The 115,601-nt window shown below is 39.7% G+C and overlaps 2 protein-coding genes across 2 annotated transcripts; one reads left to right on the forward strand and one right to left on the reverse strand.

Moving 5' to 3' along the window:
* Positions 1-22,552: 22,552 nt before the first annotated feature.
* On the forward strand, positions 22,553-102,145 carry nlgn2b (neuroligin 2b). The gene is given in 10 exon segments (XM_034115151.1): positions 22,553-23,062; positions 58,433-59,177; positions 70,292-70,345; positions 75,520-75,669; positions 94,920-95,105; positions 97,283-97,548; positions 98,453-98,606; positions 98,877-99,243; positions 101,083-101,818; positions 101,820-102,145. Coding segments are annotated over 9 exon segments (2,643 nt in total). The 5' UTR covers positions 22,553-23,062; positions 58,433-58,660; the 3' UTR covers positions 102,033-102,145.
* A 6,219-nt stretch (positions 102,146-108,364) lies between these two features.
* Positions 108,365-110,740, reverse strand: LOC117469257 (endonuclease domain-containing 1 protein). The gene is made up of 2 exons (XM_034113645.1): positions 110,432-110,740; positions 108,365-109,454 (listed from the first exon to the last, which is right to left on the reverse strand). The coding sequence occupies exons 1-2, from the start codon at positions 110,714-110,716 to the stop codon at positions 108,846-108,848; spliced, it is 894 nt and encodes a 297-aa protein (XP_033969536.1). The 5' UTR covers positions 110,717-110,740; the 3' UTR covers positions 108,365-108,845.
* Between the last annotated feature and the right edge of the window lie 4,861 nt (positions 110,741-115,601).

The following is a 115,601-nucleotide window of genomic DNA, read 5'->3' on the forward strand; positions in this document are numbered from 1 at the left end:
TGAGGCTTAGCGCAATGTGCATTTTTAGTTGGATTACAGTCGGAGACATAATGTGTTCATAGGGAGACGGCCAATGCAAGATTATGGTTCGACAGAGAGCTGTTAACAGATTGAAAGATGAGGAATTTCCATGATGACCTTTACAGATGTGGAGAGCAATAAAGGTGAGGCAATGACAGGAAGAGATAAAACAAAGAGGAAAATGGGCGTGGCCGACCTTTGAAAAACAAGATAATCATCTGGAAGAACGGATGCCAACAATTTATTAATTAAGGTCCACAACAACTAAGTTATCAGGTGTCTAAATAACCATGATATTTAATAATTATGTAGCAGTGTTTTTACCCAAATATGCCATTGCAGCTCTGCTTCATGGCTGCTGAAGATCAATGTACACAACACAATTTCTCAGGAACACTGGTGGAAATCAGAAAGGTATTGGGTTATAACATTATCTTAGAGAATGCCATATCTCTCTGCTGATTAACATTGCCAATTTCATCATTGGAAACATTTCAAATGGGAATAAAGAATGACAACACTTATGACAGTATACTATTGTTAATATACAATTGTAAAATAAAGTTTAATTTGAAAAACCAAAATGGCCTGAGAAAAATATGCACTTCCAACTGTCATAATGGGTTTATAAATATGACATTCCTTTGTCTTGGTTGCAACCATGATGGCTACATAGCTAAAACATCAAACAGTAAATAATCCCAAACAGAAGAGCCTTTAAAGGACGGGTGATATCATGAGAGCACAAGAAGCAGAAGCAGCTACAGTAGCTATCAGTTTCTCCTGACTTTTAGCAGGTCCTCAATGCAGAGGTCATTCCAATCAAACCAGTCTTAATTGCATCTCTTGGTGAATCCCAAAGACTCCTCTGCAGCGTGTCAGATAGCTGAGCTGAGAGTTCCACATTTCACTGCTACCCTTCATGAGAGAAGATTCTTTGATGTTATAGAGCTCCGCTGCAAGACAGCCTTTGAACCAGTGGGAAACTGCAGTGGATTAATGGATATTGCACTCAAGACTCTTGCTGGGGGCTTGCTTTTGCTATTATGAGCAGACCATGCAGATCATTGTTATCATCAACTTACCACAGGCCATGCCCTGCATATGGCCCAGTGAGGGGCAAAGCCACAAGCTCCTATGTTTGTTTTTCAGAAAAAAAAGGGTTGTTATGACAAGGCCATGCTCAGGGCAAGAGGAAGACATTGTTATCCATGTTTCCATGACAGTGTATATTGCAAGAGTCCATGTGGACAACACTGGAGTTGTAACAGGATATAACAGCAGTCGTAAATTCTAAGTGAACAGCAGTTTGTTGCCAGATTACGTCTTTCCCTTGACAAGATGTGATCATGGCCGTTCTAGACGCAATCCATCTCCCGTTTTCTGTCTTCCAGGTTGGTTGTATTGATTTTGCTGTCGTGCTTTGGACAATCTAACACTCCCATTGCATGAAAAACACACAGACACAAGAGATACTGGAGACACAAGCTGGCATATGATTATTCATTACCTGCTGTGATATGAAGAAACGCCACATGCACTGTCACACGCGCACACAAGTTGACACAGTTTAAATGATATGCACGATGAAACTTAATAATTGCCGCTACAAATCAGCAAAGTAAATTTCCCCTGCAACCAAGTGACAAATCTCAGGGAGAACTTTATATTTATGTTTGATTGTGTCGCTAAGGGCTTTCTTGTGGGTCTTACAGTAGGCCTGCCTGGTTTTGTGATGAGTTAGAAATATTTTTGATCAGAAAATAAGTGCCATGTTTTTATTTAGTTTGCAATTTCTTTCAGCTGCTCACCATCCATGCACCGAGAATTTCTCTGCACGGGTTTAGTGTGGGGGAAATGTAATGTACAGGTCAGAGCAGTCTGTTTATCTCACATATGCCAACTTTAAATCCGGCTTTAGGTGCATTATGGTACACAGTAGGGCACAAAGTGTGTGTGTGTGTGTGTGTGTGTGTGTGTGTGTGTGTGTGTGTGTGTGTGTGTGTGTGTGTGTGTGTGTGTGTGTGTGTGTGTGTGTGTGTGTGTGTGTGTGTGTGTGTGTGTGTGTGTGTGTGTGTGTGTGTGTGTGTGTGTGTGTGTGTGTGTGTGTGTGTGTGTGTGTGTGTGTGTGTGTGTGTGTGTGTGTGTGTGTGTGTGTGTGTGTGTGTGTGTGTGTGTGTGTGTGTGTGTGTGTGTGTGTGTGTGTGTGTGTGTGTGTGAATCCTGAGTCTGCAGAGGAGCCAAGGTAAAGCCATTGAGGCCATGGAAGAGCAGCCACAATCATTTTTTATTAAACAAGTCATTGATAGAGTTGGGTACGGTTCGGTGTACAAGCTTAGACCAGTTAGATTTTATGCAAATATTCTGGCAAATTAAAATGAAGCCTACAGAGGCAACCTGTGCCAACAGAATCTCAGCACTATATCCAACTTGTATTGCTATAGTCAGTGGCGTAACAAGGTTTTGATTGGCCCCGGTGCAAATATTGTTTGCCCCCCAATATTTTCGCCATCGCACCAAACATAAGCGCACGCTGATGCGCTCACACACGCACGGCACGGACATACACTCTCTCTTGTCCTTTCTCTTTTGAGTGCCGCTCTTGTGCTTTGGTTTGCTGTACATTATAAATGCAAGCTATTACATTTTTTATAATGCTGCCGAACTTGCTGCTGCAGCTACAGTACAGTACAGGTTGATTAAACGGTTCGCTCGTCACGCAAGGTATCACATGATATGAAAGCAGGGCCGGTTCTAGCCAATTTGATGCCCTAGGCAAGGTTTTAGCTGGTAAAATGCTTCAATCTGGTGCACATTGAGCACACAATTACTAGAGACTAGATCTAGGGGGTACAACTCTAAACAGCCATATGAAAAAGATCGGTTTACATTTTAATAATCAAATAAGTATGTGAACATAACCAATAACCCATAGCCAATAACAAATAAATGTAACTTGTTTTATTTTTGTTGTTCATTCATATCTTATTTTACCTAGTTAACATTTATTTGGTAATGCATTTTTTATCAGCCTCTCAGTCTGTCAGGAGAGAGGTCCCCTCCACCTTTGTTGTAGAAACATCTTCTTCTTATATCCGTTAGCGCAGCTAGCACCAGATACTAATAACAACAGCGCCGGTACCTCGCTCCCATGCTCAATCGCACTTTGGCTGTGAGCTGCGGGCGCCAGATAAGCCAACATCCCCCACTTTCATCACTTACAGCGCCCATCGTACAGGGCAAATGAAAAGTGTAACCGGGGTGAAAAGGGTGTTACCTTTACTTAATTATGAATGTTGTTACATCAAGGCCGAAAATTAGGATGAGCGCCAACGGTCAAAAATGTTTTCCCCCTCCCAGAGCTACCAGCGCAGCGCCCCCCCAGAAAAAAACGGCCCTGCATGAAAGGGAGCAAGGTCATTGGACAGACAAATTACAAATTAATTTAGGTTGCTTGGTTACTTTGAAGACTGCGTGAACTGGTCAATGCCATTGGGGCCCCCAAAAAAAAGAATTAAAAAAATATATATGCATGGGCCCCTGGCCGGCTCTGGGCCTAACCCTAACCCTAACCCTAACCCTGCACCGTTGATAGTTACGCCACTGGCTATAGTAATAAGTAACATTATAAAGTAAATAACATTATTGTGTGATTGTTTTAAAATAAAGATCACATTTCATCGAAAGAAGATGTGTTGGGGGGGGGGTGTACACGTGTTTGTTTAGTAAAAAGTGTATGTGTTTTTAGGGTGACTTGGCAGGGTTACGTAAAAAAACAAAAACGTAACAACCGGGCTACTACTTTTGTGTCAATCTCCCAGGAAGTGCACGTCCAAGAAAATCTTCATAGTGGCCAAAAGATGGAATTACTTCAGTCACGTGAAAGATTGGGCTCAATAATACTTTTTCCCATTGAAATACATTGAAAAATATACATCCAGATTGATTTCTGTTTTAGTTTATTCAAGCCCAAGTATGAACACTTGAATGGAAATTATTTTTTTAATGATTAAAGGCTTTCTTCCTCATTTCATTTAGCTGAGACCAGCCGATCCCGTCTGTTAGCATCCAGGAGTTGGGTTTATGGAAATCGCAAGTGCGCATTCTCTATTGATCCAATGGATGCAGGAAATTCACGGAATATCCAGGTCATTTTGCACTCAATGCTGAACCATTTTGGCTTCATGCGCCACTGAGTAACATTCGTAGAAACAGGTGGAACCCGTCACTAACGTTGTATCCAGTTCTCTTTTTACATCCATGGTCTGTGCCACCATCTAGGATCATTACATTCACGTGTTTTACACACATGAAACGTGTAAATATTGTAGTACAAAAGAGTGCTAAGAGAAATAAGTGGTAAAATTAACCGGTATAATCCAATGTTTAGTGGAATACCAAACCTGTTTTGAATATCTTTACACCGGCCCTACTCTAGTCATTAACTGTTTTCAAATTCATGTGCAGTTTTTTTTATGTAATGTAAAAAAAATGTGTTTAAAACGAGACAGTGGCATGCCCTACCTCACAAAGGGTAAGAGCTTATCCCAGCATGCACTGGGCAGGTTGGCAGGCTTTCAAAAGGCTAACACAGATTAACACGGTCGTAGTCACATTTTCACCTCGGAGGAAGCAGCCCCTTCATGCTGGGAGGCAGCAGACCAAGTCCCTGACCCAGCGCCATGTTCTAAATTGTTTAAAAAGCAGCTCAATTAACACCTGTGCTGTGTGGATGGCATCACAGGCAGTATGCTACAACTCTTACTTTCATTAGGATTTGAAGATAATCACATATTATAGATTTGTTAGGCTGAAATGTGACATCAGGCTTTTGAGTTCATGCAGGGAACTAGTGTATGGTGTCTAATACTTGTTCCCTCCGGTAATCAGCCCTCGGATTTGCATCCAATGCCGCCACAGGCTAGGTGCCTTTGAGCCAAAACTGCAGTTTAATCCACCAACTCTGTCCTCTCAATTCCCTTGGAGGACAGCCTTGTTTACCCCTAACCCTCATCTGTCACCACATATTAAGCCCGTCTCTCAACAGAATCCCAAACACTGCCTGCAATTAAAATATGAATATGATACCCTTTACTCCCGCCATTAGATCCGCAAAAAATATCCCCACAGATGCTGCTCCCTCACACAGACACACGTGGATGTGACACACACACACACACACACACACACACACACACACACACACACACACACACACACACACACACACACACACACACACACACACACACACACACACACACACACACGTGTACACACACACACACACACACACACACACACGTGTACACACGTACACACACTCACACAAACTAAGTGGATATTTATGTCGGCTTATCAGATGAGACCAAAGCGTGGGTGTGGGTCCCCTGACACTCTCTCATTGACACTTGAATTATCTGTGTATACTGCTGATGCGTCAGTCCTATGTACTCTTATATGTTCTTTTATCTTTTCAAGATTTCATTTTACGGTGAGCATCACATAAGCGTCACGTATCATATAAAAGATTGCAAGAGGGGAATGCTAATAGTTCCCAACAAACAAACAAAAGCATGTTAAAAGCAGAAAAAAACAAAACATGGAATACAAATAACCTAACCTAATAAAAGATACTTCAATAGTTAGCAAAAGCAACACTAAAAAAATAGGTTTTGAGCTGCTTTCTTACGTGTCTCCAATGTCAACAGATCCTAAATCCAATCGGAGAGAGTTTCAAAGTTCAGAAGCTCAATCACAATCTCAAAAGCACAGTCTCCTTTTGCTTCGAGCCCGGAGCAAAAAACAACAACAACCAACAAACCCTGATCACAGGAGCTCAGAGACCTGCTGCTGATGGAGGGCTGCAGTAGATCGCTCATATAGGAAATATAAGACATCCAGCAGCAGTATATAAAGTAATTACATTAGATCCACCTTTACCAGCTGTGATGAACACAATTATAAATAGATAATAATAATCCCGTTATTGAAAATATACGATTCTATCATGGGACATGATGACTTTTAGAGTTTTAATCAAGTAAGATTTTCCATCCAAGGCTTTTACTTTTAACAAAGTATTTCCACACTGTGTTAGGGAATAATTTGCCTTCTACAGAGTTAATCCTTTTCTCTTCTCACTGTCTCCTTTCCCATGGCATAGTTCTACAGCCTTGGGTATTGCTGCTATCTCTCTTAAGGAGGGGCAGCTTGGGCGCATTGTTGTTGCCAGTCTATGACAGAGCACAAGCCGCCATGAGGTAGTTTACTGTTCAGGGACGTAGGTTCCCTGGCGCACATTCTTTTCTTTCACCCCAGCCACAAACTGTTCTTTCTGTTGCCGTCTGGCAGACGTTACCGCAGCATCCTGGCAAAGACAAGAAGATTTGGAGACAGTTGCTTCCCGCGGGCAGTGAGACTGTTAAACAATTGAACTGCTGAAACAACTTCAAAAACATTCATCTGCTACTCAGTAGTATGTATCTAATATCTAATATATATCATTCCAATAACTTGTACTGTATATAGACTCGTACTGCACTATTCCACATGCTCACTTTATTTTATAACTATTTTTCTTTTTGTATTGCTCTTGCTATCTGTATTGTTATTATGTTGCATTGTTGGAGAAGCCTGTGACATAAGATTTTCAACAACATAATTACTCTGTAGCTATGTCAGTTTGACAATAAAGAACCTTGAACCTTGAACCTTGAACCTATGGACGACAGCTCTAGTTAGATTCAGGGTCCATAATTGTTTAGTCTCACTGATAAAGAATGTTGATTATTACACTCCGAACTAGTTAAAACCTCGAGCTACAGAAAGAGTTCTTCAGAATTGGTTTGGCAACCGCTGTGTCAACTCGTGACACACCACCTGTCTTGTGAATTCTCCGGCCGAAGCTCCAAATAAACCATCAGTGTTTGCCATCAAAGCTCCAGCTCTCCTCGTGGCTCTCTGAGTCCTGACTCCAATTGCTTCAGAAGTTTCCCCCACACACTGGAGTATTTCTACTTTTACTTAAGTACTTCTCCCACCTCTGGCGATATCTTTGATGTTAATCAGGTGAATGGTTGTTTTCTTTGTTCGCTTACTTTTTTGAGGATACTGGGATTGGTTTTGTTTATATATGGTCTATACAGTCACTATTCAATGCTTTTACTTAAAAATATTTCACAAAGAGAATTGTGTTAGCAAGCATTAGTATCTGAATACAATGACTAAGTGGGTAAAAGCAACAGTTTGGAAAGTTCAAAAAAATAAATGCACTGTAATGCTTGCTAACACAACATCTCGATGCGATGATGACACGATATCGGCTATGGAAGACAATATCTACTGTATTTTAACATCAGAGATAAAAAGTTAGCTGAGCCTGGATTTAGGACTTTTAATGTAATGGATACAATAATAAACATGTGGATGGGATTAGGAAAAAAGAAATCTATTACCAACCGGACATAACACGGGAGGAGGTCCTGTTTGTAACACTTGAACGTAAACTAGTGCCATTTTGAGACATTTGCTCAAACAGCTGTTGGTGATGTTTACTTCTTTGGAGGTCAATTTCTATTTCCTCCTACTTTCTGTGATAAGGAAACTTTTATTTGAGCAACAGCAAATATCGTAGCTCTTGCTTTAAAAGTGAGCACTAAAAATGTACATCCTTGTAATATGGTGGTTTAATAGCCCACTGAATCCGCCTCTCAAGTAGACCTCATAGCTTTTGGCAGTAAGCCGTATAAATTGAGATTAATCTCAAGACACAAATTGCTGGAAAGAGCAGCCATAAAAGGCATTACGCTCAAGACTGTGCAGTGGACTTAATGTACTTAAAGAGATGAAGTCCAGGCTCCATTAAAATGGACAGTGAATTAAAGGCCGGTTTGTGTTTTACAAACGAGTACAAACATTTAGCGCCTTTAACGTGCTCTGAGTTTTCATTTACTATTCATTCTTATTTTTTTCCACCATCGGTGCTTTTATTGGATCATGTTGGGTGATTCTTGTGAGAAGGCTTCTTCCTCTAATTACTGCCCTTGTGTTCGGACTGCAGCCCATCTAGTGCGTCATGGCTTTAGGAATAATTTGTCTCGCCCCACTAGGACTCTGTTTTCTTCTCCCTCAAGCATTCAGTGACTTTCTTTTTTTCTCTGTCTGTGCGTCATTCACTGTGTCTCATTGTTTACCCTTTTGTGTTGATATTCAAGTCAAAGCTCCCACAATTTAGAGCTAATGGACATTTTAATATGAGTTGATCTTTTATTTTCTCAACAGATGGCAGGGAAATGCATGAAACCAGTACCTGTCCAAATGAAATGATGCATTGTTCACCTTAGTGCAACCCATTTTTTGATCAGAATCCGCAGCAATGTTGGACCATAGACTGTTAGAGAATGGGAATAGTACAGAGAAGAGAGCAGAAAGAGGGAAAGATTGATGTAGGAGCAGAGTGACGCAAACAGAGAGGAGAGTGGAAGTTGATAGAGAATGTGAAAACCGAAAACTCTTCATCCATCAGCTTCGGAGCAGGTCATCGTAGAAAACTCTTATTCTTACCTCGAGCTACAGTGTGTGATTCCACGTTTGCAGATATGAAATAAGATTGGCATTCAAATTGACATTATTTATCAACTTCTATCTTTCACATTAATGTTACATTCATATGTGGGATCAATAAAGTATCTATCCATCCATCCACCCATCCTTCCATCCATCCATCTATCCAAAGCTATATACACATTTAATTATATGGAGTACATTTTACTCAAATTGAAGAAAAAATGTACTCAAATGTTTTTTAAATAAATGTAACATTTGGCCCCAACCTAAATAGAGTTTTAAAACAAATCTGAGTTACTTTTACTCTATTTAGTGTTTATATATATATATTTAACTCTGCATGTTGATAACGCCATGCAGTGTAAAGTTAAAACTACTCTCCTGCCGTTTTGTTCCATATAGAATTGTATTTTACCCCATATAGAAATTAATATAAGAATTGTATTTTACTCAATTAAGAATTCACATGTGAAAATAAGCAAAACAATTTCATGTTTGACTGATGGATGACTCGCCTTTAAATGTAATATAGATAACAATTAATATATTTGTGTTAAGGGAAATTAATAGGACTACATTACAGCATACATTTGGAAGGTAAAATGTTTCATTTGATACTTTCATGCATACTGCATATTAGTGCTTCTGACAGGACCTAGAATCATATACACAGAATGTATCAATTGCAACATTCCAATTTCTCATTCCTGTATATGAGGCCAAGTCACTGCATTTATCTATCTTTCCAATTTTTGTTTAGTTTCTAATTCATTCATGTAAATCTGATGAGGTTACATTTCGTCATTACACCAGCTTAGCCGAGAGGTTTTGTTTTTCGCAAAGAATACTGGCCCAATTGAATGGGAGTTGATAGCTGAGTCATGGGTCAGTGAATACAAATACATACATTCTGGATTGGACTGGATCTGGAGGATACCAGAATAAGGTTTAATTTTCCTTAACATGGTAAGCATTTGTTCTGCATTCATAGTGTCAGAATTATCTAATGGAAAATACAAAAAACAACTCCTTTAATACTCTGAAACTGATATCAACTTGTTTTTTAAACCCTCTGAGCAATGAAATATAAGATATATTCTCTTAAGTGTTCATGTTGTTTCCACATTATGAGCTAATAAACACCAAAGTTAAAATAATGACTGCCCAACTTTGGAAATGCGACCATTGGTGGAGAATGTAAATGAACCTTGGTGGAGGTCTCCGCCTTTCAAACTCTATTCTAGTTCATGAATAGCCTTGTTGGCGTTGTGAAAAGAAAGGGTTTGCTAAGTGTTTTTTTACCAAATAAACACTGCTTTTGCAGAAGTAAATGTAATGAATGGATACATCTATGATGCAGGACATTGGTCTTTATTCAAACAGCTTGTATTCACACAGTAATAATAAGAACAAGGCAGGAATAAAAAGGACCATAATAACACTTGTACACACACATACAAAATAATGAGACAACATGTAAATCAACTATTCATTGACCAACGTAATCTGCCCCTAAAACCCCCAGCAGTGCTCTCTTTTCATTTGCTCCCCAGAAACTATTAATACTCTCTCTGTGTTAATGGAGATTAATGGTTTCGAGCAACAAACGGACGTGGAAGAGCAAAAGAAAAACCATCATGAGTGTTAGCGGAGGGGGGTGGGGCGCCCTGTGAGTGGGTAGAAACAAGGACGCAGTGAAAGATGGATAGATTTCATTAGGCGGGGGAAAGGAAACACTAAGTTCTGAGGTGAAAAACACCTTCCCCCCTCAGAGCAAGGTGTTCTCCCAATAATTACAGTTTCTAGTCCCCTCTCACTGTTAGAGAGTGATCTTCACATGTGGGGGGGGGGGGGGGGTAAACAAGAGGATAACAAAACATCTCTTTGTTTTGCATGAAAGAAAGAAAAGCAATAGCCAAAAGATAAAGCATTTCCTGGAATTCCTTTGTTCACAAAACAAAAGCTGGTTGTTTGTGACTGTTGTATCATTTAAGATGTGGTGTCAAATAGCTAAGATGCTACATGAAGACAGGGGAGTTGCTTTGGGAAATCCCCTTTGAAAAGTGAATTGTATGTCCCATTATAGTCTGTTTATTTTCTACAAATGTAATACATTATCTTGTCATTTTATGTATGCACAATATTGAAGCAACATGTAGCAGTACGCTGCAAGCTATGTTAGGACAACAAGCAGATTGGCTTACCAGTCAGTTACACTGTAGCAAGTGCAAATGTAACGTGACTGCTGTAGTGTTAGACGTTGGCTAAACAGCACAAAAGAGATATTGTAATCAAACAAGTACGGATTTTGACTTTGTTCCACCATTTCTAGTACATGAGAATGGAAACGCATCCAAAAAGAAAAAAACGAACCAGAACAAAACTACTTATCCTGCAAAAGAACAGGATGATACATCCACAGAAGCAATGGCATCTACTTATTTAGCATATTGTTTTGTAGCATAGGAGGTGTTGTTTAGTTGTATAGCCTTAAGTACCTGTTGCCTTTAGGGAAAGTGTTTTTGCCGTGTAATATAGAAATGTTATTTTTTATAATGGCATAGCAGGAGGATTCTGTCTGTCTTCAACAATTGTGATATTGGCGTATTTTTGTTTTAGATTGTCAGTGCGTTGGAATAGGACACATGGTTTGTCATGTATAAAAATAGAAAAGTGACAATTAAACTTTTTTTTCTGTAACTGACTGATTTAGATTCAGGTTACCTTGACAGTTAATATATATAACAAGTACATATATATTTGTGTTTTATATTTATATTCAGATGGATGAACATGCATGTATTAGAGCCTCTGCCAGGGATACAAATCATGGTCAGAATGCCCCAAAATGCAACATTGGGAGTTTGCATCTTTGTCACCCTCTCCCCTCCAGATGGGTTTGCATGTCTGCATGCGAAGGCCAGCGGACTGCAGACAGAAAGTCTTTCAGGGCTGCGTCAGACCAGAGGAAGCAGCCTCTGAGTGACGGGCCGGCTGCTGTGCTCACTGGGATCTTCAGGGACAAACGGGAGGAGAGGACGGGGCCGTGCTTATATAACCTGAGCTGTGGAAGACCGGGGCATCGGAGCCTGAGTCCACTAACCGCAGCCTGGAGAGGAGACAGAGACAGACAGTGTTCTGTGAGGGTGGGGGAGGGGCGGCTGGTAGTTGAGGGGGTACATTAGAGAACATTCCAGGAAACTCAGAGGCATAATCTCCTTATCCATGGCAGATTGGTTCAATGTGTGACGAGCAGCGTGTGCACGTGGTTTTATGTTTGTTTGTCCTCCTGCACACCACCTCTTCTTCTTTGCCCTTCACTGACTACCTTCTTTCTTTTTTTTCACACAAGTTTGACCCTCACCTTCTCCGCCCTCCCCCTTACACTCTCTCCATTTCATCTCACACACCGGATCAAGATCCACTCATCTGCTTTTTCGTCCTCATTAGTGCCTCTTTTCCCTTTGCATGTCGGTTTGTTCTTTCCCCGCCACCATAAGATGAAAGTGACCCAATGTGGAGAGTGAAGGGAGGTTTTTCTCACTTCCACTGCTGGTGTTTCTCTGCCCCCTGGCCACGGTGGGGATTCGTGTGAGAAGGGGACGGGGGGGACGGGGTAGAAGGAAGGGCAAGAGGGGACGGGGGCTGGGCGGTGCTGTGGACCAGATTCTGCTGATTGTAGGAAATGATATCCTTTAATTTCACCTGCAACTCCAAGAGACAAAGGCCTCGGGGAGAGAATAGGATAAGGAAGTATTTGACTGAGTGATAAGAAGAAAACAGAGGGGTAGAGGAGAGACAAAGGGGGGACGGGAGAGGATGTAGCACTAGAACAACGCTTGGTCTGAAGCCAGTCAGGGAACACAGAGAAAGAGGACGGAAAGAAGAAGAAGAGAGGCAGCCACTGAGAAGTAAAGTGCTTCTGCTAAACCAAACCATGTCCTTAAGGATCCAGCTTAAACACAAACACACGTCCATGCACACACACACACACACACACACACACACACACCACTTCCAGGCACCTATACCCCCACTTTTCATCTTAACACCTTACTAAAGCACCATTTGCCGTGCCGGTCCCCGTGTATCCTCCCATCTTCCTCTCCGATCCTGGTTTCCCTCTCCTGCTTGATAGTCTTACTCACAGACCGTGACTATCTCCCGCTGACAGAGCCCTACAGGATTAGAGAAGATGTGTGAGAGCGGAGCGCAGTCAGCCAGCACCTCCTGCTGTACGAGGAGAGCAACTGACCCCCGTCTGCTGCACCCTTCAAAAACACAGCAAGGGCATTCATCGGACATAGCCTTATTCTTTAATTCAGAAATACATTTAAGTTCATGAAGGCTTCTAAGACTGAGTTCATGTGAAGATTGTAGGTTAGCGGCAACTACTGTATGAGTTGATCTATTTAAAAAAAAATTGATTAAATCGTCAGAAAATGCTGTTGTCAGCCTCTGAAATATGGATATTTCCTGCTTTTATAATGAACTGAACATCTCTTGACACAACTAGACATTTAAAGACCATACTTTGGATTTGACTAACTGGGATGGAAAATGCTCACTATTTACTGACAATTTATAGACAAAACAATTGATTATTGACTCAAATAAACATGGATAATGTGCGTAGTCATTAGTTGCGGCCATACATGAAAGATGGAAGTTATTTGGTTGTATTCTGTTGATAGTTCTTCACTATACATACAAACTGCTTTTCTACTAGCATACTGTCAAAGAATAAACCTCACAGCATTACCCAGCAATAGGAAATGCTCACATCTTATTGGGGAGCCCTAAGGGTGACAAAACACGAGTTACCCTTTTACATGTATTCAACTGAAATGTGAGATAATCTATGTATCTCCAAGCTGTTGACCAAAGTGTTTAGAGAGATGTAGAACTGAAACAATTAGTTTATTAAACACTTACTTGATTGACAGAAAAGTAATTTGTAACTATTTCCTTAATAAAATAACGGTGTTGGTCTCTTTACAAGCCAAGATGGCACATATTTGGTCGTACCAGCCTCCTAATTCTGAGGATTGGCTTCATTTCTCGGTTTCATATCATTGTAAATTGAATCTACTTAGGATATGGACAAAAATAGCATTTACAATATATGACCTTCAGCTCTGTAATCTTCAAATGGGCTTATTTTGTTCGTATGGTTTTTCAACAGTAACGGAACTAATCTTCAATTTTTTGTTATAACGACAATTCAATAACAAATAGTGACAGTAACCCACTACCTTATATTCCTTATGTGGTAATGTACTGAGCGGGAGGAAATACTGTTTGATTCAAATATGGTCATCTACTTTACTAAATCAATCGATGACCCACATGCCCTGTGTCCCATCTGTTTTATACAAATGCAGCTAATAAACAACACATTGCTCTCCCCAGATCATCATATTGTAATTTCAGTATCCGTATTTAATCCTGCCTGAATGGATTGGGATTTGGGACTGATTTAAAAGGTCCTTTGCAAATTTGGATACAATGACGAAAAACTGGGACACGGCGGTACATGCAGTACCCTCTGTGTTTCGCAATTCTGATTTCAACAGCAGCCTCAAAGCTCGACAGTCAGACTGAGTTTTTTTTTTCCATCCAAAGATCGAGACGGTCCAATATGTAACGAGATCCTACAAATCCAGGCATTGAATCCCTCCTGACGATTTAACTTGTCATGTTGTGAGTGCAGTGTAAAAACGTTCAGACACAAATGTTCAAATATTGACTATTTCTTCTTTCTTTCTTTTTTTGCGTCCTTGTTGGACCTCTGTTATTAGTGGAGAGTCTGTGGGAGTGAACAGTAATTCAGAGAGGGGTGAGTGCTGGAGAGGGGAGACAGAATGAGGAGCCCAACGACAGAGAGTGAGCTTGGCAAAGCTACAGCGTTTTTTACTGCAGAGGTTTTAAATCCTTTAACATGATTTCCCTCATCCTATTAAAGACATAGCTATGGATAGGGACACTGTAAAGTGTTACGTACAGGAGGGAGGGAGACTGAGTGAGAAGGAGAGAAAGGGAAGGCGAGAGGGAGAGAGATTAAATGGGTGTTGAATATAGGGAGAAAATCATCACGCAGTCTCATTTCTATCTACAATCAGCCTTCTTAATGTTCTCTCTATTATCTCTTGTAGATTGGGTTGGATGACCTTTCCTTTTTTCTGTCTCCTCAATTATCAATTCTTATTCTTCATATGGTCATGGGTGTTTTTAGTACTTTTAGAAAGAAGGTGTATTTCTTCTCTGCAAACGACTGAAAAATCAGCAATACTAAAGAAGACCCATCTAAAGTGAATTCACATAAAACATGATGACAACATATTTTATTTATTTTAATCTCAATTCCACATCACACAAAGTAGCTGAGAGTAGTGTCAAACTCATCAGAATCATTTCTTTAATAAATGTTTTCTGTTTTCAGGTATATTTTGGAACTATATAACCCTCATATTCGGTGTGACAATACTATTATTTTCTTTCCCAAGAGTCAAAGGGCTATATTAGATATTATTCAAATAATAGTGTATCATATGTGACAATGTGTCGCTGGTAGGGATGAGATCACCCTCAGCTTTACAAAGCTTTATAGTGACTTTCAGCTCATTATTTAGTTATACACAAGCAGCCACCTCCTAGTTTTAACAGTGAAGCCATTTTGAGGCAACCAAAATGTTACAATTACTTTTAATGAGCTAAAAACACACTGAAAGAGTTCCAAGTTCTAAGATGAAACTGACACCTTGTTTGGGACCAGACAATCGAAAGGTAGACTCCCCCGAAAGCATACACTGCAATGTTGTTTATTTTACTGTAAATGGGACCTTCACTGAATTGAAGAAGACTCTTAAACAGCAAATGAGACCATAGGCTTGACAGGAAAATGTTAAGTGAGGTTACATTTAGGGCTGAACGATTAATCGATTTTATATCGAAATCGCGATTTGAAATTATGCGATAATCAAATCGCAAAGCCTGCGATTTTTTAACGATTTTTTTTTTTAAACTTTTTTTTTCTTCTTGTGTGTCAGTCATCCACACCAATCAGAAGTGCTGTGCTCCACATGTACCAGCCATTGTTAACCAATCAGAAGTGGCCCATGAAGGTGATAGACAGATTGATCCAATCACCTGCCAAGTCTTTTTGAAAGTGCCTGCCCTTTTCCAAATGGCTTCCAATGGAGCTTTCCTAGATGGTTTGGTGAAACAAACCATCTGAGTCAGGTTAGTAATGCTCCATCACATGTTCTACATCTATTACAGGGTGGATCTTAAACTGAAGCTTGACTTTAAAGCAACCCAACGGAAGTTTCATGTAAGTTTAGTTCTTTCACTCGTAGCTCGGGCTGCGGGGGGGCTAGAGACGGGAGCACATTGATACGACCTTCCTAGCCAGAGATATGGCCGCATTTTACAATAAACTTCCGTTGGGTCGCTTAAAAACAAATATCGCAAATTGAATCGCAATCGCAATATCTGTCAGAGAAATCACAATTAGATTATTTCCCCAAATCGTGCAGCCCTAGTTACATTTATTGAGAATTACGATAATTTTCTTGTAGACTTCTATACAATCTGACTTCAGTGGATTTGCCTCCTGCTGGCCATTTAAAGAATTAAGATTTAAGGCACTTTAGCATTGTCTACCTTTTTAAGGCCCAGATGTTGCCGCCTCGCATGAACCAGCAAATGTCACAATGAATGTTATTAGGAACATTTTAATGAATGTGTTAAGATGGCCTGTTGGCAGGGTAAGAACAAGTGTAATGCTGTGATTTAAAAGGGGCATTTGCAAACCGAATTGATAGAGAACATGTGTGCACCCTTTTATGCAGACCTATATTTTATGTGACCATAGTCTTACATGGGAAGGATGGTCAGTTGAAGGAGAGTTGAATAAGCAGAGAGAGTGAAGATGAAGCGCATTGTACACAATAAGCCTGTTTCAGATGTAAGACTGTAACCTGCTAACATGGTATGAGCAGGACAAAGTGCTCTCTAGCCATATTTTGTATTCATTTACATGCTGCTATCGCTATAAATACAATAGTTGAGTAAATATACTTATTAAATGTCTACCACCGGACATTTCTCTTAGTGTTTGGAGACTAATAACTAACTAAGATATGTTATGTCAGTGTTGTGTTTACTGCCCTCGAGTGGCCAACAAATGTTTCATTGCATCTCCAAGTACCATGATGATGGAAAATACCGAAATACTCAAAAAGAACATGACAGAGAATATAGTGGTAAAAATCTTTGTATTAGCCACACATTTTTAAATACCTTTACAATATGACAGTTTGAATGGAATACTGGTAACTGGAAACAGTCATGATATGATTAGACATCCACTCAAAACAGGGTAGGAATTGAGGCAAAACTAACATTTCACGCAGTCTCACATATTCATAGGTTACAGCTTTAAGCTCAGTTGTTTACAGAAACCAGAATTTCCTATTTTCTCTCAGTCCGCATAAGGGCTCTCAGAATAAGAGGCTGGACTTCATCACAGCATCTCTCTTAAGGCAGTAAAGATGTTAAGTTAATGGGAGTGGGCTCTAGAAATAAATTACTCATTAAAACATTTTATTTTTCTTGTATTTAAACTGTGCAGTTTCTAAATCTCTTAACTGATCTTAGCTTGTTAATTTCAGACTTTACAATTTACATTTTTACAACTTAAGAAACCATATATTACCAACTTCTTGTGATTACTTAATGATATGCAGAAATACATTTAACCAATCCAATATATTTATTTTTGATAAAAATCGGACAGCTAGCATACAGTATATTCGGAAAATAAACCACCATAAATGTAAAAAAAACATCCCTTGTAAGTACTCGTAAACATGTGATTTTGTATTTTTTCTCAATGTTTAATTGGTAACTCCCAAAATATCTTTGATTCCTAGCTTGCTTCTGTAGATTGGAGTCATTCTTTATTGTGTTAAGTCTTGATCCAATGATGTACAATCAGCCTGCAGGCTTTACAAAGAAAGAAAAAGTAAGAACCAAGGCAAAACATCCGTCTGTAGTTCTCAGAAATGCGCTCTCAACCTTTAAAAGCATTACAATAATTCTATGTATTCAATCCATACATATGACCTTTAAAGGTTATTGCTTTTACAAAACAGTACATGCAGCTTCCAATGCTCAGATATGCAGTTACAACTTATGTCCAGCAGAGGGAGCTATACTCCAACAGCTGGAGAGGAAATGCGTCACCACTTCATAAATGCATTCTGTGTGTTGCCTTCATGCACACATTTGTTCTTCAGTTAAAGTAACAGCTTTGTTATTGTATAGTATTAGTTTGGTCCACACTTGGCCTTCAGCTCTGTACTTCCATTGTTTTCTCATGTCAGTTGCAGATTTGTAGTCTGATTTCTTTAAGCATTTTACTACTTTTGTACTATTAATGTCTTCCTTGTCAGACAATTATAGGCTACAGAAAATAAATTAGGTAGTGCAAATTTTTTAACAATACTCCAAAATGTATAAAATACCCTTTTTATCAAACCGTTGGAATCATATTTATTTAATGTGGGCTTATCGTAATTCCTACTATGTATCTGAATAATACTCCTTTTTTAATTCTAAATGGTAGCCTATTTTTGTTTTTATTTCACTCATATATTTCAGCAATTTTCATTAATATAACATAAATGAATGTATTCTCCTGGCAGTTACTAAGCGTAATTGTCAGTCTTTTACATTTTTCTCTATAATCTGTTTTATGTATGGATGGACTTTCATTATATGCTTTCTTCAGATATATAATTCCTTCTTTTTTTTACATGGACCTTTGCTAAAGGTTAAGTCAAATGTTTAGTTTTGAGACAACATTAAGGTATACAAATTAGAAAGACCATGTTTCATTCAAATCTACTTCAAAAGATATTTAAAAGTTCCTCTGCCTCTTCTATTCTTCCCAGTACATACAACTTGCACCTGCATTTGAACTCTTACCGCCCAAGGGTGTTTAGGAAACAAAGAGCTCATATCACCGCGCTGAATACAAGCCAAACCAGCCTTCAAATAAGTTCAGCGGTTAAGTTCAGCGGTGCGATTTCCCTATTCTCCCATCTCGTCATGTGATGATGAAAAGCTTGATCTTGTGATGCAATCTAAACACTCAGTGTGACACAAACACTCCGGGGCCAGTGTGGACAGACACTGCCTTGTTGTTAATAATATTCAGTAAGCAGATGATACTCCTGCAGCTGCTGTTTAATCTCTCCACTAACCTATGATAAATGGTCCGAGCCCGGGGACCTCAGCCCCCGTTTCCCCTCTCATCATCACACCTGATATTTCTCTAAGCAAAGAAAAATGTGTTTTACTACGTACTAACCCCTTGTTAGGAGTGAATACGGTCATATGACTTACCCTCATTGTGCTCTTTCTTTGTGTCCAGCTTTCTTGCCTTTGTATTATTTGTCAGTTATATTTCAAAATCAGAGGATGTGAAGTCCTTGCTGTTTGTCTACTCAGAAAGAAAATGTTTGACCTGAAACTTATTGCTCATTTTCTTTGCAGAGTTAGAGCAGCTTCTAACTATGTTATCACAATAAAATTAAATTGTTATATCATATTTAAGTGGCTTTTTCAAGTAAATATATCATCTCTGCTTATTTAATAACTGAACAATATTCACGCCCACATAAATAACACGTAGTACATGGGAAGAATAATAGTGCTCATGTCATAAAAAACATTGTGAGTTTTTTGACATAAGTTGACATTCAGAAGCAACCCAGAAGAATCAATGCTTTGTACTGTAGATCCAATCAAGCTCCACCCATCAAACCATCCATCCATCCGTCCATCCCATCCCTCATTCCAAAATGCCGCTTTTCCCTGTAAAGTTTTACAGTGATGCCAGAAAACAATATTTCTAATATCAAAAACTGTATAATTACTCACATTTCACATAACTGTATTAGGTTAGTTGAAACTAATGTGTTTTATTTAAATTTAATGTTATTGCTTTCAACTAACCTAATACAGTTATGTGATACATTTAATTTAAGTCAATTTTCAATTTGTCAGTGTATATATATCATCCATCTATCCGTATATGGCATTCATCCATCCATCCGTCCATCCACCCAACCATACATGCATTCATCCATCCATGCATCCATCCCTCCACCCATCCATTTATGCGTAAATCCATCCATCCATAAATGTTCTGCTGGATATTGTGGTTTGGGTTGTGTGGTGCAGGCTAACTGGCCCAGACCTCCTCATCTCCAGCCATATCTTCCATGTCCAGCAACATCCTGAGGCATTCCCATGCCAAATGGGATATTTCATCCCTAGATCACCTCCCAGTTAGACATGCCCGGAGCGCATCCAGGAAGGGGTCCCGGGGGGCAGCCTCATCAGATGGTTGAGGCACCTCCTCTGGCTCCATTCGGCACTCAGCCACATTGGCTCTGGGCACTTTCTGTATGCCTGGGCTCTTCACTTTGTTCTAGAGAGTCAGTAACCCTGCGTAAAGAGCTTGTTTTGACCACTTAGATCCTAGATGTTGTCAGCTCACTCTAAAACATAGGTGATAGTCATGGAGCGATGACGGGTAAATCAAGAGCGTCACCTTCAAAACTCTCTTCACTTGCATCGATGAGGACGTCACACCCTTCTACCCCGTGGATATCATGCTTCACGTCACTGGCCATAGTGAACAAGACCAGTAACCATGGCCACAGTGCAACCAAGCTTGCAGAAGTACACAATTAAACTCAAACTGAATTGGAATTCCCTAACAATGCCACTATCAATGTTTTGCAGGGATAAACCCACTGATAGTAGATGGTGCCATTTCTGTGCACATGTAGACGTAGATGCTTATTATTATTGAGCCTTGAGCAATACTCTGGTTTTAATAAGGTTAAGTGGAGAAAGCTGACTCACAGCTGTAAGTCAACCCAAACATGTTCAAGTGCTACCTTGGACAGAACATTGTGCTCTATGTTTTCATCCCTTTCAGATCTTTCTTTGGCAGGTGTTCTCCCAACGGTCTCAAATGATAAACAATTGATTTGATTGGCCCAATTCAGTAAAACTATTGTCATATTATGTTGATTACGTGAATGCTTTCTGGCTAACATCCGGTTGGCTCTGTACTTACTTTATTGGGGATCAAATAAGTGTGACACTCAAATGAATCTACCCATTTAAAGACGGAACACGATGAAGATGGCGACGGCAAAACCTACAACATATTGGCAGATTTATCACTGTTATTATAGATGTTATAAGGAACATTTTCACGATTGTTTTATTGCCGAGGCCTAACCCAAATGTAGTTTCCTTCAGCTCTTGAAAGCTTATTGTTTTTGTTTACTGATGTGCAACTTTACTGGCTTTGTTTAATCTCGCTGGTCAAGCCCTACTGCATGCTACTGGCCCACTATCGAGCAGAGGTTGAGATTAGCCGGTAAACAAGATGGAGTAAATAGCAGCTAAAGAAGCATTTGTTGGTTGATGGGGAACAAAACATAGTTAAAAGCTGTGAATATTCTATGATCATACATTCATTTAGTGAACAAGAACCCACATGATGCTTATGTTGCTTCATATCTGCCTGATAAGAACTGTTTGCTATCAGTCATCATATGGGAACTCATAGGTAATGTTATGGCAGTGTTGTGTTTGGATAAATGAATTGTGTAAGAGTAAAAGTGCACCAATTTAACATTGCTTCAATTTGTTGTCCTCTACAGAACATAATAGTTAATAGTATGGTAATAGTCAACATTATTTATAACATTTATTATGTAACATTTGTTATTTAATTTTATTGTTAAAAGCACATGGATATATTGTATTGGATATATTATAGCTTAGTAGTGCAAGTATAAGTATATGTAGTATTTATTTACATTGTATGAAAATGTTGAGGTGGGTGTTTTACTTTGTATGGGGATGATGGAATATATATGGAGTACATATTCCTATATTATTAATAGTTTACATTTATATTATTTGTAATGTCAAAACCATTACATTTAGTATAGGGCTACTGCTAAGCCTTTTATTATGTCTTAACGTTGTGAAAAGCACAGGTGCCTGGCGCCAAAAAGAAAAAAAAAGAATTCTGACGTCAGCCTGGTGCAGATCCTCAACTAAAAACAATCAAAGCAGATCGCTGTGAAGCGCTGGGTTTCAAATGCAGTTTTTTTTTTCCCACATGACGATTCAGCAGAGCGAGCGCTTGTTCATTGAATTATGCGTCGCACCTCTTCGTCATGACAACTAGCAGTGGGATTGAAATATTGCAAGTGGTGTCCTATGAGAGAGCGAGAGAGAGAGAGCGAGAGCGAGAGAGAGCGAGTGAGAGAGAGAGGCTTTAGACCGCACTGAGAGAGAGAGAGAGAGAGAGAGAGAGAGAGAGAGAGAGAGAGAGAGAGATATCTCCTAGATAGATATAGAGAGAGATATAGCGAGCGATAGAGATAGAGATAGATAGAGAGAGCGATGCTGCTGGATCGAAGGAGCTCTCTCTCTCAATCTTATCTCTATCCTCCTCGCTCTTCTCTGCTCTCTTCTCTCTCTCTCTCTCTCTCTATTCTCTCATCTCTATCTTCTCTCCTCTCTTACTCTCTATATCTCTCTGAGAGAGATGAGTGGGGGGGCTGTTGAAGCACGAGCCGTGGTATCCTCTTCATTGCAGATATCGGGCTTCAGAAAATAATATCACTGCTACTATTTAAAGCTCTATTTCTAAAGCCATGAAGGCTAAACGGAAGATCCCCGCGCTGTTTCTCAGTCTGAGCCTCTATTGTCTGTGGTGAGCATCACAAGTGAAACCAAGGGAGCGCACCACGCAAGCGCGTAAAGAGATTGGACACCTGATTTTGTGGGGTGTCTTTAGAGCGCTATTCCTATTTTTTTAAGTCAAACAATCCGTGTTTTTTCCCCAGGCCCTCGCTGTGCTGCGGTGGGGGGCAGATACACCGTGGATTATAATAACCAACATGGACAAATGAAGGAAAGAGGACAGATCACTGCGTTGACTTTTGAAGCAACGCGCAGAGTCTTGACGCTAGCGTCTATTTTACAGTGAGCGCCTTTCCCCCCCCCTCTCTCCTCTTTGATTCCCACTCGCTGCTCAACATTAGAAAAGTCCAAATATCTGTGTGGATAAGGAGCACAGAGCAGGGTGTTGTCAGAGAGGGATGAGAGGAGGAGGGGGCATGTATGAGGTGTGCTTTTTTTGGAAAAGCCGGAGAAAGACGGACACCGAGAAGGTGTTCTGATGTGCGAAAGCCTGCGACGCGCTGCCCTCCTGAGAAATAATTGTGATCAGGGAAGAAATGGCCTAGTTAAAACATCATCGACACACCGGCAGAGGATAGAAACAGAAGAATCGTGTTCCGATGGACGGGCCATCACCACCGCCATCATCATAATTCCAGTGCTTGCATCGAGTCTTTTTTAGGTAAGCCGTATGTCCACCGCTACCTCCTAAACGTGACTGGAGATTTTCCTGTCTATCATAGGTGTTATGTGTGCGCAATATGTACGCTTTGGTGACTTTGCACATTGCGCACGTTATCCATCTTGACGCACTGTCACAATTGGGGGAAATGAGATGTCCATGTAAATCCTCGTGCCACTTTGTTGCTATAGCACATTATTTTTCTTCCTTTCGAGTGGAAGCCTTCGATTGGCCTTGCCTGTTGATAAGCTGTCACATCCTAACATGATCCGACTACTTTGTGCCTTCAGCATCTGTCGTTTTCAGCTAATGATATTCATGTGATTTAATTGGAATCAACTCATCATGTAGGCTGTCAATCACCCAGGATGTTTGGCTACATTATAGGCTCCAATAATGTCATTTTCTCCCTTGGTGTAGGTTATTTCGATAATGTGTTGATGGCTGTGTTAATCAAACACACATGCTGCAATAGAAACTCATCTGAGTCAGAGTGGGTGACAGGCCTTGAACTCAGAAGATGTCCTCTCGCTCGTTAACAAACCTCACAACACACTCTGAGACACACACAGTATGCTCTAACAGAGACACACGAAGCCTGTGCCGGAGAAGATGCAGATAGCATTGTGAATTAAATGCACAGTCTGATGATCCAGGGAAAGGCTCCATTAATATTCAGCGGTGGTTGGGCAGTGCTCAGTTAATGGCAGACAACAGGACCTCTGTTCTGACAGGTCATGGATGAGAAATGGTATATTTTCTTTTTTGGAGATTTAATGGCGTTTTCTACACTGAATCGTTGCCCGTAGCTTGGGGCAAGTGACATTTAAAATCCATCAGAAAACCAATAAAGTGATTTTGTAGAATTTTTTAGTATGACTCTTGTCCATGTACTGCTGGAATAGCTGTGATTGGTTTCTTAAGCCTGCGTCATGTCAACTTGGTTACTGGCATTTGGACACTTAGATAGACCAGAACATGGCTGACGCCTTCCATTGGCTTTTACATGCCTTATTTACTGCAATATTTATCTCAAAGAAGTACATGGTACCCAGAGTAAAAATTCAGCAGAAGTGTATACCTACCCCCACATTTAAATATCTTTTGGGAACATTTAAAATTATATTTCTTCTAAGCTAATAAGAACGTTATCTCAATATTGTGATGGTCCATTTTTGTTTCTAGTAGGGCTCAAACAATTAGTGGTCAAATTAATAGGTAATTGTAAACTATTTTGATCTTGAAGTGAATATCTTTGGGTTTCAGACTGACTAAAAAAGGCATACAAAGACATCACCATGGGCTTTTAGAAAATTCTGACATTTTATAGACCAAATGATTAATCGAGAAAATAATCAACCCTTAATTGTGAGTGTTGGGCCAAATCTCTAGTCCCTGACGGATTTGGTGACAAATCACATTACAAGATGATGTAGCACAGTGAAATCATACACCATCTCTCAACCAAACAACATTTCAAACTTTAACATCTAGAACTGCCAGCATTGTTTTTCCTCACCAAGCAAAAGATACTGTGACTGCAACCGTTCCCTGCATATTGTATCCAATAAACTACAGCAAAGGGCCAATGAAGATAATATTGTGGTGAGCACAGTGTCGCTTGGTTTCCAGAGGGAAAACAGGAAAGATAAATGGAATTAAACCAGAAAGAATGGCGGATTAATGGATCGGATGACAACATGTAGCGGAGACTTACAATCCAGAACAAAACGTGTTAAGTCTTAATGTTTAATGAAGTATGTTTGGGTGAGCAAGGTGAAGTGTGGAAAGGTGTTCAATGTTCATCAGTCTTACAGGATCAAAGCCGGAGCTTTCTTCAAGGAGGACAAGGTTGATGCTGAGTTGTTTTGTAGTATATATGCTGTATACATTATATAGCTGTTTTTGAGAGATCAGCCTTGTCAAACATCTTGCTTATTTCCATAACAAAGGCTTGCATTTTAAAGGGGTAGTTGTATATTAGCTTGGTATTGTCCCATACTCATAGGCTTTTGTAATTCCTGTACATGTAATGTTGGTTAAAGCTTAAACTTGAGTAAGTAAAACAAATGAATCTGCATTGTTTTTTTAGCTGCTAACTGATGGCTCAGAGCATTGTCATGGATTGAAGTGCACATTGAGTACTTAAAAACAATACATGGGTCAAAAGGAATTTGGCAGTTGGTGAAATGGCCCTTTGGTTTAATGTGAAGCTGCAGTTATGTGTGGATTCATTTGTTTCGTTCCATTTAATAAACTATATTAGATGTTCCACTTAGTCAACAAGCTTTGCTATGAGCCAATCTAAAGTCCTTCTGTATGTTAGCAGGCTGTTGGTGGTGCTATATGGTCATATGCTCCTTGCACTATTAAGCACTACAGACTATGATGTGCTTTATACAATGTAGGTAGTAAGTGAAGATAAGCAGAGGTGTCATCAAAGTATGATACATGTGTATTTTTACTTGGTTAGTTATATTATCTGCACACAAAATGCATGAAACTTTATGAAAGGCAGTTCCAATTTTGTTTTATTTCAATAGTTCCTACATGTTTTAGCATATTTAGCTCTCAATTTCCATCCCACTTTGTAGTCTGTGCTAGGGCTGTACAGAATAGCTTACAGCCTTGAAGCTTCATTCTTAACATTGCCATTGTAATTCTAAATCAACAATTGAATACTGCGCTTTTTCTTTTTATAATGTATATTTATTCAGTTTAAACCCAGTATCTCTGCACAGTTGACAGATACAGATTAGACTACAGTCATAGTATTAGTAATATAATATGTGTATAGTTAGATTCTAGTGGTGGCCATGCTCTGACTGGATATATTCTTTACAGAAAGACAATAAAAAGTAATTCATTTAATACGATTAATCACTTTATTCAAATTGAAGATAAAACCTATTTTTTTAGGATGATGACATCATTAAATATGACATGGAAATATCAAAGTTTAATTACAAAAGTGACATTAGTAGTCTGTGGTATGGTCACTGCTTTCTGTAACCGGACATTTTTAATGTAATGCTCTTAGTACTGTTAGTTAAAAAAGAAAAAAATGCTTATATATCTACAGTATAAGTCCTCATTAGATGCTGTACAGTGTCATGCTGCCATCACAAGAGGCCGCACTGGAAAAAGTGTTAAACGAGTGGTCTCCTTGCAAAGACGTATTCACACTTGCAAAAAAAAAAAAAAAAAAAAATTGCAAAAATGATATGCATTCTAAATGTCAAGTCATTATATATTCTCATGTTTTGCATTTGCACTTGATGTGCCTTTGCCATACCATTTCATTGTAGGAACTGCAGATCAAGGATGCGGCTAGAGAGAAATTACCAAACATCATTGTGACCGTTATTACTGGTAGTGTAGTAATTTAAACCAGCAGATCATTTGGGGGAAATGGCGATCCTGTTGCAATGTTCACTCTATGGCTGAAGCATTGAACAAGGGTAACATTTTAATGACAACATAAGGGACAATTTTGACCAGGGTAGGGGTGTCACAATTCCAGAAATTGTTTCTACAGTTAAAAACACTAAGATATACCTCATGTACGTCAACATTCACTGCTTCATTACCATTGGCATACTGTTCAATACATTAAACAACTGTATTTGTGTACTGTATCCTAAACACATTATCCAGGACGACAGTGTGAGTATAGCGTCAGGTTTTCAGATTTTCAACTTGCCATGCAACTACCGTTTCTTTTGACCACTCATAGTCCAGTGGTCAGGTATTTAATCTGCCACTAAGGCTTAAAAAATAATGAAGTAATTTAAAAAGTGATTGGTGTTTGTAACATAGTAATCTCTTTCAACAGAATTCTGGTAAACACTTGTGTGGCAAACAAAAAAGACAGAAATCTTGTAGAAAAAACATGTAGACTATAGACCGTCACAGTATAAGAAGTCTTAGCTTGGATATCTGCTGGTTAAATTAGAAGCCACGAAATTGGGGTCCCAGGTTTAGTCATAGCTGATTGGTTCCAAGATTGGTAAAATAGTAATACTGCTGTATCAACTTGTCATCATTACTTCCAAGCCAGCACCTTCCATGATATCAATTTTGTGTCTCTTCTGAGGTTTCCCTCCTATTTTTGTTTTTATGGCACAACTCTATGAACTGTGTGTCAGTCCCTAAAGGAGAGTCTGCAGGATTGTACATTTTCAAAGTGGTTTCAAGCACTCGAAAGGCCCACTGGACAGCGCTTGTATTCTCACCATCTTTTTTGTATGGTCATACCACAAGTCATCAGATATATATCAAGAACATTCTTCAAAATCTGTAATGTCCGTTGGGCTCAGGGGTTGGACATTGGGATTAGACGTATCCTTTCTAACTGCTGCACCAACTGCACTGCATTGATTTGCAGTCCAGAAAGCTACACATTAATAGCATAAAAACGGAATTCTTTCTAGTTTTTTTACAATTTTTAAAATTGAAGAAAAGTCAGCTTAGCAGCATGGAAATTCAGCCTATATTAATTAGTTTTTGACCAGCTTTAAAGTATCGACTAGGGATATGACCAGCATGGTTTCTAACCGAGGTGCAGAATCCAATGTAAAGGACTACTTGCCCGGGTTAATGGTCAAGATGCTGTGATGGAGGCTAGGAGCTTTAATTTCTGCCCAAAGGTGTCAAGTCAGAGAAAGAGACAGGTTAAAATGACCCAGCTCTCAGTCACGTCACGGACAAGGAGGAGAAGAGCAGGAGATTAGCTTGACCTGACCCATTCACCGTGAGCAAAGGAAAGCTGGAGAAAACGCCTGTCCAAATACCATGGTAACCATCTTGTGTAACCTCCTCTCAACAATATCACATAACAGTCATCCATGAGATAAGCAAGGATGAGTGCTGTCCTGTCTTCTGAAGTCTGGGGGGAATATCACACAGATCCCCATTCAAATATCTGGTCATTTAATGTGCCTTTTTATTAGAGGCAGAGATTCTAGCCCATTATAACGGGACACGTGACCTTTCCTGTGTTGCAAAGTTTCAACCTACGATTCATCAGACGTGATTCATTAAGCAGCTTTAACACTTACTTCTCTGATATAATGTTGGCAGTGTTGCACAAAGTCTGGCATGTAAGAAATACATTCTTTCAAGCAGTGGTAGTTTATCATTGAACTACACTACTCATAATTCACCTCTCTTATGACGTAGCCCATGCATTAAGCACCTGATCTCTCTTAAGCATGGCGTGGGCAGTATTTTGCACAGAAACGCATTTTGAAATGTAGCCAACAGTACATTATGTCTTTGGGACAACTGTAGATGGCAACATAAAAGAGTGGTCCAGTAATGAGTCCTACAATTCAGAAAATACGTACTATTTTACCCCTTCCTGTCCCCTCGTCTCGAAGTTAATGGTTTTTTGAACGTGTTTGTGTTAGAAGCCTGAAATAAGGTCTGTGGTTAACGGGAGATCGTTGAAGATACCATTCTACGAAATAAGATACGTCAGTAAATACTCCATGTGAATGTCCGAAGCTCACTTAAAAACTGTGCTTGTTTTATGACTAAATTAAACTGCTTAGTAGGGCTGCTCGATTATGGCAAAAATCATAATCTCGATTATTTTGGTCAATAATTGATATCACGATTAGTAAAAACGATTATCCATTTACTTTGAAAACATCCATTTATTGGAGACATTTTTTTTATAATTCAACTGAAAAACCAATAAAAAAAAAATGCATTTGAAAAAGAAATAAAAAAAGATAATCGTTTTATTTCGTTAAAACGTTGTTTTCGTAATCGTTGCAAGCCATAATCGTAATTGCGATTTAAATACGATTAATTGAGCAGCCCTACTACTTAGCGTCATCAAGAATCCGCCTTTAACTTAGCGGTGGTGAAGCCCAGCCATGCGACCGCGATGTAGTTCGTTTATAGCGTAACGTGAGCTTTTTACTCCTGCCAATTGCATTTACGCTTCGAAAATCATAAAGTGTTTTGAATATGTGGAGATTATCCTGCTGAACAAAACATTACGTTTCTTAAACATGTGTTGGCCACAGAGCTTATTTTCTATAAATAACTAGATCCAATGGGGAAATCATTGCATTTTGTCAAGGGACCCCTTGCGATGCTAACTTCCGAGTTGGCCTAAAATAAATAATCATTGCACCTCTCTATAGGCCATTCATGTTGCAGAATGATGTTAGATAATGCTTGTTTCATTGATTTTGACACAATGGGAAACTTCAATGCCTAATGAGTTATTGTGCTAAAGGACACGTTAATAACGTACCCCGTTTACTCACTATTCTCCTAGAGCGTTGACCAGTGGAACAAAAAACACACAGTATGTTGTTGCGGTCTGGTGAATGGCAATGCACTCAATGCCTTGTGGAAACCCATTGTAGCTACTGTAACATAAAGACACCATTAGAGAAAAGAAAATCAGCCAAGATTGACACACATTGAATGAAAACAAAAAGGCGCAGTGGTGTAGTCACTAAGTGTGAATTTTCTGAATCATTAACAATATAAACCAAAAGGCAATGCGGCTGGAAGTAAGATCTCAGACAATGTAATCCACAGACATTTTAAGACATGGCTATGATCTGAGGCAGACACTGACAAGCACTGAAATGAATAATAATCTAATTATAAGACTCTACTCTGTGAAAAAGGCTTTTCAATTTCTACCTTACTTTGAGTACGGTGGGCTTCAATGAACATATTTTGAGAATTGTTGCCTCTCTTGCTGATTTTATTTAATTAAATTGTTTGGTGTACTGTACTTGACCTTTAATCAACTAAATGTCAACGTACCTGCGCTGATGAAGCCCTGTGCAACAAACAGGCATCCCACAATGCTCTTCACTTAAATGGTGGGCAACAGGCATTTTATACATAGTGTTTGCATTCCTGTTACAAAATCCATTTCCTTTTGCTGTAACAAATGTGTTATAGGTTAGGTATTATAGAGGCAGTATAATATTTGTGCTCTGATGGGATTCCATGAAAAATTGAATTTTAAGATTAAAAAACAAAATCACCCAGATAACTATATTACATTTTTTGACACATTTTTGTAAATTCTCACTTTACTAGTTAACTTTTTTAAATTATGTTAAAAGATATATGATTTTCATAGCAACAGTAAGGCTCTGGAGTATTTCTTTGTATGATAAATGTGAATTAAGTGAAAAACAGCGTACCTGTTTTACAGTGACAGGACAGAGTTAGTCAAACAAATTCAAACTTGCTTTCTAAAGCACTGTTGCCACTTTCCATCCCTTCTAAATGCTCTGAGCTCCTTCTTTTCCAGTGCAGGGACGTTTTCTGTTGAGTCTTGCTGTTGGTTCCTTGAACACAATGTCAAAGCTTTATTGGATTTTAGTTGTGCCTTTTTTATTTATAAACTACTAAATGAATGCCCATCACTGTGTCCTCAACCCCTTTATCCAACAATCTGTCAAATCACTTGAACTTTGTGAGCATCAAGATCAGTTGTAGTAAAGTTTTGTATCCAAGGGGCTGCATTGTGGACTATTACAACCTCCACTCTGTGCAGGGCTCTCATAAAATGTCAGGCAGTTCAGTCAGACGCTTACATCAAAGGATTCAGGATGATTTACTGCAGATAGATGTCCAGATGCACTCTGTGGAAAATGCTCTGCATCTGAAAGCGCTCAACAAGCAGCTGGGCAGAGTCCGCGTGGCATCCGACCCGTAACAGAAGCAGTGACATAAATAATCACAGGAGTGAAAGTGTTAGCTCGTCAGATTGTCAAAAACACCTCTTTACCGTGTTTTAATCTGATAGGTGATTGTAGGAGTCAGCTGATACTGATCTGGTGATGGCAAGCAGGCACCCAGTGCCCAACCTGAACCAATGTTATGCTCCATTGCACTACATAACAGGAGTACATGTTTAAAAATGAAAACAAAGGTGTAGTTATAAACATTCTGGCAAATTATCAAGAATCCTTCCTTTAATTATGTTTTTGGACTCTTTTTATATCCAAGTGCAGGGTTCATGAGGCTGCGTGATGATGAATTAATGCACACAACCAAAACAGGAGGATAGTGAGGTTATTTTCACCAGTAGCCATTAACAAAGAGTATCAATGCAAGTTCTTTCAGTTCCTATCCCAGATAGTGGACATGTGGAACAACTGAAGTATCTGTAGAAAACAAAATGCACAAAAGTGACAAACTCCTTTTTAATTAAAGTAGCCACAACGCTCATAGTCTCCAGATGACGTTGTACACTCATTTGCATATTGATAAAGACATTGCATGAGACAAAGACCTCACACTGTTGGCAAAGGATTCCTGGACCACGATTGTTCTGAGCAGCATTCAAAAAGGATAACAATATAATACATTAAAAACATTTCTCGCATTTCCCCTGAATAATGGTCTGAATAAGTTGCTGAATTTGTCGCTAGTAGGCTTATAGACGGAGAGCAATCCAGTTGTCATTGCAACAGCAACGCATACAACAATACCATTCAGAAACGCTGTTTAAAGAAGAGGGGAAAAAGAACAATATTATTTTAACACTGTAAAAAAACACATCAAATGGTTATTTAAAATGTATAAGGTTATGAACTAGGGTCTTGGAGTGTCCAGTTTAATAGTCAGTATTTGCACTGAAACCTAAGTCCACCATCTTTTATTCAGCTGACCTCAGAGCAGTACTTTTGGAGTACAGGAAACTTCTCTAACAGTTTTGGGCACTTCAGCAGGATACATCTCATACAGCGCTATACTGTAACTCTACTGTCATCAATGCAGCCAGCCCCCTTCCACTGAACGTGACTTTCCTCTGAAGACGACCTTACATTTCAGAAGCAGTTTTGTGTTGTGGCAGCTTGCAAAGTAAACTGTATGTATTTAGTGAAATGAACGATGATTCTGAGTCCAAATTCCCCCAGTGTGAGACAATAAAGCAGGCTTATGTTCCATAACGTGTTGCTGAACTCTTCTGGCTCCAAAAAGGATCCAGTCTGTTTTTCCCCGCCCGGAACAGATGAGCAGTGTGTATCTGTTAGACCAGCTGCATGACTTGTTGATGGTTGTATTACCCATAATTAGGATTGTCTGTGGTCAAACATAGCACACCTGCTACATTCCATAGCATGTTATTTCTCTTTTGGTTTCCAGTTGTAATAGATCCTCCGTTTTCAAAAATCTGCCTTCGAAAATTCCAATTATATCGAGGGCTTTTTCCTTTTCCTCTGAAGAACACCCCTACCTACATGAGGTTTGAAGGACCTTTAATATAGCTGTAGACAAATTGTTATAATATTGATTTGCCCTGTGTATCCATTGATTTATGCCAATGTGTAATAACATATGATCTACAGTATGTGTTGCATCTCAAATTAGTATCATAGATTGGCCTTCCTTTTTTGCCATCATAAATTATTAAAGATAATACTTTCAGAATGTATAGATGTAAAGCCCTATATTGCTATTAGTGCTATCAGCAGCCACACATACTGTACGTCACATTTTCTGTGTAATAAGCCTTCTATCTTTCTCCAGTTAAAAAGCTTTAATTTAAAAGCAGTAGCATGATGTCCTTTTTGCATTAGCAGTATCTTTATGAAGCTCAGATGCTAAAGCAAGTGAATTCCTTTTGCGAGGTAGAAAGCGTATGAAAGCCACTTATCCGTATATACATTAAATGGCTAATGCAATGCATTGAAGAATATTAACCATAAACAGTGTCGAAAAGGTGGTATAATGTCATGAAAACCTTTACAATTATAAGTTATGTTAGGATAAAGGTTAAACCGAAGGTTAAGAATTAACATTTGCTTTTTAAGTAAGGCAACTAGAATCCTTTACCCATGTTCTCATATGATCTCCGACAATGTCCAGCGAATAACTTTGTTGTCGGAATCTTCTATTGAATATAACATTGTACAATAAATCACCTCTGGCTGGAAGAGAACTCTCTGCTCCATAGTTTCTCTTGGAATAAAAACACACTGTACATTTCACATTTATATAATCTGTTATATATTTAAATATTCCATCGGTCATATATTTATGTGTATGTATACATAATACCTTGTTAATTCATGTGTATTTGCTACTTTCTTGTTTATTTCTAGTCTTTGAACTTTTATTGTACAATGCCATGTCTTTTTTATGCTGCTACAACGCAAACATCTCTCAAATTGGGATCAATAAAGTACTACAGTATCTTATCTTATCTTATTCTACAAATCCGACATACAATGGGAGATTGTATGACTATTGTATGAGGACTACTCTATTTGGTTAATACAAGGTGTGTTTGGATGTGCAGTAACAAAGAGTTCACGTAGCCAGTTCGTAATTTGGTCATGAACAACGGAGTCTCTTGTGTTACCTGATTTGTCCGTAGTTATCTTTTTTGAATTTCGTCTCTTCAGTACGACATTTTCTGTTGGTGTCTTTGTATTAAAGACCCTTCCTCTTGGATTTTTGTTTTCTTCTGGTTCCACAACATCCATAAACTAAAGTTATCAACACGACTTCTTGATTTTCTCCAGACAAGGAACGGCACTATCCACCCATTGGCTCATTCGGACATTTTACAGGATTAAGACTATAAACTGGCCGGGTAAAATCTGTTTGACTAATAAATGATTTGGACATTTGCGTTCTCACGTTATTTCTTGATCATTTTAAGGTTGCAGTGTATCTGTAAAAAGGTATATAGTTAGCATAAGGAAAAGACTGCTGTAAATAAGAAAAAGGCAAATGTTCTTACTCAAAACGTTAGAGCCACTTTTCCTTTTCCTGAGCAAACAACATCGCAATTTGTTATTCTTGGGATACCCTTTCAATATTGCGAGAGTAACTGCATTTACACATATAGAACTACTCTGGTTTATTTTCAGAAAAAAAAGGATGGTGGGTTTCCAAAGAGGTGAAACACTATGCGGGTTATGCCAGCCTTTCTGAAAACATTTGAATTATTAATTTGTTTGCATACAGCTCAGCTGGAGTACAGTGCATCACCACAGCAGTTAGGGAGCAGGGACTTAGCAGCAGTGAAGGACACAAAGTAAACAAACACAAGCACGGAAACCAAAAGGATGCAGGATACGTTCAGACTGAGGAGCAGTAAATTAGGAAAGGGTGGCTGTGATCATATCAAAAATAGCTTTGAGCATCTGCAGTTCAAAGTCAAGAATTAATCACATTCAACTTTTCACACAATTCTTTCAACTCATTGGAGCTTAGTCATTGTACCTCTTAACTCCCATGCATATCTTTTATATTTGACAATTAAACATTTATCTTAATAACAAAAAAACATCAGTCAAACAAGCTTAGCATCAAATAATTTTAACCTGTGAGCCCTGAGCGAAAAAATGCTAACGCACTTAGCACAGAACTCACGGTAGAAATACTTTATTACTTATGGGATCTGCACAAACAAGATATCAGCTAGCAAGCTGAGATTCCACAGATTCTAGAAATATAAGTATCATCACTGAGCGATCAAAATTTGCGGCAGGGGAAGCAAACCCAGACATCACACAACGTAGCTTTACGGAGCAAACACGGAAAATAGTCTTACCTTTGCTGGTAATCCATAGGTTAATCCAATGTGTCTGTGTCACTTTGAAATGATTACTGATAATCCATCCTTCCATTTTTGTCAAAAACGGAGATTTCATATTAGCTGCTATTAGAGCTACAACCCAGCTTCCGGTTTTAGGCATTCTGGCTACACATCACTCATTCACCAATGGGTTATGTTTAGATGGATTTTAGGGACTTCCCTTCGATTCTATTGGCTCTAACGGTTCAAAAGAGGTGTCAATCATCAAAATCGACCGAGGGGGGCCAGAGATATGGAAAATGCACCCAAATGACCCCAGAGGTGTTTTTTTTTGCTAAGCCTCTCTAAAAAGGTTGAATGTCACTTGTTTTGCATCAATCTTGATACAGGGTATTTATTATATGTTATAGTTTGGATTCCTAAAGCTTTTAGTCTACTATCCCATCATTCAAGGGTGGTTTTCACCAGGGACGTGCACAGACATGTTGGGGGGCAGGTGCTCAAGTGAGAAAAAGGGCACTTCCCATAATCATTTATAAAAAAAGAATTTAAAACAAAAAGTGAAATATAGTTGCACATCTCTGACTTACTGACCAATTTATTTGAATACCCTCACACTCACGCAATTGTTTAATACTCAACCGAATTCTACAAAATAATCAGCTAACACACAGACAATGGTCTTCTTTAGTATTCACTATGCACAAGAGCAGACAACAAACTAGTACAATTAATAGTTATTAAATGAGCAGCCAACAATCATGAATTATGAAGTTACTGTTTAAGGACATTACAGGCAAACATATCGTTTTTTCATGTACTTGTTATTTTGGTCTATTTTGCTTCCATGTTTTCTTTCACTCTAATGGAAATAAAACTTCCAAGAAACACATATAAATGGTGTTCGTTTTACTACCATGTCTGAATTCATCTATAGATTTAAAGCTAATCTGCATATAAACATAACATTTCTGGGGAAAATACTGACTTGACGTAAGTAACTATCTGGGGAAGTTGTGAGGTGATTTTTTGTTTTATCCTTTCCACCTGCAATGCCTTGGTAACTGCATGCAAATTAGCGCATTTTAATTAGGCCTAGTTAATGCCTAATTTGCATATCAATGTGGCGATTGTGATGACGTTATTAGATACATATTTTACTGTATTCACTTTAAGTGTCTCCCCTTAAGTACAGTACATTAGCCTGTATGCCCATGATAAATTGCCTTAGCTAAACCTTGAGCTAACTTATCCATTAGCTAGTAGCCTATCTTAGTTAACTATATTTGTTATTGTCTTTTAGCTGATTAGCTGTAAACTCGAGGCACTGGCAGTTTAGTAATTTGTTCATCACCACTCAGCTTCAAAATAAGCCAAGAAAAGCCGGCATAACATGGGACAGTAAAGTGGAAGGTGCTGCTACCTGTGTGTCTGAAGTGACTGCCGATGTCTGCACCGCTGTGCAGGAGACGTGGAGGGAGGGAGGGAGAGCTACGGAACTTCACAGTCTAATCTCCTGATATTTTAATTTTGTATTCAATCAATATATTTTTGGAAAGGGAAACTGTGCACAAACAGCAGTAGATATATATTCATTTATAAAAAATAAAAAAAGGGAGGAAAAAGGGCACTTTCTCTGGAGGAAGAAAAAGGGAAGGGGCTCAAGCCCACTTTGATGTCTATGTGTGCACGTGCCTGGTTTTCACTATAAGTAAAGTTTTTTCTTTGGACGGACACTATAATTAAAAAATGTTTACTATGTTCAATCTGAATTTACTTTAAAATAAAAAGATTCTATATTGATTCTGACTTTTCTACATCCAACTCACAGGTTTATCATTGCTTTGAGAAAAAAGATTATTAATTTACCCCTTTTAGAAGTGAAGTTATAGTCATTTCTTCTGGGAATGTCATTTTCGAGCCTGAGACCTGAAAACCCGGCCCAGGGGTTAACAGGTTAAAGGCTCATCTTTTTTGTGATAATTTTCCGGTGTGGGGTTTTCTCTAAAAGAGGGCTTGGCAATACTTACATAACAACTATCACTATTTCTGACTAAATACGTCACAAGTAGGATGATAATTGGGAAAGTTATATAAATGTTTTAGACCGTCAGAGGGCCCTGCAAGAACACACAATGGATGTTTGTTTTTTTAGAACTTTCAACTTATAATATCTTTAAACATAGGAAATATATCAGTGGAAAATATCCTTCCTGGCCAATTGGTTCAACCCCAAAGTGGACGTGTTAATGTGAATGGGTTATTCTATTCGAGTCATCTATTGACAAATTGTAATAACCTATTTTAGACAAAAGCTTAAATAAACCTCATTTATATGTTAATAAAACATTAAGCCTCAGAAAGTCAGATTTCTGAGGAAAAAGTCAGAATTCTGAGATTTTCCGAAAATAAATAGAATTATTTTCTGACTTTTTCTTCAGAATTATGACATTTTTCGGAGAACTCCAAACAACACTTTTGGTCAGATCTCATAAAATGTTTTCACATGTTGCCCTAATCCTCCTCCGTATCAAAGACCAATTTAAAGTGGACCTATCATGCTATATTTGAATAATATATTGTAGGGCCATACCTATATAAGGTATATTTATACGTTTTCTTTTTCAAAATACCAAACAGATCATGCATTTTAGCCATGCCTCATTTCGCTCTATTTTGCTCTCCTCCTTTTGTCTTTGCATGCGCTGCAGCTGACCACGCCCCCCTGCAAAGGAGGGGGCCGAGTTACGAGCGTCGTGTTACCATGCTGTTACCATGCCACGGCAACCTCTCATTCCCCTGATAGTGTCAGATGTCAGCTCCTCCGTCCTGACATCAGAGAAATGTTCAAATCTGGATCAGTCTTTATCAGATCCGTTGCAGCCCCGTTTTTAGAGATTTGGGTATGGAGGAAAATAGAGAGGGTTGTGTTTTCTGACACTTGGTGAGTTCCCTGGAACACCGGGGACACATATTCATGTATAAAAGACGTACAAAAGTGCATTTTGCATGATAGGTCCCCTTTAACATATGTTTTGCTATATTGTAATATAATCCCCCTCTATACATTATAGGACAATTAAAATAGTGGTACTGACTCCCATTTGTCACTATTGGGTTAACTAAATAAAGACAATTAAGCTTAAGAAAGTTTAGCCCAATTTTTTGGGCAAAAGGAGCTGTAGCTTTAAATAGCCATTACAGAGTGTATTAGTGTATATTAATTAGGTTAAACAAATCACCAAATCAGTCTTTCTGATTTATCCAAGGCATATATGTACCTCAGCTACATGATCTGCTTAAAGGTAGGGTATGTAAGTTTGAGAAACCGGCTCGAGATCGCTAGAATTTGAAAATACACGACCGGAGGACATCTGCCACTTCCTTATAGAGCCCCTCCTCCAACACACACGAACGCGCACATGACCAATGAGGGCACGAGATAAGTTTGTGCACAGATGGAAGGCTGACAGGCAGGTAGGCCATCCAGTTATTTTAGCCGGGCCGGCTAAAATGATTGGTCGTGCTTTTTACAGTACTACAACTTCCACAGATGACATTTTTTTATGGATTTTTTGTCAAAGCACTTAAGATATTCATTGCTATCGGGATGTTAAGAGCATTCCATGGAATATAACAAAAAGTGTATCTCGAGCCGGTTTCTCAAACTTACATACAGTACCCTACCTTTAAGTCAAATTCTCTAAAGGCGTAACATAACATTTTATTTTATCATTCCCTTAGTTTTACTTTTCCAGGTATCTCCCCTTAAATAATGGGTAACCCTCCACTGTCATTTACTATGAACCTTAACAGAAAAATCCAAAAGAAGCTCTGCAGCCTCTTTTGTCTCATTACATATACATATCACTCTGTGTCACTAATATAACTCTTTGTTCCCACCTTACTGTTTCAAATTCATGCCACTTCATCTGAAAATGCACAGCCCTTATCTGCCCACACTGGTGCAGTATCCAGACTGAAGCTGCGCTCCCCCCCCCCCCTGCCCCTCCCCCACCAATTGACTGCACACTCCTGTATGAGTATTGCTGTGTCAATCATATGTGCTTTTTTCCAGTTTAGTATTTCTTTGTACTTACTTGATGTTATGTAAGAGCAATGCAGGTGCTGACATGTGTCTCTCAGGATGCTTCCTTTTTGTTTTACACTGTCCAATGGGGATTCAAGCGGGGGGGGGGGGGTAGCAGGTAGCAAAACACATCATTCAAGTATAAGTGGATACGCATTATTTATTCACTCAAAGGATAAATAAATACCCAAACAAACACATTTTGAATGCCATTTTCAGGACATAACTGGCATGATCAGATGATGGGGACCAGGCAAGGGCATTCTTGTTACTACGACAACAGAGACTGCCATGATAGGTCAATTAAGCACACACACAGTTCAAATTAAAGTGATTTCTCCCAGCTGGTGTATGTTTGATAAGAATGGGGACAGTTGCATAGAGAGAAATCTAGAATAGGGGAATGCTGAGAAATGTCAGGTATTTAAAAAACACTTATTTACGTTTGTTGTTGTGTCTTTGGCCTTGACGGAAGCGAAAAAGTATATACTCCATAAGTGTGGACTTTTCTTACACATCCAAGTTTAAAACTGAAACACATTTAATAAATGAAGAATAATTAGACCCTCTAAACAAAGATATGCTCACAATGCTGCTGTTAACATAGACAGACTAGTGTAAATATGACAACTGCAACATCTAAATGAATGTCTTAATTAGTATGCAGGGCTATTAGTGAAGACATAAGCGGCCATTTGCCCCTAAAATCAATTTTTACGATAAATTGACTGAAAAAAGCTTCATTACGTAATGCTCTGCTGGCAGGAGATGTTTAATTGGCTTTGCATCCAAAATAGCTTATATTTGAATGTAGTTTGATACTGTTTCTATAACCTGGTAGTTTCTCTGCTCTATGAAACTTTTTTCAAATAATGCCCTGCAGTAATTAGAGCATATTAAAAAATGTATTAAAAGAAATGCTCAATAACATTCTGTACTTGTTCAGATAAGTCAAGATTATTGCCTCCTAGAAAAAGATCCTTTTATTTTCCGACTGAGGCTTATAAAACCAAAGCAAGCAGTAAAGCTACCTCTCTTTTGACACCACTGAAATTGAATTGGTTTGAAATGAGTTGCGAGGGAAACTTTGATGGCAGGATGGCTGTTTGAAAATATGTACGGCGCAACAAAAAAGTATTGGCACTTTTGATGTAAAATGAAGCTCTGGCTCTGAGTGCTGGCTTTCAGAGTTGCTCCATAGCTCGTGTTATACATAAAACCAAATTATAGAACTATGCGGAAGAACATTAATGCTGAACATAAAGACAGCATTGGTCAGACATCTCTTGTTCATTGTTGTATCATCTTTTTAAAGCTTTTTTCATTCTTAATTACCTAATTCTAAGAAACGGTTTTTCAATTATTTTGCATAGTTTTTTGGGAGAAACTCAGATTTTCTGTCGATTAAATCATACAAGTCAATAAGGCTGCCCTCTGTGACATTTTGGTGTCAGCAAAAATTGTTCTGGCTGACTTTTTTTCATGCCAACATAATGGAGAAACTCAGTTTTACAGGTCTGGCGCTTAAACAAACGAATCAATCATCGACTAAATCTTTGAAGTGTCTTAGGGCTGCCCCTTCTACATCAATTGGGCATATAATAAATCATTTTTGTCTATGTCAACTAAGCTTTTTTGAATCAATTAGTTTGCACATGTCTTTAGGCTTTTTTAATGAATGGGGAAACTCAGTTTTACAGATCTGTCGATTAAATCAATTTTCAAAATTGTATGTGTGTTATATGACTAATAATTTCTTCAAGGGCAGCCCTTCACTTGAAAAAGTTTTGTTCTTTCAGTTATTTACATTATTTCTCTCATTAATTAATCCTGCACAGTAGTAATGAGGTCATTGATGGGAGAGAAATATAATTAAGATATATTTTTAATGGCACCACCATGCATATGCTGTAAGTGTCATCTTCACAAACTCATCAGTATGGTGGAGCTTTAAGAAAGGGGATTATACAGGATAAGCTATAACGTGACATTCAGCAAACCACTTAACCACGCATGTCCCCCCCCCCCCCCCTGCTGTCGGCACCTGCCCCGCTGTTTTAGCCATCTGCCCCCCTGTTTTAGCCATGAAGACTTTTCCCTCTTTCCTGCCATCGGTCTCTACTCCTCCTCACTCTTTTTTAGGCCATCCTCTTCTCCTTCTTCATTTTGACCTCACTCTTTTCATACACCCTCACAACTCTACGCTTACTCATCCTCTGCCTGTGTATGGAAAACGTATTCAGGTTTGTGGTGAGCAGGTCGAGCTTACAACCACCAACATTTGAGAATTGTAAAAAACGTAGATATTGCTCTACAACTATTTTAAGGCCACAGACAGAAGTTTTTGAGTAAACCTTATACCTATAACATTTGAATAGATGATTTGAATTCAATCAACCCAGAGAACAAGTTTTTTCTCATAATAAATATATGTTGAAGTGAAATTGATGTTGTTTATTGAAGATTGTAGCATCCTGTTGTCTGAAGTACAGATGTAGCACTCTAGAAAGGACTCCACCCAGCGGATTCCAACCAAAAACCCAGCGTTTACCAGTGGCTGGGATTGTAAAGCCCTCCCACTATTTCCTCAGAGGGCGTTGCCAGATTTCCCCATTTGTTCAAATTCAGGATTTAACCATGAGATGGCGCTTCATTCACAAATACACAAAGACAACTGGGTGAACTTTGGTCTTCAGTTTGTTTCCTGGACTTTCAGTACTTCAGTAATGTTTGCAGCTCTGTAGTTGTGTTTGCTGAAGAGCATTTAATCACATATTTGTTATGGTTTTCACAAGCTACTATAACGAAAAAACATCAATATTTTAGATCAAATAAAGTATATCTAATCTTATTATCTTAATTGTAATTCAATAATATATAGTCTTTATATATTAAATAATCATAATAATGTAAATGTTTACACTTCTTTAATTTGTTATGCTCATACTTTTACCTTTACAATAGTTTGCTTTAATATGCAGTATATTTTTTGTAATATTGTTGTGGTGATTTAACACAGTACAGTAGATCGAAGTAAATCAACTTATACATTATCATGTATTATATTGTGTTGTATTATTAAATAATATCATACACTAACCCCATTATAGCAGATGCCACATTGAATGGATGAACACATTTATGCATCAATAATTACAACGGAGTAATTCAAAATATAAGTTGTAAAAATACTTATATATACATTTAATACTAATGACATAATGATTCATTTTACTTTCAGATGATAATACTTATCACTTGGGCAATTGACAATTTTGAATGCAGGATATTTACTTCTAACATGTATTTTTACCTAGGTAAATAATCGGAATACTTCTTCCACCTCTAATTTTGGACCCTGTCACTGTTTTTAAAACTTTAATTAAATGTTTGATATTTCCAGAGACCCTTTCAGACCACTGCTGGAGAACAGAGGGGGGATGGGAGAGTTTTGTCACATTCCAATGGGCCATTACTAGATTTGAAACAAAGAGAGTCACAGCCCTGCGTTGATCACCTTAAAGGGGACCTATTATGCAAAATGCAATTTTTGATGTCTTTTATACATAAATATGTGTCCCCGGTGTGTCAGGGAACTCACAAAGTGTCAGAAAACAAAACCCTTTCTCTTTTCCTCCATACCCACATCTCTAAAAAAAAAAGGAAAAAAAAGGGGGGTGCTAACAAGCAGATCCAAGGTGTTTCTCAATGTCGAGGAAGGCTGCTCCAGAGCCACTATTTCAAGGATGCTACGTCATCGAGTCCCGCCGAAGGACTGTTCCAATGTCCAGGATGCTTGGAATTCGACCGAGGCCGGCGTCCTTCGTTGCGGGAAATTTCGAGGCTGCACATGTGTATCCTCCGCGGTCTTAAAATCCCCACAATGTTTTGCGCACGGGCCAATTTCCAAATCTTTGGCGGAAATCGCGTTCCATTTAAGGCGGGGCCTCGCATATGACGCACACCTGCACACCTGTTAGCCTGTTCCACAATTCTTTGTTTTCCGAGGCTAGGAAGGATTCTTGCCTCGCTTCTGAAGGACCTGACTCGGAGGGACATGTCCTACCAAGGAAGCGTCCTCGACATTGAGAAACACCCCCAGAATTTTCGCTCCGATAACGTCATTGGCGACATCCGGCCGACGTGACACGTCCCAAACTTTCGTCTCCGGGACACGTGACACGTCCCAACCTATCGTCTCCGTATACAGTCGCAGCTGTGTGTCTGTGTATTCAGAAGGATGTCTGCTGGAGGCTTAAAGTAAAGTTGTTATATATATAATACATATAATGGCACTGTTCTAGTGGTAAACACTTAAGAAAGAACATGTCAAGCTATGTGCTGTATCAGAAACAATGCACGGCGTGTTTTGGGAGTAATATGCTGTGTGTTTACATTAGCAAGCATGCTAACACTCAGAGCTAACCATGGAGCTAACGCTGTAGGCTACTGGAGAGAATATGTGTAACGTAATGTCCTTGTGGTAAACCCTGCGAGAGAGAAAGGTTTGAGCTCCATACTGTTTCAGAAATAAAGCTTGAAGTGGTTAGGAGCATAACATGGCATTTAATCACCGCAGCGTTTAGCTGAGCTTCTCCCAGTAGAAATCTCTCTAGCAGTAGCAGGGGAAAGCTGTGTGACGCTACAAAGGCTAGCAACAGACATTCAATTTAAAGTAGAATCAGCCTGTTTGCAACAGGGCTGCAAAAGAGGGGTATGAGCAGTATGAGGCATGGCTACAATGGGTGATCTGTTTGGTATTTTAAGCAAAACACTTCACAGACATGTTTTGTATAGGTATGGCCCTACAATATATTTTTCCAATATAGCATAATAGGTCCACTTTAAGGGAGCTGTCGGGGGTGGGGGGTGGTGAACGGTACATGGTCAATGTTTGTTTAAAACTGTTTAGTCGCGAAAGCTCTAAGCCAATCGGACATGGACAAAAAAAAGGATCAGTCTATGTGTCGAGGGGGGACTAGACACCCCTCTTCCTTTACAGCCATGGTCCGGTCTGACAGCGCTCAGCTGTCTGCGGCAGAGAGGAAGAGAAGATCACTGCTCTAAACAAAGTAAAAAATCGTACATCCGAAACGGAATAAATGTAATTAATTATTATGAATACGTTAAGTCTTGTTCATAGTTTTTCACTTTTATTAAATGTTTGATATTTCCGGCACAGACCCTTTCATACCGGCAATGCGTGATAGAAACAACAGGAACTGCGACAGCATAAATATGCAAACACAAACCTACAGTTAAGGCCCTGACACACCAGGCCGAAATCGGCCGTTTTCGTTAGTCGGACGTCCCGCACCGTCGGCCGTGACACGCCTTATTTGGCCTTTCATGGCCGTGCGTCGGCCACAGGCAGTCGGACAAAGAAATCACTCTGATTGGCTGTTCAGCTAGCGAATCAGTGCATGAGAAGCGAAACGGTTGCTTGAGAATGTCTTCCACAAGCAACACTCCAATGGCTGATAGCTCCAGTACCGCACGAAACATGTTTTCGATGGACGAGAGTGAAAATGGAACGCACACGCTATTTGTTGTTTGTTTAGATCATGCAGTCTGTTCTTCTTCTCTGTCTTCCGGTTGTTGCCTCTTTTGTATGTAGTAGGACTGTCCAGAGGAGGAGGGGTCCGAGGGATGTTGGTCTATTTCCCCCGTCTGAGTTTCTTGGCGTAGTAATCTCTCAGTCCTGACTGACTGCACGGACAACTCACGACTTTACCAGAATTTTGCTCGTTTGATCCATGATGTTACTTTTACTTCTTTAACATTTCCAACAGAGTTTAACAGCATCTAGTAGCATATAGTATGCATTTAGCAGAGGTGGGGACTCGAGTCACATGACTTGACTCGAGTCAGACTCGAGTCGCATATTTTTTGACTTGAGACTTGCTTGACTAACATTGATAAAAGACTTGACTTGACTTTGACTTGGTATTCATGACTTGAGACTTGACTTAAGCTTGAGACAGATGACTTGAAAGGACTTGACTGTTTAAAATTAAATATTTGCGTTTGTTTTTGTAGTGAGATATTACGTTTAGTTTTTTCGAAAAACGTGCGCGCAAACCTGGCAACCCACTAGACGGCAGGAGTGTCAGTTAACATGGCAGCAGCTAGCGTTACTCCACAAATAGTGAAGTTTGGATTCAAGGATTATGTTGTCGATGACGCTAATAAGAAGAGAACAGCGGTATGCAGGGTCTGCAGCATAAAGATCAGTGACACGACCACCACAACATCCAACTTCATTCGTCACTACAAAAAAACCCACAGAGAAAGGTGCGTGAATGTGTTGTGTTAGCTAGGAAGCTAACGTTAAGTTTAAGCTACGTTAGACTTGGTTTCAAATCGATTAAGCATTGCAAAGAGAAGACAAAACGGTAAATTAACACTAGAACCGCCAAGGGATTCATTTTGACTAACCCTGATACTGACGGGCTGTCAGGAGAGGGAGAGAGCGAGAGGAAAAGAGATGCCTCGTTTATTTCCCCTGTGTTATTATCAGAAGTTACCGTAAACTGTTGAATAATGTAGTTCATCTACTTTTAGTAGTTTGTTTAAATGTTTTAATTATGTTGTGTTTGTTTGTAGAAGTGCATCATTCTTTGATTTATTGTAAAAATGAATCTGAACTTTTTTATCTGTTATGATGATAAACTGAAGCAATTTCTAAATTAACCCAATTAAGTGAGTTTTAAATCGTCCTACTTAGTTTATAAGGAAATTATGAAGAGGAACAAATTCAATGATTTGAAAATGATATCTATGTAGGTGCTGACGCTGTTGTCAGTTCTTGTGTTAACAGACATTTAAATTAAATATGTGTAATGGCAAATGCCATATATGATTTTCTTACCTGGAATTGTGCCTTTTTGAACAGACTTTTTGATTGAGTCCTAGCTATATTGTCTGCAGTTCTAGGGTTAATATGAATCTAATATGATTGTCATCGGTCTAAATTAGATTTCAAATGATTAACTGTGTATGTAATGAAGATCATAGTGTGGGTTAAATCCATTTTCATAGCCACTGTCTTTTAACTGATTTAAATGCGGAAACTGGGCTTATTCATCAGAATTTTGTATGACTTGACTTGACTTGCTTGACCTGAGCAATGACTTGACTTGACTTGCTTGACTCTCACCACAGTGACTTGGGACTTGCTTGATACTTGTAGGTCAAGACTTGAGACTTGCTCATGACTTGCACATGTAGGACTTACTCCCACCTCTGGCATTTAGCAAGGAGCGTTATCAGGTCGAGTTAACGGCCGTTATCAGTGGTTACCAGTGTTATAGATAACAGAAAGGGCCTGCTAAACAAACTAGTAGGGTTAAAATAGATTCATACCCCTGATCCCCGACTGAAGACAGACAAATGACGAAAACAACCTGTAGCATCAGTAGTTATGACTTGAACAAAGGCAAGCAAAGTAGTATAAAACATCAGCAAACGACATATGGTTGTCTTTGTGTTCACAAAATGTCACTTTCCCTTCCAAAACATTTAGTTATTTTAATCCTGACCGTCATCTTTTCCTAAACCCAACCAAGTAGTTTTATGTCGTAACCTAAATATGTTTTTTTTGTTTTAAAAACATTAGGTTTCCTTTATTGTTAAGGCTTGTTGCCTTTAAGTTTCCACTCTCACTTTTACAAAACTAGTAGGTGCAGTTTAGCTGGACTGACAGGTAGATTGAACAATAACCATGCCCTACCAACGTCCATTTAATGACATTCAAAATGTGTGGTACATTTACAACACAGTCTATTACAACTGTGATTTTGGGATAATTGTCTCCAGGTATTTCTATAATACCTGTAGACAATTATCTCCAGGTACTATAGAATTAGTGATTTGTAAAGAAGCCTATCTCCATAATTGTTCACCAACTTACTACAAGTCCCATCAAGACGTCCTCCACACAAAGGGAGAGGGATTTGCTTGACAGTTGGATGTGACTGTCACAGCTGGTAATGAATTAGTCAGACTTGCACATTGCCAGCGAAACGATCATTACACATCCACACCAAGAACATGAGACACACATTGACAGTGTATTACTTGGGATTCCTCTGACAAAATGTGCTACGGTTGAAATCACAGAGCAGTATATTTTCTACCAATGCCTCAGCGTTTCCCCTTCAAACTGGAGGCTTAAACATGATGTAAACTTGTGATATTGTGTGGCTTTGGCTTGCTGTCATCACTTCTCAGTGATAGCATTTAAAGTAGGCTAAAGCTGCGTCTGGCCCGTGGCGACATTCAGACTTTTGGGTTTCCTGTCAGCCCGGGATCCTCGGGCTCTTTCGACTCTTTCTCAAGAATAAAGCTGATTGCATTGTGCTAGCGGTGGTTTAGCGTTGAACGTGACTGCCTGAGGAACATAAGCAAGTGAATTCAATGTTATCCAGTAAATCTCCTTCTTTAAAATTGCATCCCTCTAGACATGCTTTCATGTATTGTCTTATATGTCTTCTGTTTCCTTTTTCAAGACTGCATATTGAAGAACATCACCACCATCATTTCTACTACTCACATCTTCGACATGTAATGTAACAGTATATCTGTGAGACAGGGCAATCATGTTGACCTGGCTAAGTTACCTTCTCTATTTGACTATCTATTCCTGAATTAGCTTTAAGCTCGAAGCATCGCAGCTGTCAGACTGCTCCCTCAAAGTGTGTGTATCGCCCACAGACACCTTCGCGCTAACACGGCTAGCAATTCACCAAGATCATCATTGCTAATTAGATTGTGGGCACACTTCTGGACTCCAGTATGAAACACACTCAAAAACACACTCAAGAAAACAAATAAATACAAAATAGCACCCCTCCAGGCAGCAATGTTCATCCAAACCAAGTTTTTGAGAGTGTGTGGCCTGATAGCTTGCTCTGTATGTGTGTGTGCTGCTGAGGAGAGTTGTAAGATAAAGGGTTTTCCATGTGATCTTCAGGTGTTAAGTGGAGTGAACAGTGGTGACCAACAGCAACATATTGATTTTCTGGTCCAGCAGTGACAGAGGGCCTTTTGTCTTCTCCTATCTGCTCTTCGTGTCTGCTGTTCTATGATCCCTGCTGCTGCTTTAACAACCCGCATTGATGCTTCATTAAGGACCCTTTAATTGACTTCTACTGGATTATTTGTTGTTGTTTTTTATCCTAACTTGTGTCTCCATGTTAATGTGGAATTCAATTAGCAGTGTAGAGAAAGAATAATATGACATTTCATTTGTTTTAACTAGAGCAGTAAAGATTAAAGGGGCCCTATTATGCTTGTTGGGGTTCTCCCTTTCCTGTAGTGTGTTATATAGGTTTCTCTGCATGTAAATAGTCTGCAAAGCCCCCCACTTGCCTGAAACGCCTCGATGTTGGTCCTTTGTTTACTTCTGTAACATAGTGGCATCACCAGGTGACACTTGCCCTTTCCTGGCTACTAGCTATATAACACATTGTACGTGATAAGGGCTAAGGGGTGGGACATCTCTAAGCGGTTGACCAATCACAACAGAAAAAATAAAGCACTTTTTGAACATTAAAGCATGTAAACATGTCAAAAATACAGATATGAAACCTGAACAAATTATCATAATCATCATAATGGGGCCCCTTTGTTAACTTTTATTCAGCAACTATTTAATCATTGTGTTTCTTGTATTCTCTATGACAGTAAACTAAATATCCTTAAGTTGTGGACAAAATCAGAAATTTGAGGACGTCATTCTGAGCTTTGGGAAACAATTTTCTGGCGTCAAAATTACTAATTCATTTACCTATAAAATAATCAACAGAATAATTGACAATGAAAATAACCCTATGTGCATACCTTGTTCCGACCTGTGTTTTAAATTGAGCTCAAGGCCATCTGCTGCTCAGTCAGAATGTGTCCTGAAGGCCTGTTATCTCTTTTATATAAAATATCTTCGGTTATATCTTGGGTTAATTGGAGCTATAAAAAGTGTAAAGTGATATTTCCTTGTGGATATTCCCACATTTTTCTGGTTGCTCTGTGTTGAGGATGGTGGCAGATGGATTGGCTGTGGTATCTGATTGAGCTGCTCTTTGAGTCTGGAGGGCTTATGGTAAATACAGTAAATTCTGGGATGAATCTCACGGCTCTCATCAGCACGAACAACACCCATGGTTCAACGCAATTATGGGGTCGCCATGAAATTAACACTATGTCAAGAACTTAATATCTAAAACCTTCATTTTCTCAGACATTTTAATGGTAACAAGCCTCCTATTTAGCATGTAGCTAATTAGCCGTTTACAAAACTAAAAAAATGGTTTATAACAGCATTATAAAGAAGTAAGCAGATTTAAGTTTATGTTCATGTATGGAGACATTTTAACTCTCTCTTCAGTCCCAATGATATACATGTAAAGTTTAATTTATTGACACATTTTCATTATTAAACAATTCAAATTGCCCTACAACTACATTATAGTTGTTTTTTCAGCCTGTGCACCTTTTGTAAATGCTAAATAGGGGTACTTAAAGTGAAGTGTTACCCGATTAACCTTTATTTTTATATTGCTATCTGGAACAGATTTGTCATAGGGAGATTTAATAATAAATCAGGACATGCTGTCTATCAGACGGGATAAAGGAACACAAATAAATATATAAAAGATTTAAAGAAAGGAAGACATTAAGCATATTAAATATATTTGTTAGTTTTGATATGTAACCTAGACTATCTGAAACTGATACAGGATTGCAGCTGCAGAATATTTCTTGTAACAATAATCAACACAAATGTAGCTTCGAACAAACTATTTTGGTAAAAATGAAGCAGAAGTCTTGGCCTAATAAAGTTGAAGGGTTTCAAATGACCTGAGGGTGAAGCCAAACAAACCTCATGTCCAAGATGACAAGGGTAAATCTTCTGGTGAGCATAAAGTAAGTGTGTTATTTTATTCCATGGTGATGTGTTGGATCATTTTTTTAGGTCTAAATGGAATCTGTATTATACATTTTGTGGGAATTCTGCAGTAAGATTTCAAAGTTGCTTGCGAAGCATTTCATTGTGGATCATATAGAAAGGTTGGCCTGATGGTAGTGCAAGGTGAAGTGTCAGGGCGTCAGGAAGATTATTAGAAATCATCCTCTGGGGACAATGAATATCCAGCTCCAATGTCATGGTGGTCTGGTAAGTAGTTACTGAAATATCTTGTGTTGGCCTAAAGAATCGCCAGGCGGCAGGCAATAAATCAAATGACTTCAAGTTTCCATTAACATTGTGAAGACGGAGGTACTAGTTGTATTAGTCAAAAAGTAGAAGATTAGCTGGTAGGGCTACACGATATTGATAATCTGACTTTTTTTTCCTGCAAAATATAATGCGATTTGACAGCAAATCAAAAAAGGCACAAAGGGGAGAAGATAAACCCAAATTTGTTTGCCATTAGGCGCCCAAATTTCACCCGCTGTGTAAAATCCCCATGGGCAAGATCACACCTGTTGAGAAGTATAAAAAAATATAACCTAATACGGTTCAATATGTTAACTGTGGCAGGCCTTCAATGTAGGTCATTAATGGGATTTACTGGATTACTTGTAACTCTGCACATTTTTGTATCAAAATATTATTAATTTGACCTGTTTGGGTTAATTTCACCGACATAATATAACTGTTTTCAAAAGATCGATTCTAAAACGATATACTGTGCAGCCCTTACATCTGGCTGCATTAGCTTCCTTATGTTATCACAGTCCTGTAAACTGTGACATGAATAGAACACTATTTTTGGGACTGCCGTCACTCCAGATGTGCGCTGATTTCATTCGGCTAGTTTGCTCTAGCTGTCATCGAGTGAAACTGTTGCATCAGTCGACTGAACAGTGTGTGATTTCACTTTGTTCGGCCTGTTCTGACTTGTTGGATAACTACCGTTAGCTCGCCAGCTGTCTGCAGATACCGGGCTGATGTCTTGTCAAGAAACAAAAACAGCAGCAGCAGCAGTGGAAACGGCGTGCACTCTTTTTTTTACTCTATCTGTGCTCAAACTGATTATTAAAGTGGATGTCTGTGCTCTGTTTAGTTAAAGCATCTGGCACTGACAGTCTGAAGCTGTGTTGGATCATTTCAAATATGCATAACCATGACACCCTTGCAGATGGTGCAGGTATTTTATTATGCTTGCACAACTGTCTTGCAGATTCAGTCCTAGAAATATTTCAATCATGTTTTGTCTTGCTGCATTTTGCAAAAATAGTTTTTGTTTAAATAACGTTTTATTTATGTGGCTTCATTCCCGCTCAGCCCGATCTAAACTCTTATGGCTTAGAGCTTGAGCAAAGATATTTTTCTAAATGACTAATAGTAATTCCTTAATGCTTTTCCTGCAGCAAAACATAGGTGGAATATACACAGACACATACAGTATTCCTATGTTTCCAGTGTTAAGTATACTCCAAGCCCCCATTATGACTGCTAAAATCCCCTATAAAGCTGCTTTTTAATAATATATCGGGTACATGAAGATGCAGTATTTTTGACGCTATTGAAGTCATCCGTGATTCTTTATCACCACAACTTGAAAGAATAAACTACACACTAAATACATATCTTCCCAGAAGGTCCAACAGTGATCCTATTACAATAATCCTAATATGCTTTAGAGCTCGATTGACATAAAGTCTAACAAATCTCTGCCTATTAGCCTCTGCAGCACTTCCCTTGTCTTCGGGGGCTTCAGTCTTCATTATGTTACGTGTCATAGAGTTAAAGACAAAAAATGTTTCAGAAGCTCAACAGTGTTCTCTAATTAAAAGGCACTTTATAAATCAGTTAGGCAATTTGTGACCTAAATGTTACTAAATAGATTCATATTCTAAATGTAACCAATGGCTTTTATTTGAGTTGACAAGTTGGGTCTAAAGCGAATGATTCACAAATGATCCTAATTGACAAGAATAGGCTGAAACTGCACTCAGTACAGAATTTTAAAATGCACTAATTTAATGGCTACTGTATAACTGTCAAATTGTTTTCCTCTAACTATCTAACTTCCGGATAATTTATTCTTTAATAATGATGCACTTTCTAGGAGTGGCACCCATTTCTTCTCTCATCTCCTTCTTTCATTTTACCCATAGACTGTACAGTATATTTAAATGCACATAGCCACTGTGACGACTTCCTACGGTCTTTGGACTACCATTTATACCCTCGAGTTTCGCATATTTCCTGTTGCTTTTTTTTTTTTAACCAGAAGTGAACATATTTTGACGAGAGTGCAGATTGGAAGGATAGTTATGCCCAATCCCCCAGGAAGAGCGCTGGGCGTTGAAGATAGGTACTCTTCCCTATCAGTCAGGTGATTCCATTGGTCCCAAAAATATGTTTTCCTATTGGCTTATATTGGGACGTCTGTAAATCAGCAGATATTTGTTTTATGTGGTAAACTAACTTCCCAGGGCGAACACTTAAATATCCCTTATTTAAATAATTAGTTCCAAAAAGTTGGTAATGCGCTAAAAGCCGAATCCAGAGTTATTTTCTCTCTATATTAATTTGAGTGAACCGAGACCAGTCGTGAGGCAGCGGATTGGAGGTGGGGTTTAAGGCAAGTTAAAGTGCGCATGCTCTATGGGCCCAATGGATGCGAAGAAGATCCAGGGGATCCAGAAGATCCAGGGATGACCCAAGTATTACTTTTTCTCTGGAGTCAGGCCATCTTGCCTTTATGCGCCACTGAGTAACTCTCATAGAAATTGAACGGGGATCTGCATCAAACGCTGTTTCCAGTTCTCTTTATACATCCATATATGAACCGTTTGCATAACAAAACACTAAAGAACCAACTAAAACTAGCCAGCTTGGTTAGCAAGGTGAATCCGTAATTCACGTCCACTGTTTTATTAAATGGGATGCTAAATGTGGCTCGGGGAAAAGAAGCCCGAGTTCAGCCTGGCAGTCTGTACATTGGGGCAGACTCTGGGCGCTTCAATGTATAGTGTAAAAGAGGATGAAGCCCTGTGGCTGAGCCTACATATGAAGCCTGACAAGAAAAATCTTGGCTCCACTTCTTCTTTTGGTCTCTCACTTATTCAACAAATCCTCCTAATCATTTGCCCAGTCCATTGAAGAATCAAGGTAGCAAAAAAGCCTTTTAACATATTTTTAACAGAAATCGAATTGACTCTTTAACACATTAGATGTACGATTGCAATCGGTACAGTAAAGTCGTAACTTATTATTTTGTATACTGTACCTTATTCCTTAAAGTAGCAAAGAAATCAATAAAGAAGCTCCTTTTCCTAACTTATGTTATCCAAGGCGACTTCTTCCGGTGGTTTTCCCATGGAAGGCAGGGATAGGATTATCATGTTTGCGTTCATGGTGTTAAAGGCTGTGTTTTAAGGGTTAGGGTTAGTCAAATAAAAAATCAGCCCCGGAAATGTATTCAAGGTACAATCAGTCTTGGAATAAGGTGGATTTGCTTTGAATGTTATTGCATACAATACGTGTCATGTCTTTTGCAGATCTTTCCTATCGGATATCAGTTCATAGAGACATTAGATTTGTGTATCATAACATTGTTTATTGCAGGAGAATACAACAAACAGCCTTCAGCTTTTTCTTTTTTTTAATTCAAGGGTTCCTCTTTCTTAGAAGTAGGTAGCAGACGAGCAATTTTAGTCAAAAACGCAGCACTCTGTTTATGGCTTGCTAAGCTGCTTGTCGTCCACAGATGTTGACTAGCAGAGGAGAGCAGCTTGACAGCTCATGTAATGCATCTCTTTCTAACACTCAAAGTGGAAACAAGGCAATATAAAATCCCAAGGCGGGCTTTTTCCCCAACACTGCAATTCTTGGAAAGTTTTCACAAACCACTCTGACCATTCCATTTTTAAACATACCCATAAAAGTGTCCCACTGGCAGAGACTTTACCTTCTCAAACAGCTTCAGCTGACAGGACTACCTATTATATAACAGCTTTAAACTGCCGGCTGATTTGTGTGTCAATTTACCCTTTTCTATGCGCGAAGATGCACACTCGATGCTGTTTCAGCTTACGGATGGTTGACATGAACAGATGTTAGGGATGTTCGGGCACTACCATTTGCGAGTCACATGTGAGAGGTTGAGAACAGACCAATTTGTGCTTCTGTACTCACATGCAACATTGAATGCCTCATCAGATTTTACGCCTGTGTGTACGTTGTTGCTAGTGCATTTTTAAAGGCAAGCTTAACGGAGAACAGTCTCTTACAGAGACTTTACCCTCACCTATGCTATCTGACTCAGTAAGGACATACTACTGTGTGTATCCCTACACTACAGGGGGTCTTCTGCTATGTTCTCTCCCATTTACCAACAGAATACATGCAAAAATGGCTGTTTTAAAATCAAAAAGGATATGTATCTGTTGCAAATGTGAGCAATTAGTATAGACTGCACCTCTGTTTAAGTTCACTCTATTTGAAACCAGAGGCTGCATGTATATTGTTTTTGATGTGTGTGTAATTGTGTGTTCTACAGTACTTCGTTCTGTGTCTTTGTTTTGCTCTTGAACATACCTTCATACAGTTCTCTCACTATTGTGTGAATTTGTAGCTGGTCAAGATCACTCTTGCAAATCTTTGTTAAATATAATTTTTTTTTGTAAAACAATTAATATAGAAAAATATTTGCAGAATAATCAATAATACAAATATTAGTTTAAGCACTACACATTACCCCCCAACTTGTAGTATTAGTGGTGCTGGTTCGCAAATCTTCTAATGGAGCCAGGCTAGCTGTTTACCTGTTTCCATTTAGTATGCTAAGCTAACCTTTATTGTAGCTTAAAGAGGCCCTATTTTGCTTGTTGGGGTCCATTCACCATCACTGTAGTGTGTTATATAGGTTTGTGTGCATGTAAATGGTCTGCAAACGCTAAAATCCCTCAGTTCTCTCCCTCACTCTCAAAATACCTTTTGAACATTAATGTAAACATGTCACAGTAAAGGCACTAAACACTAATATGAACCTGTAAATTAGCATAATAGGGCCCCTTTAATTTCTAACCTTATCATCCAACTCTCAGCCAGAAAGCAATTCGCCCTAATTCCCAAGTGGAACTTTAAATGTACTTGGCTTGGTAAATGAACGTAAAGCCAAAATGAACCCTCCTCCTCTTTTTCTTCCTCTTCTTCCAAATAAGTCGGAGGCTTTTTTAAATCACGCCATCTTACCCCCTCACAATGAGTCGGTAACTACAACGTGTAGCGACTCACATTATCCAAGTTGGATTTTCAGCTCGACTATATACGCACGCTAACTTTCTTGATGAGAATTCAGGTTGTCCTTACACATTTTACCCCCTCCTAAAAATGTATGGACTCATCACAAGATGGACTCACTCAGACGGCTTTAATGAAGCGAACATTTTCGCTACTGCTTTGTCCTCATGAAGCAAAGTAGCACTCGCATCACTAACTTTGAACATCCTGTAATGTTGCACGCCATCGTTCAGCTGTATTTTTGTATGTCATCCCTTGTGTCCGCTGGCTGGCAGTGTAGTGTGGATATTGCAGAGTTGAGGGTGGAGGGGACGAGGTGGCATTCAACCAACAGTGAGCACCACATAAAGCCTTTATCACACCTAAACGGCTCCGTCTCCCAAAGCCAGAGTGAGATAAGCACTGCCCATTCATCTGTAATGATGTGGAAGCAAGAACCAACTGAAGTGAGTTGAGAGGGAAAGGCTAACTCTGGCACAGTGGGGATGGTGGATAAGGTTGCAGGGCAAATGAGGTTTGCCTTATTCACTTCTCAAAAGATGTGTTTGTGTATATTGTGTTTTCTGGGAATTCAAGTTCATTACAAGATGAGTGTTGTTTTACACTTGAAAGGACTGTGATTATCTGCAAGATGAAAAGTGAATCGGGGCTCACATTGCATCACGTTTCCCTTGGACTAAAAATGTAATTTCTGCAAACAGACCAAATATTCTTAAAAACTAAAACCTGTTTTCACGTGCTTATTGTAAGCTCATGATTTCAAGTAATAATTGCAAAGCCTACAACTTTGAGTTATTCGTAGTTGGACACATTCTAAAGTTATCTTCTTAGTTGGCAATAGATATTTCCAATATTTCAGGTAGCATGAAAGAAAACTCTCCGATTTTCATGTAAATGTCCAATCATTTTTAATAGTAAATATAGTAAATTCAAGCAATACATTCCTCAGTGTGTGCATTATTTTATATATGTAGGCTAGCAGGATGCATAGTGCAATACAGTCAAATACCCTTGTCCAAGATTTTCTTCAATTATATTATAAGATGCCATTTTAATTGTGATTTATTGAAATGTAGCTAGTTTACAATACAAGCAAAGGGAACAAAGAAGTGATGTCCTTGAACGCATCTAGAGTTACCCTGGCTACCAAGGGGTGGAGAACAGGAATAGCTCTTTCTTGCATCCAACTGTGTCACTGTCAGGTCAAATGACGGCGCTGGATGCAAGAACAACAGATGTTAAATCTGCAAACTCGGCTTTCTCCATCAATAAAGAAGGATTGTCATGCTTTAATCGACTACATTTACCATAAGCACTGATTGGATATCCACATAAAAGGTGGTAATTTTCCCTTTAAGGAACATTTAAATGAAACCAATGAACTACTAATGACGTTTATTGCCAAACCTACCATACTGCCTTTGGCATGTTCATGTTCATCTGCACATTTGCAAATTTGACAGAAGTTGATTTTGAGACACAGTTGTGGAATGCACTCTAGACACTGATCCTAGAAAGAGCCTTTAGGAAATTGAGAGTGACCCAATTGGCCAACAGCAAGCTACAACTATCAGGTAAAGTGGTGATAAAATGCAGCCTACAAAAACGGTGTGAAGATTGATAATACAATCAGATGGCAGAAAGGACCATTTATGTATAGAGTGGCGAAGTCACGCCCATCTACTTCCACCCCATGGGACCTTATTTCGGAAAAATAATGTATTGAAGTCAATGGAGAGAGAAAACGTATCTTTCGATCCCGTTTGAATTGTGCCATGAATTACACATATGATGTTTGTCAATCTTAAAAAATAATTTCCATGTCAAAAAAGTCACAGTTTGTCGTAAAACTGTTGAAATATAAGAATATGAAAAATACATAACTAGAAAGACTACAAATCCCAGAGTCGCGTAAGTGATGTCACAATTGTTTTCCTCCACTAAGATCAGCGCCATATAGATATAATCTATCTATATGGCGCTGGCTAAGATAAGATAACTTTAACAAGATGCCTGTGTGCTTAGTACCAGGTTGTTATTATACCAGCAATGGGTCTTGCTCGTTCTTTCGCTTCCCGTCTGATGAAAGGACCAGGAGTGTCTGGATCAAGCTAGCTAGTAGCTAGCACGTTAGTTAGCATTACAGCCTTGTCATTTGTATTAGCCTTAACATGAAGTAACATTAAGTAACCCAAAATGTTAAACAGTAAGAGTAGTAGTCATATTTCGTGAACCCTTTGAAGAGTACTGTCACCGGTGTGATCATTCTATAATACACAATTTAAGCCCGGGGGAGAAATGCTAACGCTAACGCTAGCATCGACGATCTTCTCTACTTCATGCTATCTACACAAATGGTTGACATTAAACATTAAAAAGACCAGGCAGTTCAGAGAGAATCAAAGGAAGGCAGGCAGACAGCTTTGCATGACATTCTTCAGGACGTGTTTCATTGTGGTGATAGTGAGGGTAGTCAATCGTTTTGTTGACAAGACAGTAGTGACGGCCATCTTGGTGACGTGTGTTGTTGACCAGAGATGTAGTTCATTGAGCGTTTCACACAAACAAATGTGTTACTTCACAGTTTTACGACACATTTTTTTTTTTTTTGACTTGCAAAATTATCTTTTAAATTGACAAACATCATATGTGTAATTCGTGGCACAATTCAAACGGGATCGAAAGATAATCTTTCTCTCTCCATTGATTTCAATACATAGTTTTTCCGAAATAAGGTCCCATGGAGGTCCACCGGAAGGGGAGGGACTTCGCCACTCTATAGAGAAAAAACAAGAACTGGATGTACATGACTCTCTTTGGTAGCTGTAGCTTAAGAATCAATGCTCAAGTTGCATAGCATAAAAACAGGTACATTAACAGTGGCCACATATGAGTACTCTGGAAAGACACCAATGGGTAGTAAATGTAATTGTACTAATTTAAACACAGAAAATGCAATATAGTGGCATAAGTTCTGGTGGTTTCATATTTAATGTTTTATTTAAACATCATTTCCTCTGCACTAGTGATTGTTTATCTTTTTTTGCTTCATTTTCTTGGTTCTGTGCACAAAGATTACTTAGTTGGCTTCTTTGTAGATGCGTCATGCATTTAAGGGTAATACCGCCATGATGTGTTACATTTTAGTCAAACAACTTTAGTCAGTGCTCAGATTCTTACTAACACCAACGTTTTCAGGTCAAATAATTATCTTTTAGATGACTACATGACTTAACGCATATAATCACCATCTTGTGGTAGACAGAATAGCAAACTTTAGCCTCAGGGTAATATAAATGTACTACATCTGCAGCCAAGTGTCATTATTCCCTCTTTTTTTGAGCTAACAGACACTTCATCTTGATTTAAATCATCTTAGCTATATTGTCCTCTTGTGCCTTTTAAAACACACTGAGGGGACTTAAAGAGCAGACCAATTCTCAACCACACTGACTCAAACCTGCTGTCTGTGTCTTCCAGGTGTAATTGGCTTCCTGACTGCAGCTCTGGACCCATCAGGAGTTCCAAAGAGGAAGGCGGATGAGACCACAGAGTCTACCTGAGAATGATACCTGTCCCCGCACCTCACCATGTCACCCTAGGAAAACCGTTGACCTGTCCCCTTCCACATATCCTATTTTTGCCTTTATTTCCCATCACCCACTGATTTTGTGATCCCTTTCTACACCCAACTTAACTCCTATTGATATGACTAAAAGAGCCTTTATTTTGGACATGTTGTTTTTTCCTCTCAATGCTGCCAGCCACCAAGGCTATGGTGGGAAGCGTCACTTTAGTTCTCAGCGGGTCGCCAATCACTGCCTGCTGTGGCTCTTGGGACTGGTGCTTCACCTCACCCTTTCCTCATGTCAACGGATTGACCTGAAATACCCCATAGTGTCCACAGGCTATGGAAAGATCCGTGGTATCAGGAAGGAGCTCAACAATGAGATCTTGGGCCCTGTGGAACAGTTCTTAGGTGTGCCATACGCCACCGCACCAGTCGGTGAGCGCCGCTTTCAGCCTCCTGAAGCTCCAGGCTCATGGCAAGAGATTCGCAATGCCACCCAATTTGCACCAGTCTGTCCCCAGAATGTCCACGGGGTTTTACCTGAGATCATGCTACCAGTGTGGTTCACAGACAACCTGGATGCTGCAGCGACCTACGTTCAGAACCAGAGCGAGGATTGCCTTTACCTCAACATCTATGTACCCACTGAAGATGGTGAGTTATTTTTTTTTACAAATATTTGTATTGGCATTTATTTTTCCCAGCAGGAGAGATTTCATAAATGTATACTCCCTCAAAAAAGAAAAGAAAACATAAATAAAAAAGTTACAAAAACGGAGAAATACACATTTTTGTAGTATAATATAGTAGTGTATATAATAACTTAAAGGGGACCTATCATGCAAAATGCACTTTTGTACGTCTTTTATACATGAATATGTGTCCCCGGTGTTCCAGGGAACTCACCAAGTGTCAGAAAACGCAACCCTCTATTTTCCTCCATACCCAAATCTCTAAAAAAAGGGGCTGCAACGGATCTGATAAAAACTGATCCAGATTTGAACACTGTCCTGACGTCAGGACGGTGGCGCTACGGCTATTGGGCCAACTCTCCACCTATCAGGGGAATGTGGGGTTGGGCCACGGCCGGCCATTGCCGCTCGAAAGCGCTGGAGACGCTGTAGTACATATGCCAGGCCTGTAAGTGGCGCTGTAGTCTGCCACAAAAGCAGCGAAGAAGACTTCCCGCGCATGGTTACCATGGTTACCCTTCTGTTTATTCTCCGCTGTGGCTCTTTTTCTCCCTCCCCGAGGCAAGCGTTTGCTCCTGCTGCTTTAATTCAATGCAATCCCTCCCCGTCGAGGCAAGCACTGTAATTCTCTCCGGTTAGTCCACCAGCAGATGACAAACACCCACCTCTCCGCCTCTTCCAAGGAACGAGGGGACCGTGCGGCAGAGTTTCAGTTAGGTTTTCTTTCGCCGGTCAAAATGTTCGTTAAAGTTGAAATCTTCCGGACAAAATTAGAAAAGTGCCTGTCAAAGGTCTTCTTTGTTATTTATTGAGCTTTAAAACAAATGAATAACGACTCTATATAATAATAGGCTATAATAAAACACGGAGGACGGAGATCTATTTCTCTCCCCCTCTTCTGACTTGATCAGAGCACGCTCCCCTCTCCTGCAGGGGGGCGTGGTCAGCTGCAGCTCACAGAATCAGACCCCTGCAAAAACAGTGCTGGAGAACAGCAAATAGAGCGAAATAAGGCATGGCTAAAATGCATGATCTGTTTGGTATTTTGAAAACAGAAACGTATAAATATACCTTATATAGGTATGGCCCTACAATATATCATTTAAATATAGCATGATAGGTCCACTTTAAAACATATAAATTAAAACATTAACAAATCAAAAAAAATTTAAATGGACAAGGTTGCCTTTATTTTTATTTCAAAAAGAATTTCCCCTTGATAGAAGGTATCAGGCTTTTCTTTAAGTTTGATTTTACTAAAGCCCGCATCACACTGTCCCGAAATTGACATCAGATGGACACACGATTATGGAATTGTGAATTTCGCACGAAGATGGCCCCGAACTTGGTCAACAGCCAAGCAACAGCCGAAGCAAGTACGATGCCTACAGAAGGCCACATGATGACACCCGAACCACACACTCCGTCATGTTATTTCCATAGCAACAACAACTTCCTGTCAACAGCGTAAACTCACCTTCAAAATAAAAGCATCTAAATAAAACAGGAAGTTAAACTAAATTACATTTAAGACATACAACTGCAACGAAAGTAACAAAAACAATGTAATATCCTTTTCAGTTTCTCAGAACACAAATTGTACTATAATACGATGGCTACACGATGGCATTGCGAGGGCTTCACGTAGTCGTGTTGCCTTCTTAAGACAATCGGGCAGCTTCTTGTTTCCTTCGTATTGTCTTCGTGAGGCGAAAAATGCCCGATGGCACCGATGATCAGACGAAGATGACACGATTTGACAAGATGCCCTCACGATGGCCTTACGAAGGGCAAAATGGACACACGAATTCAACACGAAAATGAACCTTCGCAAGGGCTTTCGGCAATTTTTTGGCATGCCAAAGATTTTGCCACCGCTCACGAAGTTGCTGCCGGAGCCTGAGAAACTCCACCGGCAGTCATACGATGGCTTAAGATGCCCTCACGAATGGCCCGATGTTTTCACGATCAGAGCCGAATTTGAACATTTCCTTTATCGTGTGTCCATCTGGTGTCAATTTCGGGACAGTGTGACGCGGGCTTAAGGCCATACAATTAGAGATTTTTTTTCACCAGTGACTGATTGAGAGTTTTTCTGGGTTTTTCCCAAGACGGATATTGTTTAGCTTGAAGAAGAGAAAAAACTAAACGGCAAAATTATTGGTGTTATTAAGTCTTGAAGGGGAAACGAAGAATACAGAGTTTTTGGCATTCTGGTAATTTTGCTAAAACTATTTTTAGAACATGGAAGATGGTAAGTTCGACTAAACTCCCATGCTAGCTATAGAAGGATATACTGTAAAGTCAGTCTTGGAGTTACAGACTGTGCATTTTAATGGGGCAGAACAAGAAGAGAGTAGGCCTGAAACAATTGGTTTGAGTGTAAGAACACCTTGTACTTCTCTAACTGTATTCTAATTTCATATTTCTGTCAGCGTTCCAGGACTCACAGGAATAGTGCCATTCTGATCAGTTAACCAGGATTATATCCAGTGAAAGGAGAGCTCAGGATATTACCAGATCTGATAATGTCCTGTTCTGTAATAATGTCAGTCTTAATTAGTATTGGTTTCTCCATTACTATTGATCTAATCGTTTCCTAGATGTATATCATTACGACATGGTAACATTTATAATCTTTCTTGTGCTAATACTCTTCTGAGCAATTAGATACACTTTACATTTATTTTCTCATATTTAATTAATCTTAGCATTTTATGAATATATTTAAAATTCTTAAGGAATATGCTCTACTAACTAGCTGCTTTTTGGGACAATTAGCCACACTGGGACATGCTAGGTTTTAGCTTGATTGACATTAACTTGCTTAAATCATGTATGAACATAACATCTAAAATACTAGCTGCGGTGGCTCGCTAAATTGTTTTGTTCTCAAGTGAGTCCATATTTAATTATATTACCTAATTTAATTTAAGTCAGTGTTATCTAGAAAGCCCCTAGAGCAGGGGTCTCCAACACGTCGATCGGGGCAGCTCTTCAGTATCTCGCGGGCAGCTTTTCAGTAGCTCGCCGCTCGCGGTTCACATCCAACGACAATAAATACACCTGAATCAGTCTGTGTCGATTTATGTTTTTAAAAATACTCGCGTTAGCACCATGTCAGGTTTTTGGTGGATTTAATCAAGTCTTGGATTGCAGAGTATGAATGTCCTCTTGCTATTTTCAGTTGATAAATACTTGTGTAAAGTTTGTGAAGGCAGGAGGAAAGCTTCCGCGATCACCGTCTCCTCTGTTCCTCCAAACCCCGCCCCCTCCCTAACAATTATGAGTGACAGGCTGATAGTAACCTGATAGAAACTTTATTATTCACTTAATCACTGATTGAGATGATAAAGCTAACTTAATTTCATATATTCATGGGATTTATGTAACAGTAAGACAGAGAATAAGTGTGCACCCACATGCACTATTTTTGTTTTGATATGCTGTTGTAAATACTCCTGTTGTCTGCTGTATTCAGACTCAAGTCATGTTTGTGATGCCACATTCAGGACATTCAGTGTTCTTTTTTTAACAGAAGACCGTTGCTAGAAGCTGCAGCTAGACTGCAGAAGTATCACGGCCCGTCCACACAGCAGCGTTAAAAAAATCTTCCAACGCTTCTGCCCATTCACTTTGAATGGGGTGACGTCACTTTGCCTCACTTTTCGCCGAACTGCATTGTGGGAAGCAGAGCGGAGCTTTCCAGGCATCTCAGGCTTCAAAAGTTGAGCAATGTTCAACTTTTGAAGCTGAGGTGGAAGCATCAGCCAATCAAATCCCATTTATGCAAATCTGACAGTACAAGCGCTAGCCAATCAAACCGCGTGTATGCTGGGAGAGACATACCGCAGGTCATTTCCTCATATTCCAAAAAATGGAGGAGAAATTAATTATAGCGGTAGAGAATCACCCGGTGCTTTATGACCAGTCCCTATTTACCTACCGGGATACAAACCGGAGGAGCCAGGCATGGAGGGAGGTGGCAGAGACAGTGGTAGGTTTTCGCCTGTTTGGGGAGTTTATATCCAGTTTACTTCGGGCTTTTTTGCTTTGTATGTCGGGGGCGGGAGATTCATGTGATTGGTTGTTGGTCGCGTTGCTCGCAAAAAATCCCCAAGCTTCAGATACGCCCACCTCCAAGATTTTTTTAACGCTGCTGTGTGGACGATGGAACAATTTCACACACAGATATAGGGAGGCTAGACCGATACAATTGATTTATTATGGTTTATAATTTCATGTCAAGACGAGGAAGAAGAAGAAAAAGATGGCTGAACTGTTCAGTGTCAATCCTGTGGAGATGGAGGTTATAAATCTCCAAAATCATGTTCAGCTTAAGTCTCGGCAAAACTCACAACATTTCTGGAGCCTTATAGACCCAGAAAACTATAAGAACATTCACCAAGCAGCACTGAAAATGTCTGCTTTATTTGGCTCTACATACCTTTGTGAAGCAGCTTTTTCTGACATGAATGTCATGAAATCTAAATACAGAACAAGACTGACTGATGAACATTTAAATGACTCTATTAGAGTGAACCTAAGTGGGTACACTCCAGCATACACCTCTGGTGGACTCCATGCAGTGCCAGTCATCTCACTAACTGTGAAAAAGAGTGAATGCCACTTATTTTACACATGTGCCATACAGTAAGATGCTTGTAAGGTGGTGATTAAGGTGATGTACTTACTATGTGGGCCATAATAATATGTGAGAAATTGTCGTTTTCTTGGACCTTGATGTGAAGTTAAGATTTTTGATAAGCTTTGGGTATTGCAATTTCACACGTGTACAAAAGTAGCTTAATTCAACCGATGAGTGCTATGTGAATAAATGTAAGCGATGTGATGCAAGTAGGTCTTGGCCACTTTCATTTTTTCAAAGTAGCTCTCAGATGAAGAAAGGTTGGAGACCCCTGCCCTAGAGTAAATACTTAGCATTACAAAAGCTAACATAAAGTTGACACTAATACTTTTATTAGAAGGTTAGTACTGTAATTTGAATGTTGCCTAGTTTCATATCAACATTTTTTAACAGAATTCTCCCTCAAATGTTTTTTTCAATCCATACACCATTTGAGAAAAAACATATCAAACAAGCGTGTACAGCCAATAGCAGCCTATATGCAGTAAACATGCTAGCAGGTTAGCTCATTAACTCCATGCTAGCTTGGCATCCATTGTCGGTCATGTGACCTTCACCTTGCCAGCCATTGGTGTCAGTTTGAGAGTATATTAAAAAGGCATTGAGTAAAGAACAACAAGTAAGCTGGAATAACCACCATATTTTAATCATTTCAGTACAGAAAGACTAACATTCACTTTAATAATACTGTAAAAGACCATTTTGGAAGAGGCTTTATTACCCTCCCTTTAGGTTTGTATTGCTTGGAAGCTGCACTGTGGATTCTGTGGTCAAGCTTTAATTATTGTTGTAGCAGCTATAGTTCAGGAGAAAATATAACAATTACAATATGTTGCTAAAGAAAACCTTGTTTGTTCTACCTCCTGGGGCAAAATTAGCTAAAATCCCTGTAATGCAAAACCTCCACCTCTTCATGGGCTACCTGGGTGTTCTTCTTGTATTAATGATCCAGTGAAGAGTGGTTCAGAAAGCAGATTGGCAGGTTAAAGAACACAGGATCAAAGTGTATGTTTTGCTGCAAAGCGTATGTATCACAGCAGCAACTGCTCAGGATAAAATTAATGGGCTCACCTGAGAGTTGCGTGAGAGAACACAAGAAAACACATGTTCATGCATTACTGCTCGTAGGACGTCTAACTCTATGGTTAGTCCAGTGATGCACAGCATTGTTGTATTCTAACGCTAAAGCTGTAACCTACTTAGATTGAGTCAATGTTGCAGATTTTTATTTTGTTGATGAATACTCTATGGCCCAACAAAAAGATGGAATCAGATACATTTCTAGTAGAGAATATCAAGTATTACAGCAGCATAAAGGGAGACCAGAGCAGAGACAAAGAAACTAGGAAAAGGGACTTAAAGAAAAACTGAATATACAGTTATTTTAACTACTCTCAACGGTGGAAAGTGTTCAAACATGGGTATATTTAGTGCGCTGCGGTCACAGTGTGTATGTTGTACAATATGTCACATACTCACCGAGAGGCTGGTGTAGAGTCTCCTGTGTTATTCCCAGGGGACAAGGTGTGCAAATGAGTGAGACTGATTTAACATGTAGCCCTGTCTGCTTGTCAGAATCTGTCACTTATTGTCAGGGGTCACTGCTTACACAAGGCTGATGCTGTCCCCAAGGATATGTTTTGCCCTGTGTGTGAGAGAGAAATGGAGACTGAAGGAGACTTAAGTGCCCCTGAAATTCAAACACACCACATCTTGAATGTCACAGGCGCACAAATAGTTTACAAATCGTCAAAAGTACCAGCTTTAATGTTGTATTGGAATTTTGAGGTAACATCTAGTTGTCATCGCTTTTCTGATACTACTACATAAGAAAAGTGAACTTGTGTTTTGCCAATACATTTATTTGAATGTGAAGCTTCAGCAGTAGGAATTGTTCAGCTTGCATAAACTTTTTTTTTCCGGAATATCATCATAGACTCCAAGTTGGTATGCTGCAAAAATATTAATATATCAATACAATTATCAATCACTTTTGTGTTACGTCATTTGGTGATAAATAGTGACTTAACAGCTAGTACTGAATTGATATGAAAAATCTTCAATATTAATACTTTAAACCACTTGCTGGACATGCAACTGGTAATTTCCTTAAATATCTTGAAGTATCCGCACAGAACTCGTCCTGAAAATGTGCCAAGAAGTCTCCTACCTGTCTTTATGTTAGCAAGTTGCCCTCAGCCCAGCATCAATGTTTCTCTAGGGATAGCAATGTCCAGACAAAAATCTCCTAACTGTTGGATGGATTGCAATCCAAATTTGTATTGACATTCATGGTCCCAAGAGGATTAACCGCTTGAGTTTATATATAGCGTTAACAGCATATTGACTTTTCTTTGCCAATATATCCCAATCAGTCCGTTGTACTTTGCTTTCAGTGCTAAGAAGCAATGCTAAGAGCAGTTGCCTTCCTAACTTGGTAATAGAAAGTGATGGTAAAAATGTCTGTTTTTGGCAGCAAGCAGTTGTATTGCTACTTATGCCGGATGTAGGTGGGTCGAAGTGAATTGGCAGCACAAAATCATACTGGATCAAAATGTTTTGGTGCCCAATCTGGCCTTGATTTTGATCCATTTAATCTTCAAAGGTCATTTAGTATCATCTTCCCATTCTTCCTTAAATCACCTAGGAATACTCTCTTGGAGCATGTGGTCTACGTTTCTGTTTGGACCAAAAAAATAATAATACACAAATCTCTTTTCTCTCTGCATCTGCTCTCTCCTCCCTGAAATCCTCCCTGCCTCTTCCCCACTCCGGTCTCCTCCATCTTTATGCAGATGGCGGTAGAAGGGGTCACTGTTCTGAATGCAAATAAGCTTTGTGCCCTTCCCCACCAGGACACTATGTAGCATGCTACTCCTTCCAATCAAATTCTCCTTGGAATAATGTAAATGTCACAAATGTTCTTGCGGTTTGAACTGTGAGTGTTAGGCTCTTCCCTTTACCCCCCCTCTTGCTCCCTATACCTTCCTTTTAAAGAGTTTGATCCTAACTGTGTGGACAAGCTGCTATGCAAGAGCACTGTCTCACTGCATTCCTGTTTCCTCAGGACAGTCCTCAGCCGAAGATCTTTCATTTTTATTGCCGCTAGAGCAGCCATTTACCGCGCTCTTTATTAAAAACCATATTTCAGGAGGCAGGACAGTGGAGGCAGGGATGGAGCTGGAGGCTGGGGGCACAGTAGAAGAGTCAGAGAGCAGAGGGATAGGCCTGCATGTGCTGGGAGTTGCTGCCTGGATGCAGGGGGGGTTGAACCAAGGGTTTGTCTGACACCTTGTCAAGCAGACAGGCCGCCTGACATGACATACTGCAGCTTCATCCCGTTTACTGCACTGAGGAAATGGAGAGGGACGGGAGACAGCTTGTGCTCTGGCCACTAGCTCACTGAACCGAACAGAAACACTGTTGACGGAGAGATGGAGCCACATTAGGTCAAACAGTACTGGGACAACCCAAGCCAAATGCTCCAGTGCAGGCCAATGCATTTCAGTGACCAGTGGGCAATTACATCATGTGACAGTCAACCTACCGGCAGGCTCCTCTGCTGAGGCAGAAGGGAAAGATGTTTTTAAAAAGTCTGTGTGTTTCCCTTTGGCGAAGTCCTACTTTAGTTTTCTTCTTCATGTTAGTGTTTCTTCAAAAGTCTTATATTTTTTGTCAGAAGTTACTGCTATGAGCATCTCTTTCAATGCAAAGGACCAATATAAAAAAAATACGATCCTTGCTACATTAGCATGTACCAATGCAATGACTTTCTATCAAAGAATGCCAGAAGTAAAATGGCCACTAGAGACTAACAGGTACTAATGTGATGACAATGTCGTTCGGTTGGTCAACCACTTTGATCGAGACTGAAATATCTCAACAGCTATTAAATGGATTGCCATGATATTTGGTACACACTTTCAGGAAACACTGTCATTTGTTCAATACTTTGGATTGAGGCAAAACTCTAAGTCTAAATGCACCCCTACATGCAGCCTAGCCAGGCTGTAGACTCGTAGTCTTGTTGGACTGACAAAACAAGACATCCCCTTGGACTGCATTTTAAATGGCGCTTCATACAGTTTTTACGGGGCTGCTATGCACCTGCTTAAGGAAGCTAACATTCACACACAGTTGGGAATACAACTTGGTGTTAAGGGTCTTGTCCAAGGATACATTGACACGTTGACTGGGATCGACACACAACCTTCTTATTGGAAGATGGCCGCACCATCTCACAGCCAAAGTCCCCCATTGGGCTTTTGGAAACTGCCTTTCCACTATTTTATAGACTAAAAAGGATCATCTGAGAATGAAAAAAGTCCTAATCACAGTTTTTTTATCTGAAAAACTTCTGTTTCGGGTGTGCGCTTGTGGAGTGTTAGGCTGATGGTCCCTTACAAAGTGCATGTGTCTGTTTAAGCGGATATTTATTAGGCATTACAGAACAAATGAAATCAGAGTAGTCTCCATTAAGCGGCGATGTGTGGTTTTAGAGTGGTGCTAAGTATTGGGAAAGTGCTGACAAGACGTACGACTTGTGTGCTCGTCTATCCATTACCGGTCTGTCTACCTGTCTGCCTCCGTAGCCCGGGACCAACTACTGTTCCATCGCCCTCCGCGGCGGGAAGTGCTCTCCGGATCAGGCGTCTGCATGCTGGAATGCAGAGGATGCAGCAAATCCATTCAGCATTGATCCAGTTCCATTTAGACTGAAGATAAACACATTATATCAGGAAACCATATTCATATAAAGGGATGGGTGAAAATGCAGCATTGTAATGGTCGAGTGAGTGGTGTGCTCTGCCTCTTTGGTCAACAGATGATCAGCACTGCAAATGCTAGATGCCATCACTTTACTGTGAGGCTTCTGTGGGAAACTATAAGGGCAGGGCATAAGAGGAAAACATTTGCCAAATAACAAAAAAAAAGCCAAACTTTCGGTATATATGCGCTAATTCTAGAAGTTCGATTGCTTCTCACTTTTGATGTTTATTCTCAACATTTTGATTTTATTCTCACTTTTTATAATTGTATACCATAAATGGTAACTTATTTTTGTTCTCCACATTGAAATTTATTTTCTACTTTTTCAGCTTTATGACATCATTTTCCAAGATCTTTCTGATCTGAGTTATATATTCTTTAGCCTGGCACTGATACTAAAAGTTGACCTTATTCTTGACATTTTAACTTATTGTTGAAAGGCAAGAAAATAAAAATATAAAAAATGGCCTTTTCTAATTTATTTATTCTAATGCTTGACACTAAAATGTAAAGTTTGACCACTACAATTGACTTTATTCTCAATATTTTAACTCTATGTCTTATGCCTTTCCTTATTCCTGGCCCTATAGTAGGCTCCCAACAGAAGGGTAGAACAGACAGACATGTCAGCAGCACTCCAGCAGAGTGATAAACCCCTCGGCAACCCTATGTAGAGTATCCTTTAGAATGAGAGACTGCAGCCGCCCCCGTGGAGCAGGGAATGTGCTGCTGGGTGGGTACGGAGATGAGGGCAGCAACAGATGATAAGGACACTGTTAACATGCTTTGTTGTGTGTGTGTGAACGTGAGTGTGTTTTAATGGCTTTCTCAAAGGCGTGTGGATGTAGACAGTGAATAAGAAGGACAGAAAACGCAGCGGTAATTGTGGGCTGATGGAAAGCTTCACCGACACAAACCAAGGAAAAACCAACTAATGGGATGCTTATCAGTTCAGACTTACAGAGGTTGACGCACCAGGGCGTTGGTTGGTCACTGTGATTAATGCTTTTTATTGGCTGTGCCCTATGGAGCGTTTAACTGGCTTTACCATTAAAGCTTAATGTGGGGCTCCTCTTTGACCTTGGTGAGGGGGATCCTTTGTAAATATCAAATTTGGAAGGAAAGACTCACATTTCAGGCTGTGTGCCAGCGTTTCTCTGAGTGTACGTGGTCACATGTATTCAGGATGAGCACTGTGTGTGTGTCTTTAGTGTTTTGACATGCTAGTCTCGTGCGGTGACTTTCTGCCTCAGGATTGCAACGCTGTCCGGAGCCGGAGCAGGATACAGAAAGTCTTGGCATTCCTTCGCCTTTTCTGACCAAAAAGAGTGATGGCTTGTTTCTGCTCATTGATTTCCCCTTACAGAGCAGCAGAGTGTCAGGACTGATAGGGAGCAGGGTTGAGGAGAAGTGGCCTCTGGGGTCATTTCAAGGCAGTGCGTGACTAGATCCTAAGCAGTTAAAACAGATGAGTTTGGGATAATCTTTGAAAGAAACGGTGCGTTAACATTTTTCTCTGCAGATGCAAAAAGCCACTGAAAAGTAACACAGTATTACATCTCTATTTCCCTTCTAATCTTCTCTTGCTTTTCTGCAAAATGCAATATTTTTTAATTTGTAATGTTGTCTCCCCCACCCCTCTTTTTTCCACACCTTAGGTCCGCTCACTAAAAAACAAGACGAGTCTACGATGAACAGACCAAGGGATGAAGGTATTTTAATGTTTCTGTTTTCTTCCTCTTGCTCCGTTTTCCTAGCTCTGTAGGGATTGTTGTGTTAGCATCTGTATTAATAATCATCTTAGACTCATCACTGTGTGTGCAAATGACATTGTGCGATGTTAACTGCTTTTATTAGCGCACAAATCTGCTATTCCTCCTCACAGGCACACGTTTAGCTGAAGCGCATTAAGAGCTCCATACAAAGTAGTTGTTCTTCATTCCCCCCTGTCACAAACGCTGCGTTTTGGGGTACTTGCACAGGGAGCTAATTGACTTTCCCTTCTTGGGTTGCGATGTGGTTGATCAACCACACGCTGATGTTCTCACTATCCTGCGTGATGCATCAATGGAAATCAATATCCACTCCCTTTTTTTCACCTGCGCTTTTGATGCACTCAAGTCCTTATGAAATGCACTGCTGAATTATTGTCCTTCATCATGTTTCTGGGCATCCTCCAAGTTTTCATTTATTATAGAAGTAGGATTCCTGCATATTTCTGCTACTGCTGTGCATTTTCAAGTTCACTGCAGCAGGCGAGTGGGGATGCTCTCACTACCCTTTACTGACGCAACCAACATCTATGCAGACAGTGTGCATCTGTTTCTGTACACGTGCCCAGACGTACTGTATATATTACATTATGCACACGTACTGTAGGGTGCACTGCATTCGTGCATCGTGTGCCTACTCGAGCGCGGTGCATGTGCAAATCTACGCCCGAGTGCATGTGTTCTAATTTGTGCCAATGTGTGTGGTTTTTCTTCTTTCTTTTTTTTCTTTTTTTTCTATTGAGGGCTCTGTGCTATTTGGGTAGTGAATTCTCTCTCCCTTGCATCTCTAATTGCTATGGTTTAAAAAGAGACAGATGTAGCTAATCCAATTGTGTGGTTTCTTAACGGTGAAAACAGAAGGAAGGATTCATGCAGGATTGCCTCGGAGAGGAGCAGAATGATAGAATAGAGATGAAAGAAAAGGAAAAGCTGAGCACTGCGAGAGCACAAGGGGAGGGCAACGAGGGGGAGAGGAGGGGGGGAAATAGTCATAATGAAGACAAGTGCATGATGAAATGACATTTACAAAACTTGAAAGTTAGAGAAATGTGGAGGGAGAGAGAGATTGAGAGGGTGGATGAGGAGGAGACTGGTAGAGCTTGACATTTATGCCAACACCTGATGGATCCTGACAGGATGAGGGTGGCTCGGGTGGATCCAAATGCCTTACTTTAATTACTACGGTATAGATTGGACACGGATTCCTCAAAATGGTTGGAAAAATCCTATTATGAGCAGCTTGTTTTCTTTCTTTTTTTTTTAAAGTTATTTGCGAGAGACTGCATTGTTTGCGCCTGGGTTTTGGATGCACAAAAACACAATAAAGTGCTGAGTCAGGATGAAACTTTTTACACCCCAAATCAATGCAGTCCATCGAGAATGAGCAGAATAATGGAGGAGCAGAAAGTAGGCAGTTTCTATCCGGAGGTAAGACGTCGCCTTGAGAATAGCAGTGCGAGGAGGGTGGATTTTGAGGAGGGTACTATCAGGTTAGGTAGGAAAGAGAGGAGTGAATAATGTGCTAGTGTTTTGGTGGCAGGCGGGAAGGACAGTGAGCTCCTTGTTGGCCCTGTCGGCCTTGGATTTGGTCTGAGTGAGACACTTTCCCCCTGCGACCCTGCACCCCCTAATCACCCCTCTGTTTGTGCTGAGCCCCCGCCAATCACTGCACCATGTCCCTCGCTTCAACCTGCATCCAACCTCTTAGATGTATTTCATTTCATTATACTTGAAGAGGCCCTATTATGCTTTTGGGGGTTTCCCTTTCCTGTATCGGTTATATAGGTTTTTGTGGTCAGCAAAGGCTCCATTGGACTTTTTTGACTTTCGTAACATAATGACATCGCTATGTAACACTCCAATTAATCGAGATAATAATCAACATAGTAATCGATTATCAAGATAGGAGTTTATTGCATCCCTCATTTGGAGTTAAAAAGAACTAAGCAAACCAGACCTCTGCAGTCCGCTGAGGCTCGAGCCTACATTAGCTGCTACTAGCGTCACACATCTGAATATCCAACCCAACTTTTACAAACCAAGTTGCTTTATGGGTAATGTAGGCGTCGGACAAGGAGAAAATATTCAGGATCATAAAGACTACATCTCTGTTTCTCCACGAGGCCAAATCAGTGCATGTTTGATGTTTGACAATTACATTTGCATGAACAAAATGTCATGGTGTAAACACAGCACCAACATTCTGTCATTTAAACGTAAAATAAAAGATAACAGATTGAACCTTTTTAAATGGCTGCTACATGTCATAGCCTTAGTTCCTTATCACCCAGGATTTCATTTATGGTGGGAGGGTTACTACGAGACCTGCTGATATGTCACTACTCTATACTGTCCTGTTAATGCCGGGATAATTGAACTTGTTTACATATCCTCTGGGAAATCAGCCGAGCTCCAGAATACACCGGAGAAGAGCAGAAAAAGAGCAGCGCGTCAGAGTGTACGACTGAAAATCTTTATTTTTAGCCAGTCTGCCTGTGTCACACGTTTGATCCACAAAAGATCTCTGCATGTGTGAAGCCATATGTGCCATTTTCCACATCCCCTTATGTGTGTGTGTGTGTGTGTGCGTGCGATTGCGAGTGACGCACCCCAAGTGCATGTGTAACCTGAGATTCAGGTGGTGATGCAGGCGGGTGTGCAAATACGTGAGTAGAATTTGTTACCACGGCAACAGGCATTCAGTGAGTCGGTGCAATGGAATGGCTGGTGCAGTTCTATTAGCGAGAAGCAGTTTCCATAGCGACTCGACATCGCAGCTGCCTATGCAAGAGTGTGTGTGTGTGTGTGTGTCTCTATGAATACGGTGTGAATCCTGTGTGAATTTGAGTGTTCATTAGCGTACCTCGCTATGTATGACTTGCTTTGTAACATTTCTTTTTTTCGTCCTTGCTATCATGTTTTTTCGCGGTGAACCTCCCCTCCATGTCTCTTCCCCCCCGTCAGTTCTCTCACACTGCCCTATTTTCATCTCCTCGCTCCCTCACATCTTACCCCCTTTTATCTCTCTCTGTCTCTCTTCCCCATCTCTGAGTGCTGAAGCTCATCAGGGTAAACAGATGCTGTGGCTGTTATTTATGTTTCCACTTGGTCTGGCTTTCATACAAATTATCCACAGGCCCTGCACAGTGCAGACGCTCAGCCTAACTGGGCTGCACTGGCAGCTCTCGCAGCCTCATCCACGCTCAGACCGTACCAAGAGAGGGGGGGTGGGGGGGCTGACAGAGTGAACCATAGCAACACACTGATGGGCACCAATAACAGAGAGGACATCAGAACCGGTGGCAACCATTTGCTCCACACATGCAGGGGAAGAAAAGTTGGGGAAGGTACCATCACGGCACAGGATAGGGGGAGACGCATCACAGGACGAAATGGAAAAGGCTTCATACTTAGTATGTTCATCTTTTTCTCCAAGCAAACCACTGGCTGTAGAGGGTTTGTTTTTACTGCTGCAGTTCTAAAAATCTAGAGCTACCAGTTTAAAGAGGGTAGACTACCTGTTGCCACTTAAAAATAAATATTTCACCCCAAAGATTACCATTTTTATACCAATTACTCGAACCCTGTGTAAGTTTGAATTTTGGAAGAAAACTGTGTTTTTCTCGCATGTCTCCACAGTAAACAAAACATGTAAAGACAGTGAAAATTGTGATTAATTGAACTTAATGGGGCCACATTCAACAACAGCCAAAGTATATCTGAAAATCTGTTTACACAAAACACGCATACTTGTGTAGTATTATCCATGTATATTTATCAAGTCTTATACTCATTCCCTTCCAAACAAATGCATTTCTGCAAAAACTTTACTATATAATATACTTCAGGCTCGCAAGTAATGCGCAAAAATGGGACTGTTTATACAGAGGTATATTAAAAAGTGTTAGCAATTTATGCATGTGTTTGCACATACTTTGCACAAAAGTAGTTCTCTTATGACTTGATAAATGAGACTTGGAGAATACTGCACATGGAGAGCTTGTGAAAGGATGTTCTCATAGTTAAAGGGCCCATGTCATGGCCATTTCCACTGATCATAATTCCATTGTTGAGGTCTACTAGAATAGATTTATATTGTGCAATTTTCCAAACTCACATTGGTTTCTCATACAGCATCTCTGTAAACTACGTGTATTCACTGAATTTCACTCTCTGCCTTTAACGGCTCGTTGGAGCTCCAATAGCTCCAGCCCCCACCCTCCCTGTGAGCACAGTGTGCTCTGATTGGTCGGGACGTTGTGAATCGCACTGAGCTCCGTGGAGGTGTTGTTTCCTTGTTAGCGATACACAGCCAAACACAGCCAAACTCATCCTGAGCACACACAAACTCACAGCCGAAGTAAAAACAATAAGTGTGGCTTGATATTGAGTAAGAAAAAGGTAGATAAACGCTGTGAGAATGGGTCTGCAGAGAGAATTTCGCCGCGATCCCAACTGTCTGTTATCAGCCTGCAGCCAGGGAGGAGAAATCAGCTGAGCTGCATGCTCCCTGCACACAGATGTGTGTGTGAGGAAGTCCGTGGATTGGTCAATTTGGACCAATCAGCGGGGGCTTAACGTAACGGCTCCGCGGACGTAACGTAACGGCTCCGCGGATTGGTCCATTTCGTTCCGGGTACGGCATGACATCATGCCGTACCCGGAACAAAATGGAAGAATCAAATGGACAATGACGTATCTCCAACGAGGCGTTTTGGGGAGGTCTTTTCTGTGTTAGAGTTTTACTCGCTACAGGGTGTACTTTGAGGGTTTGTGACTCTGCACACCGTTTACATGCATAAAAACCTTCATAACACACAAGGGGACGGGTAATAACCGGAAAAGCATGACATGGGCCCTTTAAATGCGACCCCCTATTTATTTCAATTTCTACACATTTCTAAGTTTTTTCATGGAGGCATGCGAGAAAAACACCTTTTTTGTTCAATAAATCAAGGTAACACAGGTTTAATATTTGAGACAATAAGATCCTTTTCAGTGTGAAGTATTTATTTAACTCGATAGGCCCTTTAACCATTTTGAGTATGTGGTTGAGAATTTTTCCCAGAGGATGAATGAAGATGAAAATAATGCTGTTTGTCTTTGTCATGCAGATATTCGGGATCGTCGTAAGAAGCCTGTGATGCTCTTCATCCACGGAGGCTCCTACATGGAGGGCTCAGGGAACTTGTTTGATGGCAGCGTCCTGGCTGCCTACGGAAATGTCATCGTGGTCACCATGAACTATCGGCTGGGCGTGCTCGGTAAGTTTGGTGTTCCGCATCCTGCCGGGCTTTATCAGCCACAAATTCATCTGATGTTTTTTTTGCAGAGTTTGTTTGCGATGTGTCATCTCAACTTGACCTTCCCCTGTCAGTCAGAGAGCTGATGTCTATCAGGTTGCATGTTTTATAAATGGGCGTAGTGTTTCTGGAGCGCACTGGAATCCAGCATATTTGCATTTTGCATAATGCAGTTGAAATTCACAATGTTAAAGCCTAGAAGATCCAATCATCACTATGCTGTCCAATAAAGCCAATGTGGTCAAGTTGAATCATAGTTAATCGTGATAACTGAGATAGACTGATATCTCAGAAAATGGAAAGCTTTACTTTATGTCTAGATGTTCAGCTTCACAACATTAGCACACATCTCCACAGAGACAAATGGCGGAAGATCTTTCCATCAGGTAATTACTATAATTACCATAGAAATAAAAATAAAGATATTACTGTTTGCTTTTGATAAAAAACTAAGTTGGAAAGGGGATTTATGCGCCCTAAATGGATGCCTTTTTAATGGATGTGTGTTAATAGCACACAGTATCAGCTCTGCAGCGCCACTTCTCAGAGGCTGCGGTTTTATCAACATATCAGTCCTGCTGCCTTTACGTAGATGCTCCGGGATTTCATTTGGTAAAACAACTTCTGGTACTATAAATCCGCTGTGGGCAGCAAATACTGTGAGAATTACCCTGAATCATTCATTGATCAATTCAGACTGATTTACTGACTCTCCTGCTGTGCCGATTTTGTCTGGAGAGTGTTAATTGACAGTGGTTACATAACCTTCTAAACGAGCCACAGCCCTGAACGTGCTCACATGTGCGTTGTTGGAGCACTTAAACAAATAGCACTACACTCCTGGTTTTAAAAATACTGGTGCAATGAAAAATAACATCAACATCAAAATTCCAACCAATCCTTTTGCATGCTTTTATTGTCTTAAGCTAACACCACAATGCATTTTTTAAGTAATAAGTTACATTACAATATTACTGTCTCTGAAATGTAATGAGTTACACTACTTTTATATTGCTTTTGAGTTATTTTACCAAAATAACCGCAAAAGAATGGCTAGGTATTTTAAAGGCTAAAATGTAGTTTAGTGCAGCTCATTATACATCCAGTGAAGGGCAATGTGGTATAGCATAACAACTGTGTAGGCCATTAAGGCTACTAACAACTTTTATTACACGGCTTGGTCAGGGTTCGAGTTATAAACTGAGCTCTATGGGGGTCTTTAAAACTAACGTGTGCACGCACGCACACGCACGCACGCACACACACACTCAAACCCACACACACACACAGAAGCAGCCCTCTACTTGCTACAAACTTAAATATGAAAAGGTCCAACTACGCAGACACACATCATCTCGGCTCGCGCAGCACGCTCACAGGCATCAATTGCGCAATAATGTATTGCGCACCATGGAGGTGCAGTGCAGGCATATTGTCATTCAAGAGATGCGTAGTTCTTTTGGAAAACATGTTTTTCTTTAGGCTGATCAGGTAACCCGATGCGAAGCGGAGGGATCTTGATGAGCCCGAAGGGTAAACACCAGGCTTACTAATCTACCCGCACAATTTTTCTCTGGTGTCGGAATGTCTTGCGATGTTAGTGAATTCTTAAAAAACAAAACACCATTTAATTTCGGGTTAAAATGTGTTGTAACTAAACCTTTATTCTCTGTAATAGCCAGCAGGGGGCCACTCCACTTGTTGGCAAAAATAAGTTCTTTAGTATAGAAGTCTATGAAAAAGATCCCTACTTCTCACTTGAATGATAACCTTAGAAAACATGTTCCTAATGGATTAATTATGTCAATCTCTCAGTTCATAGAATCGGAGGGATGAAACCCTCTGTACTGGTCACACATGCAGAGCACACAGCACACACAGTGACATTTGGCCTCTGCTTTTAACCCATCCTAGTACCAGGAGTCTAGGAGCAGTGGGCAGCTATTGTACAGCGCCCGGGGAGCAATGGGAGTGGGGGGGAGAAGGGGGTTGTCCGGTGCCTTGCTCAAGGGCACCACGGCAGGGCCCAGGAGGTGAACTGGGACCTATCCATATTTAGGTCTGTTCGGGGACTTGAACCGGCGACCCTACAGCTCACAGTCCAAGCCCCTACTGACTGTGCCACTGTCTTGACACAGCTTTCTTTTATGGTCCAATTTAGAGTAAAATATTTTAAGTGTAAGAATTGGAAACATCTGTATTTATAGAAAAATACAATGCGCTCAACTCAATCTGTGCAAACAGCCTCTTGATCTGTTCACTGACAGACATTTCTCTATAGCAGGAAATAAATATTATATATTTTTTTAATTATATGAATATTCACTCTATTAAAAAAAAAGGATCTGACTCACAATACTTCAGAGACACCACCGACCCCTTACTGCCTTTGGTGTACATTCAGTCATTCACAACACAACTGAAATGAGTGTTTGTTGCTTTCAGTGTATTTTTGGATTAGGATGTATTCTATTTGTCCATTCTGTTAGAGCTTTGCAGAGCTTGCAAGGCCTGTCACAATGTGTAGAGAAGTGTGTATGTGTGTATGAGTCTGTGTGTGTGCAGCAGCACAAGGGCTGGGTAGCCCTTGTGCTGCTGGATATCAGTGGAGTCAAGTATTTACATTTGCCGTCATCTTTCAGAGGTGTTTGCACACAGACTATCTAACGCCGCAATTGCGGGTGCCAGGTTGGGTAATCAGATCTTGTTTATTGCATCACGCCTGTTTCAACATATCAGAATAATGATAAACAGAGAAATGGGAGTCATTTAGGATGCCGTCCAAGAGTTGCAGATTATTAACAGAGGGGTAACACAATCCAGAGCGTTATTGAGCGTGCCAATGGAGAGGGGACAAGGACGAAGTGAGGGTTAGTGGGATGAGGACCTGGACCTTCGGCTTTATCGTGCTCCATTTCAGCTTGTTATGAGCTCTTTTTCACAGCTGACAAATCGTGACCTGTAACAAATTGGGCGTGAGATTCTGTTCACAAATTGAAGTCAGGTTTGTTGAATGCAGTATTAAACTAGAATTACACAGACGTTCCCCAAGGCCAACGGTGCATTCATGTGTTCCTCCGACGGAGTTGAAAAGTTATTCTTCTGACTTTAGTGGATATTATATCTTATATCCTTTATTATTTTATTCTTGTTATACTATACTACTTTATTTTACCTGGACTTCTAATGAGGACCATAATGAGCAATTATCATATCAGCACCTATATCTGTTTTTGTCTATTTACAAGAGTGTGTACTTAATTAATTAGTTTAATACTTTTACATTGAACTTGTTAATGTTACTTGGGTGATTCTATGCCGACATGCTAACAACATGTGTCCCAGTAAGGACCAAAAAGAATATGGTCTTCGTCAGTTACATACGATGTGATGTAGGCATCTTTATTGCACAGTATATCCAGTATTTGTGTTCCTGCATAGAGCAAAGAAAACTGATCCGTGAAGCAAAATCCTTGGCAACTTCCAGAGTTGCTCAGATTTTTGGGGGGCTTTCATGAGAAATCTCCCAGTTGGTAACTCATTTATGAATATATATCTCGACACCACATGAATGCAGAACAAATGCCCTACTTTATATTATAATATGAACGCAATAGAGTTTTTAATATATCGTCCTTGTTAACACACCCACAGCAAAAATGTCAGGGGTTCTTACTTGGCCCATGATTCCACCAAGTTTCAGGCAAATCAGTCCTGTCATTTTGATGCAATCCTGCTGACTAACACCCACAAAACAAAAAGTGAAAGTGGTCTTTGGTGTTTCCTTTCTCTACAGACTCCTCATCCTGCTTGATTTAAGTTGTCATTGTTCCTTTAATTCATGTTAGAGAAGTGTTTGAATTGCCCTCATGCATTCTACACTATGGATTTTGACTTCCACACATGATCATTGAAAAGATATACATGCACATAAAGGCGGAGAGCTACCCTGCTCATGAGGGATGACGCAGTGTCCTCGATTCCTTTAACGTTGTTGAACATTTTTGGTATGTGGGCGAATGTGTGCTCCTTCTCTCTCTCACTCTCAGATATGCTTTAAATGGGTTACTGTACTAAGGCGATTATCCTAGTGTGTGTGTGTGTGTGTGTGTGTGTGTGTGTGTGTGTGTGTGTGTGTGTGTGTGTGTGTGTGTGTGTGTGTGTGTGTGTGTGTGTGTGTGTGTGTGTGTGTGTGTGTGTGTGTTAGTATGTTTGTGTAGCATAAGGATGCATGTGCACACAAATGCCTGCTGTGCACGTGACAGAATGTGAGCGTGCGCCACTCGGTTGCGTGCCGTACGTAAAATATACATATGAATAATGCAGCATCCATCTGAATATTTAATGGCGCTCCTCTCTGACACTGTGAATTTGAGTCAAAGTGAGAAACACAGGCATGCCTTTTTTTGAATAGCTTTACGTTCTAATCTTTAGTATTATCCTGTACTTACACACACAGGAGCTTACATATGCCAACCTCATTTCATACAATGCCTGCGCCTTTAAGAGAGCGATCCGGAGTCGCGTATAAGGGAAGAAGAGAGAGCAGGGAATAGAGAAAGATGAGCGAGGGAGAATCATAGAGAGACACTGAGGGGAGAGGAAACAGAAGGAGGGTAGGGGGGGAATATGGGAACGGTCTAAAAATAAACCGTCAGAAAATGTTTTTTCGTATCTGCAGTGATGCAAAGTATTCATTTAAATAAACGCTCCTGCAGTGTGACCACAGCTCCCTTCCACACCGCTTAAACTCCTTATGCTTCCACTCCACTATGACACGTACACATGTCATCTTGAAGCAAATGTCATAATACTTATCTTATTAATTTATCATAGGCGCCGTGGTTGTGGAGCGAAATGGGTGAACGAGGGCAAAATGTCTGCTGCACACTGCCTGGTTCAGAGGTTTGGCGACAGTTGAGTTTCCAGATTTGCTCCTCGGCTCACCTTCTCCTACCTTCCTCCTGCTCCCGGCCCAGAGAGCCTTTTGATTTGTGTTGCACGGCCATCTGTTCGGACTAATTAACTAATTAACTAATTAATGAACTCTGGGGAAAGGCCCACCATCGAGGGCTCTGAGAGTGAGAACATTTTTCACCTCAGGAAGAGAGATGAAACGCTTCTCCTGGAAACGTTTTCTCTGCATTTCCACCTATTTATTTTTTAAGTAAAAGCAGGCCATTTAGTAGTAAAACCCACCGCATTTAACAACCATGGATTTTAAACTGATTGAATTGAGTTATTAAGTTAACATTGGTAATTATCCTGCCACATTTTAAATGTTAAATTGTGCTAGATACTTTGAGACTCCACATATCTTAGTCATGTGTTACTTAGAGATCGAAAGAGGTCTTAGAGAAGCTCAAGACAAATAACTGGAAATGAGTCGTCCATGTTAACATCCAAATTGATCAATACTGGTGGTCTGAATTTCTTATAGTCTATTGATTGGATTTGTCGATTACCTGGGGGAGGTGCAACAATCACTACAACAACACTATCAACACAACAATGACATATAATCAGCCGAAAACGATTACATGGTGAACGTCTGAGCAAACATCTGCCTATTGACTACATTGACTTTCAATTGGATGAGCATTTAGCCAGTGATCATGGCAGCAGTGATTGTAGCTAGGATAAGTCTCATTATTATCAGCTTAAATTACTCTATTTCAGAATGCAATGACAGGTTAGCAAATATTTAGCAAATCATGTCATTTTGGGATTTTCTTTCTACGATCCTGATCTAAGAAATGTATCAACAGTTACTCATTCCTGATACAGTACTTGCATTTTCTACATAAGGAAGCAGCATAGTAAACACTTAAAGTACTATGAAGTTAATCAAATATAATCCAAGGTATATACTTGATAACTAAATAGCTCTGCATTGCATTAAAGGGGCCTTATTGTGTTTTTTGTGTTTTCCCTCTACTGTCGTGTGATGTATAGGTTTGTCTGTCTTTAAGCTCTGTTTTGGTCTCCACCCAATAAAGCAACAATATGTCTCTTTAGCTGCTAAATGCTCCATTTGTCCACCAACTTTGTAAGTCTGCCTTCCCGAGCTGGGAAGGGAGGTTACAGGGAATTTAGCAGACCTTTTTGTTAAACAAGGTCGTCCACAGCGGTTAGACTGAACCCAAGACAGCGTCATTTGTATAGCACATTTCATACACGTGGGCATCTGAAAAGGCTTAGTGAATGTAGAGTAAGGACAGAAAATGTACACTTAAGTAGAAAAGTACTTAAGGCCACAACCTCCCCACCCAGTTACAGTGAAGGCAATTTGAAAGCTTAGCTAAAACAATAGGATTTAAGCCAGTATAGGGTAGAGTAAGCAGTGTCTAATAGAGTGTTTAGCTTTGTAGAGGCTTGTCCAATATTATCTTTGAGATTATGTCCTAAGGGTGCTGCAAGGTTAGGGTTATCCTGATATTAAATACGATGACAGACATTCAAAGCAGCATTTGAAAACACCAGTAAAAGCTTTAAATGTAAAAAAAGGTTTTGTACAGTACTAATCACTACAAGGGACCTTTTTCACATGACACATATCATCCATTGTTATTCAAATATTGATGAGAGCAGCTCGGAGGTTTAAGAGTCCACATTGTCTTATCTGTTATCTTCAATATTAGCTTTACTTTGGGGGAAAACCTTGATAAATCTAACCAGAGTGATTATGCTCCATCCTTTAAAGTGAACTACCATCATTGTGTTAATTGGACATACTCAATACTTCTACTACTTTATTATTCCATCCGGCTTGTAATACTGTTGAGTTGGTTTTAAAAGTACAGACCAATACATTTAAAAGTGATATATCCAAAATTAACATCCTAACGTTCCCAGTTTGTTACACACTTGTATCAGTTTCTTACTCAATATCATTTTTATAATTATATATTTCGATGGACCTGTGTGCATGGACCTATTATAGCACAAGTCAAAGCATATGCCAAAACACTACTTTGCCCAGTGAGCCTTGGGAATCAGTTTGATGTTTGTTGCCCCTTGTTCTCAAAAACCTCCCTTAAAATATGACATAAAGAGTATTTTTAGCCAGCACAGGTTTTGCTTTCAATTAATTGCAGCCTGCTGCAATCTCACAGCTCTAAATACAGTGAAACACACCTCCCACTCCACAAACAGAACCACAGTCTTCCCACTCTGCAGGCAAATATGAACTCCTCTTTCCCAGCCCACCCTCAGTGCTACACTGATCGGAATCAGTGTCTGGTTTATTGGCAGGTTGTAGCGTAAAAAGAACAAGATAACCATGGTAGGAGAAAGTAAAACATTCAAATAAAATAAAAATGTTTGAAATGTAAAAATAAAATATGATGATTATGAAATCTGTATAGGAGCAATTACAGAAAAAGCCCCAAAATAGAAGTATCTGAATTAAAATAAGTTATATAAATATGAAAATTCAATACATTACAAAATATACATAGAACTATATATTATGCATTAGAATAAAAGCTGCATAAAAAAATAACAATATACATAATACAATTAAAACACATACAATATATCTGCAATCAAATAATGGCTGTATAGAAGAAACAATACAAAACAAACATGGAAAGACGCTACACAAATGTCAAATATACCTGAATATAACTGCATAAAAGAATACAAAATACAGTCATTCTAATTGCGACTAGCTTCACATGCAAACCAACATGTTGGATATTGAACAAAGTTTTTACTTTGCTAAACTTTATGGTGATTATTACGAGTGTGATGAATGTGATGTTGAAATGTTGCGTGTCGAAGGCTTCAGGTTGTAGCCAAGAACAGTTTCCTTCATTATATAGGCAAAGTTCACATTGAGCACTAATGACGTATAGGTATTCTGAGTGATACTGACACCAATCTGCCTCCCAGGCTGGCAGCCAGCTGCACAGCTGGACCAATCAAATACAAGGAAATAATGAACGCAGCGAGTCGTACTCCATGTTCGACATCTCTCACACCACATAACATGTCACAGTCAAACTCAAAAGGTCAAGGTCTCTTGAGTTCATAAAATATCAACTAGGAATTATTAAAAAATACTTCTTAAAGCTCCACCACCTGCCTGAGAAAAACGGTGGTTTTAAGTTTTTTTCAGTATCAAAATAAGCCTCTAATAGCTGTTTGTACATCCATAAGCACTTTACAAAGAGAGAGCTAATTCTGCGGAATAGTGTCAATGAGCCCAATCTTTTAACAAATACAACCAATAACCAGATAATTAACTCAAATACTAGCCATTAATGCCGGCTCTGTGCTGGAACATCTCTAACATGACTCACTAATAGGGATGGGTATCGTTAAGGTTTTAACGGTACTACTACTTTTATCGATCCGGTCCTTTAACGGTACTCTTATCGGTTCTTTTGGAGAAAAGAATAAGGTAAACTAACTAAACAAATTGTGAACAAAATTAACATTGCTTTTTATTTAAATGAAATACATAATATTTCACATCAAAAGAAACAACAATGTTTTAACAAATGGTATTAAATAATCTGATGACAGAACTGTAAACAGAATAGCTGAAACTTTAACAAAATAAATAACTCAGTTACCTCTAATCATTAACCCATGTTTGTATCATTGAGTTAACTCTGTGTGTTGCTGCTAGCATACATAACATACCTGACGTGGAAACGTTACTCGTGGATGGGGCTACAGAGCTACTAGAAAGACAGTCGAACCCGGTGCATGTCTCCGTCTGAATGTGGTGCACTTTTGCAAGATGTTTAGACAAATTGCTCGTGTTACTGCCCTTACATGCTAAACTCTTATTGCACTTTTGGCAACGAGCATTGTCCACATCGAGACGGGTAAAGTTTAACCACACCTTGGAGCGTGTTGGTAAGTGTGTGCACGTGAATGCAAAATCTTTCCGTCTATCTGAAGTTTGAAAACATTAAAGAGGAAATAATCACTTTAAAATGCCTATATCTTGTTTTAATACTAAATATGCACAAGAATTTGCTAGGTTTTGCTTCTTTTGTTTATCATGGAAAATGTGTTTTGTTCATGTGAGCTTGGAATGGGGAATTGCCTTTTGTCTTTGTGTGTTAAGGTAATTAGTTATTATATAACTAGTTATAGTTAACTTTATATTCTTAAACACACTTTATTCTGGTTTCATTTCATAATTTAACACACAACCTTCAGTAGCAGAGAGAAAGTGAAAACAGCACGCCTGTGTACTGAAACAAGAATCTGTTTTAATCTAATCACGGGAACCCTCCAGATTTACACTCCTAATGTGAAAACTTGGTGTCATATCAAAATGTGAAGTGTGTGTGTGTGTGTGTGTGTGTGTGTGTGTGTGTGTGTGTGTGTGTGTGTGTGTGTGTGTGTGTGTGTGTGTGTGTGTGTGTGTGTGTGTGTGTGTGTGTGTGTGTGTGTGTGTGTGTGTGTGTGTGTTAGCAGCAGCGGCGGCGTGTGTGTAAACTGCCCCGCCCCCTCGCACAAAGACGGGGGAGAGAGAGAGATCTCTCGTCTGGATTGGAAAGATCGAAATTACTAAAAATAATCATAGATGCATTTTGCAGTCTTTTTGCATATTAGAAACGGAGTTGGCGACACTAAAACTGCAATATAATGTTTGTGTAGTATAATACATATGAGATATATTTTTAGATGTCTCCAGTACCGATAAAAAGACCGATAACGTCGGAGCTTAACGGTACCACGGTCTTTAATAATTCAGCCCCGGGGCCCGTTTAATACTGGGGCTCGGTACCCCCCCCCCCCCCCCCCATCCCTAGTCACCAATCACATCTAGTGTAGCCAGTGAATCAGAGCTGCTTGTATGATTTCAACATTAAAATGAATGTATTGATGCAATTAATACACCGTAATAAATGTACATTAACATTAGAATGTTCATCTCTCTCACTCACACGGTTAATTAGCTTTGAGATTAGATGACCTGTCTCTTTTAAGGGCTATGAATTTGAAATGGAACTTTCTGTACAGAGCTTGGAAACATCTCTGTGTCAGTATGACTTCTGAAGCATTGCTTTTTAAATTAGCAGGACAGCCTGGTTTCACTGCACAGCTTGGCACCATGTGAATGGTCCTTAGAGAGTAAGAATTGAGTGAGATAAGTAAGGTAATAAACACAATGACATTGGAAGCCTATGGGCGGCGTGCTAAAATGACATTAGTTCAGCAGGAGGAAGCCCAATTACAATATAATTACATTTCTGGGTATACTTGACATACAGAGTGATGCATAATTGAAATTGACCTGCCAGCAGTTCTTCAGATGGAGCTTCTGGCACCAACAAGGAGGTTTAAAGCGAGACACTATCTGAAAAAAGGGTGGGTTTTTTGCGCTGGCGGCTGGGGCTTGGGAGGTAGCGATCATACACCATTAGGAAGGTCGGTGGTTCGATCGGCATTTCAAAGTGTCTTTGTGTGGGTGCGTGTGAATGTTAATCCCTAATGAGTAGGTGGCACCTTGTATGGAAGGTGCCTCAGTGTAAGAATGTGTGTGTGAATGGGTTAATGCTGACTTTAACCATTTTCCATTTTGAGAGTCTACTTTCAGACATGTGGGAGGCAAACATTCAAAATACTTTTTTACTGACTTTGTCTATTTGTGTTTGTTTATTTTCTACATAATATACCAAGAGTTAGCATTAAATAACGCCTCATTTGCATAACATTTCGGAAATAAAAGAAAATATAATTGTCTTTATGATAGTAATACACTGGAAAAGTTTGAGATATCTAACAGTTGAAGTTGTTCACTCTATTCAACTGTAGTGTCTTGCAGAGAGTATTGAATTTTCCAATATAAAGGAAGTTTTTTTCCGATAAAAGAGTCAGATATCCCACCTCAATAACACTTACATACAATCCAACCCATCCAAAATCATTCATAGCCTGATTTATATAACTTTGTTATATAAATATAACAAAAATAAGGAATTTACAAAAAGTTATCAACAATTCCCTCAGCGTAAAACTTTGACTCTAATATGTCAACAAAATTAAACAAAACTTTTGAACTATCCAATGTTCAGATTTCTGAATATATGCTACATATTTAATAAGATAATGTATTTTTTTTTTTTTTTATTCACAAAACGAATTGTTTTAATAATTGTCTCAATATAAGAAATACACTGGGGGAGTCGCATGGTGATATCTATGTTGTACATAATCTCCCCTAAACATATTTATGTGAAATAAGAGGTCAGGCACAGCACCAGTGGCGAGAGGTCAGGCACAGCCCCACCTAGTGTCAGCAGAAAGTATTAAAATAATAATTACAAAAAAATGCAAAGAAAATACATCTTAAAATATATTGTACGATCATGTTTAATCATCTGAATCATTGCTGTTTTAGTCTGTGTTTTTCTAATTAGTGTCTACAGTGTGTGCCTATTGAGCCGTTTTGAGCGACGTGGGTCCAGCCCCGATCAAGCCCCTCTCTCTCACTGTCTAAGTGAATGGGTGCTGTAAAAACTACACTGCGCATGCTCAGAGTCTTTTTTTATTCAATGTGTGCGGCAAAAAAATAATCACCACTGTGCTGACATACCCACCAAACGTCATCTCACATAATTCAGAGCTGATTGGCTGTAAGTACGTGTGCCGCGAAAAGTGTAGTGTGTGAAGAGGAGACGAGAGAGGTGCAGTGACGCGTCCTAAAACTCGGAAGTAAGCTGCGCATGGCTTCCCTCGACAAAAAAGCAATGACATTTCTCCATAGGATTTTAGAAAATAGCTTGAAATAAGATCTGTGGAAAACGTACCTGTTAGATAAATGCACGTTTTGTTCAGCCGGATAATATCCACATGTCTACCCTACTTTTATAATTCTCTAATCATAAATCTATCGATTAGATTTATGATTCGACTTTTGAAACTACAAGAAGATAAGGAGGACTTATACAAAAAAGTAATAGAGATTTTTGTCCAGAAGGATAGGCAAATGGACTTCATCTTCAAGTCAAGGTAAGACCACAATTTAATTGAAAATGGGATCTTACTAAGAGAGAACAATCCAATATTTAAATGATACAATTACATGTGCCCCACCACTTTTGTACATATAAAAACGCCACTGCACAGCACCAACCTTTGAAATAAAGAATGGACGTGATTATACATCATTTATGATGTGAAAAAACACAAGGTAAAAAAACAAACCTCCAGGGGGTGCTAGAAATGGTTTTGACTTCAGGTCATAGACAGAAAAGTGTTTTCATTAAAACTAGCCCTTTTTTTTTTAGCAGTTATATAAAATATTTACCACTCAAAGTACATGCTTGTTCACATAGACTCTTATGAGGATGTGACATAACGCTGCACATTTTGTGTGTGACTAGAATCCGTTATTTACAGAAAAGCTTCTTAAATTCTTTGAAAACTAGTAATACTGCATACAGTACAGATATTCATCTACGACTGCATTCAACACCCAAGGTTACCGCACAGTACTGAATAATCAATTTCACTTGATTCCATTTGTCAAAACAGCTTCTTTAGTGGAGTGTGCAGGAGATATTCACCATCTGCTAATGGTTTTATTTCCTCTTTTTTTTGTTTTGGTAATGGCGCCTCTGCTTTTGCTTGATTCATTTCGTGACTCACGGATACAGAAACATTGCTTTGTTTCCTCTCTTCAATCACCTTTCTCTGTGCGCAGTATTAAAAAGGCAATATCTTCCCTCTGATTTTTGACATCTCTGATCATCTCCAGCGTGACGTCACAGTGGAATGATATAATCAAAATATTCCTTTCACCTCTCTGTCATGTGGGAACTGACAGTAGCTTTGGTTTAATACCTGTCTGTTTTATTTTTGTATCCCTTTCTCCTGCCCGACCCCCTCCTCACGTTCTCTTTTCAGATACATTTGTTCAGTGACCCTGTGCAGGACTGGGGGTTTTATGAAAAGTGTGCAGACAGGATGTATAGAATAAAGTGTTTCCTTATAGAGCCCTGGATAAAATTCAAATGAAATCACTTGATGTGGAGTTGCTCCCCGTTTTTATTTGATAACGCACACTCTCTGTGTCAAGATAAAATGTAATCAAACCTTTTGATTTATTCTTTGTTCTATACTTATACATCCTGTCTTCCTGTGCAATACAATATCATTAAGAGATAATGGTTTTAACCATGACTCATCTCATCAGCGTACATTAGAGAAACGCTAAGTGCTTCTACCATTTTTAACCTTTTTTCTTTTGCATTCAATGGCAGCGTGCATTTTGTTTTGATTATTTTAGTAAAAGATATATGAGTGGAAGCTGTGGTTATTATCAGATTAGTCTTGTGGGTTTTTTCGTCAAAGGACAATCACCGTGATTCAATACGTTGTGAATATTTCTGTTTTAAATTTCCCTCCATCAAGGCCCACCACTCCTCCGGTTTCCTTTCATCCATTCACTTCCCTATCTCCGGCCCTGTGTCTTTACTTAGAGGTTGATGACTCTCCTCACAGTTGCTTGGCCGTTACCTAAAGCAAGTGTTGAATATGCATGAGTTCAGCCTCATAAACTGCTGCTCTCAGCGCTAAAGTCAGTAGGAAGCCCAGCTCAGCAGATGAGGGGGGGGGGGGGGGGATCAGAAAGAAAACTTAGTGAAAAAGAAAGAGCAGAAGAAGGAACTTGCTTGACTTCAATGATGGAAGATAAACAAGATTTGCTCTCTTCATGTTGCCCTTGCGATGAAAGCAACAGGAGGCTAGCATGCTCGCTCACACACTCACAATCGTTGTGTGTGTGCTCTGTTTCTGTGTCCATGTGGTTTTGTTTCCTCGAATATGGAAGTGCTCCAATGTGTGTTTGCAAGTGCTCTCTTGAGTGTCTGTCCATATCATTTCGCCCAAAGCTCTGGACAGTTGCCAGGCAACTGTGGCAGGCGTGCTCAGCACTGGGCCGGGCGTGCCACGGAGCCAGCACTTCCACATGCCCGTGGTCCGATAAGTGGCACGGGTCAGCGCTGATACGGCACCGGGTCAGAGGCACATGGGGCTAAGAGCCAGTCGATTGATGGGAGGATTTTAGGAGAATAAAATGACACAAACACATTTTAAGGTAGTATTGGTGCTGCATGCGATTCGATTCAAAGTCAATGGCTTTATTGCCATGTGCGCAATAGCTACAGTGTAGTTTTGGCATTGAAAACCTAAAATTCAAGACTCATCAAACAATGTAACAGAAATATTGGGGATTATTGAATTACCTGTAATGGGATTACGTAATCTGGATACAAAAATCGGTAACATGTCACATTACCGTTACATTTTAAAAATGGAGGGATTACAAGCAGGATTACATTGTTTCTAAAAAAACTAAAAAGAGCATTTAGTGTTTGCTGTAAATCAGATCAGATTTCTTCTTTGTAAACTGTACTGTTCTGTAGGCTAATACTTTAAGTGTGAATCTATACGTACTGCCTGAATCTGCTTTATGGTTTTCTTTGGTTCATTTGTTCTTTTTTTTATTCAGTAGGTTAACATATGTTCATGAAATAGTGTCTGTGAGCTTAACTGGATTTGTTAAACTAAAATGGGGAATTTTCTGTCAGCTCAGATTTTATTTCTGCTTTTTTAATATATAAAATAGAATCTCTGAGCAGAGGAGACATTACTAATACTTAATATATGGGTTTGTTCTTTTGCTAAGGTTACATTGCTGTTTTACGTATTACACTTAAAGGGGACCTATCATGCAAAATGCACTTTTTGATGTCTTTTATACATAAATATGTGTCCCCGGTGTGTCAGGGAACTCACGCAGCGTCAGAAAATAAAACCCTCTCTCTTTTCCTCCATACCCAAATCTCTAAAACGGGGGTACAACGGAGCTGATCCAAATTTGCGGTGATTTGACGTCATATCGGCGGCGGACCCACAGCACTATCAGAAACGTTGCTATCAGAAACAATGCCCGACTGTTTTGGACGTAATATGGTCGGTGTTTACATTAGCATCGCTAACACTCAGAGCTAACCTGGACTGGAGAGAGCATGTGTGTGAAGAAGCAGGAAATAAAAAGGAACTCACCTTGTGGTATAACCGGCAAGAGAGAAAGCCTTTGAGCTCCATACTGTTTCAGAAATAATCCTTGATAATCCATGATATGGCGTTTCATCACTGCAGAATCTGCCGGTAGAATCTCCCGCATGAGCAGGCATAAGCTCCGCCCCTCTTTTTTTTTTTTTTTTTTTTTTTTTTTTTTATAAAGCTTTATACATCAAATCAGCACTTTTGAAACAGGAAGTGAAATAGAGGGATATGAGGCATGGCTAGAATGGGTGATCTGTTTGGTATTTTGAGCAAAACACTTCATAGACATGTTTTTTATATATTTGTATATATCTGAGACCTATGCTATTGCCTAAAAATAGCATGATAGGTGACCTTTAAAGGTGGGGTAGGTAATTTTGGAGAAACCAGCTCGAGTGCGCTAGAATTTGAAAATACACAGCCGGAAGAAATCTGCTACTTCCTTACAGAGCCCCTCCTCCAACACACACGAACATGCACATGACCAATGAGGGCACGAGATAAGTTTGTGCACAAATGGAAGGCTGACAGGCAGGTAGGCCATCCAATCATTTTAGCCGGCTCGGCTAAAATGATTGGTCGTGCTTTTTACAGTACTATGGCTTCCACAGATGACATTTTTTTATGGATTCTTTGTCAAAGCACTTAAGATATTCATTGCTATCGGGATGTTAAGAGCATTCCATGGAATATAACAAAAAGTGTATCTCGAGCCGGTTTCTCAAACTTACCTACCCCACCTTTAAGTAAAACATGTTTTATTGATATTTATTTATTCTTGTATTTAGTTAATCCAAACGTAACGGACAGTATCAGGTTGCATTACTTTTATATTTTGATACCTACATTAATTTACTGATTACATTTTACAGATAACTAGTAATTGTAAGAGAATACTGTACATTGACATTAGTAAGTAACTCTCCCAACCATATATCTTTATAATAAAAATATTGTCAACTAAACACACGTAAAAGGAAAACAGAATAAAATAATAAAATGAAATTCTGCACAGTGGAATAAAATACTGTGTATGATTTTAATGTAACAGCATTATTATGTTTTCAATAATCTAGCCTCACACATATCACCGCACTGTGCTGTGGTTACTTTTAAATGTGTCACTCCTCTAATTTCTAAATCATAATTGAACCTAGCTCATGACTATTACCTCTAAATTATATGGTAGATTTTCGAGATCCAGATTATTGAGCAATTGTTGGATCATTCGTTTGTTTTCTCAAGGAAAATGAGTAGTGACCTCGATGTTGTTCTTACAAAGCAGAAACATGGACGCAGCCATGTTCCTTCTTTGTAAGAGCAACATCGAGGTCACTACCGCAGCGGACCAACACTAAAACATTTTGTCCCAGGAGTTTTCCTCCCGAGGTGGACGACCAGATACAGGCTCAGACACATGGACATTTTGATTAATCTACTTAACATTGAATTATTGCTGTTCATGCAGACATACTAGCATTGTGTCTCAGTAGAGGTCAAGTAAATACTGTCCATACTTCAGGATGCTGGCGCAGTAGCAAAGAAAGTACAAGGCTTTTTTGTAGGATGATTTTTTTTTTTTTAAATGGCCAACATTTTTTTGATATTCTTTTTTATTACATTTTGGATATTATTATGCGCTTTCACACCGGAGTACTTTTCCCCGTACTTTTCCCTTTTAGTTCAGATAGTTCCTGGGATTTTGCGTTCACACCAAAAAGAGAACTTAGTTCATGAGAACTTTTCCCCCCTATTCAGTCCCTGCTAGAGAGGTACTTTCCTGGGGAGAAAAAAGTGGAGCATGCTCATGAACTGTGAACTCGCCGGAGCCTCGCAGCTGAGAAGCTGGGCTACTCTTCACGCTAACGAAGGATCACTTCTTCTGCTACTGTTCCGCAGCAGCTGCCTCTCTGTTGGGCTCCGGTACTGCACATTACTCATGAGACGTTAAAGTGCTTTACGTGAAACATTCGGGGCTTGAGCCCAAGTAGCCACCCCCTAGCGCCGCCACTGGGCTTCAGTAGAAGCCAGTCCCCAACTCCGGGGACTTCCGGCCGGGGACTTCGGGTGGCAGTATACGCCGTCAAGTTGTTTGCGGCCTGCCAGTAAACCCAAAGCAGAAGAAGAAGAAGTGACGTCAGCTGCTTCATTTGCGTAATCTTCCCTCAGGGACTTATTCCGGTGTGAACGCGATTTGTACTTTAGTTCCATGGGGGAACTAAGTGCTGGGAACTAAGTGCTGGGAACTAAGTACGGCAAAGTACTTGGTGTGAAAGCGGTTATTATTACAGGCTAAAATACTTTAGAAAATGTACGCAGGGGTCCACCAAGCCGACACCAGTCATCTCACTGTACCCCATAAAAATGAATGTATTGGATTAAAATATGATTTGTTAGGTGAAAGATGTATATGATTAAATCTAAAGAAATCAATGAGTGCCAATTGTTAAGTGTTAAGATTATTCAGTTTGTAGGTCATTATAAAAAACTGTGATTATTGTTAAAAAACATGCCTACAACTTTAATTATGCACTGCTACAAAGTTATTATGATGTAAATTAGGTATAAAATATTGCATTGGCGTCATAGAAAATGCTACTTATGTAAATAAATGTCAACACTTAATACAAATCATAATTAATCCAGGTGAACCCACTACAAACTCTCCAGACTTTTTTACCATCTGTTGTCTGGACTCCCTATACTTTACTTAATGGCTGTTTCAGGTTTCAGTTCTAACCTCACAATGACTGTCTCGCTATATAAAGCGGCTACATGGAAAACTCAGTGAAGGCCTTGGATTGCCATTGGACGTCATGTATATCCATTGGTGGAATGGCGGACTCGGCCTCTTACAATGCAGACTTCTGTATAGAGAAATAAACTAATGAGATACCAATAATTAAGAGGACATACAGTATCTTCATTATTCAGGTTCATATTAGTATTATGTGCCTCTACTGTGACATGTCTCCATGCTATAATGTTCAAAAAGCTCTTTATTTTCCTCATACTGCCTGTGCTGCAGCTCCTCTTTTCACCCTCTTTCTGAAACCAGAGCCCAGACTGCTCTGATTGGCCTGTTCTGTTGTGATTGGTCAACCACTTAGAAATGTCCCGCCCCTTAGCCTATCACGTGCAATGTGTTGGAGCGCTAGCCAATAGAAGCCAGGTGTTACAAAGTGATGTCATTATGTTACAAAGGTAACAGACCATTTACATGCACAAAAACCTATATAACACACTACAGGAAATGGGAGACCCCAAAGAGCATAATAGGGCCTCTTTAAGGATTATTAGGTTTTAACATGTTTTTGTCATTTTTACAGCTTGTATGTTAAAAAAGTTATTTTGATTTAAATTAAAGCAACATGATGTCACAACAGGTGAATGTTGGTATTTGCACAGGAGCTAAAAGAGTATATATTGGTCAGTTTCTTTTATTTCCGAGAGCTTCACAAAAATGCAAGGGCTGCAAGTTTATGTAGTGTGTACCTATACGTGAATTTCCACTTTAACTTATATTATGTAGCTTTAAGTGACAAAAAACAAGTTCTGGTATGAGTTATGGGCCTTTGTGGAATATTCTGCTCATGCACAAGAAATGGCAAAAAAATGTTTAAATTAAAAATATAATAACATAACAACAAAGTGAATGTGAGAGGCTTAAGAGACGGGTAGGACACCTTGCTGTTTCGCGCTTTTTTATTATTACATCCACTCCTGAACAGCTCCCTACCTACCTAGTAAGCAGTTTACTGAAAACATTCAGTCTTCTCAAGTGATCAAAAACCGTGTGACATTTTGTTCAGCTTATTCTCTCTTGTTGTGGGTGTGCACCTACTGTGTGAATGTGTGTCCTGGAAGTGGGTGATACATGCCTTCTGTTGCTCTCCTCCTCTATCTGTTGACAAGTTCTCTTAACTGTGTTGTATTTCCAGCGTGGGTATTAAAAAATGAGTAATTTGGCGAGCTCTCTGAAATCTTCTCAGACTGAGATGGAGGCTGACAATGACAGGATGCCATCTTCTGTTTATGTGGGATAGTTCCTCTTTAAAACAAACACTCAGGATTATGTTGTCCTGTGCTCCTGAATTAGTTTTCCACACTTATTCAGTATTCTCTTTCTCTTTTTCACTCAGTGTTTGTTCTAATTCACCCCGCAGGGTTTCTGAGCACAGGGGACCAGTCTGCTAAGGGGAACTATGGCTTGTTGGACCAGATCCAGGCCCTGCGCTGGCTCAATGAAAACATTGGCCACTTCGGAGGGGACCCAGAGAGAATCACCATCTTTGGCTCGGGAGCCGGGGCCGCCTGTGTGAACCTCCTCATCCTCTCCCACCACTCCGAAGGTAAGGCTCTTTTTTCTCTGTCATTGTCACATTAGCAGTCATATACCCTGCTAGAAAAGGGATTAACATTTCAGAGCAGTGTGGGTAGTGTATTTCTTCAAGGAGCTTGTTAGTCATTTTAATGAATACCCTATAGAAAATAATACATATATATATATATATATGTTATTCCCCAAAGTGAAGGGATGCAATCTTCAGAGATGAGGCGCACACTATATGCAGTGATATTCTTTTCAATAAACATGCAGAATTGCACACATTGAGTCATTTTAAAGCAAATCAGATTGCCAATCTGGACCGTGATGGCAGATGGAGGAAAACAGTAGGATAGTTGCCATAAATCATTACTCACCTAGGGATACAAGCCCTGTGATAATCCCAAACAACGTCATTCCACGAGGCTCTAGAATCTCTGTGTACTGTCCGTCTCCATTCAAACTAATCCTGTCTAGCTAAGGCATAAGAAGTCCACAGGTATATATATTACTTACTTTTATATCATTTACTTGGACTTTCAATGACGACCATTATAACCACTTCCCATATGTATTATTAGATATATAGTCAGCATAATATTTTGCATCATTAGTGAATTTTATATCTTTACATGGCTTGAACTGCTGATCAACCTTATTTCTTCTCTTTTCCAGCATTTTAAATTTAGACTGGCACGAGAGAGCAGACACCTCTAACAGGCAATGGTGCATTTTCATGCTCATATTTTATGTATACATTTTTTTACAGTAAAAAAGGAAAGGTCTTGAACAGTCCTTGAGCCTCTAACCTGGAAACCATTGCAGTACTTATTACGGACCCTACTATACTTTTGGCTGATCTTTGTAGGACCCACCAAAGGTTTGATCCTTAATTCTCTGAAGGTGAACGGCACTTTATACTTGACCTAATACTCAGAGTATGTTATTGGTGAATTGCTCACCTTCCATCTGACAAACTGACCTTGAACAGATACAAGAAAAAAAATGTGCCTGTACATTTTAATTGGATTCTCAATGTGTGCATGGTAAGTGTGTGCACGTGAATGCAAAATCTTTCCGTCTATCTGAAGTTTGAAAACATTAAGGAGGAAATAATCACTTTAAAATGCCTATATCTTGTTTTAATACTAAATATGCACAAGAATTTGCTAGGTTTTGCTTCTTTTGTTTATCATGGAAAATGTGTTTTGTTCATGTGAGCTTGGAATGGGGAATTGCCTTTTGTCTTTGTGTGTTAAGGTAATTAGTTATTATATAACTATAGTTAACTTTATATTCTTAAACACACTTTATTCTGGTTTAATTTCATAATTTAACACACAACCTTCAGTAGCAGAGAGAAAGTGAAAACAGCACGCCTGTGTACTGAAACAAGAATCTGTTTTAATCTAATCACGGGAACCCTCCAGATTTACACTCCTAATGTGAAAACTTGGTGTCATATCAAAATGTGAAGTGTGTGAGTGTGTGTGTGTGTGTGTGTGTGTGTGTGTGTGTGTGTGTGTGTGTGTGTGTGTGTGTGTGTGTGTGTGTGTGTGTGTGTGTGTGTGTGTGTGTGTGTGTGTGTGTGTGTGTGTGTGTGTGTGTGTGTGTGTGTGTGTGTGTGTGTGGAGGAGAGATGAGATGAGGGGTAGAGCTGCAGCTGAGAGGCTTCTTAATTGATTTCACAGGGAGAGGAGCGGGGGTGGGGCACATGCAGAATATGGGGGGGCTTAATTATTAATGACAGAATCTGCAGATAAAACAGAGAGACAGAAAGCCACTTTACATAACAGTGCAGCGGTGCAACAGTGCGAGCAGTTTTCTTTCTCTCACTGTCTCTCTTTTGCGCTTCATGCAACACGCGGCCATCAAACCGCTGCTGTGTTCCGAGCGGCCTCCATCTTTCCTCCCGCTGTCTCTCGCTGTCTCTCGCTGTATGTAATGGAAGCGCTCCGTTGTCCTAATGCTCGCAAAGATTTTCCATGGCTATAAAAAGCAACAGAACATCTTCTTCATCTTGCCTCCTATGTAATACTCTACAAATGCTCCTCCTTCCACATATGCATTATTAAAATCACTCACACTGGAAGGCCTTGAAGGCCCCATCAGCTGCTAGCAGAAGTATGTCAGGGGGGGGGAAATTAACCGAGAGAGGGGAAGTGATTGTATGTTTGCTATTGAGGCTATTTGTGTGTGTAGGCCTGTTCCAGAGGGCCATCGCTCAGAGTGGCTCGGCCATCTCCAGCTGGGCGGTCAACTACCGACCCATGATGTACACCAAGATCCTGGCCAAGAAGGTGGGCTGCACCCTGGGGGACATGGCTGAGCTGGTGGACTGCCTGAGGAAGAAGAGTTTCCGGGAGCTGGTGGACCAAGACATCCAGCCGGCCCGCTACCACATCGCCTTCGGACCCGTGGTGGACGGGGACGTGGTGCCCGATGACCCCGAGATCCTCATGCAGCAGGTCAGGGGTCATTGCACTGTCCGTCGGGATAACTACAATAAACAATATTAATGTCATTTTAAGACCAATGTATGCCACTGATACAATTATAGTAGATTCCTAATGCAGGTACCGGTACACCCTTTTTAAAGAGCAATGTACTTCTGATTCTGGAAATGTTCAGACATTGGAATTGGAAAACGAAAATAAGATATATTCAAATAATTGTAATATATAAAGAACCATGCAACCAAAACAATAAATTAAATGGAATTTTGGGCTCTGTGCAAAGTCCAAGTATTATCAAGTAAGGGAAAACCCAGCAGTTTATTTTAGTATCTCGATTATTATTCGTTTGGTCTAAAAAGCGTCAGAAAATGAAAAATATCTGTCCCAGTTTGTTAACGTCCTAAGGAGACGTCTTTAAATGGCTTGTTTTGTCAGTCCAAACCCCAAAGATATAAAGTTGAATTTGATATAAAAAGCTGAAAAAATGCATATTTGTTCATGTAAAAGTGACATGGAGTGAATAATCGATAATTCAAATAGTTGGAATAGTTTTTTGCTAAACAAACATGCATGGAAACACAACAGGCAATCTCAAGGTCACCAAAAATGGATTGAGATCAAGAACATATATTGAACAAAGCGATCAGGTTCATGTCAATGAATATGTCTTTATATTGCACAATAAGTCAATGACATACAAATGATTAAGCATATCGTACAAGAGGCTAAACATTTCCATTTATCTTACGGTAAGACAACAATGCAAAAATGATCGAGGTCTTGTCCACATATCTGTCCACAGATCATACGGTGACTCAATGACATAGTTATCGTGTCAGGTCTACAGGACGTTATTCAGTGAAGGATCGCGTTGTTGTCCTAGCAGTCCTTTGTTTTGTTTTTGTTGTGACACCAGGGCGAGTTCCTGAATTACGACATATTGCTGGGTGTCAACCAAGGAGAGGGACTGAAATTCGTGGACGACAGTGAAGGAGAAGACGGAATATCATCAGCTACGTTTGACTACACCATCTCCAACTTTGTGGACAATCTGTATGGATTCCCTGACGGTCAGAGCCTTCGCTGCTATTTTACCTTAAACATGTTATTACTTTAATATTCAAATCTTGCACATGTTGTTAGCCTCTACAGCAATGAGAAGTACTTCAAACTACAATGAAAAAGGCAGAGCTACATTTCTTTTCCTGCTCTATGACAGGAAGTTGAAGGCACCACTGTGGAGATGTCATAGATTTACAATAAAATGATTTAACCCTTTAATCCTGTCACCTAATGTTGCACTGCGTACATACTCACGTTCCATTTTCATTTTTTCCAAGGTAAAGACATCCTCAGGGAAACCATAAAGTTCATGTACACAGACTGGGCTGACCGGGACAACACTGACATGCGCAGGAAGACCCTCCTGGCTCTGTTCACAGACCACCAGTGGGTGGCCCCGGCCGTCGCCACTGCCAAGCTGCACGCCGAGTTCCAGTCGCCCGTCTATTTCTACACCTTCCACCACCACTGTCAGACGGAGGCCCGGCCGGAGTGGGCCGACGCTGCTCACGGAGATGAGATCCCCTATGTGTTTGGGATCCCCATGGTGGGAGCCACTGACCTGTTCCCCTGCAACTTCTCCAAGAACGATGTCATGCTCAGTGCTGTAGTCATGACCTACTGGACCAACTTCGCCAAGACAGGGTTAGTATGGTGCCAAACTAAAAAAATACTTTCTGATATTAAGTGCATTTAGTACTGCACAGTGTGTACTGTACTAACAAGCTCACATGCTTCAGGATACTCAAGTCTAATGTCTCCCTAGCCAAGTTCCCAACTGTGGGCACATTTTTAGGCTGCTAAAGGGGAATATAAAGTTGGTGTTGGGTTTTGATTTGCAGATATTCTCAATGATGTGATTATCTGTTGAGCTTTTGAAAATATTGCGGTTTAAAACATTTGGGTTGGGAGTGATAGGACATGCAACACCTGTATGGAGCTAATTTCCTTCCAAACTTAAAGGGGCCCTGTTTTGCTTTTAGGGGTTTTCCCTTTCCTGTAGTGTGATATAGAGATTTTGTGAATGGTCAACAAAGGTTCAAGTTTCTCTCCCACACACTCCCCCCCCCCCCCCCGCCAGAAACACCTCCATTAGACTCCTTAGTTTACTTCTGTAACATAATGACATAACTATGTAACACTCACTCTTCTATATGGCAAGTGCTCCAACACATTGTTTGTAATAGGCTAAGGGGCGGGACATCTTTAGGGCAGACTGGGCTCTGGTTTCAGACAGAGGGTGAAAAGAGGTGCTGCAGCACAGGCAGTATGAGAAAAATAAAGCATGTAACAATGTCACAGTTGGGGCACAAAATACAAATATGAACCTGAGAATTTGCATAATATGTCCTCTTTAACAAATAAACATGATGCAGTAGAACTGTGTTGGGTATTTGTTTGATATGTAGTTTTTTATTTGGTAATGGAGTTTTGTATTGGCAAACCACACTAGGCTTGTTAGTGAATATTAGGCCAAACATTGTTTTTTGTTTTTGAAGTTTTGGCAGTATTGGCTCCATACAACTGCTGTTTCTTTCTGCCAAATTCCAAGGGTGGTGCTCTGATAGCACATCATCTCTTGGGTTTCAGTCTATTCTGTTGCTGAATTAGCAACAGGTGTAAAAATGAATGGCCTTTTCATACCTAAACTGTTGAACGAAGACTTGGCTTTTTGTTACATTCATATACATTTGATTTGATTTTTAAATTGCAGTAATGCAAGTTCCCTTTTATCGCTACATGAGATCCCTACGCTCTGAGGTCATCATCTATGTGAGCGGCCTGCATCTCCCTATAGGCCCACTTGCAATTTAAATTACGTACACAGGCTCTCTTTTCCAATCATAGGCCTATATAAGTATACTTATGTAGACACTAGGGATGACTTGATTTATTGTATGATATTTGCCTTTTGGATTGCCTTTGACCTACAGAGACCTGCAATCGATCAGAAAATAAGATCCCATTGGCAAATGGCAGTGGCCGATGTTTATCTGTTGTGAAACATCACTCTTGCACCGGGTAAAGCTTGTTTCAGTTAGTTCGCTTTTACTCAGTTAGTTTCCAGCTACAGAATCTTAGAAGAAGCTACTGACTGGACACGACTGACACAGAAGTGCTAAAGGTAATGGCGTGTTTCAGACAAGCGGTTTGTTTACAAATACAACCCCACTCGGATATTGAACAAATAATCACCGCCCTCCTAGATGCAGTGCTTATTCACAGACAAACTGAAACCAACAATGTACATTTTATTACTACTTGACAAGTTTTCTGTTAATGTCTCTCCTGCTCTGATGGTTGTTACTCTTTTTGTTTGACTATGGTCCTGGGAGGTTTTACACCTGTAGTTTTGGTTTGGATCAAACCGAAAGGGCTGAAAGCCCGGACCAAGTGAGGTAGACGAGGTAGTGTGAAAAAGTCCTAGTGAGGATGAATTCTTAGCATAAGAACTATTTTGATTCTGCTATTTCTTTCCTCCAGGGATCCCAACCTACCAGTTCCTCAGGACACCACGTTCATCCACACCAAGCCCAACCGCTTCGAAGAAGTCATCTGGACCAAGTTCAGCTCCAAAGACAAGCAGTACTTACATATCGGCCTGAAGCCTCGCGTCAGAGACAACTACCGGGCCAACAAGGTGGCCTTCTGGCTGGAGCTGGTGCCCCACCTGCACAGCCTCCACAAGGAGGTCATCGGCCCCATCACAACCCGCCTGCCGCCCGGAGGCAACAAAGGCTGGAAGGGCCCCAAAGGCCCCGGTACCGGCACCAAGCACCCCTCAACCGGCATCTCCACCTACCCGCCCGACCCTGAGCCCGACGGTTCGGAGAGACCCCGCTTCTCCCCCTTCCCCGACGAGACGAGGGACTACTCCACGGAGCTGAGCGTGACGGTGGCTGTGGGCGCCTCGCTCCTCTTCCTCAACGTGCTGGCCTTCGCCGCGCTCTACTACAAACGGGATAAGCGCCACGAACTCATGCAGAGACGCCACCGCCGACTGTCCCCGCAGCGCGTCACCACCATGGGCATGGGCATGGGCATGGGCGTCGGCATGGGAGTGGTCGGGGCCCCACCGCACAACGACCTGGCGCTGAGTCAGGAGGAGGAGCTGATGTCGCTGCAGATGAAGCAGCAGAGGGTGGAGCTGGAGCACGGCACGCCCCTCCCGTCCCGCGGCATCCACGGCGACCTGGAACCCCTGCGGCCCCCCGTGTGCCCCCCCCGACTACACGCTGGCCCTGCGGCGGGCCCCGGAGGACGTGCCACTGATGACAGCCAACACCCTCACCATGATCCCCAGCACCATCAGCAGCATGCAGCCCCTCCACCCCTTCAACACTTACCCCCCTGTGCCGGCCCCCTCCACCACACCCGTCCCCAGCCACAGCAACAATGCCCTGCCACACCAACACTCCACCACCCGTGTATAGGACCAGGCACAACCTCTGCTACCCCACTCTGGGCGTACAGAGACACACCACACAAACTGCTCCATACAATCTCCACCCTCACCATTCTCCTTGTCTTTGTCTTTTCTCATTAAGCCCTCAAATAAAGCTGCAGTTTGTAAGATTTTAAGCAGCGAAATACCTCTAAAATGTTATCATAAATCAAAGGTGGGGGGTTGATGAAACACTCTCCTCTGCCAGACGCCTGTCATCGTAGGTACACACTGCTTCCTCGTGTTGAAGCTCCTTCAGTATCTCGTGCTTAGGTGAGCCACAGCTTTAAGCTCTCCTTCTCTCTAAGAGGTATTGAGCTCGTGAATCAGACATCTTACGTGTAGCTCTGTTGTTTTTTTGCGCATGTGTTGTTGTGTCAGTGCAAAACTATGTTTGACATAGAACGCTCACTTCCGTTCATTTAGCGAAAAGATAATACAGTAGCATGCAGCAGCGAGCGAGGCAGCATATGCCCAACAAGCTGTCTGTCATAAAGCGGTGATTTCTTGAAACTTACAAATTGCAGCTTTAAAGGCCCAATCTGGAAGTGGAATTTGGCACCCTGTGTTGAGCACTATGTCCCAACAGCTGTCTCTTTGTTCTGATTTTGGAGACTTTTGTTCAAATTGTATTTGCAGCGCTGGGAGTAAAAGGATGAACTCTTTGACATTTTAAGCATGAGTTGTTCCTTGATTTATAAACCCTTCTGTTATCAAATGTATCTACCTGTTTTCAGTTAGAATGCGGCCGTATTGCCGTCAGAAATATTGTTTTATTTTGATAATCTGTATACTCTCAAATGCTGCTTTCAGAACATTTCCAGATTGGGGCTTCAACTGTTGGGCGGTACAGGAAATAACTGAATCACACTCAGTCTGTGGGACGCAACCTGGAATCCAGGCTGCCCATTAGAACTCGCTGCATCTCCGCCACACAGGCTCTAATCATGTCCATTACTTTATTTGTTTCTCTCTCATTATCTCTCTGTCTGTATCTCCATCTCAGCCCATTAAACCACTTCTCTGTTTTCCGCTGGCTCACACTCTTCCTCTCTCTGCATCTGCCCTCGTAGCTCTTTTTATTAATCCATCCACATAATCCATTTCCACGTCCACTTCTCTCCTCGTTCCTCGCAATCACTTCTAGACTCTGTTTTCCTTTTGGAGTCTTTTATACAAAAACACAAATGTAAATGATGTATTATTAATAAATTGTAAGGATATGAATGAAAAAAAAAAGATATTCTGATATCTCGTTTTTACCAGCATTCTTGGTGCCAAGTACTGTGATAAAGTTCCTCTTTCACTGGCGTCCAGTGGAGCGCCTGGAGAGGTCCATCCTGACTGTATCTTACAAAAGGAATTACCATCATAAAAAGTGCCAACCCCTTCATGTTTCTGTTTGATCCACACACTTTTTTTATTATTATTATTATTATTATTACACTCAATGTTGCACTGTGGCTGGTCCCTTCTTCTTTAAAGGGAAATCAGATTCAATATATCCTTGTTTGAAAAAAAAAAAAAAGTATATAAAGTTTTATTAACTACTTTGCTGTCTGGGATATTTGCATGATGTTTTTTCTTTTCTAAGGAGTGTGGACAGAGACATTTGTTTGCCATTTGAATGATTTGCCTTGTTTTTCATTGAGTTTTTTATTTTGTTTTAATCATTTACATTTTCTATTTTAATATCAGCTGCACTTTGTGGTACTTCAAAAGGGTATTAAAGTATTAAGAGATGAATATTGTGTAAAACTATGATTATATGATATGATTATAACAAAGAGAGTAAATATTTCCTCTTTATTTTTTTCATTTCCTGACACTGAGACTGTGCTGCGAAACTACCAGAAAGATGAAAGCCTTTTTCTCTCTCCCTCTTTTGCTCTGTTTCTCTTTATCTTTTGCAACTGTCAACTCCGCAGTCACTGTCTCTCAATCTCACCTGAAGTCTGAAGATAGCACTTTTTAAGTTACAAAAAAAAAAAAAACTCCGTTACATGAATAGTCTAAATAAGGTTTTTGTCTGTGACTGACATTAACCGAATTCTTCAAAGACTGCCTGACAGTTATCTTTTCGTCTTTTGTTGTTTCATGATTCTCCCTTCTGTGGGGTGGGAGATATATTTATGACCGTCCAAAGGTGAGAAAGCCTTGTACGCGCGTTTCACATCTTTCCGCACAACGAGAGACAGGTCGCACTCTGGACAATTCTGAGGAAAACAAATCCCAGTGACATTAGGACAACACTGGACAAATGCCGGCAGTGATCAATGATATGATCTGTCGATGCACTGAGGATGCGTTCTAAAAAAACCTGATTTAAAATCTTTATTGACAGACATTACTCATACACCATATATCACGAAAGCAAGGCGAGCGGGATGAATTCCCCCCCCGCTCCTTGTTCTGTATCCGGTCTGCTCAGGTCAACAACACTCTGGAGCCAGACTGCCATCCCTCACACTGGACTGGAGCGAGCTGCGAGGACAAAAAGAACAAAAACCAACACATGAAACAAAACTGTACATTTTTTAAGTGTAAGAGAACAAACTGGAATTTGTAAATATTATGTTTGTCGTTTGGTTTGAGTGATTGGCCGGATCTTTTCTTTGTGACAACAGGTGCAAGTTTAGGTGACTAACTTACATGATTTTAGCACTCATGCGTATGTTTGATTCTCCTTTCTTTCCTAGATCTCAAGGGCAAATTCCAATAGTTTATGGGCACAGGAATCTGTTAACATATGTTGATAATGAAAAAAAGAAATCACAGCATGGTTGAGGACAACAAATACTCAAAAAAAGGAATGCTTACAGCTCAGGTTAGCCTAGATTTTGTGGTGATAAAAATGCTCTTACTGGATAATATGCCTGTCTAAAGCATATCACACACATGGCACTATCCCATCAATCATGGAGGCAGCGTTTGAGTCCTTTCATTGGTTGAAAAGCCAAAGAACAGCTGCAGGGAATCGACACAAGACGGGAAAATTGGGATGTTTTGAGGATTGAAACATGAAAATGGGCGCACGTTTTCATATGTGCTCAAAACAAACTACAAATCGAGAATTTTGCTTGTGATGCTGTTGGATTTAATTGTTAATGTCTCACATTGTCTTGAGCATTGTCATAATTGGGAGGTTTTGGAATCCTTTGTACTCTTTTGGTCTTATTTCTGACTCTAATCATGGTGGTTGTTTTTGCTACCTTTTGCAAGTTTCTCTGCACATTCTGTTTATGGGATTATTGAACCTTTTTGATGTTAGTCCAAAAACAGCGTTATAAAAACAGCATTTCTTTTTCTAAACAAGCGTTTGGACAGCCAACAGATAACGGAAGCACACTCACCAAGTTTACATGTTTACACTACAGTTTTGATGTTGGCTTAAGGTAAGGAAAAAAATATATATATTAAAAAAAAAAAAACATTTCAAGGATCCAAATATCTTCTTATTACATTTATTGCTGAAATGGTAAAGTGAAGGCTTGCACCTGTTTGTCTGTTTCATTTAGTCCAATTCAGTAACCTGCTTGAGCTCAAGATACTGTGAGAGAGCATAATGACCAGAAGGAGTTGAAAGAATTAAAGTTAATATTTCTATTTCAAATAGAGGCTATTACACACTGTATGTTGTGTATCTGAACTGGAAAACATTAAAATACATTCTTAAACAAATGCTTTCAACCGTTTGTGTCACAATGTGAGCGATGCAAAAATGAAAACTGCATTTTAAAGCCATGTCGGTGGAAGTACCCCACTATACTGTTGCGCTTTTTGTTGGTTGGATGGATGGTTGGTTGGATGGATGGATGGTTGTTTGGTTGGATGGATGGATGGATGGATGGATGGTTGGTTGGTTGGATGGTTGGTTGGTTGGTTGGTTGGTTGGTTGGATGGATGGATGGATGGATGATTGGTTTTGGTCGGTTGGATGGATGGTTGTTGGATGGATGGATGGATGGATGGTTGGTTGGTTGGTTGGTTGGTTGGTTGGTTGGATGGATGGATGGATGATTGGTTTTGGTTGGTTGGATGGATGGATGGATGGTTGGTTGGTTGGTTGGTTGGTTGGTTGGTTGGTTGGTTGGATGGATGGATGGATGGTTGGATGGTTGGTTGGTTGGATGGATGGATGGTTGGTTGGATGGATGGATGGATGGATGGTTGTTTGGATGGATGGATGGATGGTTGGTTGGATGATGGATGGATGGATGGATAGTTAGTTAGTTAGTTGGATGGATGGATGGATGGATTGGTGGGTGGGTGGGTGGTTGCTCACATTACTTTATTCAATAAGACTTCAAACTAGCGATTGAGGACACAAATTTATTAAGGAAAATGTTTACTGAGGTAATAAACCAAGTGAGAAGTGGGGTCCTCTTTTCAAAAACTTCTATACAATGGTTATTCATTTTACTACCAGTGGAGTTGCAAATGCACTTTTGTCTTGGTTATAACAATTGAAGTAATCCCCCTATAATATAATTTTTTGTATGTGAAATCAATTTGTCAATGTGAGAAATGTCAGATTATAAGAATGTCTATAGTATAATGTTATTACGTACGTTTGTATGTTGTGAACATATCTTGTTATAACATGAAAAACATTTAGTTACTAACATGCTTTTCTTGTTATAATATAATACTAATCTGTGTTTCTTTTTCTAGTGTGGCAGGATTGATGTTGGTTTTTATTGTTTTAAGAGAGAAGATGGCCGCCTAGACGGAGAGAAAGAGGAACCATGGTGTTTGATTGATGTGGGTAAGATTTTAAATCGTCATAAACTGTTTATTTTTTCAGTTTGAAATGTTTTTGCTTACAGCTGGCATTCTAATGTATCCTCAAAATGTCCACAATCCCGTAATTGCATTGTACATAACCAAATATACGGAGTTCTGACTCTCATTCTGTGAGGTTTTAAAGTTATCCAGAGATTTGAATTCCAAAGCTAAAAATAACAGCACCAGTTTTATGAAGGGAACCGACCTCTGGTATGTATTTATTCAGCTTGTGTACACAATAAATCAATATTATGGCAACATACAGGAACTGACTGATGCACTGGGGCTTTTGGATGAAGCATCTGTGCTATTGTATGGATTTCTATTGGTTTAAGCCCCGATGTGGAAACAATTCAAACCTTTTTTGGCCACAGATACATTTAGTTCTGTGTTATTGCTGGTGAAAAAGCTCCACATTGCTCTTTTTACCTCTCAAATGTCACTCTAGTCAGTTGATATTTTCTTCCCAAATTAAGTATTCAGCATTATAAATATCACAGGTAGGCAACAGATAATTACCTTGGAAAAACAATAAAGATAGATCCCTTTAATAAGCAAGGTGGTGCAAGTTGTTTTTAATTAATCTAGAAGAATTCATTACAGAAGAGAGAAAATGAAATATGGCCTTGGACCAGTTAATAATGCAACTTTCTGCAGTTTTTAATTGTTTTTCATATCTTAATCATTTATTTTGGTTTAAAGTATCTGCCCTGAAATATTGCTGTAATAACAAACAAGTTATTAGACTTTGCACTGTCTAATAACTCTTATGGTTGACGTGCACTCTATCTATCAGCATTATTTGTGTTATAACAGCAGAATCATCATATACAGATTGCACAATTGTTTAGATGACTGATAGTATTTCTCTTTTGCGCTCAACCTGATTACCTTTACAGACAATAATACTCTAATATCTCCCTTTTTCTGGGAGAAGTGATCTCAGGAAATTATTTCCTTTGTCACTAGATGGCAGTGAAGGCCATAATATGTAAGAAAGGTCTGCTGCATCAGAAAATGACTGCTTCCAACTGAAAAAAAACAGAAAGCATCTTCCTCTTTAGAATTTCAAAAATAAATGTAATTTTCAGCATCACATAAAACCATATACCACAAACCAAAAATATGAAAAGTCTCCATGACATAATATTCACAGAGGTTATCTTTGACCAATTTAATGTTTTAATTGATACATATATTATCCTCACTCTTTTGTTTCTAAAAATAGCATTAAGGTGGTACATTTTTAACGGTTCCTAAATCCTGTTGGTTTTCTAAAACTTCAGTAACCCTGCAACAAGTTATACAACTGACCATGGAATATTTTATATGATATTCAAAATACTTTTACAAGTAGATCAACTCAATGACTAAACACACTAAAACCCATCAGATAGCCATAGAGGTCCAATCCAATTTTCATAACTGACTAAACATTCAAACTCACATTCTCAGGAGTATGATGATAAGGAGCTTTTTCTAACCTTACCACTGACATTTCACAAGAATGAAAAGTAATGACACAATCACAAATCGCATGAATGAACATACTTTATTAAAGGAGCCAATTTGAATAGCTTTCCACACATTTTATTCCCTCTCCCAACAAAGCAGCTCTCCTGTAACATGTGTTGCTTTATGATTTATTGGTCAAATAACAGATGATGAAAGGAAACAGTTATTCAAAAACGTTTTCCCCCGATGAATAACTAAGCTGCAAGAGGAATTTTGAATTAACTTTACTGTGAATTATGACAATTTTCTCCACACTGAAAAAACTGAAATGTTGACTTTATTGAAATTAATTATGTCAACAGATTTCACATAACTGTATTAGGTTAGTTGAAAGCAATAATATTACGTTGAATCTATTTAGTAGGCTATTAAAACGTAATATTATTGCTTTCAACTAACCTAAAAACATTTATTTGAAATTTGTTGACACAATACATTTAATTAAAGTCAGAGTTTCTGTTTTTTCGGTGTAATTTATCCAACCCAACCCATAGAGCTTTTAAATAGTGTGTTGCAGGTACAGAGGGAGGGGTGAAGGGGAGATGCAGTTGTCATAGAAGATCTGGAGGTTCTGGTCAACATCCAAATTACTTTTCAGGAAGATCTCAAGTTCCATGAGCGGCATCTCGTGGACGCTGTTTCCTTCTTTGGCATTCTTGGCCAGGACCCCGTAGGTGGGGAAGCGAATGCGGACATCACTCGGGGAGTTGCGGTCGTAGTCTGGGCAGCAGTAGGCGGACCACACATCTTCGGGGATGGCCACCCGGTCCTGGTTGTTCCTGCGGATCATGTTGCCCCTGGTGGTCACTCCGGTCACGATGTAGGCCACGCCGCGGCAAAAGTTGTTGAGGCGGAGTCTGATCCGCTCCTCGTACTGGCGCCATGGCCCGATGTTGAACTCGCGGATCTGCGGGACCACGTTGGTCAGAGTGTAGGTGGCGGCGCGGTCGTGTGGCGTGGACTGGTGCTGGTCCGGGTTCAGGTGACCCCTCTCGTACAGGACCACGTCAGAGTAGTCGTCCAGGACGGCCTGGCTGTCCTCGAACTTCATGTGCAGGTAGCCGGTGGGGAAGGGCTGCATGTTTCCATTCCCGTCAGTTTCTGCCAGCTGTGGAGACAGACATGCTGGGAATGAGTTAATTCCACTTCACATGTTTATGTTGGAACAACTTTACAAAATGAAGTAAATACAAAAACATTTTAGGTCAACTTAACCCGTTCTGAACAACTTGTGAGAGCCTTGTTTTGCACAAAATGTCTAACATTAGGCCCTTTTTTTTGCTGTAGAGGAAGACTATAAAGGTTTCTACTATGGCCGACAGGTGATTTGACGTAAACCTGGACTGATAACGATATTAAATTGTATGAGGAAATGATCTTAGATTTTTAAAAGTCAGATCAACTTAACACATTTTACAGTGTGCAAAGCCATTATTGTTTATTCCCAATGAAAGCTTCACTTCAGTCAAAATAGTAAAACCAGAGTATAGAAATACATTTGTTACAATTAAAAGTCATACATTCAAAATCCTTTTTTTTTGTAAAAAAAACAAATACAAAGGTATTAGCATTAAAATATACTTGAAGTAAAAAGTCTACTTAGTTTGCACAACAGCCCATTTCAGAATAGTATTTATAATGTTATTGACTTACAATTATTGATGAAATAATTTGTTTGTCACTTTAATGTAGCAGCTGGTAAAGGATCATTTATACTGCAGGGTCGCTTGGATCAATAAAGTTTATCTTAACCTGTCACTTTACAGGATATATTATTTGTTGATTATATTGTGCATGCCTACAATTAAACTGAATCCAATTCATAATATTTTAGAATTAAGTTGCAACTATAGGTCATCAACACTCACTTGACACATAAAAGACAAATATCATTTGTACTACTATATTAAAACCAACACTTGTAATTATAACTACGTTCATTTTCATAATATTCCAACTTTTTCTTGAAAGTACATCTTTATTCTTGTAATAGTAATTCTCATATTATCACAACTGAATTGTCTTTCTTTACTATGCCTGCACTTTGACTAAACGTAAACTATTACTCAAAGACAAGTCTCCCACCTGTGGCTCAAACATCCATGGGTAGTCAACGCGCCTGTCTCCCTCTGTTTTCTTGAACGTATAAGCTGAGTAAACAGGAATCCTCTTCTGGGGGTCGTACAGGGTCACATAGCGAGGTCTGTCGGCGTAACGTTGGCAGATCCTCTTCAGGTTGATGTCGGTGAAGCCCCTCGGTGGGGTCCCCATGTACAGGGAGTCCTTACATCTCTCAATGTGATTAAAATCGAGAACAACTGTTGCAGAAAGTAGAGGCAAAGAACAGCCTAGCAAAAATAGAATTGTCATGGTCAAAAGCGTCTCCTCAGTCAGTCCGACTGGCAAGCAATGACAGAAAGGGTTTGCAGTTACCATTATGACAATCCAGATATGCAAAGTAGAGTGTGACAGAAGACACGTCTCCTTTCATTTGTGGGCGTGGATGGGCTCGAGCACACAATTCCAAAGAAGTTTGTTCCTATGGTTATTTTTCTAAAGCGTATGTTCTTTAAGGATGTATTTCTCTTTTTGAAGTAAAGCTACTGATGTTTATTTGACAAGTTTGTCTCTGTGAGTTCTTAATGGCGTTATGGTTTGCTCTTTGGGATAGAAGCTATTATATTTGATAAATGGTGCAATCCATGGTGAAGGCGACAAAATACAGGATAATCAACTACTTGCGGTCATGTCACATATTTACAATGTCAGTATTTCACAAATTCACCTTAGTACCTCGAGAAATGTAAAACAAACATATCTATTCTGAACAACTTGCGAAGGCCTTGTTTCACGTGTGGTCCGCTTACTGCTGCCCAAAATGTATATATTTTGGCCCTTTTATTTTTGCTGTAGAGGAAGACTATAGGGGTTTCCATTACAGAATATATATAAGTATGTGAGTGTATTAGTCTTAGTCAGTTTAAACTGATGTTGAAAAATGATTGAAAAAGAGACAATCAAGTTATCATCAAGGTCTGAATATGTTGGGTTGTCCGGTACATTTATGAAGGTTTTGGGGAATTTGTTATATCCATAATACACATTTCCACGGACAACAGATGGAAATCCTCATTGTGAGCCTCTAGGCACTGGTGGAGGAAGTACTCTGATCTTTGCTTAAGTATAAAAGTATACACCAACACCACACTGTAGAAATACAAGTAAACGCCCTGCATTAAAAATGTTACTTAAGTAAAATAACCAAATGATTAGCTGCATCAAATACTTCAGTACTAAATCTAAAAGTATCCATTATCAAAACATCCATTTTCAGTATAACATATATTATATCTCTGGTTTATATATAGTGATGCATGAATGTGTCTATCATTTAAATGTTTGCAGCTGGTAAAGGAGACAAAATTAGTAACTTTTTATACGGTCAGGTATCCCCATCCATAATATTACATAATAATGCATTAATTACTTTTTCAATTATTAATATGTACCTGCAAAAGTAACTAATAATTAATGTTGTCAGATAATGGAGTAAAAAGTACAATATTTGCTGCCAAAATCTAGTAGAGTGCAAGTATAAAGTAGCATAAAATGGAAACACTCAAGTAAAGTATATGTACCTCAAAAAGTACAATATAGTACTTGAGTAAATGCACTAAGTTACTTTCCACTACTGCTTATAGTCAATGTGGTGCAATGCATGTATTGTACAGTCATTGTTTAAATAGATACATCTTATTCTAGCTATAACTGCAGTGCACTCTTAAAGAGTGTTGAGGTGAAACACGGGACATAGACGTTTTACATTCAGACTCATGCTATCAGCGTCATATAAAATGCAAAAGTGTCTAATCTGTCTCAGTGAGGAACAAAAGGCCTACAGTGGCCAGTGCTCTTCAGAGGTACTATGCTTTTAATCGTGAATAGTAGAGATAAAGCATGAATGCATAACTACGACAAAGTCACCAGTTCAAAAGCAAGACTGATACATAAACCAGTTGTGAAGAAACTGATGAATATGAAGAAGCAGAATAAGAAATACCCCCAACACTCTTGGACACACATTATACAGATTCTTTATGTGTGCTCTTTTTATGATCAAACACATTTACTACCACTATTTGATGATTGTCAGTGCAATGCTGCATTGACTATCCCCTCACAGAAGAGTCACTGATTGCTCTTCTCATTGACCATGTGGTGTGTCAGTGTTATGGATCTCATGACACATGTTTCTATGTGTGTATTTTCTGTTTCTTCTTTGAGTCTGTAGTTGTATATGTCGCTTTGTAATAGTCTCTTTCTTTTTGTAGACTTTTTGTAGTTGTTTTTTCCTCTTCCTGGTCATTTTTGTGTCTCTTTGTAGTCATGTTGAGTCTTTTTGTAGTTGCTTTAGTGTCTCTGCGATCATGTTGTGTCTCTTTATGGTGCTTTGTGCTCTTTTGGAGTATCTACCTGGTTGGCATGTGACTCTTTGATTAACATGTTGTATGACGTCTAGCAGAGGACCCTGACACTGGTAGGTGTGTTCAGTATTCTATCCATGTTGGGGCACTTTGGGGGGGAGGTGGAAATATTTGTGAGTAGCTTAAGTATTATTGAATAACTATACATCCTCGAGTGTATAAAGGTTATAGTTAGCAAGCAAGCTTAAAAGTAATGCTACAATGCTATAATAGTTTTAAGCAATTGATTAACTCAAAGTGACAATATTCACTTGTATATCAATAGTAATAAATAACATCACGTTTTCAATTCAGTTTAAATTATCTTGAACAATGGTGTTGATTAAGGAGTGAGATAATGTTACAGTTCTGTGGAGGAGGTGTCCGTCAAAAAAGATAGGGAACCAGAGGCCTTTTTGTCTATGGTGTAAAGGAGTTGAAATGTGCTGTATATCAATGGCTGGAGTGTCTGCTGCTGTGCTACGCTGCCTCTTCTCATGCAGTCTTATGCAAATGGTAAGTGATAGTCAGATAAGCTGGAGCAACAATCCCTCACTGCCCTAATAAGTCAATTTGAGTGACCGACTGTGGTTATTCATCGAGGGACCAGCTTGCCTCTCTGATCTAATCCTGAGTTATGACAATCATAACTTATGTAGCTGGGGCTGATGATGCAGTTATGTGAACAGACATTTTTCTGCTGTCAGCATTTTTACCAATTAAAATTATATATTCTGACCAAGTACAGAACCAGCTCAGCTGCCCTCTTCTGTTTCATCTTCAGTGGAGGAAGCAGAGAATGTTACTACTGTCAAGTCTAATGTTATAGCACTTTGGTACAAAATGTAATTACTGGTCAAGTTATCTTTAGATGGTCAAAATGAATGTGAGCTTTCAGGGCAGCACAAAAAATATCCTCTGGTCTGTTTCTTTATGACACACAATTTAAATAAACCCCTCAGGTTCTGTGTATCAGGCAGGCATTTCAAATGAAATTATATGTCAGTGAAAATTCTGACTTGATAAAAACTCAATAGACAAGTATGAATGTACCAGGTTGTTGAGAGATTTAATGACAAATTCAAGAAATGATTTGTTATTATTTAACAATTTTAGTAATGGGAGACTCACATGTGACATTGATTTCAAACTATATAATAAATGCAGAAATATTATTAAATGTAATACATAGGCCTAATTTACAAAAATGTTGCCTATTATTTTTAGCACATCATTTAGTACATCATTGTGCAGTAATATATATTGCACACTAGGTGGCAGTTTAGGCTTGTTTTTAGCTTGTTCCCTTGACCTGCACCATGATGATCAGCTCTTACAAGCTAGGGTAAAATGCCTAAAAACATTACAGATTCAAACATTAAAAAAATCTAAAAAGTGTGAGGTAGACTTTTATTATAAAATGTAGCCAAATGTTAAACAATATTGTATTTTAAAAAGTTTCATAGGTAAATTCAATTATTTAGTTTAAAAAAATTCTTATACAGTTTTATGTTTCACTTGGGGCTACTCAAAATGAATCATTTTAATTAATTGCAATTCCGAAAAACCTTATTTTCCCAAGATTTTCCTGAATGATTCCTGACTGATTCTCCTTCCTTAACTTTTTCCTCTTATTTTTCACATAGGATTTTGTGAAAGCGCTATCTTACCAGAATATGACTTATTATCTAAACTAATGGTAAAATATTAATAACACATTTGTTATTTATTGTTCAATTACTGTGACATTAAACTGTTACTTTTAACTCGATCCATATTAGCAGGATATTTATAGTTGTGTTTTGTTTTTTTAACAGCATTCATGCTCGATTTGAATAGAAGCACACATTACTAATAACAAAATATATACATATCTTAACATTATTGAATATATTGAAACTAAATATACAACTATACAATTATTTATATGCATACATGCAGAAATGCATAGCACTACTCATTAACACATTAACAAATACAGCTTTACTTAACGATGCATACATCGAAATAATCCACAACACAAACACACTAAAAAGAGAACAACAACACGGATAAACCCCGAGATTATTCAGCTGTTCATTTCTGAAGCGTGAGTGACATTGTTAAAAATGTTGCTGTATAATAACTGTATCAGCAGATGACAGTTTTTGGCTTTCTGAGGAACAGATCCTCATTGAGCCACCAGGGGGCTCTGTTTAGCAGATAATATATTCGCCTGTGAAGCTCTCCCCTCTTAAATTCTGCACCAAAGCCTTCTCATTGGTCCAAATACTCACATGGGGTCATACATTGGCCAATAGAATTTGGGCTGTTCAGGGGCTGTTGCTAAGGCATTTGAGAGGCAAAAAATGAAGAAAAAAAAACCTGGCAGTGGGCTGGCTCCTTCCTTCCACCATTTCACCCTCACATTCGTCTGGCTCCTCATCCTCCGTCTCTAGTACCTCTCAGTGCACACCTCTGCCTGCTTTTTCATTTGTCACTGATGGGTGAAATGAGGATATCGTAGCGAGAGTTTTTTGGGGGTAATCATGAGCGACAAAGTAGATCCTCCCTCATAAACCTGGAGCTGTATAGCCCCACCTCCCCCTGTATCCTGCCACTTGACATTTGAGCTCAGACAACACTCGCAGCCCGTCTGTCACCATTTGCCTTAGATTCGCCTCCCAATTCCTCCAGAAATATACATGGATATGCTGTTAGCTCTCCCATGAGCCACATACATGGGATGTGCATTGATCTTACCAATAGGCCTACATGACGAGTCTACTACCCTTTAATTAAGACCTAAGGTA

The sequence above is a fragment of the Trematomus bernacchii genome, unplaced genomic scaffold, assembly GCF_902827165.1.
Source record: "Trematomus bernacchii unplaced genomic scaffold, fTreBer1.1, whole genome shotgun sequence".
In the NCBI taxonomy this organism is placed as follows: domain Eukaryota; kingdom Metazoa; phylum Chordata; class Actinopteri; order Perciformes; family Nototheniidae; genus Trematomus; species Trematomus bernacchii.

What these genes read in the sequence shown, in the direction of transcription:
- LOC117469257 (XM_034113645.1), bottom strand. Translation starts at nt 110,716, where the DNA reads ATGACAATTCTATTTTTGCTAGGCTGTTCTTTGCCTCTACTTTCTGCA. An exon ending in CATGGATGTTTGAGCCACAG is followed by an intron (nt 109,455 to 110,431) that starts GTGGGAGACTTG and finishes CTGTCTCCACAG; the next exon opens with CTGGCAGAAACTGACGGGAA.